Source organism: Danio aesculapii, chromosome 24, assembly GCF_903798145.1.
Source record: "Danio aesculapii chromosome 24, fDanAes4.1, whole genome shotgun sequence".
Taxonomy (NCBI): Eukaryota; Metazoa; Chordata; class Actinopteri; order Cypriniformes; family Danionidae; genus Danio; species Danio aesculapii.
Window position 1 is genome coordinate 25,511,356 of NC_079458.1, and position 136,891 is coordinate 25,648,246.

The window sequence follows — 136,891 nt, forward strand, 5'->3', positions numbered from 1 at the left end:
CGCTGGGGTCACAGACCCTGCAGCTGTAAGGCAATGGGCCCTCAATAGCCCAAACTGCAAGCCCAAGGACAGTTGCTTGCCCCAGGGGCAGCTTGCTGGGGTCAGAGGCCCTGAAGTTGAAGGCAAGGAGCCCTCAGGAGCCCAAACTGCAAGCCCAGGGAGAGTGCCAGGCACCTGGGGCGAACTGCTGGGGTCACAGATCCTGTAGCTGGACAGCAAGGGTCCCTGAAGAGCCCAAACTGCAACCCATGTAGAGTGGCTGTCCCCAGGGGCAGCTTGCTGGGCCAGAGAGCCTTGAGGTGGAGGGTAAAGGGCACTCAACAGCCCGGACTGAAAGCCCAGGGAGAGACTCTGGCCACAAGGACAGCTTGCTGGGGTCAGAGGCCCTCTAGGTGGAAGGCAAGGGGCTCTAAGGAGCCCAAACTGCCTCCCAGGGAGAGTGGCTGGCCCTTGGGGCAGCCCACTGGGGTCACAGACCCTGTAGCTGGAGGGCAAGGGGCCCTCAAGAGCCCAAACTGCAACCCAGGGAGAGTGGCTGGCCCCTGGGGCAGCCTGCAGGGGTCACAGACCCTGCAGCTGGAGGGCAAGGGGCCCTCAAGAGCCCAAACTGCAACCCAGGGAGAGTGGCTGGCCCCTGGGGCAGCTTGCTGGGGTCAGAGGCCCTCTAGGTGGAAGGCAAGGGGCTCTCAGGAGCCCAAACTGCAACCCAGGGAGTGTGGCTGGCCCCTGGGGCAGCCCGCTGGGGTCAGAGACCCTTCAGCTGGAGGGCAAGGGGCCCTCAAGAGCCCAAACTGCAACCCAGGGAGAGTGGCTGGCCCCTGGGGCAGCTTGCTGAGGTCAGAGGCCCTGTAGGTAGAAGCCTAGGGGCCCTCAGGAGCACAAACTGCAAGCCCAGAGACAGTGCCTGGCGCCTGGGGCAGCCCGCTGGGGTCACATACCCTGTAACTGGACGGCAAGGAGCTCTCTGGAGCTCAAACTGCCTCCAGGGAGAGTGGCTGGCCCCTGGGGCAGCCCGCTAGGGTCACAGACCCTGCAGCTGGAGAGCAAGGGGCCCTCAATAGCCCAAACTGCACCCCCAAGGACAGTGGCTGGCCCCAGGGTTAGCTTGCTGGGGTCAGAGGCCCTGTAGGTGGAAGGCAAGGAGCCCTGTGGAGCAAAAAACTGCAAGCTCAGGGAGAGTGCCTAGCCCCTTGGGCAGCCCGCTGGGGTCACAGACCCTGTAGCTGGACGGCAAGGGGCCCTCAAGAGCCCCAAACCGCAACCCAGGGAGAGTGGCTGGCCCCTGGGGCAGCCTGCTGGGGTCACAGACCCTGTAGCTGGACGGCAACGGGATCTCTGGAGCTCAAACTGCCTCCCAGGGAGAGTGGCTGGCCCCTGGAGCAGCCCGCTGGGGTCACAGACCCTGCAGCTGGAGTGTAAGGGGCCCTCAAGAGCCTAAACTGCAACCCAGGGAGAGTGGCGGGCCCTTGGAGCAGCTTGATGGGGTCAGAGGCCCTGTAGGTGGAAGGCAAGGGGTCCTCAGGAGCTATAAACTGCCACCCAGAGAGAGTGGCTGGCCCCTGGAGCAGCCCGCTGAGTCACAGACCCTGCAGCTCGAGGGCAAGGGGCCCTCAAGAGCCCAAACTTCAACCCAGGGAGAGTGTCTGGCCTGTGGGAGAGCCTGCTGGGGTCACAGACCCTGCAGCTAGAGAGCAAGGGGCCCTTAAGACCCCAAACTGCAACCTAGGGAGAATGGCTGGTCCTTGGCGCAACCTGCTGGGGTCAAAACCCCTGCAGCTTAAGGGCAAAGGGCCCTCAAGAGCCCAAACTGCAACCCAGGGAGAGTGGCTGGCCCCTGGGACAGCTTGCTGGGCTCAGAGGCCCTGTAGGTTTAGGCAAGTGGACCTCAGGAGCCCAAACTGCAAGCCCATGGAGAGTGGCTGGCCCCGTGGGCAGCCCGCTGGGGTCACAGACCCTGTAGCTGGACGGCAAGGGGCCCTCAAGAGCCCAAACCGCAACCCAGGGAGAGTGGCTGGCCCCTGGGGCAGCCTGCTGGGGTCACAGACCCTGTAGCTGGATGGCAACGGGATCTCTGGAGCTCAAACTGCCTCCCAGGGAGAGTGGCTGGCCCCTGGAGCAGCCCGCTGGGGTCACAGACCCTGCAGCTGGAGTGTAAGGGACCCTCAAGAGCCTAAACCGCAACCCAGGGAAAGTGGCTGGCCTCTGGGGCAGCTTGCTGGGGTCAGATGCCCTGTAGATGGAAGGCAAGGAGCCCTCAGGAGCCCAAACTGCCATTCAGGGAAAGTGGCTGGCCCCTGGGGCAGCTTGCTGGGGTCACAGACCCTGTAGCTGGATGGCAACGGGATCTCTGGAGCTCAAACTGCCTCCCAGGGAGAGTGGCTGGCCCCTGGAGCAGCCCGCTGGGGTCACAGACCCTGCAGCTGGAGTGTAAGGGACCCTCAAGAGCCTAAACTGCAACCCAGGGAAAGTGGCTGGCCTCTGGGGCAGCTTGCTGGGGTCAGATGCCCTGTAGATGGAAGGCAAGGAGCCCTCAGGAGCCCAAACTGCCATTCAGGGAAAGTGGCTGGCCCCTGGGGCAGCTTGCTGGGGTCAGAAGCCCTGTAGATGGAAGGCAAGGAGCCCTCAGGAGCAAAAACTGAAAGCCCAGGGAGAGTGCCTGGCCCCTGGGGCAGCCCGCTGGGGTCACAGACCCTGTAGCTGGACGTCAAGGGGCCCTCAAGAGCCCAAACTGCCACCCAGGGAGAGTGGCTTGCCCCTGGGGCAGCTTGCTGGGGTCAGAGGCCCTCTAGATGGAAGGCAAGGGGCCCTCGGGAGCCCAAACTGCAAGCCCAGGGAGAGTGCCTGGCCCCTGGGACAGCCCGCTGGGGTCACAGACCCTGTAGCTGGATGGCAAGGGGCCCTAAGAGCCCAAACTGCAACCCAGGCACAATGGTTGGCCACTGGGGCAGCTTGCTGGGGTCAGAGGCCCTCTAGGTGGAAGGCAAGGGGCCCTAAGGAGCCCAAACTGCTTCCCAGAGAGAGTGACTGGAACCTAGGGCAGCCCGCTGGGGTCACAGACCCTGCAGCTGGAAAGCAAGGGGCCCTCAAGAGCCCAAATTGCAACCCAGGGAGATTGGCGGGCCCTTGGAGCAGCTTGCTGGGGTCAGAGGCCCTGTAGGTGGAAGGCAAGGGGTCCTCAGGAGCTATAAACTGCCACCCAGAGAGAGTGGCTGGCCCCCTGGGAGCAGCCTGCTGAGCACAGACCCTGCAGCTCGAGGGCAAGGGGCCCTTCAGAGCCCAAACTGCAGCCAGGGAGAGTGCCTGGCCCCTTGGAGAGCCGGCGAGGGTCACAGACCCTGCAGTTGGACGGCAAGGGGCCCTCAAAAGCCCAACCTGCAACCCAGGGAGCGTGGCTAGACCCTTGGGCAAACCGCTGATGTCAGAGACGCTGCAGCTGAGGGCCAAGGGGCCCTCAAGAGCCCAAACTTCAACCCAGGGAGAGTGTCTGGCCCGTGGGAGAGCCTGCTGGGGTCACAGACCCTGCAGCTAGAGAGCAAGGGGCCCTTAAGACCCCAAACTGCAACCTAGGGAGAATGGCTGGTCCTTGGGGCAACCTGCTGGGGTCAAAAATCCTGCAGCTTAAGGGCAAAGGGCCCTCAAGAGCCCAAACTGCAACCCAGGGAGAGTGTCTGGCCCGTGGGAGAGCCTGCTGGGGTCACAGACCCTGCAGCTAGAGAGCAAGGGGCCCTTAAGACCCCAAACTGCAACCTAGGGAGAATGGCTGGTCCTTGGGGCAACCTGCTGGGGTCAAAAACCCTGCAGCTTAATGACAAAGGGCCCTCAAGAGCCCAAACTGCAACCCAGGGAGAGTGCCTGGTCCCTGGGGCAGCTTGCTGGGCCAGAGAACCATGAGGTGGAGGGTAAGGGGCCCTAAAGAGCACAAACTGCAAAACAGGGAGAGTGGCTGGTCCCTGGGGCAGCTTGCTGGGCCAGAGAACCATGAGGTGCAAGGCAAGGAGCCCTCAGGATCACAGACTGCAAGCCCAGGGAGAGTGCCTGGCCTTTGGGGCTGCCCGCTGGAGTCACAGACCCTGCAGCTGGAGGGCAAGGGGCCCTCAAGAGCCCAAACTGCAAAACAGGGTGAGTGGCTGGCCCCAGGAGCAGCTTTCTGTGCCAGAGATCCTTGAGGTGAAGGGCAAGGGACCCTAAGGAGCCCAAGGGAGAGTGGCTGGCCCTTGGGGCAGCTTGCTAGGGTCAGAGGCCCTGTAGGTGTAAGGCAAGGAGCCCTCAGGAGCCCAAACTGCAGGCCCTGCAGTCACAGACCCTGCAGCTGGACAGCAAGGGGCCCTCAAGAGCCCAAAGTGCAACCCAGGTAGATTGGCTGGCCCCAGGAGCAGCTTGCTTGGCCAGAGAGTCTTAAAGTCTTTGACAAGGGGCCCTCAAGAGCCCAAACTGCAACACAAGGAGAGTGGTAGATTCCTGGGACAGCTCGCTGGGCCAGAGTGCCTTAATTTGGAGGGCAAGGGGCCCTCAAGAGCCCAAACTGCAACCCAGGGAGAGTGGCTGTCCCCAGGGGCAGCTTTCTGGGCCAGAGAGCCTTGAGTTGGAGGGCAAGTTGCCCTCAAGAGCCCAAACTGCAACCCAGGGAGAGTGGCTGGCCCCTGAGGCAGCTTGCTGGGGTCAGAGGCAATCTAGGTGGAAGGCAAGGAGCCCTCAGGAGCCCAAACTGCAAGCTCAGGGAGAGTGCCTGGCCCCTGGAGGAGCCGGCAAGGGTCACAGACCCTGCAGCTGGACGGCAAGGGGCCCTCAAAAGCCCAAACTGCAACCCAGGGAGAGTGGCTGGCCCCTGGGGCAGTTTGCTGGGCCAGAGAACCATGAGGTGGAGGGCAAGGGGCCCTAAGGAGCACAAACTGCAAGCTCAGGGAGAGTGGCTGGCCCCTGGGCAGCCCGCTGGGGTCAGAGACCCTGCACCTGGAGGGCAAGGGGCCCTCAACAGCCCAAACTGCAACCCAGGGAGAATGGCTGGCCCCTGGGACAGATTGCTGGGCTCAGAGGCCATGTAGGTTTAGGCAAGTGGACCTCAGGAGCCCAAACTGCAAGCCCATGGAGAGTGGCTGGCCCCGGGGCAGCCCGCTGGGGTCACAGACCCTGCAGCCGGAAGGCAAGGGGCCCTCAAGAGCCCAAACTGCAACCCAGGGAGAGTGGCTGGCCCCTGGGATAGCTTGCTGGGCTCAGAGGCCGTGTTGGTGGAAGGCAATTGGCCCTCAGGAGCCCAAACTGCAACACAGGGAGAGTGGCTGGCCCCTGGGGCAGCCCGCTGGGGACCTAGACCCTGCAGCTGGAGGGCAATGGGCCTGCAAGAGTCTAAACTGCAACCCAGGGAGAGTGGCTGTCCCCAGGGGCAGCTTGCTGGGGTCAGAGGCCCTCTAGGTGGAAGGCAAGGGGCTCTAAGGAGCCCAAACTGCCTCCCAGGGAGAGTGGCTGGCCCCTGGGGCAGCCCGCTGGGGACCCAGACCCTGCAGCTGGAGGGCAAGGGGCCCTCAAGAGTCTGAAACTGCAACCCAGGGAGAGTGGCTGGTCCCTGGGGCAACCTGCTGTGGTCAGAGACCCGGCAGCTGAAGGGCAAAAGGCCCTCAAGAGCCCAAACTGTAACCCAGGGAGAGTGGCTGGACCCTGGGGCAACCCGCTGATGTCAGAGACCCTGCTTTCGCGGGGTAAGGGGGCTTCAAGAGCCCAAAATGCAACCCAGGGAGAGTGGCTGGCCCTTGGGAGACCCCGCTGGGGTCACAGACCCTGTAGTTGGAAGCAAGGGGCCCTCAGTAGCCGAAACTGCCACCCAGGTAGAGTGGCTGGCCCATGGGCAGCCTGCTTGGGTCACAGACCCTGCAGCTGGATGGCAAGAGGCCCTCAAGGGCCCTAATTGCACCCCAGGGAGAGTGGCTGGCCACTGGGGCAACCCGCTGGGGTCAGAGACCCTGCTGCTTAGGGGCAAGGGGCCCTCAAGAGCCCAAACTGCAACCCAGGGAGAGTGGCTGGTCCCTGGGGCAACCTGCTGTGGCCAGAGACCCGGCAGCTGAAGGGCAAAAGGCCCTCAGCAGCCCAAACTGCAAGCCCAGGGAGAGTGGCTGGATCCTTGGGCAACCCGTTGATGTCAGAGACGCTGCAGCTGAGGGCCAAGGGGCCCTCAAAAGCCCAAACTGCAACCCCGGGTGAGTGGCTGGCCCGTGGGAGAGCCCGCTGGGGTCACAGACCCTGCAGCTGGAGAGCAAAGGGGCCCTCAAGAGCCCAAACTGCAACCCAGGGAGAGTAGCTGGCCCCTGGGGCAGCCCTCTGGGGTCAAAGACCCTGCAGCTGGAGTACAAGGAGCCCTCAAGAGCCTAAACTGCAACCCAGGGAGAGTGGCTGACACCTGGGGCAACCCGCTGGGATTAGAGACCCTGCAGCTGAAAGGCAAGGGGTCCACAAGAGCCCAAACTACAACCCGGGGAGAGTGGCTGGCCCCCGGGGCAGCCCGCTGGGGACCTAATCTCTGCAACTGGAGGGCAATGGGCCCTCAAGGGTCCAAACTGCAACACAGGGAGAGTGGCTGGCCCCTGGTGCAACTTGCTGGGGTCAGAGACCCGGCAGCTGAATGGCAAAGGGCCCTCAAGAGCCCAAACTGCAACCTAGGGAGAGTGGCTGACCCCTGGGGCAACCCAATAGGGTCAAAGACCCTGTAGGTTTAAGGCAAGTGGCCCTCAGGAGCACAAACTGCAAGCCCAGGGAGAGTGGCTGGCCCCTGGGACAGCTCGTTGGGTTTAGAGACCCTGGAGCTGGACGCAAGGGGCCCTCAGGAGCCCAAACTACAAGCCCAGGGAGAGTGGCTGGCCCCTGGGTCAACCCAATGGGTTAAGAGACCCTGCAGCTGGAAAAAAAAAGTCTTAGAGTCTTAAATTTCTACATATACGTGTTTTAATCACCAGATGCTTTACCACCATGTGATGTATGGCAGTATAATTTAGATATGTTTGGTAAGGGTGAAGGCGACGCGGTGGCGCAGTAGGTAGTGCTGTCACCTTACAGCAAGAAGGTCGCTGGTTCGAGCCTCGGCTGGGTCAGTTGGTGTTTCTGTGTGGAGTTTATATGTTCTGCCCCTGTTATGCGTGGGTTTCCTCCGGGTGCTCCGGTTTTCCCCATAGTACAAAGACATGCGGTACAGATGAATTGGGTAAGCTAAATTGTCCATAGTGTATGAGTGTGAAAGAGTGTGTATGGATGTTTCCCAGAGATGGGTTGCAGCTGGAAGGACATCTGCTGCGTAAAACATGTGCTGGATAAGTTGGTGGTTCATTCCGCTGTGGCGACCCCGGATTAATAAAGAGACTAAGCCGAAAAGAAAATGAATGAATGAATAAATGGTAAGGGTGATTTAAAGGAAATGCATTAAAGAGCCGATATATCTAGTATATTTATCAGTGGTATATAACATAATCATACAAATACACAATTTTATAATCCCAATCACAAAATTGTCTATATTATTGGTTCAATTGAAAAACATTAATGCAGACTAAAGGTTTAGCCAGGTTAACTGAAGAGTGAAAATTTAAACAAGGACAGATTTAAAATCTCCAGGTTATTTATGTATTTAGTATGCTAGTGCATTGATTAACAAAGAGCTGTAAATACTATCATATATATAGTATACAACATCTTACTTTATTGTGGTTAAAATGCTGTAGCATTAACTTATACTTACAATAGTATTTTTCATGTCGGTGCCTAACTATTGAAAATACATCTGGTAGCAGACATGGCCTGCTGATTCAAATGTACCTCTTTGTGACACTTTAAAATTCTAAAACGAATCTTCTAGTTTTAGTTGGTTAACTTGTTTTTTTGTCACTTGCAATTTCTTTGTTTTGGGGATTTGTTTTCATCTCTTAATTCCAATGTCTTTGAAAGAATAAACTTGCATATTATACTAGTATAATGTCCTAAATTGGTCTTAAATGACAATAATATTGTTTATTGCAAATCATTTTGGGTCAGTATATCACACAACAAATTTAGATATTGTGACAGGCCTAGAGTATTTTTTTCTTTTACTTAAGTAACTGTTAATGCTATTACTTTTACTTGAGTAATTATATGTAATTTTACTTTCATGTATTCATTTATTTTACTTCGGCTTAGTCTCTGATTTATCAGATTTAGCCACAGCGGAATGAACCGCCAACTTCCAGCCACAGCATAGTACTGGGAGTAATTTTACTTGTACTTGAGAAAAGTTTTTGGCTAGTCTATTGTCTGTTTACAGTTAATTTAAAGATTAAACACATAAAAACATTATCATTCATATTTGAGATGTAGTGATTAGAGACAATCTTCTCATATAAAGGTTTATTCAAGCATCCACATGATCACTCTCTCTTTCTCTCCTCCCCCTGTGAACATGCTCAGCTTACATCATAATTGGAATCAGGAGAACTTGGTTATTGTAGTACACTGAAAGGTTTGTGTCAGGGATTTTTCTATATGGGCAAAAATAATATGGTGGATGGTTTATCTCTTAGTCTTGTTTAGTCTCTCATTTTATGAGAAATATATTTAATATAAGTCATATATAAAACATATATATTTATAGTGATTTAATCATATAATCGTTGAAGCCAGAAATAAGGTAAGTGTTTATGCAAACTAAATTTATTTTACTGTGGTTAGAATACTACTGTGGCAAAGTTGGTAACACTTTATAGTAACTACACACTTTGAATCATTTATTAAGCATTATCAAATAGTGAATTCATTATTTTTTAAGCATTAACTCTTCATTAATAAATGTTGGTAAGCAGTTTATTAATACAGCTACAAATACTGTATTCTTGACTTAAAAGCACATGTAAAATGTGCTTAATGATTGTATTTGAATAATTAATTTTTTTTATTTAAGTATTGCATTATTTACAAAGAATGCTTGGTGTTTTATTAAGATTGTACAAAATGTGTAAGTAGATGATTAACTAATGATAAAAAATTTACATTTATATATCTCATTATTCAGTCATATAGTCATAGTTTCTTTGTATGTTAATAAATCATTTATTAACTTAACTTAATGCAGTTTTGTGACCTAATCCAAAGTGCTTTAATCCCTTATAAATGACGATTAAAGGCTGTTATATTCTAAAATATTATTCATTTATTTATTCATTTTAAGATACACAAATGAAACTGTATCAATTGAAAAATAAATCTTTGCAATCTTATCGAAATATGAACTACTGTACAGTTTAAACATCGCTAAATCATAATATATTGTTAAATTATTATATTGTTTTATTCTATTTATCCTGTTTTTACGTTACAGTAATTTTATTTTTTAAATAAGATTGCAAAGATGTATTGTTCATTTGATACTGAGCCTTTAATTGTCATTTTTAAGGGATATATCAAAATAACTATTAATATATACCTGACTAATAAGATAAATAAATGTAAGTTTGAATATTTATTAATCATTTACTTAAGCGTTCTGAATGATCTTAAAAAAAACACCAACTATTCTTAAACAACTGCTTTGTAAATAATGCAATACTTAATTTATATTTGGAAAGTGAATCATTAACAAAGTATGAAAATACGATCATTAAGGACATTATACATGTGTTTGTAGCGTCAAAAATACAGCAGTTTCAGCTGTATTAAGAAGCTGCCTACTAATGTCTATTAATGTAGAGTTATTAATTCAATTAATAAATAATGAATTAATTATTTGCTAATGCTTAATAAATGATTCATAGTGTAAAAACGTGTTACAATTAAATTCAGTTCTATTTAATCTTTATTTCTATTGTATGATGTTACTGTAACATCAAAAGACATACAGCAGGCTTGAAGAAGTATGAGTGAAGGAGATTTTTGCTGAGATTCAATTATTCTAAAAGTGTATAGGAACAAATAATTTGGTTGTTTTAGAACACACTGATCTAACTGTTTTTTTGTTTTTGTTTTTTTTTTCTCTATTAGGAAATTTATGTGTCCCCTCCAGGCAATCTAACTCTTCTCATATTAAACATCAAGTGTAGAACGTTAAGTGCAAGAAGAGGAGAAGACATTGTTTTTAGGATGATTTTAGGTGGGAATTTGTGACAAGATGCATATTAGACACATATTAACTATCTCTTACTAATTTTTGCTTCACTTTTATATATTTTTTTAGGATTTGTCATGCTGTTTTTTCTCATGGATGTAACAGCAGAATTTGGGACCACCCCAAATATTAAACAGATTGCCATTGGACGGTGCTATCGTTATGTAACCCTGGTTAATCCCAACCCCAAGTAAGATTTTAAATATTTTGCACACAAATACCCCTTATATTTTACCTACTTAAGGATTAGATAATAGATTTTTTTTATTTTATGTATTTGGTCTTTAGTTCAAATTGATAAATATTTGTGGTATTAGCCCGAAAAAACTTCAGATCTGCACTTACATTACTGTCACTTTCATTACCTAATATTGCATTGATTCCTTGAATTCCTTAATTAATAATAATTGTTTTTGTTTTTGTTGTTGCTGCAATACTCATCCTATCAGATATAATTGTGAGGCTGTATGGCAGGAGTTTGAAAATGCTGTGTTTAGAAGATCACCCTGCAATGTTCAAGTTAAAGATTACAAAAAAATGTTCCAGACCATCACTCAGATTTTACCATGTGACAAGGTGATTCCATGCATGTATTTTTCACAAAGTCAACAAAAGTAAAGTTTGTTTTCTTTTTTTTCCATATTCATTACCTTTTGATATATGCAAACCTACTGCCACATGCTGTAGGAGATCACATACCAAAGTTAGACCATTCAATTATGAGAAATATGCATATAATTGATGAGGTAATGTGATTTCTTTGTATTTAGACCTTCAATTTAAAGCAGTTTACAGTAAAATTATTATAAAACAAAATATATAATTAACTATTAATTTACTGTAGATAATGCATTATACAGGCAATCAGATCTCTCTCTCTCTCTCTCTCTCTCTCTCTCCCGGTATACGTATATGTATATAGTCTCTATGTAAAAATAATTACTACTCAGCAGTGTGCCTGCAGCTGTTGACCACTGGGTGGTGTTTTAATCAAAGACTTCTTGAGCAAAAACATCAAAACACACTTTTCAGTGCTATCAGCTTCTGCTTTTCAAAGCACTAGATATGATGGGTGCAATGCACAAATAAGAAAAACATTCAAAGCATTTATCCTTGCTTTTGCCATTCCTGTGTTTTGATCTTTGCATTGTTTTTTCTTTTTTATCATTATTCTTGCCGCCTGCACAAATGTGTTAAGTGTCACCCAGCCTACATCTCTACAGGTGTCAGTTAGAGAGACAGCACCTCAGTAAAATGTGTGTTCTCAACCCCTGAGGGACATGGCTCGCCTTGAGTAAGGAATGCAAGGGTGATGGCATCCACTATCCAGTGGGCCAACATCGGTATAGATACAGCACTTCCCTGCTGCCAACCTCCATAACAGACAAAGAGCTGCTCAGAGGTCTTTTGTTCTGAATGTGGTCCATGTACACATGCAGTGCGCAAACAGGACACAGTGGCAAGTGGGCTGGGTCTGCCTCCTCCAGGGGCAGGGCTTGCAGGTTCACTACCTGGTCCCTGAAAGGAGTGGTAGAAATCTTGGCCACATAGCTGGACTGGGGTCTCAGGATAGTGTGAGAATTATCCGGTCAAATTCCTGGCATGAATTGTTGACCAAAATTGCCTGGAGGGACTATGGATAGATCTCAAGAGGGCAGGAGAGGAGCGCGGGGTGGATTAAGCCTTCTATCACCTCTAGGAACCAGATGATGAGGACATGCTTCTCACACCAATGGTGGGGCAGCTCGGAGTGGGAGTACCCGCCTCAGAATCAGCATCTCCCAAGGAAGGGTATGTAAGCATTGCCACGCTTATCTGCTCCCAGCGTTACGTAAGGGGGCTGAAGGTGAGAGTGGAAGGAGTCTGTCCTCTAATTGTAACCTCTCTCCCTGGGGAGAGATATCCCTCCTGTGGCTCAGCCAGGTCCCCTTGTGGTTGGTGGCGAGGATGCAGAGCGGCCTGGCCCGTGGCAGTGTGGGATCTGACCCAGGGGGGTGGAAATCCTATACACCACGGGCAGGAGTCATGACCCATTCTATCGGGCAGGGTGCAACATGGACAAGATTGACCATAATTGCCACCAGCCCAAAAGAACAGACACATACCCCTGGCCACTCCACCCTCTGAAAATGCCCTCTCTGCCTGAAGCTCTTCCTGCTCCTTCAAAAAGAAGGGGACAATGAGTTGGGGAAGTCCCCACCATGTGTATTTGATTTGGGCTCCTCCCACCTATCATAAATGAGCACAGCCATTTTAACTGAACTGAGCCCACGAAGGGTATGCGGCCCCATGCTTTCTTCGAATAATGGCAACTCACCTTCCGATGCCACGATGGACATTTGCTGGAGTCATTGAACACTGAAAACCCTAATAAGTGGACTGAACTAAATTAATTGAGTAAACTCAAGTACTAAGTTTGGTGAACTTAACAATTTAAGTATAGTCTACAAAACCGGCAAGTTAAACAAACTTAAATATGCAAGTTTTGAGAAACTCTATTATCAATTAAATTGAAGTAACGAGTTTAGTCAATTAATTTAGTTCAGTCAACTTATTAGGGTTTTTGGTGTGTGTATATATATATATATATATATATATATATATATATATATATATATATATATATATATATATATATATATTTATATATACGTTTTAAGCTCAGCCTAAGGACTTCCTTATTGTCCAGATAACTGAATGTTTGGAAAATGTATTGGTATGCTGTCTGAATGAGATTTGACATTTTGGATGCCTTGCTTCTTGCCATGCATTTATACTTTTGCATGCTGTTTGTGTTGCTTTGCAATAACACTTTAACAGAACAGTTTTTATGTTCCTCTGTGTTGAGTTGCTTTGCTGGTGTTTTGTTTTTTCTGAGTGCTACTCTAATGTACAAGTGGCTCAAATGCGCTCATTTTGAGGTGGGAAATGGCAGATATGCAACAACTTTAATCATAAGGTAAACACAAAATAAAACTTTCCACCTGGGGTCTGTTCTTCGTACGTCGCTTAAATGATCTGGCAGATCCTGGATCTTTTAATCTTGATAACTGATCTCTGGCTAATTTGGTTCTTCAAACAAGTTCACGAATCAGATTAAAATGTCTGAATGAACTGATCTGATCACACACTGTGTGTGTTGTGAAGGACAGATCTATCGATCCTCGAAATCATGATCAGCAACGCAACGATAGGCTGACGGCACAGCAGCGTAATGACATCATCTGATTATAACTCAATTACCCATGTGAGCAAAATTACATAAAATTAACAGTAAACGGTTTAAGTATGGCACGCAATAATTTTCCACATTTGTTGTGATCTGCAGGCTTTACACTTTCATGTTTCAAGAGTATTCATTTTGTATTTAAATGCATATCAATGTATTTAGTTCCACATTTAGAGAAGATTTTCTTTATTACAGTAGCCTAGGCCTTCTCAACTTTTTTTTTTTAAATCGCTGTAAGGAATAACTGCATAAATTACTTTTGCATCAAAAAAGCATTTTGATATAGCTAAAGGTGTCTGCAACTTTTTTGAAGCATCAAATCACTGGTATATTAGCGGTCAAAACAGGTGCATGACTGCATAAATTATTATCCTTTATTTATTTTTCATTTTTTTTTTAAAGTCAAATATTGTGCATGTACGCGTTTGTATCTAAAAAGTTCATATCAATAAATTTTCTCTTTAAACCACCAGGTGGCAGTCTTTGTACTTTATTTCGGAGTGCAGATTGCATAAGTTTTGTTAATATATATATATATATATATATATATATTTAACTTTATATATATATAAATATATTTACTATTTTCCCATTTTCCCAAGTGTATATAACTACTGTAAGAAAATATCAGCATTTGGTACATACTTTCAGCATTATCTTTGCTTGAACTGACCCGATCTAATCCTGTTTATATGAAATGAACCTGCTCCCTAGCAGGTTTGAGCTAGCAGGATTGTTGCGATGAAAACAAGTCTCAGATGATTTTTGAAGAACTAAACGATCCTGGAATATGCCAAATCGTCAATATCCAAATCCAGCTAACTGAGTAATCCACGTACGAAAAACGGACCCCTGGAGCTGCTTCACGGGACTCAACACTTGTAAACACTCGCTCCAATGGGTTTACGTGGCTCTCGGTCTCACCCACACTCGTCAGCGCCAGCAAGCCAACCAATCACAGAGCTTGCGCTACGTGTATTTACATTTTTTTGAGAGGTGCGCATCAGCAACAGCCACGGTGAGACCTATGCGACCACACAAAGGCTGTGCCAGAGCATACGTGTGCGCTTGAGGCAGAAGTATAAATCTGCCTTCAGAAGGAGCTTTGCTGTGCCTTGTAGTGTCCAACCCATTCTTGTTTTGATGGCAGCTTGCTCACCAGGGGGTCCTAGATGCACTGACTCATACTGGAGTGATTAGATGAGGCTGATTGGCACCGATCAGGAGGAGTGGGTGAATAGTTTCAAAGGACTGGAAAGGATGTCATCCAGGTGTTTGTACTTATTCACAAAACTTCTATAGTATGGGATTGTTGATCTAATCTAAGGTGGTCAGCTGTAATGAATCATTTGAGCCCTGCAGTCATGACACTTTCTGATGGATAGTTTTGATGGATAGCTCCTCCTCTTCACCTTTCAGATTTAGTTTCTTGGCTGCATAAAACAACAGGGTGGTGTGCTCAGACTCACTGTCAATAACAGTTAGTGCAAGTGTACCAATGTACCAGTGTCAGTGTGCAAGGTATTGTAACATCCAAATATTGAAAGTATTGTAACATCCGGGGGTCGTAGGTTGAACTTAAGTACTGCCCAGAGGAGATATGTTTTACTGCTAATAACTTTTTTGAGTCTCGGCTCCAAAAAGTGTGTAAATAAGATCACTCTGTGACACCTTATCTACTCAGATGTTGGACAGGTCCCCTTGCTCGATCCTGTTCTGGTCTTCAAAAACATTACAGAGGGAAACCCTCTTTTTCCTTGTCTACACGCACCCAAACATTCTCAAATATTGAAATGGACTAGAAATCTCAACATTTAGTTCAAAGTGCATGTAATGTGCTTGTAACATCTATTCTCTCTCATTTATTCTTACGCTTTAATATGCCCTTTTCAAGGCATTAGATAGACTAAAAATTTATGAATCATGTTGATTTATTCTTAAAACTATCATGTTTACTATCGTTGCTTTCCTCATTTAATTTTACAGCTCATGAGCTAGGACATATGATGCAATCTTTTATGCTTGGTGTAGTTTTGAACCATGAGTTAAAGTTTGTCTGTCTGTCCTGGGATGCTACGGACCAGCAAGGAGGAAAAAATAAAGTTTCCCATGCGACTTTTCCTCTCATGCCATTGGTCAGTCAGAAGAGAGCGTGAGTGACCTGACCAATAGATAAATTCATACTACACACCCAAATCCTTGCAGAAGGTCTCTGTACTCATGACTCACCTGAGTCCACTTTGTTTCTTTCTCCAGCAATTATATACTTAGTTTAAAAGTTTCGTGCCTTGTTGGATCCTCTGATCTTCTGCGCATCAAAGTACCCTCATGGGAAGAGTAGAGAAATTCATTGCAAGTAGGTTTATTAGTTATGCTGGTCTAAGCTGTCCTCCTTTTATCAAAAAATATTTTTATGTTCTTGGTGGTCCTTCTCATTTGGGTAACTAAGTTAATTCTGAATATTCATATCTAAATAATAACTTATTGTTATTAATCATGAATATTCATGAAATTAAGCTAATGTTGTTACAGTGAGGCTCTTATATCTCAACAAAACTCTGATTACATTCAGCAGGACCCTGTTTTGCCAGGGGTTGGCCTTAGCTTTTTGCAATTATCAATCCTTGGACACGATTTAAGCAACTACATCTGAGGCTGTATCTCTGCAATAGTTAAAGATAATGGGCCCGTTTCAGAAAGGAGGTTAAGTGAAAACTCAAGAGTATTTAAACCCTGAAATGAGAGAAACTCTGGGTTTTCCATTTCAAAATGGCAGGTTATTTAACTCGAGAAAGCAGGGTAAGTTAAGTCTGTTTCTGAAAGAGAGGTAACTTTAACTCAGAGTCAGTTACTGTGGTAACATACTCTGTGAACCTAACCTGGTCAGGAGCAGGTTTTATTCTCTAAAGTCAGAGTTTCTGTCGGTCTCCTTCGTTTTTTTAAAGACAAAGCGGTATTTCTCGCCTTAGCCTTACGTTTCCACCCACCTATTTTAATGCTAATTTTGGAGATGCACATAAAACGATTAATGGAAATGTCATGATGCACATAACTTTTTAAAAATATGCATAAAAAACATATGCGCATAAGTGAGTAGGATAAACTTTTATTCGACTGAAAAGATGTGCATAAACTACGATGGAAACACTTTTACTGAACAAATTCCAGTATGTGCATTAAAAAAATGTTTGTTATAAGAGATCATATGATGATGAAAATATGAGTGAATGTACAAACCTGCAGGCTAAGCACACTGTAACATCTTAAATGCTGTTTTGGTCATTCTAAAATGCCTTAACCATTTCAGTTTTAATGTATATTATTAATGACCTCCAGAGCATCTGGAGCGTGTTAAGATCTGTTCTCTGCATCTGTTCTCCACGTCTCATGGCTTCAAATGCCCCCAAGTATTCATTGTGTGTCAGCATTGTCTTCTTAGGCGTAAGTACATTTATTAAATAAAGATAAGATTGACGCAGCTTCTTCTACTGCAGTAAATTCTGTTTTTACTGTTGATATTTGGCACCCGTTTAATCAGGAAGTGACGATTTTGTTCTCTTTGACTCGTTGGATGGAAACGTTGCTTTCTTCACACATCTTTTATGCGTTATTCCAGTTTTGCACATAAATTTTATTAATATTTTTGGATGGAAGCATAGCTATTGCTTACATTTCAGTCACACAAAGAACAAAGTTACGTCCGAGAATGGCTTGTCTTTTTTTTTTAATAATTCGCTTAAATTCACTGACCTTCGATAGGGCCCTGTACTGTAACTAGATTAACGGGATTATTATTCTTTCTAAAGACTATTGTTCTGCTTACATTCTAAATGTCATATCAACATTTATCACTTGATCACTAAAAAAGGCAGACACACACAAGTGCACTTTTAAATCTATTAAAATGTGTATAAAAATCACACATAACATTACTTATTTTATTCTACTTAAATATTTAAATACTTTAAATGTAAAATTACGCATTAACTTGAGCAGCTGTTTTCCCATGCTAACTGCTCCTGTTTCCCTGATGCAGAGGTGTTGCTTTTAAAATATATGGTCATCTGGAGAAAGAAATGGTGATCTCTTGTTTTTAAGATGTTGCCATAGTCACTTGTAATATCTGCGCTCCATTGACAATGCCTTTTTATAGTTGGCATGTGCACGCTTAACTCTGAGTTGGTCTACTCAAAGTTGATTGACCTAGCTCAGATCCGCTATTCTGAAACCGAAAACTTTAAAACTTTTAGTTTTTAATCTCTCAGTAAATCAACACAGAGGTTAAGTTTAAACTCTGAGTTGGTTGAACCTCCTTACTGAAACAGGGCCAATGACACCAAATTTTAGGTCTGTCATTGTGGCCTCACACCGACCACAACAAAACAATTTGGTCAGAGCGCCACCCATGGGACAAGAACGATAAGACATTCATTAGCCATTATTAATGAAACTTGCAAATTTGGTAATCATTTTTGACTGCATATGCTTATTTTGATGAAATTGGTCTCAAATTACTCCTTGGGTCATACCGACAACACAGATACCAATTATGCTATAATCTGCCAAACTTTCTGTCTGCCATTTTGTTTTTGTTCAAACCATTCTTTTTTAAACTCCTTCACTAATTTTAACTCTGATCATCTTTAGACCACGTAGACCAAAAGTCATGTTTCTTGTTGATAGACAAAACTATTGTCTTATAGCATATGCTCAAACTTGATGTAATGCTCCCAGATGACATTACAGGCTGAATCACTGCAATGGTTCGAAATATTTAAACCAAACTAAATGTGTATGATCTAGACCCTATCAATAGAAATCATACAAATTTTATCAAATGACTTTTGAACAGTTTTGTCTGTTTTATAGTCATGAAACAGGTCTTTCAGACTCCTTGGATCATACAGAGAACACTGATATAATTTATTCCCTAATTGACATGACTTCCTGTCCACCATCTTGAATTAGTTTGAAAATCTGTTGTTTTGAACTCTCCATAGATCGTTAGCCCAATATCCACCAAATTTGGCTCAGACTATGCTGCCTAAAAGTGATAGAATTTTCCAATTGCTATGTAACTTATTGCTTGTATTTGATGTGGCCACTCGGCTGCTTACCCCCAATAATTGCTGCTTGCAACTACATTTAAAAATATTTATATTCAGTGATTTTCCCTTTTTTTATACAGCAGTATTGATATTCTTATATTTAATTTAGGTTTCATATCAAAGACAACATTTTGATATTGTGACACTATTTGCAACAAATTAAATAATTACAAATTGTTTTTGACTGTGGTGAATAAAATAAAATGTTTGCTTGTTTGCTATATTTGATTATTTTTATTCATTTTAAAGCTGCTCTTCTGGAGTAAGACAAGAGGCTTCTTGCACATGTATGCAGCAATCACAGAGCCCTTCTGGACATTAGAAGACACACTGGTGGGATTTGTGTTCAATGATCTGATCTGGTGTCGACAACGGGCAAAAGATAGAGGTACAACACAATGATTTCTGTTTTAGAAAAATGTAAAGCAGTTGCATTAAAAGACAGAAAATAGATGGTGCTGAACACAATTTATGCTGCTTTTTTATTCCTAGCAGTAAATCAGGCAACTAAATCTTTTTTTTTTTTCGTAAAAGGTTTTGACTATCAGTCATGTCCAAAATGGTCAGCCTGTTTGAACCATCCTGTATACTCGCTATGGAAGCAAGCTTCTCAAAATGTAAGCCTTGTCTATTTAATGCACAAACACAGACACACAATAATAAACATGTATCATTTATATATGGGACATAATTTAACTTGTTAAAGAGCCCCTATTATGCATTATAAAAGGTCATGTTTTGGTTTTAACAACAGACTGATATGCATGCAAGGTCAAAAAACACTTACATTGTCATATAATTTGCATTTATTTGTGCCTAATTATCCCAACGACTCCCATATGATTTGTTCAGTGATTTTTTTCCCCAAACCCCTCCTTTGTGTGATGCGAATCTTTGGTGGTCTGATGACCCAGTCTATTGTGATTGGCCGACTGCATTCAGCATGAGACGAAGCCCACCATGTTTTAGACGCACTATGAATGGCTACGAATAGCCCCACGAAGAGTTAACCAGAGAGAAACAGTACTAGCCATGCATAGTGATTACAGGTTACAAAACACAATTAAATACACATATTGCAAGCACAGTTTAAATACACTTGGACAATCCTAAATTTATCCTATGAACTACTAAAGACTAACTTTTAGCATATTAAATACAAAATCAGTATGCGGAAAGGCAGCACTTCAAGAACATGATGTAAGTGTACTTATGTAACATGTATTTTAATACACTTTTTGGGTAGTAGTAATTAGTGTATCATTACTGTCAAATGCATTCAAATGATACTATTTAGCATTACACATATTTTTGAAGTAGCAGATTTTATTGCTATATAAAAATCTATTTAAATGTATTTCTTAAAAGTTCAATTTAATTTAAGCTTACAATAAATATGTAAAAGTGTACTAACTTTGAACTTTGAATTTTCAAACGCATTCAGATTATACTTTTGAGAAATACATTTATAACATATTTTTCAAGTAGTACACCTTATTGCTATATACTAAAAAAATATTTAAATATCAGTGGTATTTCGTATGCTTTCACAGTTGTACTTAAGTACTACTTAAGTAAAGGTATACTTTTAGTTAGTATATTTATAGTGTATGTTTTTTTAAGCTTATTTCGTTCAAAAAAAAAGATTGTACTTGCAATGTACCTAATTGTATTTCAGTATATTTTTAGTGTACTCAAGTACACTTTTTCCACCTTGGTTAATCTGTTGTGGGGATTCTACAGTTGCCATGGTGATACAACAACTACATTAATATAAACAAATGACTCAATAATGTAGTAATTATAGGATATTGTTGTGAATGGTAGATGGGCAGACGGGTAGTTCCAAATGCAGCTCTATTTTAGAATGGTCAGGCAGGCAGGGGTTGAAAACCAGCATATACATTGCAGAAGATAATTCAAGAGCGTAAACGAGAAACAGGCAAAAGGTTCAGGGCATGTGGCAAAGAATCACAGGAAACAAAAAACAAGGAAATTATTTACCTAATGAGCGCAAAAGCTTAAAGGACAGAATTCAGAGGGATCTGGTGCCCATCGTTTGGGTAATTTAGGAGGATCTGGCGCCTGCCATTCTGGGAATTCAGGAGGATCTGGTGCCTGCCATTCGGGGAATTCGAGGGGGTCTGGTGCCTGCCATTCGGGGACTTGGGGAGGGAATCTGGCAGCTCTGGAGGACTTGGCAACACTGGAGGATCTGGTGGTGGGGGTGGCAGCTCTGAAACTAATAGTTCTGGTGGTGGCAGTTGCTCTGATAACTCAGGTGGTGGTGGTCATTCTTGTGACTTAGGTGATGGCATTTTAGAAACAGGAACCAGTGTTGTCATAGTGTTGTAAAAAAGATAATATATACTGTATAATACTGTAAATACTCTAGTATGACTCATTCATGTATTCATTCATTTTCTTTTCATCTTAGTCCCTTTATTAATCTGGGGTTGCCACAGCGGAGTGAACCGTCAACTTATCTAGCATATGATTTATGCAGCAGATTCCCTTCCAGCTGCAACCCATCACTAGGAAACACCCATACACTCCCATTTACAAACAACACTACAGACAATTTAGCTTACCCAATTCACCTATAGTGCAATAGGGAAGAACATGCAAACTCCACACAGAAATGCCAGCTGTTTTTATTACTGAACTTCCTGCTGCTCCAATCACCATTCTCCCTCACCATTCCATCCCTCAGCTCCAATCATCACTCTCCTTCTCCTGCCACCTCTCATCACACCCGAGCACATTCACCTGAATACTGATTGGACTCACCTGCACCAGCAATCACGTTCTCCCTATAAAGCCTCCCCGATTCCAGTCATTCATCGGCTGGAATCGAAGTCAGATGGTTCACCTCTCCTTCTCCCCTTCTTGCCTTCTTCCGTGGATGTTTCCCTCCTCCCGTGCAGGGCCGGCCCGTGGCATAGACAGTATAGGCAAATGCTAAGGGCGCCATACATCCAAGGGGCGCCAGAAATGGGGGAAGAAAAAAAAGTGTTACTTCCACTATACTTAAAACTAGTTGGTATTATGACTTCAGAAAAGAGTAAGACCACATTAAATTAACTGCATAGTGCATAGCCTACTAAGTAGTAGTAGTAGTAGTATAATAATATAACCTACTCGCCTAAGACTCCCACCCCCCTCCGAATAATTAGACTTTACCTGCTTCAGTGTTCATTTTTTTGATGGGTCAACATGCTCAATATGTCAAAACGTCCCAGACTGTCTAGTGTGCAGGAGAGGCAAAAAAAGAAAAGACACATAGGCCTACATTTAATATGTAAACATGTTTGTTTTGCTTGTATTATTTTAAACACAACTAATTTTCTCTTAAATGAGCACAAACAGTTACTAAAGTAATCAAATGCTTTTATTAGCCTAGATCTGTGTGTTCTTACAGTGACACCTCTGTTATCAAAAAACAAAATAGAGATTCATTTGTTGCTCTTTACTAAGTAACTGCAGTAATGCTAATCAATATTTAAATACAGTAAAAAGTGAATGGGATTTTATAACTTGATTTAATTTCTGTATAGGCCATTGATTTTAATAGGAAAAATCTTTTATTTTATTGTCAATATTTTCTAATGGGTGCTATGTCTTCTATTTGAAGCTAATTGTTATCCCCTATTTTTTACATTTTACATCATTCATGCTAATCAATAAATAGCTAGCTCAATAAATAGCGATCTGTTAGTTTTAACGTCAGCTAATGTTATGGAAGGGCATAGATGTTATGGCAAATAGTAACTGTAATGTAACCCCATCATTCCCTCCTCAGGCAAATGTGTAAATATTAGATATATTCAGCAGCATTACAGTAGGTGTTATAACATTAATTGCATTGGCATGGTTATCTGATATTTTGTAGTAGTCAATCAAAATGCTCTTGATTCTCCATAGTTGTAAGCCTAGCTGTTTGTTGTGTTCCAGTTCATAGTGTCTAAAGTGCATTTATCAAAAACTACATCAGTGTTAAAGTGCACATCAATAATGTTAGAGCATAGCTTAGCATTCTACATGGTATATTATACTGCAGTTTACTCATTTTTTGAATTCTGCTAATTAGCATTTCACTGTAATGACAATAAAATTAAAATTGTTACTAATATGAATTACTAATATAATTTGTATATCAGAAACAGTCCTTAGTGTATTATACAGTAGTCTACATCATGCATGTATCTTTAAGTTTTTAATTTATATTATTCCATCTTATTTTATTCTTAAAATTATGTGCTTATTATTAGACTGGTGTCACATACTCCTATTCTGTCTTAAATTGCACTGCTGCGGTTTCTCAGTCCCACCGCTGCAAATCCTTCTTTCCAAGTATTTTGAATGTGCAAATGCTTTATTTAAATAAAAGTATGTCCAAGACAAAGCTATTCAGTTTCTTATGAGTATATTTACACTAGCAGTGGATGCGACGGGGCGCCACCTGAAATCCTGCCTAGGGCGCCAAATTGGTTAGGGCCTGGCCTGCTCCCATGGACGTTTCCCATGGAGTGAAGATCCGTGTTTACATTGTGAACAGCTTACAAGATCACATCCTATCTATTAATATCACTTACCTGCCTTCTTCTGTTTGAATTACCCTGCTTGTGTTGAATAAATTGACGAAAACAGTTAACCTTCCTTGTCTTCATTGTGTGACTGTGACAGGATTCCAGCCCAGAAGACAAACACACATAGCTATGGAAGCTAACGCTGTGCTAACCGTAAGTTCACCGGACCCATTGACAGACATTCCATGCGACAGACACTACCTTCCGCTCCCAAGAGCGCCGCTACTGCCCCAGTTGTCATTACGAGTACACTCCTTGCTCGCCCCATGAGCTACTCGGGCGATCCTAATACCTGCAATGGCTTTGTACTGCCATGCTCACTCTACATAAAGGCTAATACAAACCAGTTTCCAAATGAAGTTTCCAAAGTTGCTTTCACAATCTCCATCCTTACAGGACGAACTCTACAGTGGGCGGATGCGCTTTGGAATGCAAGCAGTATTAAAAAATTAATGTCAATAGAATATGGGTTGCTCTAAAATTTTTGTTTTATTATCGCAAAAATAAAAGCAAAAAAGCACACCTACAAAAAAAAACACAGATGTTTTTTAGATTTAGCCCGCTCCACAATTAACACATTATTGTCTGGCTAGTTTCTGTCCTATACTTATGCTAAAAGGGCAATAATGGCGTTTGGCAAAAGTTGGCGGTTCATTCCGCTGTGGCAACCCAGATTAATAAAGGGACTAAGCCTAAAAGTAAATGAATGAATGAATGAATGAATGAATGAATGAATGGTCCAACGTGATTACACCAACAAAGCCGAAAGAAACAGGACATCAGTATATTTTAAATTGATACGTTTAAATATTCCTTTCCAGTTATCAAAGAAATAATTCTGTGACTTCATTATAGTTTTGTAACTATTACATTCTTTTAAAATTCAAAATTAAACAATATGCATCAGTGTAAAATCTATGACTGGTGGAAAAACATATTTTGTAATTGTGTACCTGGGTCTCCACTTTTGCCATGGCCTCTTTTGGTTTTAATAAACTTACCCTTCAGGTTTTTCCAAAACTTTTAACAAAAACTTTCTCCTTTACCACTGCTGTTGCAATTTCTAGCCAAACATTATTGATCATCTGGTTATCTCTCTAATCATGGGTCATAAAGATGTGTGTACAGTCGTACTGTTTCAGACAAAATCTCTTCAAAGTGGTTCAAATTCAACTCAAATCAGTTGCGGCACCACGCACACTGTTCGATCAATTCTCAAAAAATGCCATGCGCACCGCCAGCCGAAATTGTCGCGCGCGCCCAAAGCGAACATCCGCAAACTCCGCAATGACGTCACATTCGCCACGCGCACTCAAGTGAACAAGCAGACGCGTCGAGTATAAACCAGGCTTTAGGCGATGAAAAGATCTCCCGGCGCACCAGAGAAGTCATCCTCCAGTGTCCACATCATCATCGAGAAAAATTAATCCTGCTTGTTTTCCCTCAAAATGTGGATGTCATCCTGGGCGGGCCGTGGCTGGCCGAACATCAGCCTAACATCAACTGGAGCACTGGAGATATTCATGGATGGAGTCCTGCATGTTCCACAAATGGTCACATTGCTCTCCCTGCTGGTCACACCCCGCTGGACCACCATTTCTATTCCCTCCACCACAATAGAAAACTCCCCTCCCTCTTCAAACGCCACGATTCCATCCATCTAAACCCCTTACCTCGATGTTTTGAGGTATGAGCCACACAACTACCTCCACATCGGTCCTGGGATTGTAGTAACGACCTGCTGCCTAACGCCAAATTACCACATGGTAGAATATATCCTTTATCCCGTCCTGAGCACTAGGCGATGGAGGAGTATATTAACAAAGTCCTCAATCACGAGTTCATCAGACCATTCACCTCCCCAGCCATGTCCAGCTTCTTCTTTGTTTCTAAGAAGGATGGAGGACTAAGACCTTGTATCGATTGCAGGGTCTTAAACGCAGCCACAGTAAAATTCACCTACCCTCTGCCTCTGGATTCGGCCGCCTTAGAAGAACTCTGTGAAGCCTGCGTCTTCTCCAAGCTTGATCTACGGAGCGCATATAATCTTATCTGTAACCTGGAAGGGGACGAGTGGAAAACGGCTTTCATCACCCCTCCGGACACTATGAGTAGCAGGTGATACCCTATGGCCAGGCTAACAGTCCTTCCATATTTCAAAGTTTTATGAGCGAGATCATCAGAGACTTCCTCCATCATTTTGCTATTGTCTACGTAGATGATATTCAAATTTACTCCCGTAACCAAGCAGAACATCAAGTTCATTTTCAAAAAATCCTCCAACGTCTCCAAGAGAATCACCTCTATTTGAAAGCCGAAAAATGTGAGTTCCATCAACCCTCAATCTCCTTCCTCGTGTGCGTGATTTCTGCCGAGGGGGTCAGCATGGAGAGAGGCAAGGTGGATGCTGTCTCCCTAAAAAAGGATGAACCTAAAACCCTGAAGGAGTTGCAGAGGTTTCCAGGATTCGCCAACTTTTATCGTCAGTTCATCAAGAACTATACCTTTCTCTCAGTGCCTTTAAAGGGCACCTATGGTGAAAATCTACTTTTCAAGCTGTTTGGACAGAAATGTGTGTAAGTATAGTGTATAAACTGTCATATTGGGGTGAAATAAACACACCCAGTCCTTTTTTTTCAAGTTTAACAACATAAAAACGGTGGACCAATTGGAGCGGTTTTCAGATCGACCACAACTTTACGTAGGAGTGCAGTCCCCCCGCCCACCAATATTGATTGACAGCTGTGCGCATTAACATGTCCGGTAGTCACGTGTATAATCATATCAACAAGAGAGGACCAGCGCAAAGCAGCCGGGAATAAAAGGTGTGTTTAGTTTGCTAGGATCATCAATCATCATCAAACGTGATCAAGGGTGAGTTTTACAAGTTTAAAATGTTTTAAAACAGAGCATGTGTGTAATGAAGTACAGCAATTCACTTCTGATTCACTTAATCAGCACAGCTGCGTGTCAGAACAATTATAAAAGAAGATGCTTCAATCGCGGTTTGTGGACGTTAAATCGGGTTTATTTTGTACATTAACATAACAGATATCCATACAGCAGTGGATATTACCAGTATTATGTCACATATGCGTGCAAAATGAGTGCAAGGCTTAACGCGCTGTCTCTCTCTCTCTATCTCTCTGAGTGTGTGTGTCTGCTGCGCTATGTGTGTGTGTGTGTCTGCTGCGCTATGTGTGTGTGTGTGGGTGTCTGCTGCGCTATGTGTGTGTGTGTGTGTGTGTGTGTCTGCTGCGCTATGTGTGTGTGTGTATGTCTGCTGCGCTATGTGTGTGTGTGTGTGTGTCTGGGCTATGTGTTTGTGTCCTCCATGTGTGTGTGCGTGAACTTTGCAATGACATTGTGTGTGACTCATTGTTGCAACGCCACAAAAAATGCATCAAATACTGATTGTTAAAGTTCTTACTGTAGTATTTCTCACACACGTTACATGAGATCTGCTTCCCGAGGCAGCCGAGGGCAGCAATTGCTGACAGGCACGTGGGAACGGTGGGCGGGGAGTACTAGCCTTAAAGGGCCAGTACAAAAAAACAGCAAAAACTTTTTTCCAGCTATAATATAGACACTTCAAACTGCTATAATAAATAATCTGATGCATGTTTTGAGCTGAAACTTTACAGACACATTCTGGGGACACAAAAGACTTATATTAAATATGAAAAAAGGGGTAAGCTATGTGCCCTTTATTCTCCCTTCTGAAAGGGGGACGGCGTTCGCTTACCTGGAACCCCAAAGCACGCCAAGCTTTTCAACACCTCAAGAAAGTATTCACCACTGCACCTGTCCTCCACCATCCGGATCCCACACAGCCCTTCATTGTGGAGGTTGACACGGCTGATCCCGGAGTGGGTGCCATCCCTTCGCAGTGGTCTGGTGAACCCTGAACCCTCCATCCATGTGCGTACTATTCACAGAAGTTGTCACCAGGGGAACGGAACTATGGCATCAGGGACTACAAGCTTTTAGCCATTAAGCTGGCCCTGGAAGTATGGTGTCATTGGATTGAAGAAGCACAATTTCCTTTCACAGTCATAACTGAACACAAAAACCTCCAGTATCTCTGCAATGCTAAATGCCTGAACGCTCGCCAAGCTCGCTGGTCCCTCTTCTTTGCCCGCTTCAATTTCAACATAACCTTCCAACCGGGCCATAAGAATGTTAAGGCCGATGCCCTCTTCCAGATGTACTCACCAGAACCCACGTCTGATACCCCTGATCCAGTTTTACCTTCCACCATCTTCATCGCACCCATCCTCTGGCAGTTGGATGAAGAGATCTGAACTGCAACCGCTGAAGAACCAGCACCCCCCGAACTCCCTCCTGGATGCATATGCATGCCTTCCAGATGCCGACTTTCGCTCCTGGATAGTACGCACACCTCCCTCGGCTCAGGACACACAGGCAGCAAGCGAACCCTCTCGCTCCTCCAACAGAGATATTGATGGCCCCATATGATCAGGGAAGTCACCAAGTACGTCCAGGGTTGCTCGGTCTGTGCCGTCACTAACACGCCTTGTCGTCTGCCCGAAGGTAAATTAGAGCCCCTGCCCAGTCCTCACCGACCCTGGACTCACTTAGGAGTGGACTTCAGCACCAATTTGCCTCCATCAAAAGGGTATATCACCATTTTGGTTGTTGTAGATCGTTTTTCTAAATCTTTCAAATTAATCCCTTTGAAAAGTCTCCCCACAATCGCCACCGTCTCCCCAATCCAACCTATCAACCGGAAGACAAGGTATGGCTGTCCACCAGGGACATCTGCCTCCGGCTGCCTTACCGTAAGCTGAGTCCCCCCTACATAGGACCATTCACCGTGCACTCCCAAATCAACCCAGTCACCTTTCGTCTCAACCTCCCTCTACAGTATTGTATTTCACCTACTTTTCACATTTCCCTTCCTTAACCTTATGTTGACCCTGTTTCTCCTCCCTCCACAGAATATGATCCAAATCTACTGAACTACATTTCAACTACTGAAATGTATTGTATTATTTGTATAAATGACATTTTTGCTAATGGCCGCTTCATATATATGTATGAGCCCCTCTATGAAACCTTGGATAAAGTCGCAAAATCTATTTCTAAGTAAACAAGCAACAAAGTTGACTTTGTTAATAACTATGTATAATAAATATCAAGGTTTTGAGATACAGCACCAAATTTACATTTGTAACATAATAAATACTGAAATTAATGATTATATAAATGCAACATTTTATTATTATTTTGAGTAAACACAATATTAGAGTTTGCTATCTAAACACTGGTTGTCTCTGGGTTCACTTTTAGTGAAGGAACAACATCTGATTCTTATATCATTAATTGATATATATCTTGTCTACCATTAGAAATGGCAAACACACTAAAACAATAATTTAATATTTCCCTTACATGTGCAAATGTCAGGTCAGTCCCTGGAATAGAAGGAAACTTGAACACGGTGTGACTTTAGCACTGGTGTCAAAAGTATGCACATTGATTACTTTGGTAGAAGTGTAGATACTAGGGTTACTTTTGTAGAAGTTTAAGTATCAGCTGAAGATTTCTACTCAAGTAAAAGTGCTACTCCAAACTAAAAGTATAAAAGTAAAAATAAGATGTGCACTACTCAACCAACTAATTTTTTTTCTAAAGGCCATATTTGTCAGGGATGTGAGTTAGGGAAAGGAGCAAGAACTCAAGGGTAAGAAAATGATAGGTTTATTATACAACAATAAAACAAAAACCAGCCAAAACCATCCCAAGGCAGAAAACATAACTAAAAGACAAAAAACAGACTACGCTGAGCTGGCAGGGAAGTTCAGGGCAAGACACAGCGTGCTCGGCATCCCGAGTATCCCCCGACCTTGTGCGCCCACATCAAGCGGGAGCACGCATGGCCCCAGCCTGGCCAATATGGCACTCATTCAAAGATGAAGACAGACAAAGATAGGAAATTAGTGCTCAACCCGAGAAAACTCGAGCAGAGCACAACATACTAGACAAGACAGGACAAATGTCTGGACTCTGCTGCCAAAACAAGAATTAACAAGACCGAAAGGGAAGGAAGGGATGGGAACCAAACCTAGCAAGACAAACAAGGGAGGGATGGGAGCACAAAGCCAGGGAGGGTCTGGAGGTTCAGGGACCTGGCTGACAGGGTAAGACCGAAGAACAGACCAGGGTGGGTTCAACGGGTCAGGGACACTGGTAGGGGGCTAGGGTCGAGCCGAATGGACCATCCAGGTCCCTATAAATAAATTAACAAAGCATAAAAATACAATCATTAAGCAAATTTTACATGTACTTATAAGTCAAGAATACATTTGTAGCTGTTCAGCACTCTGTCTACAGATTGCTACACGCATGCAACGGTCAAGTTTCAAAATAGTTCAGCTCAGGTTTGAGGTGAGGTGTCTAAATTGCACCCAGCAAGCCTAACTGGCGCTCTAGGCGTGTGTGTCGTGTCCTCGGGGAGGATTGTAATGTGTGTGTGTGTGTGTGTGGTGATATAACTGAGCGCCGCGGATATAACTGAGACATTCGCGGTTCTAACTGAGCGCCGCCCCCTCTCTATTCTGCCGCTCTAGGTCTCCTCTATGGACGCGCCGGCCCTGTGTGTGTGTGTGTGTGTGTGTGTGTGTGTGTGTGTGCGTGCATGCGCGCGCGTGTGTGTGTGTGTGTGTATGTGTGTGTGAAAAGAGCAAGTAGTCTGCGACGGGCAAGGAGATCTCCTCGCCAGTTCTTGAACTTTTTGCTCAATAAAATAGTTAGTCATCAGTATTTTCTAGTCCATCGTCTGTATTTACATTTACCCACTGGCAGCCAAAATCCACTATAAAGCGTGTGTGCACTGTGACTACTTTTAAATTGTTGATTAGCTGCTGGGCATTTCACTCTGTCTCGTGCTGAAGCCTGTCAGTGTTGTCGACCAATCGCAGCAGGCTGTCATCGGTCCAATCAGCGCAGATTAGCTTCGTGCTGAGGAGGGGTTTGGGAACAAATGAATCGCTGAACGATTCATATGGGAGTCGCTGGGATAATTAGGTAAAAATAAATGTAGATTATAAGACCATCAAAGTGTTGTTTGACCTTGCATGCATATTAGACTGTTGTTGGAGACCCTTACAACCTAAATATGACCCTATTTCATGTATAATATGGGCTCTTTAAATTAAAGTATAGTTAGTAAAGGCCCACTGTATGTGTTCAGTCTACAACTCTTTGTTAATAAATACTACAGCATATTAACCAACATGTACCATGTCCTAATTATCTCAACCCAGAAAGAGGTTGGGATTAATATTTATCAATATTATATTTATTTTAGGGGCGACACAGTGGCACAGTAGGTAGTGCTGTCGCCTCACAGCAAAAAGGTAGCTGGTTCAAACCTCGGCTGGGTCAGTTGGCGTTTCTGTGTGGAGTTTGCATGTTCTCCCTGTGTTTGCGTGGGTTTCCTCCAGGTTCTCCGGTTCAAAAGACATGCGTTACAGGTGAATTGGGTTTGGTGTGTTTGAGTGTTTGAGTGTGAATGAGTGTGTATGGATGTTTCCCAGAGATGGGTTGCAGCTGGAAGGGCATCCGCTGCGTAAAACATCTGCTGGATAAGTTGGTGGTTCATTCCGCTGTGGCGACCCCGGATTAATAAAGAGACTAAGCCAACAAGAAAATGAATGAATGAATATATATTTTATATTATATTAAAATATTTATTAACATTATCTACTGATTTTTTTAATAAATCTTCTGCACCATTGCCAATAGTTTTATTGTTTGTTTTTTTTTTTGCTTTTTGAACTTTCACATCAAAACAGTTGAACCTGTTTTACAAAACTTTTACAATTATTTTAATGTTTGTTTTTGTAAATGGTTCGTGATATGATGCAGTTTTAAATATTAGCTTTTCTTTACATTTTACTTTCTCTAAAAAAAAAAAATTCTGAGTCTAAAATTAAGCATGCGGCATGGTGGCTCAGTGCTTAACACTATCACCTCACAGCAAGAAGGTTGCTGGTTTGCGTCCTGGCAGGGCCAGCTCTACTTGAGACAGCTCCTTTGGTGCTCTGGTTTCCCTCACAGTCCAAAAACATGCGGTAGTGAATTAGATTAACTAAATTGGCGTGTGTGTGTGTGAGTGTTTGTGAATAAAAGATTTTATGGGTATTTCCCAATATTGGGTTGTGGCTGGAAGGGCATCCGCTGTGTAAAACATATGCCAGAGTAGTTGGTGGTTCGTTCTACTGTGACGACTAAGCCTAAGAAAACTGAATGAATGAATGAATGAATAAATGAATGAATGAATAAATAAATAAATTAATTAATTAATTAATTTCACAGACACACACATACTGTGCTCAGCATAAATGTGTACACCCCTTACAGATCTCTCTTTCAAATGAATATATTCTATAGGATGCTTTACAATAATACATTTGTGCATAAACATTAGATTCGTCCGTACCAAAGTCAAAAATGTAACTAATCTAAAAACAAAAAAAATAGAATCACAGTCAGTACACCCAATTTACTATGTTAGGGAAAATATTAAATAAACAAGAAAAATCTAGAAAAAAATCTTTCTATTCCTTAATGTTGTTACCAAACTTCTTTTTTAATGCACTAACAATTTTTGGCCATATTCACAGAGAAATTGATCAAATGTTAATTTTCAATATATATATATATTATATATATATATATATATATATATATATATATATATATATATATATATATATATATATATACACAAAGACAATTTAAATAAACATGTGTGGAAATGTCTTTACAGTTTGCAGTGGCAGCATGTGGAAATATTACCGTCTTGCTAAATGGATCAATTCATCATGCTTTCAACAAAAAAAGGTGTGTATGCTTATTTTGCAAGCTATAATAGTAGATTATGAACATGGTTTTGACTAAAACTAAATGAAAATGATTTTCACAGTTTAAAATATTAAATATATGTATATATATTACTATATATATCTATATATATATATATTATATATATATATATATATATATATATATATATATATATATATATATATGTTATGGGGTTGAGTCTGAAAGCATGTTAAGTAAAAACTCTGGCTGTGTTGGAAATGCCAAAATATCATTACACTTACTTTTTCTGTAATATTCATGCATTTTCTTTATGCATGAAATAATTAGAAGTCCTACTATATTTTCCAGAATCTGCTAAATATAACTTAAATCAGTACACAAGCTGCATTTGAATTTCCTACTACCATGCAATTCAAATTATATTGGTTGTGTAGTTTTGCTGGATCTCAACAAACATCTTTGTTTGACATCAAACAAGTTAAAAAAAAAAAGCTAAGGTCTTCAACATTCTTAATTTGAAGCAGTTTGTTGTTACAGCAGAGATGGTCGATCGAGCTCTCTCCCTTCCAATGTTTGAAACCCACAGTTTATATGCAGTTTTTTATCTACAGTTATAATTTTTCAGCTCCAATAGAATTCTAGCTTTTAATTGGTGGCTGTATGTTTTTCTGTTTTGTTTACTGGGAGTCAGAAAAACCTTGTTTCGTAAAGGTCGTATAGCATGCACTTACTTTCATGTGTTTGCATATTCAATTCAATTCATCTTTATTTCTATAGCACTTTTACAATGTAGATTGTGTTAAAGCAGCTTAACATAGAAGATTGTTCTAAATTGAAACTGTCAGTCCAGTTTTTAGAGTTGAAGTTCAGTTTAGTTCAGTTCAGTGTTAATTTTCACAAAATTCCAAACACTGAAGAGCAATCCGATGCAACAAACTTCACCAATTGAAAAAAATGAAGGAAAAAACCTTGAGAGAAACCAGGCTCAGTTGGGCTCGACCATTTCTCCTCTGGCCAATCGTCTTGTGCAGAGCTGCAGTCTAGGCGCTGGAGGCTGAAGAACGCTGGACGTCCATCGTGGAGAAGCTGCAGATGGGAGTAGGTCACCGGCTGGTGTACAGACTGGTGTACAGGATCAATGCGAAGACTTGTCTGTCACTGGGGTCTTTCAGGAATCAGTCTCATGCTCTACACTCCTCCATGTCCACCACAGCAGCTGCTCAGGATACGGCCTGATCCAGAATTATGGAAACCTCTGGAATAATAAAACCAGACTAACATAAGCGCAGATGTCTTTTGGGATATGTTCCCAGCTCCGATTGCCCTAAATAATGCAGACCAACGATACTTTAGAGGATTTGGATTTCAAAAGCATTTGTGTTTTATGTGTTTGCCAATGCAAAGAGATGTGTTTTTAATATAGTTTTAAACTGACAGAGTGTGTCTGCTTCCCAAACTGTAATAGGAAAAAAAAAGTTTACCGCCTACAGTTCATTTTGATATTCTGGGAATAATCAATTGTCCAGAATTAATTGAGCGTAGTGGATGTGAGGAGCTATAATACACATACCTGCCAACATTCGGATCATAAAATCCGGGAGATTTATACAGGGGTGCAAGTGAAGAGCGGGAGTGAAGGTGCGCACGAACTGAGGAGCAGGTATGAAGATAGGGGACTGAACCAAAAAGCTGAGGGGGTGGGGGGGTGGAATTCCGGGAGTTTTCCGGGAGACAGAACAATACGGGAGGTGGGCGGTAGATGGGAGACTCCCGGGAAAAACGGGAGTGTTGGCAGGTATGATAATACAACAGGAGCTCCCTCAAATACTGGGGAGCTAAGCCGTTCAGGGCTTCGTAGGCAGTCAATAAAATATAAAAAATTATACAATATTTAACAGGGAGAACATGCAACGATGAAAGAAGTGGAGTAATATGATCATATTTCTTTGTTCTAGACAGCACTCTTGCACCTGAATTTTGAACTAGCTAAAATTTTAATAAAGCCAACAGGGCAACCGCCTAGTAACGCATTACAATAGTCTAACCAGGAGGTCATGAAAGCATGATTAAGCTTTTCTGCATCAGACATTGATAGCAAATGTCAAAGTTTGGCAACATATTTAAGATGAAAAAATGCAGTTTTACAGATGCTTGATATCTGGCCTTCAAACGACAGGTTGCTATCAAAAATCACCCCCAAATTTTTTGACCAAAGATGAGGACTGAACTAAGACTCCATCAAGGGTTAGACACTGTTCAAGGTTTTTGCGTGTGAGATTTTTGGGTCCAATAAGCAAGACCTCAGTTTTATCTGAGTTTAGTAATAAGAAAGTATTAGTCATCCAAATTTTAATATCAGCTATACAATCTGTTAATTTCCTAAATTCATACAAATTATCAGGTTGAGAGGAGATATAAAGTTGTGTATCAACAGTGGAAGCTAACTCCTTGTTTCTTAATGATATCGCTTAGCGGTAGCAGATATAGTGTGAAAAGTAAGGGACCAAGAACTTAGCCTTGTGGTATCCCACAGTGTACTTTTGATCTGTATGATGCCTCTTCATTAACTAATACAAATTGATAACATTTAGATAGGTAAGACCTGAAACAGGCCAATGCAGTTCTTGTAATACCAACATAACTCTCAAGCCTATCAAGAGAATATTATGATCAATTGTATCAAATGCAGTACTGAGGTCCAATAACTAAGGTCCACTAAGAGAGAAATGCAATCATGATCGGACGACACAAGGAGGTTATTTGTAACTCTTAGGAGTGCTGTTTCTGTGCTATGAAATGCTCTAAATGCAGATTGACATTTTCATAGGTATTATTTCTTTGTAGGAAGGAACATAGCTGAGCAGATCAACTTTTTCTAGCATCTTTGATAGAAAAGGCAGGTTTGAAATGGATCTATAATTTACTAATTCTCTGGGATCAAACTGTGTTTCTTTAATTAGAGGCTTTATGACAGCTAGTTTAAAAATTTTAGGAACATATTCTAAAATAGAGATGAATTCAAAGCATTAAGAACAAGTTCACAACTTCTGAAAACAATTGTTTTAATAATTTTATCAGCATAGGATCTAGCATAGATGTTGTTGATGTGGACGAATTTATCAGTTTAGACAGTTCTTCCTCACCAGTAGAAAAAGTTTGAAGTTTATCCATTCAAGGGTTAGACACTGTTCTACAGTGCTTTATTTGGGACGATGCTGTAGGAGACAGACGGTGCTTATTTTATCTCTGATATCATCAATGTGAAAAAAGTCATTACTGCTGTGTTGAGAAATGCATGTTGATGCTTTATTTTTAGTTAGATTGGCTACTGTGTAAAATATGACCCCAGGTTTGTGTTTATTTTCTTCTACTGAAGTTGAAAAATAAGCAGATCTGGCAGGCTTTTGGCTCGTTTCCACTGACTGGTACGGTACGGTTCGGTTTGGTACGGGTCACCTTTATCAGGCTTGCGTTTCCACTAACAAGGGTACCCTTTGGTGGGCGTGGTGTATGACAGAAAGTTTCAGTCAACGTCATTCTAGCTCGAGGAAATGTCTACAATAAAGCTGTACGGGTCACTTACATATCAAATGAAAAGCACTTCTCATAATACAGATGCTTTACACACATAAATACTTGTGTAGAAATGTTTATTACTAATTTTTCAATGAACATGAGTTGATTATAACTGCAAATCAATGACAGTGCGAAACAGCCTACTGTAACTATATTAAGTATATTATGTATATATATGTATATATATGTAATTATCTTAAATAACTAAATAAGTGAACATATATGAACACATACAGCCCCATACAGTCTCCGATATGTTACCAACTACACAAGAACTACATATAGCAGACATTTCGTCATATTTAGGTTCAAAACAACACAAAATATAGCCTAAAGTCAGTGAAAACCTCTTATGTGTGTATGTAATCTTCAGCAGCACATGTAGCCTCTGTTAGAGAGTAATTCCGTCATTCCCGGTTCATATTAGTCCAAAATGTGAAGAAAATAAGTTAGTTAATCATGGCATTTTGTTCATGTTTGCTGAAAAATAATGTGCTCCTTTTTTTCCGGCTTCTCCTTTGTTTCTTCCCGCTTCACTCTCGCGTTTGTCAGTGTCTGACAGGATCGGGTTTCAAAAGCACGTCAATAATCAAACGCAGGTTATTATCAAGAGCTCAAGAAGTTTGTTATTTCAGATATAATGTTAGACGCGCGTGAGCGCTAGCAAGAAAGCGAAACCGCTCGCGTCTCAGACTGGCTCGTAAAAAACTACGGGGAACAGGGTAAATCTGCTCTTCTTCTTGGCTTTGTGGCTGTTCATCCAGACGACGACAAGGTTTGTTTGAGCCCAGATCGACCATGGCTCGTTATTATATGTATTTATAATTCCGCTGTAATCTCTCAGCTGTGTGTGTATTTCAAACATGGCGGGTTTTTTTGTTTTCATTCTGGCTTGTTGCGTAAGCGAATGACGTATCTCTGTAAACCAATAGCGTTCAGCTGCGCGTGTGGCTCCGCCTTTTGGTACCCTTTCTCGTGTTTGGTACCCTTTCGAAAGGGTGCCAAAAAAGTGGTACAGTATGCTTTTTGACAGTGGAATTGGCCATAAAAGCGTACTAAACCGAACCGTACCTTACCGTACCACTCAGTGGAAATGGGCCATTTAAAACTTTTCTAAAGTTAAGTATACTCTCTTTCCAGGCCAGAAGAAAAACCTCTAGATTTGATTTCTTCCATCTTCGTTCCATTTTCCGAGCTGCTTTCTTTAAGGCACGTGTGTGCTCACTGTGCCATGGTGTCAGATTTTTTCCCTAATATTTTTGAAGTGTAATTGAGCAATTATGTCTAACGTGCTAGAAAGGACAGGATCAACAGTTTTAGATGCGGTGTCAAGTTGTTCTAGGCTGCCTGGAATGCTATGGAAATTAGAAAGATCAGGTAGGTTACTGACAAAGTCATCTTTAGAGCTAGCAGTGATTGTTCTACCATATTTACAAATAGAAGATGACGTTATAGACCTATCAATGCACAATAAACAAGAGATTAAATAGTGATCTGAAATGTCAGCACTCTGCTGCACAACTTCAACATTATCAATATCGATACCATGTTATAATATTAGGTCTAAGGTATGATTATGCCAATGAGTAGGCCCTAAGACATGCTGTTTCACTCCAACAGAGGTTAGTATGTCTAGGAAGGCCAGACTTAAAGCATCTTTTTCATTATCTATACGAATATTAAAATCACCAACAATTAAAATGTTATCTGTGGCCAGAACTATTTCAGAGAAGAAATCAGCAAATTCTTTTGTAAAGTCGGTATGGTGCCCTGGAGGCCTATTTACAGTTTAGATTGAAATATATGGTTTAAACTGCACACTGAAATATACAACACTACTCCTTCAGATAAATTATATTTGAAGTCAGATCGCTGAGTAACACTAAAAATATTATTGTATATTATGCCAACGCCTCCACCTTTGCCTTTAAGACGTGGCTCGTGTTAATAATGATATCCTTTAGGTGAAGACTCATTTAAGGGCATGTAATCATCTGGTTTTGCCAGGTTTCTGTTAGACAAAGTGCATCTAGCTTTAGATAAGTTATCAAATCATTAACAAAAATAGTTTTAAAGGACAGTGATCTAATGTTCAGTGATCTGTGTTTTATCTTTTAATTAGATTCTTTTTTTTTTTTGATGAACACCAATTAAATTGTTTCCTTTAAATGAGTTTGTGAGCTTTTTAAATTCTCTCTATGTTCATATATCTAGGTGGCTCTATGTGCTGCAGATTATTTGGGTTAGGTAAACTGTGGAGACTAGCAGAGGGTTGGTTAAGCCAATCTGACTGTTCCCTGACCTGGGCCCAGTTAGTCGAATGTCAACACTAAGACAATATTTGCCAGATAACTAGAGAACCCGAGTAGAATGAAGACCATTTCTCTTCAACAGGTCAGGTCTACTCCAAAATTTTGGCCAATTGTCTACAAAACTTATGTTGTTCAGCGGGCACAACTTTGACATCCAGCCATTGAGTGATGAGAGTTGCCTGTGAAACTCATCACTTCAAGCGGGCAGGGGGCCAGAGCATATTACGGTGTATGACATTGTCTTTGCAAGATCACACACTTCTTAAACATTACTTTTAGTGATCTCCGACTGAAGTAGCCGAACATCATAATCGAACATTTATAATATATCTGTTTATCTAATAACTTATATTCTACCCATTATTATTGTGTTAAAGATAAGTTAAAATCTTAGTATTTTATCTAATAGTTTGATATCCTCTTTTTTGCTGTCCTCTGCTCTTTGCTGTAAATAGACAAATACTATTTATTTATTTATTACACATTGATGTCATAAATCTCTCTCTTACCCCTTTCTGATTTAGACTCTCTTCCACCTGTTGCTATGTCAGGAATTTCAGTCCACTTTACCTGTTGTTCTTTACTTAACATATACAAAACTTAAAACACAATGATCATTTCAGAAAAATGTATAACTAGTATATTCTTCTGCCTCTTCACTCTGTGTCTTTCAAATGCAAAATGTTCCATTAGTTTTAATTTAGGAGACTCCTCCTTTATATCATAATCTCTTCCCTAAACTGCACCAATCTTATTGCTCTTTACATTGCACCACATATGCAGTCCTCCTTTTATATTATAATCTACAATAAATTATTCTTTCAACCTACTTGTTTTGAAAACATACTTTTAAACAGATTCACACTTCTACTCTTATTATTTTAACATGAGCTGCATCCCTCTATCCTTGTTCCAGTCAAGGATTAGGATGGAAGCCTTCTCTGCACACCAATATGGGCTATTTTGCCTCAACCTGAAGCAGCAAATACACAAAATAAATGCACTATACACTACACTCCTCTTGAATAACCTGTTCGAGCAGCCTATAACCTTAGAGCGGTAACTACAGGATTTTTGCATACCCATGCAGCCCTCTGCTTTACCTTTAACAGAGCGCTATCGTAGGACTTTACGCACATCTCTCTACTTTAATCTGCTTTAATCTCTTAACTGTCACCACACATAAAGGACTCTTTCTTAAACTTAGAAATGCTCTATGCATATGCTACATCATTAAAAAATTTCCCAAATATGGGAAACAGTTACTAGTCCACATTTATCCTGTCCGTCAAGGCCCTCTTAGATAAACACAGATCATTTGCATGCAAATTACACTTTTTCTTCTGGTATTCAAAACCCCTTGTTTTTTCTTTCTTATTTTATGATTACTTTTAGTTCTTTGAAGCTGGAGAAGCAGATCAAGTGTCTTTACCATTACAACCAGGTCCTGGCAGAAAAAACACAAACTTATAAGCATAAAATCGCTATCCGTTTTTTTTTTTTATTATTCTGGCCACATATTTGTGTTTTTTCTCCTGTCCAGCATGCACAGCAACACCAGTCCTGCTCCTTTCCAGCCCTACGTTCCATGGGTGCCAGTTGTTGTGGTTTCCGGCTTTTCTATTAATGAATCAAACTTAGTCTGGAAGTTATGAATATCAGAAGAATATACTTTTTGGAATATTTTCCAAAAAAGCAGAGACGTCCATAAGCAGACCGATCTCTAGTCTCTCCCCAGGACAATCTGATGTCCCTCAAATTTGCAATGCCCTTTATCCTTGCTTCCTCCCACCTTTGTGTTTCAACATATGTTGTATACATTTCAGGCTTTTCTTGCTATATTTACACAGATAGTTACACAGATATTACCTGTTTTCAACATATTCGACATATAATAGCAGATTAAAATGACCCTTCACTCACCCAATTAAATATGTCTTTACAAAGATTGCCTCGTGCCTCGTCCTCGGAGCGATGGGCCTGGAAAGAGAAACACACAGGGTTGAGGTGAAAGTAGTGTTAAGATTGAGATGAGCAAGCATGAGCAAGCAGCAGCCCAGGAGACATCGAGCAAGCCCCGTTGTTTCCAGAGCTAAGCTTGTTTCATCTCGAGGTCATGGATCCAATAGGATCTGGATGCAGCCTTAATGATGCAAGCTGAGATTGCATCACTCAGCGATGCATTGTCAGACACAATACACTCAATAAAGAGAGTGACGTCACTGAGATCTGCATCCAGACCCCTCTCCATGGATCTGTGCTTCCACTGCCTCCAGCTCCAGCTCCAGCTCCAATGCCTTCACTGATGCTTCTCCTGGACTCAAAGGATAGACCCACCCTCTATGCAGCCAATTATGGCTATGCAAGCAGACTTCCAGACTCTGCTTGCCTCTTTTGACCTCAAAAAAGCACCTACTTCTGCTACTCACAAATCAGGTAATCAGCTAGACCTTAAATAGACTCGACATTGCTTTGCTGATCAAACACTAGTAACTCCACTACAAACATCGGATCATTTCCTTCTGTCTCTCAACATCCACATTACTCATGAGCCGCCACACATTCCAATTCTAGTTGCCTTTCGCAGAAACCTACGCTCTCTCTCACCCAATAGACTATCCACCATTGTTTCAGACTCTCTTCCTCCATCTTGCAAACTCTCTGCACTTGATACGAACAGTGTACTAATACACTCTGCTCCACACTAGCATCATGTCTAGACAGACTATGCCCTCTTACATCCAGACAAGCCCCTGCTAGTCCTCCTGCACCCTGGCCCTCTGATGTTCTCCGTGAGCATCGCTCAAAACTTCGGGCTGCAGAGAGAATTTGGTGAAAAACTAAAAATCCTGAACAACTCATAACATACCAAACACTTCTGTCCTCTTTCTCGGCTGAGGTTACTTCTGCAAAGCAGACATACTTCCGTCAGAAAGTCAACAGTGCCACCAATCCTCGCTTACTTTTTAAAACATTTTCCTCCCTCCTCTATCCTCCTCCTCCACACTCACTACTGATGACTTTGCTACATTCTTTTGGACCACAACTGCAAAAATCAGTGCTCAATTTCCGGCACCTACAACAAACACGCAAGATACACCACCAACACCACACACACTCACCTCTTTTTCCAGCTGTCTGAGTCTGAGGTGTCCAATCTCGTGCTATCTAGCCATGCAACCACCTGTCCGCTTGATCCCATTCCCTCTCATCTCTTGCAAGCCATTTCTCCTAGTCATACCAACACTGACATAATTACATAATAATCACATAATTAACACATCTCTTGACTCTGGTTTATTCCCTACTCCATTTAAGCAGGCTAGGGTAACCCCACTGCTAAAGAAACCCAACCTGGATCAAATGCTACTTGAAAACTACCGACCGGTATCCCTGCTTCCATTCATGGCCATTTCTTACTCAAAACAACCTCATGGACAACAAGCAATCTGGCTTTAAGAAAGGCCACTCAACTGAGGCTGCCCTGCTCTCGTTCGTGGAGGATCTCAGACTGGCTAAAGCAGACTCTAAATCATCTGTCCTCATCTTGCTGGATTTATCAGCTGCTTTTGACACTGTAAACCACCAGATCCTGCTATCTACGCTTGAGTCACTGGGCGTTGCAGGCACTGTTATTCAATGGTTCAGATCTTACCTCTCTGACAGGTCATTCAGGGTGTCTTGGAGGGGAGAGGTGTCCAACCTACAGCATCTAAACACTGAGGTACCTCAGGGCTCTGTTCTTGGGCCACTTCTCCTCTCCATCTATATGACATCTTTAGGACCAGTCATCCAGAAACATGGATTTTCCTACCACTGCTATGCTGATGATACCCAGCTATACCTCTCTATTCACCCTGATGATCCCTCAGTTCCAGTTCGCATCTCAGCCTGCCTGTCAGACATTTCACACTGGATGAAAGATCATCATCTTCAGCTTAACCTCGCGTAAACGGAAATGCTTGAAGTTTCTGCCAACCCGACTCTACACCATAACTTTTCAATCCGGATGGATGGGGCAACCATTACTGCTTCCTAAATGGTAAAAAGCCTTGGAGTAACGATTGATGACCAACTACACTTCTCTGACCACATTTCTGGAACTGCTTGATTTTGTAGATTCGCACTCTATAACATCAGAAAGGTCCGACCCTTCCTATCTGAACATGCAGCTCAACTTATTGTTCAAGCTCTTGTTCTCTCCAAACTGGATTATTGCAACTCTCTACTAGCCGGGCTTCCAGCTAATTCTATCAAACCTCTTCAGCTGCTTCAGAACGCAGCAGCACGAGTGGTCTTTGATGAACCCAAAAGAGCATGTCACTCCGCTACTCACCCGTTTGCACTGGCTGCCATTTACAAAAAAATTTCTAATGCTTTGCTTCTTAGACTTTACACACCTAAAACTTGTCTATAGCACTTGTTCACTGCTGCTCTTATAGTTGTGTAAATTGCTTCCTTGTCCTCATTTGAAAGTCGCTTTGGATAAAAGCGTCTGCTAAATGTAAATGTAATGTAAATTAGCTCTCATGGCAGCTTACACTGTCAGGAGAATGGAGACTCCACCCCTTGCAGTCCAGCTGATATGGGAGTAATTCCGTGAAGCCCAGGTCATCCTGTTTGCTACACCCATTGCCAGTTGTTTTACTTCCTGACTGAGGCCCTCCTCAGAATGGATGCACTGGCTCACAGTTGGCCCCAAGGCCTGTGCAAATATGCATTTCCCCTAGTGAGCCTACTTACACAGACCCTGTGTGCTAGTTAAATTTATGAATATGAATGATTATCAATGAAAAATTATTATTAATTATGAATATTCAGAATTAACTTATAGTTCATTTAAGTTAATAAATATAACAATGACTTCGCACACTTGTCTGAGCAGACTTTTAATTGTTTATTTATTTAGAATTATAGCTACTTCCTATGAAGATGAATAGTAGGGATGAACCGACATCACTTTTTACAAACCTATACGATTACGAGTATTTTAATTTGTGTACTCGCCGATACAGAGTACCGATTCAGATACCTCTTAGATTTGGTTTCAATGAAAGTGCAATTCATTTGAAAGGAGGTATACACAAAAATCTTTTACAGAAGACTTTTCCAAGCCCAAAATATACACACATTGTTGTTAACCCTGTAAATCTATAGACCTTATCTATTAACAATTAAGCATAGACATATAAACAAGTTATCCTTGCACTGACATGCGTTCACGACTTCACACATTACATAAAGAGTGTGCAGTGTACGTTACCTTATGGAGTCACTCTCTTGACATTGCATATTGGGGATGCAAAAAACCCTGTTATGTGCAGTTCTTCATCATATTCACGAGTCCTGCCATTATTCTGTGGGTCAGGTAATCAAAAAGTAGGCTACTTGATGTTCAACTATGGGTCGCGGGTGGATAAGTTCAATAGTTGGTTATGCAAACTTTGACTTTGTCTAAAATATCAAAATGTTTGATGATGCAATTTTACACACGGTCATAAATACGCACTCAAAAAAAATAATAAAATAAATAAAATTTTTTTTTAAATCACATGACTATCATCTCACAATGTTTCTGAGTTTCTCTTCCAAACGAGTTCGTTCTTCTGAGGTAATCTGGAATACTTTCAATGCTGCGAATAGGAAATTGAAACTGACAGGCGCAATGGATAATTTTTCAGGGCTCTAGACTTTTTGCACTGGTGCATCTTTTTTTCTAAGGAGCACCAACAAAAAAAAAATAAAAATTGCATTGTATACAATTATATAGAACAAAGATAAAACGACCTAGAATATGAAAATGTTAAATTTTTTACATCAACAAATACATCTTGTGGTAGTGCACTAGTTTAATAAAAATTGTGACTGTAACTGTTAGGGAAGCAGACGGACAAACAAGGTGAGTTAATGATGAATGATGTTTATTATAACAGCGGAGCACAAAAGGATTACAATGGGGAAGTGAATGAAGTTCGGTTGAGCTGATCCTGGTCCTTTGGAGCACGATGGATGACTGACACTGAGGAAGACCAAATGCACACACCAGAGGGTTTGCGGGGAAGACAGACTGACGACACACACAACTCTGACATTACACTGGGAACACTGGAAGGAAACAGAGATCAGGCAAGTTCAAGAGACGAGTTAATCTGATAGTGAATACCAGGAGGTACTCTCTACGAGTCAGCTTCGGAAGAACAAGCCCAGACACTGAGTGATGTGAGCTGTGTGCTTTTGTAGTGTGTTGGAGTGATAGGGTGCAGCTGTGCGTGATTAGTACTCAGGTTATGATGCTCGTTGCGTGATACTGGTGGAAGAGCCTGGCCAATCCGTGACATTACCCCCCTCCCCAGGGCCCGCTCCTGAGGGCCTAAACCTCCAGCGCCGTGGTGGCATGACTAGATGAACCCTTCTTCCAACATCAGTGGGGGAGGGGGTTCCTCTTCGTGGCCAGGCTCTGTGGAGGGAATCAGAGGGTCGGGAAAGGGTTTGAGGAGTGATACGTGGAATGTGGGGTGGATTCTGTATTGCGGTGGTAACTAACTTGTAAGTGACTGGGTTGACCTGTTCCAGGAAGGTGAAGGGACCAACAAATCTGGGACTTAGTTTTCGGGAGGGCAGTCGCAAGCGGATGTCTCTGGTGGAGAGCCAGACTTTCTGCCCCGGAGTATAGATGGGACCTGGAATCTTCCTTTTGTCGGACACCTCCTTTGCTCTGCGAACTGCCCTCTGGAGATGGTGATGAGCATCGTTCCAGACCCTCTCGCTCTCCCGGAACCAGTAATCCACTGCGGGGACATCAGAAGGTTTGCCATCCCAGGTAAAGAGTGGAGGTTTGAATCCCAGAATGCACTGGAATGGTGTGAGTCCGGTGGTAGGTTGCCGCAGGGAATTCTGGGCGTATTCTGCCAAGCCCAGAAACTGGCTCCTGGAGTTGATGACCGTGACAGAAGGTCCTGAGGAACCCCCCCACTTCTTGGATTTTCCTCTCTGCCTGGCTGTTGGTCTGTGGATGATAGCCAGACGAGAGGCTGACAGTCACACCTAGGAGTCTGAAGGCTTTCCATAGTCTGGAGATGAATTGGAGTCCTCGGTCCGAGACTATATCTTCAGGTAACCCAAAACATCGAAAGACATGGTTGAATAGATTTTCAGCTGTCTCTAGGGCTGTGGGCAGACCCTTCAAGGGAATTAAACAACAGAATTGAGAAATTGATCTACAATGACAAAAATGCAGGTATAACCTCCAGATGATGGGAGATCCGTCATGAAGTCGACTACTAGGTGTGACCAGGGGCGGTTCGGGATGGAGTTTGACTGCAGGCAGATGGCGAGGACTCTTTGACATAGCACATTCTCTACAGCCTTGGATGTATCTCCTCACATCCCTTGCCATATTCAGCCACCAAAAGCATTGGGATAGCAGCGAGAGGGTGTTGTTGGCCCCGGGATGGCCTGTGCCCAGAGAGGTATGGCTGGAATAAATGAGATCTACCCGTTGGTTTTCAGGGATAAACCGTCGATTAGGGGGACAGCCCGGCGGAGCTCTGGATTCTGGAGTGGCGGACCATGTGATGGGACAGACAGTAATCTGATCTGGAAGGATCTTGGCCGGGGTCTCGATTATTTCTTGCTGATCATGTATTCTGGAAAGTGCGTCTGCTCGGATGTTTTTTGATCCTGGTCGGTATGATATAAAAAACTGAAATCTGGAGAAGAACAGGCACCACCGGGCCTGACAAGGACAGAGTCTTTTAGCATCTTTGAGGTATTGTAAGTTGTGATCTGTGATCACCTGGAACGGATGTTTGGCCCCCTCCAACCAGTGTCGCCACTCCTCTAGGGCGAGCTTGATAGCAAGAAGTTCTCAGTTCCCGATGTCATAGTTCTTTTCCGCCAGGCTGAGCTTCCGGGAGAAATAGGCACATGGATGGAGTAGTGCGGGAGTACCGTGGGACTGAGACAGGATAGCTCCCACTCCAGTGGTCGATTCATCTACTTTGACCGCGAAAGGCAAGTTGGGATCGAGGTGAGTCAGGAGTGGAGCTTGAGTGAAGGATTCTTTGAGGCTTTGGAAGGCTGCAGCAGCTTCTGGAGGCCAGGATAGGGTTTATTCTTGAGCAGATTGGTAAGTGGAGCGGTGATGAGACTGTAATTGTGGATGAAACGTCAATAGAAATTGGCAAATCCTAGGAATCGTTGGAGTTCTTTTATGGTTTTGGGTTCTGGCCAGGAGATGACGGAAGTGACCTTCCCCTCATCCATCCGAACCCCTCTTTGATCGATGATGTACCCCATTAACTGAACAGATGGTAAGTAGAATGAGCATTTCAGCCTTGAGGTACAACTGGTGTTTCCTGAGGGTTTGTAGGACCTCCGCAACATGGTGGCGATGTTCGGCCTCACTCTGGGAGTAAATTAGGATATCATCTATGTAGACAATGACGAAGAGATGGAGGACTTCGTGGATAAAAGTTTTGGAATACAGAAGAGGCGTTGACCAGACCAAAGGGCATGACCAGGTACTTGTAGTGTCCAGTAGGGGTCACAAACGCCGTCTTCCATTCGTCCCCTCTCACGTATTCTTACCATGCGCTGCGGAGGTCCAACTTGGTGAAGATTTTGGTGGATCTGAGTTGTTCCAGGTCCGCAGGGACGAGAGAAAGGGGATATCAGAATTTGACTATTCCTTGATTAAGTACTCTGTAGTCGATACATGGCCGCAACCCTCCATCTTTCTTAGCCACGAAGAAGCTTGAGGCAGCGGGTGACATGGATGGGCGGATATACCCCTGACTCAGAGCCTCCTGAATGTACTCCTCCATGGCCTTAGTTTCCGGAAGGGATAACGGGTAGATCCTACCTCTGGGCATTGGAGCATCTGAAAGCAGGTCTATGGCGCAGTCCCATGGCCGATGTGGAGGTAGCTGGGAAGCTCTCTTGGGGCAAAATACGTCCTCGTATGAGGAGTAGATCTTCGGAATCTGTATGGATCGTTTCTCGATGGGGCTTTCGACTGACGTGACATAGACTGTTAGGGGTCTCTGAAACTGCAAGGGTAGGTCGGGAAAACAGCTGGATTTGCATTCTTCACCCCATCTCTTGATTTCTCCTGTGCCCCAAGAGAGGATGGGATCGTGCTTCACCAGCCACGGGCGCCCTAGGATGAGGTCCATGGATGCACCCTCCAGAATCGGAAATTGAATCTCCTCTTTGTGAAGCAATCCCACTTGGAGATTGACGAGTTCACATTTACGATGGATACGTGCCTGGGAATGGATATCGTTGGTTATAGGTTGAATCTGGTAGACGTGTGTCGAGGCTTCGGTGTGGAGCTGGAGGTGGCGACAGAGGGCGTGTGAGATGAAATTTCCAGCTGACCCGGAGTCGATAATGGCCGTGACTGAAACAGAGACAGAATGCGTAGTTAACTGAACATTGGTGGTGAGGGGGTGCATTCTCAATGGTAGAACTGAACACTCACCAAGGAGCGTACTGGACGAATGGGACAGTCCAGCCTGACATGTCCTTCGGCACCACAGTACACACAGACCCCGGGTAAGCCTCCTCTGTCGCTCTGTGATCGGGAGTCTACCAGATTCGACGATCATTGGTTCTGGAGGGACGACTGGCTCTGGCGGACGGAAGAGTGCTTGAGGTACTGGTGTAAGGTCATGCTGGTAGACCTTCAAACGATCAGAACATCGAAGAGAATGTTGGATGAATTTTTCCAACCCCATGGTATCGTCGAGGGCTGCCAGCTGTAGTCGAAGAGTGGGCTCCAGTCCGAGCCGGTACATCATGAGGAGAGATCGCTCATTCCATCCGCTAGCAGCAGCCAGAGTTCGAAACCGGAGCGCATAATCCTGTGTGGACATGGCTCCCTGTTTGAGGTGGTACAATTGTTCTCCGGCTGCTACTTCTCCATCCACATGACCAAAGACCTCCTCGAAATACTTAGTAAATGTATGAATGTAATTCGTTACCGGCCCAGCTTGCTGCCAGATGGTCTCAGCCCCCCAGAGAGCCGAACCAGAGAGAAGGGAGATGAACGCAATCTTCGACCGATCTGTAGGATATAAATCAGGTTGCATTGTGAATACAAGAGAACATTGTAATAGAAATCCATTGCACTTCTCCGCCCCGCCAAAGTAGGATGCTGGTCGAGCCATGGGACTGGATGAGTGGGTGGACTGTGAAGTGCTCGGTGCTGGTGGTGCTTCGGGAAGTGGTGCAGATGGTAGTAGAACTCACTTCAGCGAGTCCACCAACTTCTGAATGGGATCGGGAGTGCTCATGCTGTTAACGGTGTTCAGGTCCGGGCTTCTGTTAGGGAAGCAGACGGACAAACAAGGTGAGTTAATGATGAATGATGTTTATTATAACAGCGGAGCACAAAAGGATTACGATGGGGAAGTGAATGAAGTTCAGTTGAGCTGATAGTCCTTCTTTAGGGCACGATGGATGACTGAGACTGAGGAAGACCGAATGCACACACCAGAGGGCTTGCGGGGAAGACAGACTGACGACACACACAACTCTGACAGGACACCGGGAACACTGGACAGACTGGAAGGAAACAGAGATCAGGTAAGTTCAAGAGACGAGTCAATCTAATCGTGAATACCAGGAAGTACTCTCTATGAGTCCGCTTCATAAGAACGAGCCCGGACACTGAGTGATGTGAGGTGTGTGCTTTTGTAGTGTGTTGGAGTGATTGGGTGCAGCTGTGCGTGATTAGTACTCAGGTGATGATGCTCGTTGCGTGATACTGGTGGAAGAGCCTGGCCAATCCGTGACAGTAACATTCAACATGCAATAAAGTGCCATCAAAAAAAAAAAAACCTAAACAGCACAATTTTTTGTATTTACAAGTAAAATTAAATATTATACTCGGCCTATGCCTAAATCCAAAAAGCACTAAATAAGTTATATATTTATAAATTACAGTGATTAAAAAAAAGAAATTTATATATATATATATATATATATATATATATATATATATATATATATATATATATATATATATATATATATATATATATATATATATATATATACAGTGAGGTCAATAAGTATTTGATCACCCTGTGATTTTTAAATATCTCCTACTTAGAAATCATGGAGGGGTCTAGAATTGTCTAGAATTGCATTTCCGCTTTCAGAGACAGAATCTAAAAATAAAAATCCAAAAATCACGTTGTATGATTTTTTAGTAATTTATTTGTAAATTACTGTGTCAAATAAGTATTTGATTACTTGAGTCAAAAATGTGTAATATTTGGTACAGAAGTCTTTGTTAACAATTACAGAGGTCAAATGCTTCCTGTAGTTCTTCACCAGGTTTGCACACACTGCAGGAGGGAGTTTGGCCTACTCCTCCATGCAGATCTTCTCTAAATCTGTCAGATTTCGGGGCTGTCACTGAGCAACACAAAGTTTCAGCTCCCTCCAAAGATTTTCAAATTGGATTTAGATCTGGAGACTGGCTAGGCCACTCTAGAACTTTGATATGCTTCTTACGGAGCCACTCCTTGGTTTTCCTGGCTGTGTGCTTTGGGTCATTGTCATGTTTTCACTCAGCCATGACCCATCTTTAATGCTCTGATTGAGGGAAGAAGGTTTTTGCCCAATATTTCACAATACATGGCCCCGTTCATCCTCTCCTTTATACAGTGCAGTCGTCCTGTGCCCTGTGCAGAAAAACACCACCAGAGCATGATGCTTCCAGCCCCATGCTTCACTGTAGGTATGGTATTATTGGGATGATACTCATCATTCTTCTTCCTCCAAACATGGCGAATGGAGTTAAGACCAAAAAGTTCTACTTTGGTCTCATCTGACCACAGGACTTTCTTCCATGACTCCTTTGGATCATCCAGAAGGTCCCTGGCAAACTTCAAATGGGCCTTGACATGGGCTGACTTAAGCAAGGGAACCTTCCTTGCGATGCATGACTTTAAACCATGACGTCTTAATGTATTACTGATGGTAGCCTTGGAAACGGTGGTCCCAGCTCTCTTCACGGCATTGACCAGCTCCTCCCGAGTAGTTCTGGGCTGATTCTTGACCATTCCTAGCATCATTGATACCCCACGAGGAGAGACCCTCCGTGGGGCCCCAGTCTGAGGGACACTGACAGTCATCATTAGCCTCTTCCACTTTCTGACAATTGCTCCAACAGTTGTTCTTTTTTCACCAAGCTGCTTGGCAATTGCCCCGTAGCCCTTTCCAGCTTTGTGAAGGTCTACAATTTTGTCTCGTGTCTTTTGATAGCTCTTTGGTTTTGCCCATGTTGCTACTTAGACTTTTGACTGATTTTGGGGTGTACCGGTGTCTTTATGAAAGCTAACAACCTCAAACAGGTGCTACTAAATTAGAATCATGAGCAGAGTGGAGCTGAACTATTTAAAAGCAAAATAACAGGTCTTTGAGGGTAAGAAATCTGGCTGAAAAGCAAGTGATCAGATACTTATTTGACACAGTAATTTACAAATAAATTGCTAAAAAAAATCATACAACGTGATTTCTGGATTTTTATTTTTAGATTCTGTCTTTTAAAGCGGAAATGCACCTATGGTGAAAATTCTAGACCCCTCCATGATTTCTAAGTAGGAGATATTGAAAAATCACAGGGTGATCAAATACTTATTGACCTCACTGTATATATATATATATATATATATATATATATATATATATATATATATATATATATATATATATATATATATATATATATATGTATATATATTTTATTTATTTATTTATTTTTTTTTAATCACTGCCACGATTTTATGATCTGAGACAAATTTGGGAAATCCTTAAAGATTCCAGAAATCCTAGGCTAAAATCTGTCATCTTTGAACCATTGGTTTGACATGTTTGACAGCCGCTTAATGCCCGTTGTGATCAGATTTTTCCTCCAATTAAGTTCTGGCAGTGTCAGAAGATTTCAGACACTTTCCTACATTGTGACAATAGCTGCAATGAGCTTCATTCCAAGAACCAATAGGACCACCGAATCTGATGATGCAATCCATTTACAATTTAAATGACCATGGGGAAATGTCAAAACAGTTTTTTTTTTTCTTCCTAATTCTGTTATTGAGGCGCGCTGTGCGCAAAATTGCCACTACAGATTGTTTACTTTTACTATAAGGAATCATTTCAGCTCATCATTTCATGCTGAATAGTGAAACTGTCACGGGTGGATGACATCAAACTCTGGGAGAGTTTATTTCTGTGCATAGTGCATCTTCATTGTCATTCAGTCTGACATCATGACAGCTGAGATCTTAGACTGACATGGGAACCATGTTCCTGCAGCCTGGCATGCTACAACCATTTAGGATTAAAAAAAAAATTGCAATGCGAGTCAGCCTTTAAACATCTTCATGATTCATGCCTATGCACTTCATTTATTGTACATTTAGTCCTTTGTTACCTTTTGTTAATAAATATTTATTACAGTTGTGTCTTTCTTGTGTTGATAGTACAGTAAAAGGACAAGGACTTGACAAATCAGACAATCTCACCATCCTTCAGATGTGACCAGATAATAAACACCTTAACATTTGTTTATTTTAATTAACAATATTTGATTGTTAATTATTTTGACAGTCAAACCTGTCTGGTGCCCCATTTAAAAGGAGTTATTTTGTCAGGGTTCTGTCAAGGAAAACTCAGGAGGAATCAAGTGCAGGTAAAACAATTATTTATTTCTGTGATCTGCAGAGGGGATTGAACATAACAAAAGATCCCAGCACGGGGTGCTGTAAATGCCACAAAAAGACACCAAGTCCTGGCAAAAAATAAACACCTGCAGCTGAGCACACAGATCCAGAGTCACTAGTCAGAGACCAAAAGGTCAGTGGAAATTCAAAGGCAATACTCAATAAGTCCAGCAGGGGGCGCACGGTGACTCAACTCGCCAGTCAATAACGGGCCAAGAAGAAAACCAAAAGTAATACTAAATGCATCCAGCAGGAGGCATGGTGGTCCAATTTTGCAGCCAATAAGGAGATTGCGGCGGCCAAACTACGGGTACCCAGGCGGGATGTGAGACGACCAGGGAGGGAGCGAGAAGATTGCTGGTGAGCGGAATAGAGGATAAGACTAGAGACAGGTGCGAATAATGAAATGATAATGATCTAATGAGTGGATAGACGAGTGGGTGGAGTGAAGCAGCGGAGCACATGGCGAGCTGTCAAAACAATGCCATGTGCACAGAGAAAAACAAACACAAATGACTGTGACAACATGCAGGTGACAGATCATGACATATTTATCCGTTATTCACTCACCTTAGGAGAGAAGTGACCAAAATATCAATATTAATATTAATACTGTTCATTATAATATTTGAGTCAAACCAAATAAATTATAACTACATTATTTGGTGCCCTACGAGAGGCTAACATATCAATACCAAAATATTGATGTTAATATTTTTTATAAGTTCAATCATCGCTTCATAATACACACATTAAAGTGTGTATAAATAACAGATAAATAACTCAGTTTTAAACGGGGTACCGGACAGCTTCGACTGACAAAATAATTAACTATCAAAAAATGGTAATTGAATTATACAAATGTAAAGGTGTTTATTATATGGCCAAATCTGAAGGATAATGAGATCGTCTGACCTGTAGAGCCCTTTACTGTATTATCAAGACCAGGAAGACACAATTGTAATAAATGAGTTTTTATTAACAAAAAGAATAAACAAGGGTAACTAAAATTACTAAATGTACAATAAATGAGGTGCATAGACACGAATCAAGAAGATGATTAAGCTGAGGATTGTTATTAATAATTGTTATCTTTTCTAAAGAAAAGCAAGAGTCTGATAAGGTAAACCTTATTCTAAAAAACAAACAACCAAGGAAGTTTTTGTTATTAACCCTCAGGGTTCTGAGGTGATTTTGGGGACCCTGAGATGTTTTGACATGCCCTGACATTTGTGCTTAGTTCAGTTACTTATTACATACAGTAGTACTGGCCAACATGTTTTTTTTTTTTTTTGTATTGCACAAACTGTGCTACAATAACATGTGAGAAATACTGATGTACATGCTTGCGTTTTTTTAGAAAAAAAAACTTATGCATAGTTAGTACGTTTTGGAGAAAAGATTTAGCTGAAATAAGGTCTAAAAAACCACACTGAATGTGCCTGATTAAGACTTTTGAGCAACCAGTCTTGCAGGCTAGAATATTTACTTCCCAATTATGTGAAAAATTATTCTATTCTCTCATTCAAAGAAAACATTACAATGAATTAAAATTTGTTAAATTCGTTTTGGATGATCTCAGCTCTATGCTTGAGTGACAATTTACACCTTGAGAGACAAAAGACACTCCCCCACTCACCCATCAAGGGCATTGTAAAGCAATGTCCATCTGCAAAAGCTAGCCCAAACTAAATGCTTGTTGAATTACTTGCTGTATGACCATGTAAACACCATGGGTAAACAATATACAGTGCTCAGCATATATAAGTATACAATTATAAGATATATATAAGTTTCACAAATCTCTCTTTTAAATTTATATTTTTAATAGGAAGCTATACAATATTATATTTGTGCATATACATTAGAATAGTCATTACTAAAGCAAAATCTCGAGCGTATCTAACAAAATAACTTACGATAGTGGTGTAGAAAAATAATAAATACAAATTTTAAAAAGAAAAAAATGTATTATCTTTTAATTTCTCAATATGTTTGGTGACTAAATATTATTTTTATAAATATATCTGTTTAAGAAATCTGTTTTGTTAAAAAAAAAAAAAAACACATTGCCTATATGCACTGAGAAATAAATAAAACTATTCATTTTCAAAATTGTCAGAATTATTAGCCCTCCTTTTTATTTTTTCCACAATTTCTGTTTAACAGGGAGAAGATTTTTTCAACACATTTCTAAACATAATAGTTTTAATAACTCATTTCTAATAACTTGTTTTATCTCTGCCATGATGACAGTAAATAATATTTGAATAGATATTTTTCAAATTGCTATTGTTCAGCTTAAAGTGACATTTAAAGGCTTAACTAGGTTAATTAGGTTAACTAGGCAGGTTAGTGTAATTAGGCAAGTTACTGAATAACGATGGTTTGTTCTGTAGACTATGGAAAAAAAAAATGAGCTTAAAGGGGCTAATAATTTTGACCTTAAAATGGATTTTAAAAAATTAAAACCTGCTTTCATTCTAGCCGAAATAAAGACTTTCTCCAGAAGAAAAAAAAAACGTTATCAGACATACTGTGAAAATGTCCTTGCTCTGTTAAACATCATTTGGAAAATATAAAAGAAAAAAATAATTCAAAGGGGGCTAATAATACTGACTTCAACTGTATGTATATATATATATATATATGTGTGTGTGTGTGTGTGTGTGTGTGTGTGTGTGTGTGTGTGTGTGTGTGTGTGTGTGTGTGTGTGTGTGTGTGTGTGTGTGTGTGTGTGTGTGTGTGTGTGTGTGTGCGTGTGTGTGTGTGTGTGTGTGTGCTGGAGAGAGAGTGAAAAAATCTTAACGCTCCACCATTTTTTTCTATGTCGATAGTGATATTGGTGCAGACAAAAAATGTATTTAATATTATGCAGAGGTTTATGAATAGGTATGAATAGTCAATCTAGGGCCATGTATACTTGCAGCATTAAAACAAGTTTTGCAATCATAAAATAAAGTATTGAGCAAAAGAAATTAAAAATTCGGCAAATCTCAAAAAAACTACAAAGGGAAAATAAAGTTTTGAGTAATAAAAAAATTGCTAACAAAAATAAAGAACTGCAAATTAAAATCAAGTAGTGCAAAAAAAAAGCTAAAATATTTGCAGTTTTTTTTAATTATACATATATTTGCAAAAAAAATTTTTTTCAATGTTTCCTTTGCAAAATCTCTCAAGTCAATTGCAGTGCTCATTTTTCTATGCTTTTCAGTCAACCATGAGTTTGCGATGTTGTTTTCTCTTTGAACTTCACATTTCTGTGCGTTTCACTTTCTGGCCCTGATTTGACAAGGGTCATGGGAACTGGGCCATGTACAGCATGCCAGCACCTGCCTCCAATGAACACACATCATCAGCTGGAGACATTGTGACACAGACGAAACCTACATGGCTGAGAGTGGGTTGTTGCCATAGACATCTAATAATATATTAAATATAAAATTAAATATAAAGCTAAGACACCCCATGAGTCGCTTTGGTCCTTTGCTCTGTTACATCAATGTGGCTACCATCTTTATCCAGTCATCAGTGTGTTATAAACAGACGCAACTGAATGGAGGACCTGCCATTTTCTCAGATACAAAATACAATAACGCTTATATTTATTAACTTATAATGTTATCGTGTGAAACACTCCAGTTACTTAAAAGTAAGAAGCTCAAACAGATCATTAATATTTTATGATTTAAAAAGAGATGCATTATTAATAAATGTATCTCTCTTTTCACAAGTTCTGTTTTCTTACAGTTTTGCTGTTTGTTTCGATGCACCTTGTAGAGTGGTAGAGTGGCTCCAGGTCCTACCAGAGCCTATGAGACAATGAACAATAGCAAAGAAAAATGTACAGCAGTAACCTATCTATATAACAGTGAATAAAAAATGTTAAAATTAATGAATCACATGTTATTATAATAGTATAAATTCTATACAATACCATAGAATAAATAATACATTATATTTGAAAGTACTAAAAATAGCAAATGAAATAGTATATAATATGAAACTGTGTATAATATGAGACTGTGTGTAGCTATGTATAAGACTAATTAGAGCATAAATAATACTAGTGGAATTACAAAAAAATTAATTCTATATTGAGTAATAATACTTATATAGCAGAAAAAAGACAAAAACAAAATATAGTGTGTAGCGAGTATTAATAACAACTACAATATGCAAGTAGCAAATTGTATAATGCATATTTTACACATCATTTAACAAATTCACTTGATTACATATCATATGCTAGATCTGCTCATTCCGCACAGCTCTTCTCAAGGACATCTGCTGTCAATCAAACAATTCATTAAACAATTTATATTATATAAAAATATAGAATCTTTTTCATTATTTTAGTAATACTTAGTAGTACTTAGTAGGTGTGAAGTTTACAACAGTTCAGACTTTAAAGAGTGAATTCAAAGCTCATTTCTGTTTGGAATTGCATTATAGCCACTAAACGGCAGCAATAGGCAACTTACTGGTTACTGATAGATCTTATATTTTTATAGTAAAAACACGGCTATTGCATTTAAAATCAAACTTATAACAATCCCACCTTTCAATTTAGACATTATTTTTCCACTTATGACTTAATAATTACACTGCAAGCTGATTATTATGTGTATAAATTTCAACAAAAAGCCTAATTAACATTTTGCTATATCTAAACCACTTGAACCATGCCAATCGCAGACTACATCTATATTAATAATGGTTATATAATATGTTATGTAATAAAATGGTAATGTAAAACACCAATCAAGTTTTTCATTCTCTAAACCATTTCAAAACAAAACTTTCATGTGAAAAGTGCTCAGTTTGGCAAAGGTGGTGCATCCTTATTTTGTTTAAGATAGACAACTAATAATAAGATAGAAAAAAACTATTGATAATGCCAACCAAATGTTGTTTTAATTTAGTTAATACAACTTCACTGATAAAGAAAATGCATTCATTTATTTTTTTTAAAGCAACCACACTGTTACAGCAATTTGACATGAATCTCTAATTTTCCAGTTTCTAGTAGTGGAGCTTTGCAGACAGGTTTGTTGAAATATTTTAGAGATACTCTTCAGCTCTTCTGAATTATCTTATCTCTGCGTGGAGGATCGGCTGCTGGGAAACTCCTTTTGCAAACAAAAAAAATAAATCACACTGTATTATTACGATTAATAAGTAATAATTATATAATAAGTGAAACGTAAGATGACTTTTCCTAGGAGAAGCACTTTAGCATCGAGAGCAACACTGTGTAAGTACATTTAGAATTGTTTTCAGTTGCTGTGTATGGTTAGAGAACACGTAGACTTGTTTTCAGCTGGTTGTGTATGGTTGTAGGACATTTAAACTTGTTTTCAGCTATCTGTGTATGGTACTAGAAAGTTTACCCACTGTTTCCTTGGTTACTGTAAGAGCTTGTGTGTCGAGCGCAGACGGTTTCGATCCCCCCTCCCCCCACGCCACAGTTTCAGGTGTTTTTACTCTGGAGGCGTGTCCAAATACCAGGTAAAACTATATATATTGAGCACAGTAGGTTTAGGTAGCAGGAGAAGCACTTTAGCATCGAGTGCATCACCGTGTAAGTACATTTAGACTTGTTTTCAGTTGCTGTGTATGGTTAGAGAACACTTAGACTTGTTTTCAGCTGGTTGTGTATGGTTGTAGGACATTTAAACTTGTTTTCAGCTATCTGTGTATGGTACTTGAAAGTTAACCCACTGTTTCCTTGGTTACTGTAAGAGCTAGTCTCATCGCGGCAGCGGTCGCGGCAGCCTCGTGTGAAGGCCGACAAGAGTAAAGACTATCGACTCTACCTGCGTGACTCCACCGAGCAAAGACACAGACAAAGCACTTGAGTACTTTTTACTTTATTATTTTACTTTATCTCTGCACTCATTATTGTTTTCCTTGCACTTTTATTATGTGTTTACTAATTGCTGTTGTCACTAACATTCGCAAAGCACGGGAGGTACGCTACAGGCACAATCCTCACAACCTTCGATCAATACATGTATCTGCTATTTCACAACTCTCTCTCTCTCCGTGGGTCTCTGGAATTGTCAATCTGCTGTTAACAAGGCAGATTTTATTCCCTCCATAGCTACTCATTCTGAATATAATCTCATGGCTCTAACTGAGACCTGGTTGAGACCGGAGGACACTGCTACACATGCAGCTCTTTCTACTAATTTCTCTTTTTCCCACACTCCTCGTCAGAAGGGGGTGGGGCTGGACTACTGATTTCCAAAGAACGGAAATTCACTCAGAGACCGGCCCTGCCAAAAATCAGCTCCTTTGAATTCCATGCAGTCACCATTATCCACCCCTTTTACATAAATGTGGTTGTCATCTACCGCCCACCGGGTACATTAGGTCACTTCTTAGATGAACTGGATGTTCTGCTCTCATCTTTTTCTAATTATGACACTCCCTTGTTTGTGCTAGGTGACTTCAACATTCACATTGAAAGACCTCAAGCTGCTAACTTCCAGACTCTGCTTGCCTCTTTTGACCTCAAAAGAGCACCTACTTCTGCTACTCACAAATCAGGTAATCAGCTAGATCTAATTTACACTCAACATTGCTTCACTGATTATCACTAGTAACTCCACTACAAACATCGGATCATTTCCTTCTGTCTCTCAACATCCACATTACTCCTGAGCCGCCACACACTCCAACTCTAGTTGCCTTTCGCAGAAACCTATGCTCTCTCTCACCCAATAGACTATCCACCATTGTTTCAGACTCTCTTCCTCCATCTTGCAAACTCTCTGCACTTGATACGAACAGTGCCACTGATACACTCTGCTCCACACTATGTCTAGACAGACTATGTCCTCTTACATCCAGGCCAGCCCGTGCCAGTCCTCTTGGACCCTGGCTCTCTGATGTTCTCCGTGAGCATCGCTCAAAACTTCGGGCTGCAGAGAAAATTTGGCGAAAAACTAAAAATCCTGAACAGCTCATAACATACCAAACTCTTCTGTCCTCTTTCTCGGCTGAGGTTACTTCTGCAAAGCAGACATATTTCCGTCAGAAAGTCAACAGTGCCGCCAATCCTCGCTTACTTTTTAAAACATTTTCCTCCCTCCTCTATCCTCCTCCTCCACCTGCATCCTCCACACTCACTACTGATGACTTTGCTACATTCTTTTGCACCAAAACTACAAAAATCAGTGCTCAATTTGCTGCACCTACAACAAACACGCAAGATACACCACCAACACCACACACACTCACCTCTTTTTCCCAGCTCTCTGAGTCTGAGGTGTCCAATCTCGTGCTATCTAGCCATGCAACCACCTGTCCGCTTGATCCCAATCCCTCTCATCTCCTGCAAGCCATTTCTCCTGCAGTCATACCAACACTGACTCACATAATTAACACATCTCTTGACTCTGGTTTATTCCCTACTTCATTTAAGCAGGCTAGGGTAACCCCACTGCTAAAGAAACCCAACCTGGATCAAACGCTACTTGAAAACTACCGACCAGTATCCCTGCTTCCATTCATGGCCAAGATTCTGGAGAAAGTAGTGTTCAATCAAGTCCTGGACTTTCTTACTCAAAACAACTTCATGGACAACAAGCAATCTGGCTTTAAGAAAGGCCACTCAACTGAGACTGCCCTGCTCTCGGTCGTGGAGGATCTTAGACTGGCTAAAGCAGACTCTAAATCATCTGTCCTCATCTTGCTGGATTTATCAGCTGCTTTTGACACTATAAACCACCAGATCCTGCTATCTACGCTTGAGTCAGTGGGCGTTGCAGGCACTGTTTTTTAATGGTTCAGATCATACCTCTCTGACAGGTCATTCAGGGTGTCTTGGAGGGGAGAGGTGTCCAATCTACAGCATCTAAACACTGGGGTACCTCAGGGCTCTGTTCTTGGGCCACTTCTCTTCTCCATCTACACGACATCTTTAGGACCAGTCATCCAGAAACATGGATTTTCCTACCACTGCTCTGCTGATGATATCCAGCTATACCTCTCTTTTCACCCTGATGATCCCTCGGTTCCAGCTCGCATCTCAGCCTGCCTGTCAGACATTTCACACTGGATGAAAGATCATCATCTTTAGCTTAACCTCGCGAAAACGGAAATGCTTGAAGTTTCTACCAACCCGGGGCAACCATCACTGCATCCAAAATGGTAAAAAGCCTTGGAGTAACGGTTGATGACCAGCTAAACTTCTCTGATCACATTTTCCAGAACTGCTCGATCTTGCAGATTTGCACTCTATAACATCAGAAAGGTCCAACCCTTCCTATCTGAACATGCAGCTCAACTCATTGTTCAAGCTCTTGTTCTCTCCAAACTGGATTATTGCAACTCTCTACTAGCCGGGCTTCCAGCTAACTCTATCAAACCTCTTCAGCTGCTTCAGAACGCAGCTGCACAAGTGGTCTTTGATAAACCCAAAAGAGCCCGTTTGCACTGGCTGCCAGTTGCTGCTCGCATCAAATTCAAAGCTCTGATGTTTGCTTACAAAGCGACCTCTGGCTTTGCTCCTTCTTATCTGCTCTCACTTCTGCGGATTTATGTGCCCTCCAGAAACTTCGTGGTTTCATCCCTAAGAGGGAAGAAATCACTTTCCCAAACTCTCGCATTCAATGTGCCCAGTTGCCCAGAGTCACTTGCTGTCTTCAAGAAACGACTAAAAACTCAACTATTTAGTCTCCACTTTCCTTCCTAATCTGTAACTGCCTCTCTGGCTATACCACTAACTGTACTCCTCTCTCAAAAAAAAAAAACTTTACTAATGCTTTGCTTCTTAGACTTTACACACCTGAAACTTGCCTATAGCACTTATTCACTGTTGCTCTTATAGTTGTGTAAATTGCTTCCTTGTCCTCATTTGTAAGTCACTTTGGATAAAAGCGTCTGCTAAATGACTAAATGTAAATGTAAATGTCCTAATGATACACTACACCAAAGGATAGAAATTACAGACTTATACAAATAATTCCGGCTGGTGAAAAAACTAGCTGTCTAATATTTTGGCCTTTACTCCCTCATGAAACATTACTATAGTAATTTATAGAAAATACTAAAATACTTTTATATTACTTGTATAAAATACTTGTATTTTTGAACCATAATATAGATATAATATAGAATCACTCTGTTAACATAATTAATCTGGTGATTCTATAGTTGCTATTGTAACACAACAATACACCACAGTTTACTGTAGTAAAATGAAAGTAGTGTTTATTAATTTATCAAATCACATCACCCTGCCTCCTCAATTCTTTTTACAGGACATATCAATAATTTGTTTACAGCTATTTTAATTTATAAACAGATGTTAGCAATAAATAAATAAATAAAATAAAATAAATATATATATACATATCTATATATATATATATACATATAATGGTAAGTGGTAAGATAGGCTAACGTTAAACTTTTCAAATTCATGGAAAGCTTTCAAGGCTATCTGTTGATTGTTAACAACAAAGCTGTTACAACAAAAATCAACAAAACAGGGTAATAAAATCTGTCTTACCTGTGAAATGTAATTCCCAGAGTGTTTTACTGTTTGACGATTTAAACAGCCCCTTACAAAAACAAAGGATTCAGTTGTTTTACTTAATCTTGATTAGACTTATGACAGTGATTCCTGGCTGATTCCCTTTGTGTCACAATAGTTGCGTTTGACTTGAACCATAGCTTCAGCCAGTGATCAACGAGATTAGCAAAGCGCAGGCGGGGGCGAATCTGAAAACGGAGCCGTCAAACTGGACAGCTGGACACTTAGGGGCTCAAAGTTGCTGCAGTCATGATGACCGAAATCATCATTTAATTTTTTATAACAACAAAAGATTTACAGTACAAATAAAACAAAATAGTCTCTACAAACTATAGTTAATTTTTAAACAATAAGGGAATTATGAATTAAATATATAACAAATGCATGAGAGAAATAAGGGGAAATGAGAGGGTAAAATAAACAAAAACGAATAGACGTATTAAATACAAAGCAATAAGCACAAATTTTAGGAGTTTAAAAATTTTGAGCTTTGCATTATTTTTTATAATCTTTGCTTAATACTTTATTTTTTGTTTGCAAAACTTTCTTTTATGTTGCAAGTAAACATGGCCCTAGATTGACTCCATAAACAGGGAACTGTACAAAAGTGTATAAAACAGTTTTGTACAGGCATACTGTATGGACAGCTCTTCATTGTCATGCCACATTGCACATAAAATTCCCTGACACTAAAACAAAGAGAAGCATTGAATGTTTTCTGTGGTAAGTGCAGATTTGCAGTTTGTCACATTTGTTCAAAATGTTTATTAAAAAAATGATTCTTTTGAAAAATTATAACGCTCATTAAAACATTCATTTGGATATAAAACAACCATATTTTCACTTATAACCCTCTCACTGTGAAAAAATTACAACTTGTATCTGTGCTTCCATGTCCACAGGATCCTTACCAAAAGAGCATGCAATGCTCAGTAACCTCTCTGAAACAGACTAACTCTGAAACATAACTTGCTCCAGAGCAGGTTATCTTCAGAGAGTAAGTTGCTATGGTTATTTACATATCCCAAAAGTTTCATCTGTTTTTTAAATGAAAAGCTGAGGTTATCCAGTTACTCTTAAACTTATCTGAGTATGTAACATAACATGCTTTCTGGAATACCCCTAGACATTGAAGTATATAGAACATTGTTTGGATTTTGCCTCAAACTGTGTGTGAACAAAAACTTGGGCGACAAGTAGGGTATACTAACATACAAAATCATATTTACTTGTTTATTACATGCCTACATGTTTATTCCTCAGCATGTTCGGCAGTGTAGAACTGGACAATCTAAATCCAAGGATGGTAACCCATGTTCACATTAAAGTCGTGTACAACCTGGAGGGACCCTTTATGTAAGAATGAGTACATTTCTTGTTGATAGTCTAACGTACTGACAAAGTAGTTACTGTACCAAGCACTTTTTTCTTTTACAATGTTAATTTTAAGTGACTATAGGTCTTATTTGAAATTTGTCTAAATGTAATGAAAACCTTTTTTTTAGATGTTCTATACTTTAACTGGCAATGTTTAACAACATGCGTAAATATGATTCAGTTGTATTTTTATATGACACATCTGATCATCTTTTTTCTGTCTAGGGAATCATGCACTCAGGGATCAATTGTTGGACTTATAGAAGTTTTAAAACAACGAGAGTTCCACTGGACCTGCACAGACAATGACTTTAATGTTTGAATTACTTTTACAAAGTGTTTGAATTGGTAAGCCAAGCAACTGTAACAGCATTAACTTAAAAATAACCACATAAAGTTTTTAATTGTAATCATGGAGAGAGAACTAGCAAATGGGCAGAGGCTTGGGCCCAATCCCAGTTGTATTTTTGTACCCCACATTTTTGTAAAACCAAGTGTGAAGGGGAAGGGCCTTAAAATTTACCCCTAAGAATTGGGACAGCACTACAGCATCTGCACACGTCATCATATTTCACCACGATCTCCTGCTTCATATGAGATGACATAATCGCGACTGCTGTAGTTATCCAGTTGCTTTATTTTTTGGTAATTATTTTTAAGAAATCACTGAAGGCATATATCATGTTATCATAATGATCTAATGTGGCAATAAGATCATAACTGTACTGCGTATTTACATAGTGGCCATATTCATCTATGTAAACACACAAAAAACAACACTAACATTAAAGCAGACACTGTAAAAAGCTCATTCCCAGCCACTAAACTTTTCTGACAGGGTATTCAAGTGTCATCGAGTGACAGTATCTAGTGTCACTGCTATACAGGAGTTATATGGATTAAGGAAAAAAGAGGAAGTGGTGGTATCAGAAAGAAGAGTGATATCAAAACAAGAGGAGGTCGTGGTATCAGAAAGAAGAGTGGTGATATTATAAGGAAGGCCTGATACACAAGGTAGTAGTGGTGTGGTTTTCAATGCAAGCGTGACACCACTGAATGTCTGTAAGATGAAACAAAAGGATTCTCTGAACGTCCCAGGCTATCCCAATTACTCAATGACCTCAGAAATTTTCTGTGTTCCAGCAAGGATTTTCATGGTGATTGGATGCACAGTGCTTTTCCCAAGGCGTCTGAAATCATCGCTTCAGGACTACCACCTCTAGAAATCTGCGTATCTCAGATTTCCAGGAACTCTACCTTTAAGGATAAAGACATACATGTCCCCGACATCAGAACCACTGCCTCTAGAAATCTCCAGTTCTGCGCGTTCCAGAATCTCCAGATTTCTTCTTCTCAAAGCTCAAGAGAGCTAAGTCTGCTTGTTCCATGCCTCAAGACCTGGAAGAAGATCCAGCTTCTTCTAACCACAGCGTCAACGACAGAAACATATATATATATATATGGTCCGTAATGTACACCAGCTGCACAATCCTCAAGCCCAATCAGCCACACCGGTCGCTCATGAAGAGAGAGAGATATAAACAGCACGAGAAGACAAGCGAGTGAGTGCATTCTGACAAGAAACCTCCATGCTAACTATTCTCTGTTCTACCTCGCAGAATCGAGTGGCTGATTGGAGCTGACACCCACTGCTACCCCTTCACAGACCCGAGAACATCACAATAATCACCACCACCAAAACACAGCACTTTCTGGGACTGAAGGAGGTTCACCTCTTACATCCGTGTGTGTGTATAATTTCCCTCTTTATCTCACCACTACATATATATATATATATATATATATATATATATATATATATATATATAGATAGATAGATAGATAGATAGATAGATAGATAGATAGATAGATAGATAGATAGATAGATAGATAGATAGATAGATAGATAGATAGATAGATAGATAGATAGATAGATAGATAGATAGATAGATAGATAGATAGATAGATGTCCTCAGTTCTTTGTTATTTCAGAATAAGGTTTACCTTATCAGACTTTAGCTTGTCTTTGGAAAAGATAACAGAGTTATTAATCACAATCCTTAACTTAATCACCTTCATTTAGTAATTTTAGTTACCCTTGTTTACTATTTTGTTAATAAATACTCATTTATGACAATTGTGTCTCACTTGTGTTGATAATAGAGTAAAAGGCTCTAAAAGTCAGACGATCTCATTGTCCTTCAGATTTTGCCAGATAATAAACACCTTTACATTTGTATAATTTAATTAACAATGTTTGATTGTTAATCATTTTGACAGTCAAACCTGTCTGGTGCCCCATTTAAAAGGAGTTATTTATCTGTTATTTCTACATTATTTGGTGCCCTACGAGAAGCTAAAAATCAATATTAGTATTAAAACCAAAATGCTGATGTTAATATTTGTTTTAAATCCAATTATCACTACAATAATTGGTGCCCTCGTGTGAGGCTAAACTATCAATATTAATATCATAACTAAAATATTGATAGTAATATTTATGATAAATCCAATTATCACTAAACCTGACACTGCCAGAATAAGGTTGCAATCATGCAGACAAAAAGACAATATTCAACCATGTTCGATTCAACTGTGGGTTGCTAAAAAATCTGAGACAAGATTCACTGAATAGCACAGTGATTATGCCAGCAAAAAAAAAGAAGTACCTCAAGAAAACTTTCTAACTACTAGTCTGGGTTGTATTTCAAGGGAACATCATTCTTACGATGTATCTTTAGTTGTTCCTTACTGTTAATTCTAAATCATCCATTATGCTTTTACTAGTTTTGTCTGCTGCTAAATAGATTAAATCACCAGATTCTACTGTTCACCCTTTTGACTAATTTGACTAATTGATTAATTCTGAGTGTGCCATGCACAGGTGAGAGGGCTTGACAATCCTCATGTACAAACACTCTGTCGTGGGGAAAAAAATGTCAACAAGGATGAATCCAAGTGCAAGTGATGATTTATTAACAACCTGACATCACAGACAAACAGGTACAAGAAAGTACAAAAAAAGAAACAAATGCAGAACTTAAACGGCTGAACACCATCGCTGCAATGAGTGCTGCGATATGTGAAAAACACACATACAAAAAGAAAACTTATCTACTTTAAGGATGCCTTGCTCTCTAGCAGGTTTTCTTACTAGTATAATCAAATGTACATAGACGATTAAAACAGAGACAGCTCATGTTATCACAGAATCATTTCAAAGAATGAATTCTTTCACAGAGTAAAATTCACATGTAGTGACGATGTTCAAATAGCATCAAATGTCCAGTTCCACATGAGAGGTTTCCGAGAATTACACTACTGAATGTCTGCAAGGCGAAACAAAAGGATTCTCTGAATGTCCCAGGATATCCGAATTGCTCAAAGACTTCAAGACTTGGTAACTGAAATCACAGTGCTTTTCCCAAGGCATCTGTAACCATCGCTTCAAGACCACCACCTTCAGAAATCTGCATGTTCCAGATTTCCAGGAATTATACCTTCTAGGATTAAGACGTCAGCGTGTCCCCGACATCAGAACCACCACCACCAGAAATCTCCAGTTCTGTGTGTTCCAGAATCTCCAGATTTCTTCTTCTCAAAGCTCAAGAGAGCTAAGTCTGCTTGTTCCATGCCTCAAGACCTGCAAGAAGATCCAGCTTCTTCCAACCACTGCATCGATGGCAGAAACATAAATATATCACTTTCCAACCCTCTAACAGAGACCTTGACATAGTGTGTTTCAGTATAAAATATTCTAATTAATTAGATGTTTAATACTAATATTCATTGATAAAAACTTCCGCAGTTCTTTTTTATTTTAAAATAAGGGTTACCTTGTCAGACTCTAGCTTGTCTTTAGGAAAGAAAACAGAGTTATTAATCACCTTCATGACTCATGCCTATGCACTTCATTTATTGTACATTAAGGTAATTTAGTTACCCTTGTTTACTATTTTGTTAATAAATACACATTTATTACAATTGTGTCTTCCTTGTGTTGATAATACAGTAAAAGACTCTAGTCAGACGATCTCATTATCCGTCAGATTTCGCCAGATAATAAACACCTTAACATTTGTATATTTCAATTAACAATATTTTATTGTTCAGGTTTTACAGAAAAAAAAAAATTTCCTTGGTTTTACAGTAAACTACTGGCAGCTGGGTTGCCAGCAATTTACAGTTTTTTTAGTCTAGAAAGAGCTTTATTGCCAGGTATGTTCTCACATACGAGGAATTTGTTTTCGTGACAGAGCTTCTACAGTGCAACAGGATAACAGAGACAGGACAAAAAAACATAATAAATATAAAGGATAGAGTAAATGAAGTAAATAAAGTAAGTAGTGAGTGCAAATATACAAATTGACAAGTGTATGTACGTGTTTATTACTATATACAATGTTATATGTGCAGCTGTTATGTGCAAATTGGCATGTAAAGTGTGTTGTTAAATAAGTGTATATGTGTATAAAAGTGTATAGCAGTAGTGATGTTGGTTCCACAATTATTATCATCAAGTGTTCATGAGATGGATTGCCTGAGGGAAGAAACTGTTTCTGTGTCGGGCTGTTCTGGTGCGCAGTGCTCTGTAGCGTCGACCAGAAGGTAAAAGTTCAAAGAGGCAGTGTGCTGGGTGTGAGGAGTCCAGAGTGATTTTGGCAGCCCTTCTGCCCTACTTCTGTAGTTTAAATTAACATTATATTACTGTTAAAATAATTTTTTACACTGTGTTTTTAAGTCTCACACATTTAACCCTTCAAGCCCCAGAGCAAATACCTTAGTCAATCACGGGGTCGGGGGCGGGGTCAGTCAAAAAAAGCTAAAAAGCCCAAGTAAAGTTTTAAAAACAACAGTAAAGTTGCAAGTGAAAACCAAGAGATCTGACTGAGTTTGCAATACTGCTTATTTTGACCTCACTGCTGGCTGGGAAAAGCATGTTTTCAGGCCTAATACGACTGCAGCTCTGCACAAGAAGTTTGGCCAGAGGAGAAATGGTAAATGGTCATGCCCAACTGAGCCTGGTTTCTCTTAGCTTTTTCCTTCACTTTTGTCAATTGGTGAAGATTGTTTGCCGCCACTGGCTTGCTTGGTTTGTGACTTGTGGAGCTGCCCATTGATGGATTTGCTCTTCAGTGTTTGGACTTTCAGCAGTGAAAATTAAACCACACTGAACTGAACTAAACTGAACTTCAACTCTGAAAAAAGTAGTGACACAATTTAAATTTACTAAAACTTCTATGTAAAGCTGCTTTGACACAATCTACATTGTAAAAGCGCTACAGAAATCAAGATGAATTGAATAGAATTACACCTCATCCCAATCGTATACAAAGTTATGTACATATATTGCCATACATCATATTTCTATATAGGACATTGTGTTTCTAGGTTTAAAAAAACTAAGTTTCATGTTTTGGAGAACTTAAAAATATAGTAATAAAATATATAATAAACTATATTCTACAAACTCAACAATAACTTATTCTTCATGACTGTAAAACTTTTAAAATCACACTGCTTTCTGGAAACACAATGAGGCTTCTACAAAAAATACCTACATTATTTAATAATGTGTTTATTTATAATAATCTATATAAATACTAATATTTGCTTGCTTAATTTTTCAGATTAATGAAGAAAATATTTACAACATTTTCCCACAAAAGAGGAGCAGTTTACTCAGACAGCTTTTGATATAATAAGTGCCAGAGCAGATATCTTTCATAATGTTTTATGTGTATTAATAGTCAATATTACTAATTTCTACACTTTTGTTGCATCAGACCTCACATCAATTAGATGAGACAGGAGATGTTATCCTCTGTTGCTGGTCTATTTGTTTGAAAAATGAGTTTCCATCAAACTCATCAAGTTTGCAGACGACACTACTGTTATCGGCCTCATCCAGAACGGTGACGAGTCTGCATACAGACAAGAGGTGGAGCGGCTGGCGTTATGGTGCAGATACAACAACCTGGAGCTGAACACGCTCAAAACAGTGGAGATGATAGTGGACTTCAAGAGAAACCCCCTTGCACTCCCCCCACTCACCATCATGAAAAGCACTGTGGCTGCAGTAGAGTCATTCAGGTTCCTGGGCACCACCATCTGTCAGGATCTGAAGTGGGACATTCATATAGACTCTATTGTGAAGAAAGCCCAGCAGAGACTGTACTTCCTTCGTCAGCTGAGGAAGTTCAACCTGCCACAGGAGCTGCTCGTACAGTTCTACTCAACTGTCATCCAATCCATCCTCTGCACTTCAATCACTGTCTGGTTCGGCTCAGCTGCCAAAACCGACCTCCGTAGACTACAGCGAATAGTCCGGACTGCTGAACGAATCACTGGCACAACTCTTCCTACACTTCAAGAACTGTACTCTTCCAGAGTGAGTAAAAGGGCTCGCAAAATCACTCTGGACGCCTCACACCCAGCACACTACCTGTTCGAACTGTTACCGTCTGGCTGGCGCTTCAGAGCACCAAGCACAAAAACAGCCAGACACAGAAAAAGTTTCTTTCATCAGGCTGTCTACCTTATGAACAGTTAAATATTCCCCTACTGTGCAATAAATATGTGCAATACTTTATCATACGCACTTGTACACAGCACCTTATATCAATATACAATGCAATACCTTCTACATTCGCACTTGTACACAGCACCTTATAACCTGTATTTATAACAATCTGTACATACAACTCAACATCCAGGTTTCTTGACTAACCGCATCTGTTTAATGTTTATCATTTTTATTTTTATTTAATTTTTTTTTTTTTTTTTTCATATTTATTTTGTGTTGTCACTTGTCACTTTATGTACACTGGAAGCTTCTGTAGCCAAAACAAATTCCTTGTGTGTGTGAAGCACACTTGGCAATAAAACTGATTCTGATTCTGAAAAGAGGACGAGCTCATCCAGGAGCACAATGTAAATGTCTTAAACTGTTTCAGATATTTATGGTTTTCAGAAAACTACATTATACATATATATATATATATATATATATATATTTTTTTTTTACTAAAACAGAAATAGCTTTGTTGAATGCATTTCACCTTGTATAAACATGGTTTGTTTTTATAAACTTATTTCTTTACACTAGTATACATTTTAAAAGCACTCTGTCCATTACTATTGAAAATACTTGAGTTTCATTTAGTATCAGTCAGCACAGTCTACTCAAATATTTTGGAGATACCATTCACAGAGATACATAGAAATGCTTTATTCCCTGATGTCTTTGCATAAAAGCTATTGTAAGGAAACTTAAAAAACATGAAATTTATAATGGCATAATTTCATAGTAATAAATTTAACATTTATTTTACAGTGTGAGATTGCTAATCCACTGAAAATTGCTGTCTGAGGGATGACCATGAGGACTTCTGCATTGTCTTGGAGGATAAGCAGGTCATGGCTTGCTTGGAAAATCTGGTTAGAACTGCTGAACTGTATTTTTACAAACATTCCTCAATGAATTGATTCCTCAAAAAATTGATTGATTGTGTTGCTAATATTGTGACATACAGCTTTTTAAAATGTACTGGTTTTATATGTTATGAAATGCATAAATTCTGTCAGATTTTGTATAAAAATTTTAGTATTCCCACAAAAAAGTTTGTGCATGCACAGAGTAAAAAATGACAGAACATTTTTAAAGCATGGATAAAGCACTTTTTCAGAGCTTAAAACTGATGTAAAATTTAAATAGATTTGTTTAACAAATTGTATGAACCATTTTGTTATCAGTGGAACTTGTAATAAAATGATATTTGGCAAAAAAATGCATTATGTATGTATTTCATTAAAATTATTTATTTAAAATGTTACGAATGAGTAATTTTCATTAATACATTTGAGTAAATTGTGGTTTATTTGCTTAAATTATAAAAGCAAATTCCACTAATAATATTAAAATCGTCATGTATCACTCAAAAAATATGTAGCAAACTTCACAGTAGTTTTTGCTTTAAAAAAAAGTCTTGGAAACTAGCTTACTTAAACATAGTGCATGCAATATTGTTACAGCTAGCCTATTTGTTTAAGTAAAAAGCACATACGATTTCTTACAGCGCGTTGAGCAAATAGATTTCTTTCAAATGTAGACTATTTATTATTTTAATTGCGTGTTAAATTGCTGTCAATTTATTATGAGTGCACAGATTATATTGGCTTTTTTGTTTTCTTTCCATACATAAGTTTATCTTTCAAACCGTTGTGTTCAAATGATTTTGCTGGTAAAACAAAACAAAATCTACTCTTTCGAAACACCTGAATTGTGTTTTTATTTGTCCTTGCCCTCCTGTGAAAATTTTATTTCTTTTCAAAATATTTCCAGAGGGTTGCTAAATGGAGAGAAGACATTTTTTACAACATAATAGTTTTAATAACTCATTATTAACAACTCATTTCTTTTCTTTAGTGACAGTGCACATAAAATATATATTTTTAGTTGTTTTGCAAGATACTAATATTCAGCTTAAGGTGCAAAGTTTAACTATAGGTTAATTAAGCAAGTCACTGGACAATAGTGGTTGGTTTTGTAGCCAATCAGGAAAAGGAAAAAAAGATCATTCTTAAGGGAGCAAATAATGTTGACCCAGTGGTCAAAAAAAATTTATTTCAGCCAAACTAAAAGAAATAAGACTTTCCCCAGCCAGAAGGTAAATCATATTAGAAAAAAACTGTGAAAATGTCCTTAATTGGTCTGTTAAACAGCACTTAGGAATTTTTTTGTGAAAAAGAATACAAATTTCACAGGAGGGGTTAACAACAATATTACTTTAACTGTACATATCTGTGTGTTAGCAACATGCGGATGATCAGATTTCACTCCATTATAGTTAAACTCTGCAGCGACTCCCGAAATCTCATGTGTTGTAAACTGCGACTCCTGCTCAACTGTACTCAACATTGAACACCCTGAGAAGGGGCTAATGCAGACTATTAGCCTTACAGATTTTAAAGAAAAACATGCAAATTTTGGTTACTGTTGTAATGATGTGAATGTTATAACTTTCTTGTTTACCTGCATGTGGTTTTAATGGATTAAAAAGTACACAAACTGCTCAAATAAAGAAATATTCCAAACATCCTTTAATGCAAACATGGTGTGTTTTACACTTAATTTAACATACAATTGTATAATTTCTTAGACTCTGTATTTTTAAGAGATGATTCATAAAAATTTTTAAATATAATCATTTTACATTAACTATTCTATACGTCTTCCTTGTGTTCAGTAAGGAACCTCATTATGTAAGATATATGGAAGATTTGGAGGGTGAGTAAATTAACTTTTTGTTCTTCCTTTGTTTACATGCTTGTACCTTAAGTGTTAGTACTATTACTACATAATATTACTACCTAAACATTTCAAATCTTACACTTTCATATGTATTTTTTTTAAGTATTAATATGTACCTTTAGGATACTAAACTGGACCCTTTAGCTACAAATAAGTACAACATTTGTACTTGGTATTTTAAAAAGTGTAAGGTTATAGCTTTAATCTCCAGATATTGTTGATTCATTTCAACATAAAAGACCTTTTTTCTGGTTTTAGTGTTCAGGTTTGGGTTTCTGTAAATACTAAAGAATTAAGCATGATATTGATATGTGCTAATCATGTAGTTCCTACTTGAAACAGAGGAAACATGATCTGCCAAAAGAGAACATACCTGATCTGAGAAGTTGGTTTCTCTAGAAATGGATGCCTTTACAATTTAACACACAGCATGACAACATATTGTGAACAGCATTTTTTAATTTACTCTGCATGACAGAAAATAAATAAATAATACATTTAAAAAGAATATTTAAATAAGCAAATATATTGGATGATTGGATCCTAATATTCTGGCATGTTATGTTTATTGTTTATCAGTCAGACATTCATACATTTTCCTTCGGCTTAGTTCCTTTGTTCATCAGGAGTCGCCACAGAAGAATGAACTGCTAACTTATCCAGCATTTCTTTTACACAGCGGATGCCCTTCCAGCTGCAACCCAGTATTGGGAAACATCCATACACACTCATTCACACACAGACATTCATACACTACGGACAATTGAGTTTATTCAACTCACCTATGGCACATAGCTTTGGACTTGTGGGGGAAACCGTAGCACCTGGAGGAAACATGCAAACTCCACACAGAAATGCCAACTGACCCAGCCGAGACTCAAACCAGGGACCTTATTGCTTTGAGGCGACAGTGCAAACTACCGAGCCATCACGCCATTATTTGACAACATGTCGTCACCTTAGAATTATAAGGTTCTATCTAAAACATTTTTGTCAAAATTTAGTTATTCCAAAGAATACACAAGACATGTCACTCGTATCTTTTTGAATGGGGAAAAGTGTAACTGTCAATATGGTGCATGAAGCCCCGCCTATTAGTGCAGGAGCCAATCAACGATTGCTATATGGAGAATAAAAGCCTGCCTTCTAGTACAGGACCCAATCATAGATCGTTATAGACTGACGATACTCTGGGGGAGGGGCTCGGATCAGACGTGAGTTTCTGCAGATTTTGTGTAATTTGGATGTTTAAAAATGAAACTAAAAAGACAGTTGTTGTTCAATTTCTTTGGTGATCCCTAATATGAAATTCAATCGTAAGTTTGGCAAGCAGTTTTGGAGAATTTAATGTTTCTTAATTCAGACAGAAGGCCCGAGCATACTGCCCGAGAGGCGTTTCAAAGATGGCCGCAGAGTGAAATGACTTGCCTTAAAGGGACTTTGGTTGTTCACGTATTTATATTAAAGGACAACTTATTTACATTATATGATTTTTTTCTGTCTAAGCTGTTTACATTTGAACACTTTTTATTTAAAAAAAAAAAAAAAAGGTTTTATCTATAAAGTCGAACTCTAGCTTAACTCTTTAAGGTGGGCCAATCAGCATTTCGAATGCACGAACGAGGACCAATCAGGATCATCTTTCTTGGTCATTTTGCCGGACTGCTCAGTTGACAGCGGGAAAGACCAGAAAGAAACACAAAATCAGAGTCGACTAAATAATGCCGCATCACATAAATTTGAGAAGAAACCTAAAACTGAAAAGATGTGTGTAAATGTGATGATTTAGAAGCATTTTTAAACATTGAGATGAAATGTTACATTTTACATTGTTGAAAAAGAAACAGTTATAAAGCAAATTTAATATATTAAATGTGAAATAATTTTATTTGTGTATATATAGTCAGTGAAACATTTTTCAGTGTTTGTTAAACAACTCATTTGCTCATTGTCTGTTTTCTTTTAAAGTCTTTAAACTTGATATTAAGCATTGAAGGGGCATTTAATTCATAGGACATTCAACAAATTTAATTCAATATTTCACATAAAGCATATAATTCAATATGAATATGACCATATTAATTACATAAAATTAACATTTGCACTGAACACAATATTTAGCACAGCCTTGTATGCTTAATTTGAATAAGAAAAATCTATGTTATAGAAAGCAAAAAACGTAACTTTCTCAAACATCAACTTATTGTTACAACAACAATTTAAACATTTTTCAATTAATAAGCAGACTGGTTGTATTTCTTGATAAGTAAATGATTCAATTAATGATCTGCCAGATAGAATCTTATAATTCCAAGCGGAAAATTACTGTTTAGAATCAGAAGGTTCTATCTGCATTTGCCCTGTTTGTTTTACCCCAACTTGCTAATTGAAGAGTATTTTGATTATTTACATTTAGAGTACATTTAGGGTCTCTGTCATGTTAAAGTATGAAAGAGAACCGTTACACACATATTATTTGCTTAATGGAATGCAAAGACTATGAAGCTCAATATCTCAAAATCATTTAGAATGGAGATAGAACGTTGTAATTCCAAGGCGACGATGAGCACACAAATCCTCACAACACATTCGAAAACAGAAATAGCACAGACCACAGTGTAAATGTGTCAAGGGACCACAAAATGCAACAAACCCGGCTGTTTTCTATTTAGAGTACACTGTTGATTTAGCATTAATTGTAATTCCTCAAACAACAAGGAATCATACAATAAGGACGTTAAAAAAACACCTTTCAGATGTACTACCCTGATTCTAAACAGGTTTGTCACTTTTTGGGTTCCCCACAACACATTTTTGTAGTCTGCACTATTTGCTGCACGTTTCTGTATTTGCATGTGTTGTCAAACTGACAATATAAACTATAAATTTTCCTATCACTTTTGGCCACGACTCTTGTAATCTGCTTTTATGTAGTCATCTTTTTGTGTTAGATATCAGACACCCAGAACAAACACCTGAAATGCATCACTCTGCAAAATAAACCAATCAACATAAACCTACCATTATTTTTATTTTCATTTAAAAATATTACAGGATGTTTTTTTTCTTTCCATGAGTTTCTCGTTTCATTCCATTCAGTTATACAAAGGTAAATAAAGGGTACAAATCTATACAAATTGTTTTGCCTGCAAACAACTTTTCCTTTTTTTTAAATAACATTAATTTATTTACTTAATCATCTGTAAATGTATTTACAAATATCACAATTAGATCCTGCAAAATGTCTGTTTTTAAATTACTTCTAACACAACGTGGTGAGATTTGGATAAAAATCACATGTTTGATTACCATTTAATATTACAAAATATCCTAAAACATATGGTATCATGGTGGCAGAGTGGGTAGCACGATTACCTCACAGCAAGAAGGTTGCTGGTTCAAGCCTCGGCTGGGTCAGTTGGCATTTCTGTGTGGAGTTTGCATGTTCTCCCCGTGTTCGCATGGGTTTCCTCTGGGTGCTCCTGTTTCCCCCAAAGACATGTGCTAGGTGAATTGGGTAAGCCAAATTTTCTGTAATGTATGTGAGTGTATAGATGTTTCCTAGTGATGGGTTCATTCCACTGTGGTGACCCCTGATTAATAAAGGGACTATGGAAATGAATGAATGAATTAATGAATGAATGAATCCTAAAATATGGTATCACATTGTGAAAAAAACAGACCTCAGAAACAAATAATGCAATGTCTGCAACAAACAAATCCTAAAAAACTTTAATAGCTTCACGTTTTCATTAATTACACCATGAATGATGTTTTCTTTAAGCTAAGAAAGTAAAAATAAAACAAAAACTACATTTACTGTATCAGTTCATTCATATTCATATGTTCACTAATCCTGACAGACCTCTTTATTGCAAACTTCAGCATATATGGTGGTTTCTTGTCCTGAGCTTTGCGCTGAGGTGCTTTTGGTTTGGGGACTGGTGAAGTCAATTTCTCCATAGTGGACAATGTCATCCTCAGCATTTGGCATCTCTGGCTCTTCACTCTCCAAAAAGGCAGCATTAGCATAAACAGTGCTGATCTGCACAGGTTTTTCCTGAAGCTGAAAGAGGAAATATATTAACAGACCAAATCTGTGGTTTCAGTTTTTAAATTTCCGTTTCTGCACATTGTTAGCTATTACAATAAACTGAGTATTTATATCAGATAACCATTTATCAGCTTCCTGTTTGAAGTGACAGTAATGAGAACTGCCAAATGGCCACAGAACATACCTGATCCGTGTCAGTTTCCCTTTCAACGAATGACTTTACTCTTCGAATTCTGTATTAGTGAGAAAAACAATAGTTCACAATGGACCTCCATTTTAAAAGCACCAGATATTATGCACAGATGAAGCAAAGTTATTAGTGCTTCTTTGACTTGTTTATAGTTTTCATGTTTTCCCATGTGATCTTTAACAGATCAAGCATTTCGTGTTGACCCTTGTCACATTTTCCAGCTTCCTCGGCAGTGGAATTTTGTCATAGTTAAGTAAACTTAGAGTGTAGTGAGTGTGAGAGTACCACAATTAATATTTGCATTCCTATTTGCTCAAATGGTAAAAGAAATGATAAGTGATAAGTGTTTAACGACTTTCAATAGAAGGAAACCAACTGTGAGAGACCGACAACAGCAGCCAGAAGAGAGAAATTACTGCATTCCCCATAGACCAGTGGTGCCCAAACTCGGTCCTGAGGAGTTTAGTTCCCACACCAGTTGAACACCTGAACCAGCTAATCAAGGTCTTTCTAGGTATACTTGACAGGGTTCATACAAATTTTTACTCCTAAAATTCCATGACTTTTTCAAGATTTTTCCAGAACTTTCACATACATTTTCATGACCTATTGATTCATGTAATGTCATGGTAAATAATAAGAAAAACAATGCATGTTCAAATTTATTACAGCAAATCATAGAACATGCAACAATCTCATTTATTCATTTTCTTTTCAGCTTAGTCCTTTTATTAATCTGGGGTCGCCACAGCGGAATGAACCGCCAACTTATCCAGCATATGTTTTACACAGTGGATGCCCTTCCAGCTGTAACCCATCACTGGGAAACACACTCTCATTCACACACATACACTACAGACTATTTAGCTTACCCAATTCACCTATAACACGTCTTTGGAAACCGGAGCACCTGGAGGAAACCCACATGAACTCGGGGAGAACATGCAAACTCCACACAGAAAAGCCAACTGACCCAGCTGAGGCTCGAAGCAGCGACCCACTGCGCCACCGTGCAGCCCCACGCTACAATCTATTTTGTTTAAATTTGTTTATAAAATTTTGATAATGCTTACACAGCACTAACAATGTGAGAGCAAGTTTTTGGCCAAGGACAGAAAAGAAAAGACCTATATTCAATTAAGGTGGCACAATATATTGTTTCAGCATCGATATCGCAATGTGCGCATCCGCAATAGTCACATAGTTTAATCATAATGTAGTAAAAGTTTATCATCTGAATGTATTTTTAAAGAGATTCACCCAAAAATTACATTACATTTTCATTACACCCTTTACTTGTTTCAAACATTTATAGCTTTTCTTTTTTTATGAACACAAAAAGAATATAATTTAATAACTCCTTAGTATTGAAACAAGTGAAGTGTGAGTAAATAGTGAGTACATTTTAATCTTTGAGTGAACTGTCCCTTTAAGGCCTGTGACTGTATGAACATTTCAATATTTCAAATTTTAAAACATCCGGCCACAAGTATTTTTTGTAACTTTAATAAAGATTAAATAATATACAATGAAGACTATGCCTTGTTGATTATTCAATATCTGTACCTGAATAGTGAATACCTGAAAACAATAATTCACTTTTATCTTTACTATATTTTATTGATCTATGCCTGTAATTTATTTGTTATATATTGTTCAAGATTCACTCCCTTACAAAATTAATTCAATCAATCCTCCCAATCAATCCAAATAAACCTGTTAAATCATGAAATTGTATTCAAATCGCAATATATATCACAAAAATACAAAATTCCGTAATGTCAGATTTTTCCAACATCACACAGCCCTAATTCAAGTATACAGATATTTGTTAAACTAATTTCCATGACTTTTCCAAAACAAAGTTTTTTTTTTGTTTTTTTTTCCAAAACTTTTCCAGGCCTGGAAAATGCCATGTCAAAATTCCATGACTTTTCCAGGTTTTTCCATGACAGTATGAACCTTGCTAGAAACTTCCAGCCAGGTGTGTTGAAAGAAGCTGGCGTTAAACTGCAGAACACCAGCCCTCCAGGACAAAGTTTGGGCACCCCTGCCATAGACGCTGCATTACAAACACCAAGCATTATATTGAAGCAAAGATAATATAATACAAAGTGTAGCTTTATAAACATATCATTTATTTATTAAGATATTAAAATCTCTATTTTTAAGATGCTTTTAAGACATTAAAATGCTTGAAGATATCTTTAAAATCTTCAAGATGCTGGTCACTAGGTCGTCACCATCTTGTGTAAAGGTTATATTTTTTCCATTTTTTCTTATTTCAGTTTGTTTGGAACAACAGCCAATAGTATCTAGATGCAGACTTTGATTTGCAAGCTGAGACTGCATATGTCAGAGATGCAATGTCAGACACAATGCACTCAATGGAGTTAGTGACGTCACTGAGGGCTAGGGTTAGGCATGAAAAAGCATTGCAAGCAGCTCAGTTAACAACTGCACCAAGTCTGCATCAAGACCCCTCTCATAACAGCAATTAAACTGATCACTTCTCAGGTCATTATTATACCCCATAAGATTTTTTTTTCAATTGGCTACAGAACAAACCACTGTTGTCCAATGGCTTGAAATAACTTGTCTTCTTGACCCTAGTTAAGCTTTTAAATTGCACTTGCCAAATAGTTATCTTACAATATGACTAGTAAAATATATATCTTGATCAAGACAAAAAAAATTTAGTTGTTAAACTAAAAATATCCATTAAGCAGCACTTAAAAACATTTGGAAAAGTTAAAAAACTGCAAAGTAGGGCTTTTAATTTTGACCTGCCCTGAATATTGCATTGTGAATGTCAGAATGAATTTATTTCTAAGTCTGGTCACTGTTTTGCATGCATCATATTCTTGATGCCTCAAAAAGTGTGCAAAAAGGCCATCTGCCTACCTTAGGAGAAGTGTTACCAGCAGAAATAAAAACAGAAACAACGAAACTCCTCCAACACAGCCAATGATCAAATACAGAGATTTCAAGGCAGCAGCATCTGGACATTAAAAGAAATAATAATAAAAGAAACTTGTTTAGCAAACTGTTGTTCAGCACTGATAAAAATTCCAATCAGTTTAACCAGAAGCTATACTAAGATTATTAGAAAAATGTTTAATGCATATCTGTAATAAACTCACCTTCCACAACTAGCTGGATCCCTTCTGACGTTTGATTACCAAGTTTATTCTCTGCCTTGCAGAAATACAAACCTCCACTATTAGTATTTACATTTAAGAACAAGCGTTCTCCAAAAATCAGTTGTTTCTCCAGTCCACCTTTGTACCAGGTGTAGTTCATTTTATCTGATGGATTGGCTGTGCTTTTGCAGGTCAAAGTCACATTTGTGCCAACAGGCACTGAAGCAGATGGACTGATGATGATGTTAGTTTCTTTTGGAGGAACTAGGACAAAAAAAGACATCTGTTTCATTCTACTAGAAATACAAAACTACTACATCTGTACTAGAAATCACACAAGTCTGAACTGTAAGGATGGCTATATCTCTCCATAATATTAATATTAAAACCCTGAGAACTGTTATGGAACTCAACACGAGACAAGACCACGAGAATGGTCAGGGACCAAAACAATAAACTTTCTAATCTGAAGTTCTAATTGTTCAGGTTCAGGTTGTCTTGATCATGCATCCTGAGCCCCCCCTCTTTGCCCTGGTCTTTACCTTCTCGACCAGAGTAGCTCCACACAGAATGTCCAAGTTTTAATATGGTGTATCTTGTGGCTCTATATTCATGTTTGGTGTCAGTTTAAATGTCTCTGTGTGATTGATAAAGTGGTCCTAATTTCACTGTAATATTTTTCAATCTCCCTTATATCAGTTAATTTGGGTTTTGACTTTGATAAGATCTTTGTCAGATGCTCCACTTCAGGGAAATGGTCTTCACATCAACTCATGACCAGGCAATGGTCTTGGTGAAGCTTTTATGGTTTTGAATTTATGGTGATTTGAGTATTTAGGCAAAAGGTCATCCATTCAGGCTCAATGGATGAAGCATACAACATTACAGACCTGTTAATTTCTGAATAACACTGATTTAGTATAATACAATCTAGTGGCTAAATCAAACTTTATGTATAAGCAAGCATGGGGCGGCCTAATATTACTTAAAGGAAATTAGTTTACAGTTATATCCTCTGTCTAAGAACCAGAACTGGCGAGGATGTGTCCATGAGCAGATGTAACTGGCCAGCATACTGACTCTTAAGTGACTTTGGGTAAACGATGAACCACTTACTGAAAATAAGGATTTATTAAGTTAATCAATCTAAATTATACCAAATCACAACCTATAAGATAATCAGCTTGAATTGGATGAACCTAAATTAAAATTATTATAAATTGGAGTCAGATTAAATTTGGAGTTGGAAACAAATTAAAATAAATTCTACCAAATAAAAATATTTCTTTTCATATGTGCTAAAAAGGCTTACACGCATTTAACCTTCACCCATACTGTTAGTTTCGTCATAGGACTAATAGGTGGACCCCTACAGAACATAAGGCTCATGAAAAAGAGCAACATGACTCCACGTTACTTACACAAGACATTTAGTAACATGGTGGTCTCCACAGTTGAGTCATTAGATGTATTTCTTGGGTACGTAACAATGCAGGAGATGTTTCTTCTGTTATCCACATATGAAGCTTTGAAGGTCATGAGTGAAATCACTGACTGCGTTATATTTGGGTTCTCCAGTAACTGTGTTGTAATGTTGGCATATTCAGGAATGTAAGACCAGGTTATATTAGGAGGTTGTTTTGGGCAGGGGGCTTCAGCAGAGCAGCTCACATTCACTGTACTTTCCACCATTACTTCTTGCAGATCGGAGGGTTTAAGGATGGGAGTCTGCGGTATATCTACAGGACAAAAAGTAGACTGTCTAAAATATTACATTTAAGAACACATTTAACACTGTCTTCATATAATCACACAAGGAAGTGGTGAAAAGTGACTTTGTGAGACGCTGAGAAATTCACCCAAACAATCCAGCCAAAATGTGCCTTCAAACAGGAATGGAAAGTCTTTTTGATTATGAATCATAAAGGAACAAAAGATCAGTGTATTTCTTGGAGACACCATTGGTTTCTGATGGCTTCACATGAATAGCCATTCAAATTATATTTAATACTGGGGGGAAATGTACTGAGAGAAGATTGTTAATTGCTATGACTGATATATTTAATTTTTAAATTATTATTATTATTTTTTCACCACAACAGCCACATTGCCCTGTCTTGTCATTATAGTACATTTATCAATTACAGTTAACAAGTACTGGGAAAAAATTTAGCAAGGTAATGTTTTGCAGTGAATGTTTTTATGGCTGTCGAATAATGGGATGCTACATTTAAAGAGGAATTAAAGATCTACCATTTTTTTATTTAATAAGATTACTAGACTGTAATAAACTTGGAATGATTAATACTACAAGCGCCATCTCAAAACAAAGTGAAAAGGAGGAAAGATCCAGTTTACATGCTTCATAATTGATTATACATTTACCTTTTGTAAATTAATCATTTAAATTGAACATTATAATGTGATTTCGCATAAATTCTAACACAAAGTATTAATTCTCTCTTCCATTGTCTCTACGTCTAAAGAAAATTGTAAAATTATTAAAGATTATAAAATTGATTATATATACACATGCACACATAGACATACTACACACATCTGTATGTATATGCATGTACACACACAGTTGAAGTCAAAATTATTAGTCCCCTTTTGAATTTTATTATTATTTTTTTTTTATATTTCCCAAATGATGATAAACAGAGCAAGGAAATGTCCACAGTATGTCTGATAATATTTTTTCTTCTGGAGAAAGTCTTATTTGTTTTATTTTGGCTAGAATAAAAGCAGTTTTTAATTTTTTAAAAACTATTTTAAAGGAGAAAATTATTGGCTCCTGGAAGCTATACTTTTTCCGATTGTTTGCAGAACAAACCATCGTTAGACAATAACTTGCCTAATTACCATATCCTACCTAGTTAACCTAGTTATGCCTTTAAACGTCACTTTAAGCTGTATAGAAGTGTCTTGAAAAATATCTAAAATAAATAAAAATTTTATAAAAATTAATAAAAAGTAAAAATATAAACCAGTTATTAGAAATGAGTTATTAAAACTATTATGTTTAGAAATGTGTTGAGAAAATCTCAGTTAAACAGAAATTTGGGAAAAAAAATAAACGAGGGCTAATCATTCTGACTTCAACTGTGTGCGTGTGTATATATACATAAAATTTAATTAATTTACAGCTATTTTATAGTTCTCTATTTATGAGAACGCATGTCTCCCACGAGAAGACATGACAAATAGTGATACATGAACCACAAAATATCTCAAATAAAAAAAAACTATAAATCACAGAGTAATTTTAACATTAAATGAGTAACAGTTCACAGAGCAGACCCACTTACCTGAGACAGAAATGTAGACAGGATTGGTATATGAGAAATACCAATGTTGTGGTTCGATTTCAACTCTAAAGTAGTAGTTGTCTGAATGACTTTTCATGACATTGTAGAAAACTGTCGTACAATCATACTTGCTAAGTTTTCCAGTCATCTCTATGTGGCTAAATCCTTTAGTCATGTTTGTACTTCCATTATAAACCACATTAGTCGGATCTTTTATTTCATGGGTTGTTTTGACCCAAAAACCAAATATTCTTCCATTGTTCATCTGTGTGCTGTCTGCCTCAAATTCACAGGGTATCCTCAAACAAGAGCCACTAAGTCCTGTTATATTGCTAGGTAAATGTGCATTATATTGTTCTGAAAACAGAAAGGTCATACAAGCTAAAACAACTTAAAATCCTTTTCCCCTCACAATAATAATAGAAATGTTTTCAGATCATTTTAGGTGTACACTTCAAGAACTGACTCACCTGTACATTTTAGTAAAAACGCATAAGGGAAGAGGAGAAAAAACATTAAAGGAAAGATGGACATCTCGACTGCTGTAAGTACAAACACAGACATAGAAACAGTTTTTAATCAGCTATACGGTATGTCAATTTTCAACTTGAATTTGTTAAAAGTTCACAAAACAACAACTCACCTACAGCAGTATACGGTATCATTCAGTGAAATGGAGGCTCTGACACAATTTCCTGACTGAGCAGTGGATTTCTAACAGCCTAACTAGTTTGCAGACAAAAGAAGTGATGCTGCAGTTAACTCTTTCCAGGGCCTCTCTATGGTGTAACAGGTAAAGAATTGAACATTTCAATATTAAAACAATCAATACCCCAAAGTCACACGCATTGAAACTACAAAATGCTCTACATCAAATTTATTCAGATTGACTTAATTATGAAATAGAATATCCTGAATGAGTTAGTTTTTTATACCTTTGAGCAGTCTGTTGTACTTCCTCATATGCAAACCTGTTTAGCAACCCAAATTCAGGGAACAGAGAGGCTTTAGTTTGGAGTTAATTATTTTTGCTCAGTTAGAATGAAGAAGAGGTAAGAAAAGCGTGTGGGCTGAAAATGCTGTAGGGCAGAATACAAATTTAATTGATGTTGTCAGCCTCTTGCTTAGACACCTTGAACACCAGAAACATGTCCCATCCAACAAAGATCACAATTCTGCAAAGAAAATACCAAAAATAGAGTAGACTGGAATCATTAAATACTTGTCTTTATTCAAGATAGACAGTACAACAGGGTATTTAAAACATATTTCCCCTAAAATACTCAAAAGGTAATGGTGACTTTATTTTTAGCAATAAGAATGACAATATGAAATATGAACTCGTCTTGCAGAAATCACTTTCATTTGCCCTTCTTGAATTTGCCTGGCGTAGCACTTGTCTTCTGTTTCTTTTTGGCAGATCCCTTTGTTTCAGGCTCCTAGATACAAAAAGAAAAAAATATAAAATGTTTCAATAATAAACCTTTTATAAGCATTACAGTATGGCTATTTTTCTTCAGATAGGACAGATTTCTCAGTTATTACATCCTCCTACCTTACGCTTAGAAGAGATTGATCCGGTTACAGTAAAGAACGTGTCCAGTCGGCCCTGGGTGCTGCCTTGTCTGCTCTTTGTGATCTTCTTACAGCCGTTACGGATACGATCCTCACTGACAACACACAAGTTAAAAAACATAAAATATCTGACAAACATATTCAGCTGCTGTGAGAATGTAGCCCAAATACAAGACAACTGGCATTCTATTCATTCAATCTCACAGTACTACGAGATTCACTTTCCAGCAAAGACCCTTTTCACGAAGAACATTGTGATGCAATATTAAAATAATTCAGAAATACATTTAAAAAAAGAAGCTAAAATAAGAAGGTAAAATAACCATTAAAACTTTTTCCCTTTAAACCAAACTTAGGATTTCAGACAGCAAAGTTTAAATCAAGTCCATATAAATAAAAAATGAGGAACCCAGTCATAGACACTATAACAAATTAATCATACAAAAATGACTCCTATTCACCATATCAAATTGATGTACTGACTATTGCCTATAAGGTTGTGACCAAGAAAACAGAAAGAGAATATTCAATTTAAATTTGCATGTTCTGCTTGTCTGTGTGAATGAGTAGTGTAGTTTTGTTTGCTACCCATGAACACACTGCTTTCAGGTATTTGTAGATATTCGAGTTGGTTGCTACTCAGGTCTGAGGTTACATTTAAAAATGTATTTCACTACAGATTACAAAATGTGTGCTTTAAAAGGCGATTAGCAATGCATTTTATTACATTACTCCAATTTAGCAACCTAATCTAAATACCAGAATCTAATCTAATTACAAATGAATGGGATTCTATGTGGTTTCATGCTGCATTCCAAGCTTCAAAATGAATCACATCATATATAATGCATATATATAGAACGAGTACTTCATAAAAATCCTCTCTGGAGAAGCTAGCCGCTCAAAAGAATTGCTGATTAAAAAAAATTAAATTAATAGCCAAAGGAAATATGGTTGCAAGTAATTTTGTTAAAGATCCATACAATATAACAACCGCACTTCATGCTGCTTTAGGGAAACAAACCCCAAATCTATCCATTTGAGAGTCATTCCAATGCCATCTCGCGGCAATTTGTAACTTTTTGATTTCGTGGCTGATTCATATGAATTCGTACAATCTCATTCGTACAATCCCAATGACAGTTAGGTTTAGGGGTGGGGTTGGGTGCCACACCTCCTTAAAAATTGTACATTTTAATATGACTGAACTCTGGGTTAGCCACTAAACTGACAAAACGTACAACAGTTATGCTTCCTCGTGAGTTCAGGCTGGTGTGACTGACACTAAATCATTTGTTCACAATGAATTGGATCATGAACTTGCATTACCATTGTCACATTTAGAAGTTTGTCTGTAAAACACAAAGCTGTCATTTGACTTTATAAACTTATTTACATGTATGATTTACATAGATGTTAACTCAATCCAAAGTGAATTCGGAGATTGAGATTGGTGTTATTTTTGTATTCATTTCTTACATACAGTATAATAAATGAAATAACCATTCAACATTCAATTTATAAGAATATTGAAAAATAAGAGGTTTTTTTTAAAGATTAAAAGACTTTTTTAGACTGAATGTTTTTCGATGTTAATAAAGTTGTTGTACGTAAACATAAATTAGATAAAAACAGTATTTCCAGGACAGAAATGCATTCAGTAACTGGTTTTCTGTTGTCCATTTTTGTTTAGTGCACACATTTGTTTATTAGTTACAATCTCTATGTTTACTTAAATTAAATAAAGAAATGTCAATAAAATTCAAAGTAATCACTTAGTTAATCTAAAATGCTTTTTTGATGTAACTAATTTGATTCCTGCTCATTTAAAATGTAATCAAAATGAAATAGTGACTTAGATTTTGTATTTTAAATGCTTAACATTGTTACACTGCATTTTGCAACTCCCCAGCCCTGGTTGCACCTGAACTGCTTCTCAGCACACATAAACTGTATTAGCCCGTCCTCGTCAGGTTCATTCCACTTCAGATCGACAGAGGTGCCATCCACGACCTCAGGTTCCAAGAAGAGACCTCGAGCCTCTTTATACAGCCAGTCCTCTGGAGCAGGGTGTTTCTACAAAACAAACAATACATTGTAAACCAGTTAAATGGAAGGCTGGATGCATTGTTAAAAACACAAAGCAATCACTTAATTACTTCGATCACGTCTGTCATTGGTAACTGTCCATGAAATAGTTTGATTTTACTCATTCAATTAACAAGTTGAAAGCATATTTCACTCACACTTGAACTTTTTTCAAATAATTTATTAATTTTGGCAGAAGAGACAAACTACAAGCTTTGAATGCTTATATTCTCTATAAATGCATATGTTGTTACTGTTTTTGAAGCACACTAGGTTAAGGATAACCTTAAGACTAACATATTGATGCAAACAGTTATACATTTTTATTTAACGTAGACCAAGTCCTATTACTAGATTTAAAAGTAGAGATTTTAATCAGTATTGTGCCAACTTAGCGTCACCGCCAGTGACTAACTGAATAGTGGTGTTTTGTAATAAGCTTAGTCTTTGTTAAAGAAACATGACTCAAACCATGTACCAGGTATTCCTGGAACAAATTCTACTGCTCTGACAATGTTCCCACAGGATAAAGTTACATACTCCACAGCCAAGGCAATAAAGGTTGCTATTATAATTCACGTTAAATTCGGGCATTTAAAAGAAAATTGAGAAAAGTTTAAATATTATTATAGTCTTAAAACATGGGACCCTTGTATATTTTGCAATTATCTGATAGTACCAAATGACTTAAATTGCCATCAGTAGTTTAAGGCAGTGGTTCTCAAATTTTTAAACCAGCGACCTCCAATGGAAGATCGTCAAGAACTTGCGACCCCCCACTACCAAAGCATATACAAACAATAAAAATTACTTTAAGCTGTTCACAATATTTTAACTATAGTTATTATATATTACAGGGCTCGAAATTAAAACATTTTCTTGGTAGTACTGGTGCTCCTAACTTTAAAAATTTTGCAGCACCAGCCAAAATTTAGTGGCCCCCACCAATTATCGCACTGTTACTACAAGTTTTATAAACAGATTTATTGCATTTGAAATCAACACTGATCAAAACTAACAAGCAAAAATATATATATGTGTGAGGAAAATATGTCTCAATGAAATCTCGTTGGCACAAGAAAATACATTTTTATAACATAATTGAGTGACCAAAAGATACACGGACGAACCGCTCACCGGCCCTGCATGCACTGTTTGACATGAATTAATGAATCTGTTAACGATAACTGTGCTGTGTTCTCACGGGTGGTGTCTGATATTGCACAGATACTTTTGACATATACCTTATTATTTGCATACGTCATTTTAATGGCAATACTGGTCTTTTCATGAGCTGCAATATTAGTTTAATCTTAGTCAGTACAAGCCCTTTTGCAGAGGTGTACGTGGTTTTAAGTTTTACATATAGCTGCACGGCTGACAGCGTCTGGCGATTAAATGAAGGATTAAACAAAAACTCTCGTGCTTAAAATGTGTAGATGTGGCAAACAGTTACCTGAAAATTCCGTCCCACAGACTTTACAGTGAATGCTTTAGTTATTTTCAGAGCAGACTTGAAGCCAATGGAAGTCTTTTATCCACTCTTCGAAAAGTGTAGATGGTGGATTAACATTCACCACATGATCAGTAATCAGATGTGCCATTATTTGTAGCTTTAGGTGTTTCTAAGACAAAATCTGTCAGCGTTGTTTTCATTCTCTCATCTTCAGTGCTTTACATTTTCGCGGTTGTAGCTCATGTCATCTGAAGACAGGAGGCGTTGACTGAGTGATTGACAGCTGATTTTAACCAATCCATTCGTGTTCAGTTCTTAGAGCAGTGGGCCAATAAGAAAAGCGCAAAGGCGGGGCAAGGGTTGCGGCATTTGTTTACTGCAGCAAGTTGACATGACAAGTTTTAAACTGTTCCTGAGCGCTGCGTTTCAAGTACAAAGATGCATTCTGCCTGAATGTATCCTAAATACTGTATGAATTCATCAGTAATATCTTTTTAAACATCTGAAAATATTAGCTTTCACTTGTAATACTGAAAAATATTTATTATAATCACTGAAAATTACACAATTTTTAAATCACTTTCGCGACCTCTTGAAATTATTCTGCGACCCCCGCAGGGGTAGCGACCCCCAGTTTGAGAACCACTGGTTTAAAGAACCCCAATACATAAATTTTACTCAAATACATATAAACACTCAAAAATTCATAATTTTAGAATTGCCTCAATTTTAGATTTAAGCTTTTTAATTTTGAGTCATATGCATGAATGTATATTTAAAGAATTGCAGGTAAATGGCCCAGATTCCTCCACTTCAGCAGAGGAACAAAATCAGTTTTTTAGCTTTATGGTAGACAAAGGCCAGAGTTTCTTTTTATTGCAAATATAAATATTTAAAAAAAAATTCCATAATGCAAGAAACAGTATCAATAAATTAAAAAATGTATAAATTCCGTACAAAATTAGTAATAAAAGCGTTTTATGGTGGGCAATTTCAAGTCATTACACTTGTGTTATTGCCAATGATAGTTTTCTGATAAAGCACTAACCACCACTAGGTGGCACAATTCAACAAAACATGATCATGGATATGGGATTTGAAATGATGCACTGGTGCTAGGGCTGCGCGTTTTAGGGAAAAATGTGATATTGCCATATTTTATTTTCTGCTATAAATATTGCGATATGAATAGTTGCACAAGATAGACTGAATAATACTATTTGATGGTTTTCTGATGAGTCTAATGGTATTCAGCTACAGAAAATGAATCACCACAATGAGACAATTTCTTTCAATTCTAGTCCAAATATTAACCAATTCTTAAAGCAAGAAAAAAAATTGTTTTGTTAACAACTTTAGAATAAATCAGTAAAAATTAAGAATTTTTCCTTAAAACAGGCAAAATTATCTGCCAGTGTGTTAAGTAAAATAAATAAATAATAATAATCTTGTTTTTACTTTGAAACATAGATATTCGAACTAGAAACAATACAAAAAAAAAAAAAAGTATAAATCCTATATAAATGCAGTAGTTAAATACAAACATGTAGCTCCTGGTCTACCAGCACACTAACTCAGACCTTAACATTGCATATCTTGCAATGTGACTATTGCGGATGCGCACATTACGACATCAATGCTGAAACAATATATTGTGCAAGCCTAGAGCATTGAGTTTCTTCTGTCGAATACAAAAGAAGATAATTTGATACAATGCTGGTTGCTGGCATCCATTGACTACCATAGTAATTTTTGTCCTACTATGAAAGTCAATGGACGCCAGCAACCAGCATTCAAATATCTTATTTTGTGTTTAACAAAAGATTCTTAACTTCGCTCTTATATCTAACTCGCATCTCTAATATTTTAAAAACACAATAACCTCTCTTCAACAGCAGGTTAATGCATTTGAACGGTGCAAATAAACGTACATTTGGGTCAATATTCTCCAGAATTTCTTCAATAGAGCCATGCTGTTTAATTAGGTCGATGGCCCTCTTGGGTCCGATTCCTTTTATAGTGCCACAGTAGTCACAGCCCAGTAGGATACACAGGTCGATGAACTGAGGAAGACAAACAAACATAATTAGAAAGAACAGATGCTTATTAAAGGCAGAGATTTATATACAAAATGAGAGAAATAGACATGTTGATATATAGCTCACCTGTTGATGTGTCAGCTCCATATCCTGCAGAATGCGACTGAAGTGAAACTCTTGGATGGGAAGCTTTCTAAAATGACAAAAGATAACCAGTTACTTGTGAATGCCCAAATATCTGTGTCATTACATTATTTCCAAAAGGTAATTACAAATATAAAGGGTATTCATGCATACTTTGCTTCACTGGCTGTTAGATGCCTCAATAAGACTGTTGTTCCAAATGTCAGACCGTCCATATCTTCTGTTGCTGTGGCATAAACCTTCCCTGCTTTCACCAGAGCAGCACAACTCGCCTCAGCCTCACATGGAGCCTTAACATTAGAGAAGCGTTCAATTATATTTATAACCGCAAATTAATGATCAGAAAAATAAGTTGGAGAAAAATGACAAATAGTTGACTATCAGTGACTGTGGTAGTACCTCAATGTATGGGACTCCCATTAGAGAAAGTAATTTCTTACATTCCTCATTGTGTTGTTTGGTGACCTTCACAAGTCGTTTACTAAACTTGTCGATGTTTTCCTGTTCACCTGTGAGAATGGTTTTAATTAGAAAAAAATGTATATTTTTATGAAAAAAAATGCCTTTTTGATGGTGTCTGTACCTGCTTCTTGTGCCTGAGCTAGAAGTTTCTCAGCCTCTGCTCGTCTCTCAACTCTCTTCTCAAGCTGCAAAAAGTGTTTACAATTGTCACATCAAGACTGCAAAAAATGCTGTTTATTTATTGTCACATCAGCAACTTATGACTATTTCTGGGAAAGACAAAAAAATACATTATACATTTTACACCACATTAAACTACACTACCATCGTATACTACTATAAACAAACTGTTTATGCCATAGTATTGTAAAATTGTATTAATGTTTCAAATATGCACATTTAAATAAATAAAAAGTAAATTTACATTTCATATTTTATAGGAATTCATTTTTTTTACTTATTTATCTTTAATGGGCGTTTTGCTCCAGATGAGCAAATGTAGGGAGGTTTCTGATTTTATCATTATTCAATTATTCACCTATTATATACAATTTTGATAATGGGAGGCACTTCCATTTTGGGAAAGTTAGAGTCAAAAACAAACAAATTCAAATCACAACACTGGACTACAAATAATCTTTGTGTCCCTTTATCTTAATGACCCATAAATTTCCTTCATGCTCTACTATCAAGCCTCAGGTTAATAATGTAAAGCTGTCACAAAACTAAACATGATATTGTAAGATTATCTGTGGGAGGGGCTGTTTCTGCCCACTACATTTGCTTTTTCTGCCTGACTGTGTTTTAGTACAAAAAACAAATACTATGGAAGTCAATAGTTAGAAATTTGCAACATTCCTCAAAATATTTTCTTTGGTGTACAACAGAACGAAAAAAAAAAGTAAAGTAAATGGCAGATTTTTGGGTGACTTATCGCATAAATAAAAGGTTTATTGTGAATTCCTGATAACCTAATGTGTAATTCACCCCTAAGAATCCTTTCACTTTCATATGCCTTACATATTTTCTTAACATGCTCAACAGTCTACTCAGTTAAAGAGATATTACATAAACCTGTTACGTTTCCATATAATGTGTAATGTATGACTTAGATGTGCATGGCCCCTGTTCATAGACTTGTATAAAAAAAACTTTGTTTTCAACTTAAATTGTGAATTATTTAGCTTTTCTTTGTTTTGTTTTTTTATTTCTATTAGTACCGACCTGTGTGAAATGAGTCACAAAGTATCTATCATTTTCTATTGTTTGCTTCTAGAATTAAATGTTTAAACTTGGATGCTTATACTAGGTTCATTGATTGGATGTTTCGTTGGCTTTGATTAAAGTTACTCCCATAATTTGTGCAAAGCATAATAGTGGTGAGGAAAATAAGGTGGATAATGATGTTTGTGCGTCTCTAATGCACCTCTCCTGACTTGAGCTGAGGTGGCTTCCCATCAAACACATAAACCGGCTTGATGCCGCTCTCCAGCATTCGGATGGTCCTGTAGAACATGCCCATGAGGTGGCTGAGAAGACAAGAGAGTTCTACTGTGTAAATGGCTAAAAATTTAAAATACATGTTTTGGATCTGTCACAACTCAGACAATTTCACATACCTAGTGGTCTCTCCATCTTCATTCTGCAACACATTACCGTCCTGTCGAACCGCAATCAAAAACTGGTAGATACACATGGAGGCATCGATAGCAATCTTCCTTCCTGCAACAATCCATATATGAATGAACACAGAGGTAAAGTTGTTTTTACATTCATACATACTTTCAGTCGTCTTTTAAGGTGACAAGTTCTGACATGCTACTTTGCATATTCGGTCTGAAATCATATGCATGTATACTTTTAAAAACAAAAAGCCCTAATTAGCTGACAGTAAACAATGTTGTAATTTGAAAAAGACATCATATTAACAGCAAATGGCTATTTAGAAATGGCAAATAATACTTTGCTGAAATTATTTTAAGGAGAAAGTCAGAATGTGGAAATGTAACTCCAATATTACCTCAATAACAAATACATTTTCATAAGCGCCGCCATAGACATTTATCTGACAAAAACCACTACTATTCACACTCATTCTAATGAATTCTATCTCTCTTTTAAACAAACACACACATTATCAGTAATCTAGAAGACATAACAGAAGCATTTTTAATAAACATAAAATGCAAACAAACACCCACTTGTCATATTTGAGATTCACTGACATGCTCTTCCTCAGCATACAACAGAGTTTAAGCAGAACTTACCGAAGTAGCTTTTGATTTCATGCTCCTTGATAGCCGAAGGTGCATGATCTGCAATGAGCTTTGCAAGTCCGTGAATTCCCATAGTGATGAATTGTTACTATCAGAAACCTGAAAGTATTTTGAACAATAAACGTCAAATTATGAAAGATAATTAGCGAGATTAGACAAAGACGAACACAATGCGGCTCATACAACAATGTGGACGGTTTTAAATGCCAAGCCAAAACGGCGGTCTAACAAAATAAAGCTTTAAACCGTGCTATGAATCGACATGTGCACGCACAGCATTGCATACCAACGTTGCAAAACGCAGCAAATAACAGAAAATTTACTTGCCAATAAAATATGAGCTTCAGCTTCTTACTTCTTAGTCATTCACACTTGGACACAACTGCAACCGCGCGGAAAAGCGTCGTCAATTTCGCGCGAATTCTAAATACAGGCAAAACCAATCGAATTCTTGTGGCGACCGAAGGGCTCGATTTTTCACAATTGTCTAGTTCAGTCTTTGCGAGGAATAACAACGGAGCGTGCATCTCGATCGATTAGTCAGGACTGGCGAGGCATCAGTAAGGCAGAGGAAATGTCTGGTAATTGTTATCACCTCTAAAAAAAGCCTGAAAATGTTTTCTATTGTCGAGCCCACGTTTCAAGCTGGAAATACTAGATGCAGGAACTTGTCGAAACAGGTGCAGGTGTTGCGCTGTAGCCCCACCCACCCCGGAAGATCCTAGTAAGGGTGTTTTTATTTTTTAAGGTGACGTGGATTCGCTGTGCGCCGCTTCTGTTGATCGCGACCTTTCGGCTGTTTCATCGCGTTAAAGCGAAGATCGGAAGATGTTTTATCACTAGCCATGTCCAGATATGACATTACACATACGCCTGTGTTACTGACTGGATTTTGAAGCGAAAGAAGCGATTCTGAGGAATCCGAGGAAGCATCTGAAACAGGTTTGCAGCATTTCTCTGATGCGGAAGTGTTGAAAGCATCTTAGTCGGCGACAAAGATTTATAGTGCTTTAATTCAAAGTCCAGGGACTTATTCATTTGTTTCCTCGTTTGTTTATGTCGGGAGGATGCTAGCCTTGTCTGTTTATTTAATGTTACTCTGTCAAAACGAGGACGTGGAAAATGGTCCAATTTTTCCACAAGAGCCATTTCGGTAATAGTTTATTTGACAGTGTAATTGTCTCACAGTATATGTTTTCAATTTGTTAGTAACAAATGTTATTCATACTTAAAAGCACAAATACATGCTGTTAATTAATTAGGTAACACTTTACGATGATGTTTTTTTTTTTTTGCCATCAGTGGTTTAACTACATTAATTGTCATAAACTAACAACAACTAATAGATTTATAACATATATTAATATGACTTAATGGTAATCTCAGCAATTACTAAGAAGTGTATGTTCTAAGTTACATCTAGTCTATTGGCATTGGTTAATGTGCAGTGAACTAAAATATTACTCTGCATTTTGGTTATGTAACTAAATTGTAAACAATTACACCTTTAAAACTATTTAAAAAACTTATTTGTTTATCATTTGTCTGTATAAATACATCCATTTTTCTTATATCTGGATCATCTGATCTTTTACTTAGGTCTTATGTGTAGGTTATGTGTAATGTGACATCCAGGATCTAATTTTGCATAAATGATTAAAGGGAATTTAAAATTGATGTGATTTGACTATTTTTGCTTAAAGCGAAAGTTCTACCACAAATTTAAATCGGCCTCACGTTTTTCAAATCTGTGTAGTTTTTACAAGCACTTGTAGTCACTAATTTAGTTTAGTTTTATTTAATCAATTAATTTAGTTTAGTCACAAATTATTTAATGATCAAATTGTTTCAATATTGTCTGTTTCAAAAGTAATAATAATAAGACTCAAATTGTTTAATATAATTTGACATGTTTTGGTTTTAAAAGTATGCACAGTATAACATTAATATTCCAGTTTAAATGAGTAATTCAATATTAAGTATTACTTTTTTATTTAAAACCATTTAAAGAAAATCTGCATTTTAGGTGTGTTGAAAATGTCATGCTTAAAGAGAGTATACTCCAAATTGAATCACGTTCTCCTCAATGCCACATTTTCTAACTCATTTGGATTTTTAATAATTACTTATTATTTAATGTATAATCATACAATATATTTGAAGTCACAAAATGTGCAATAATAAAATAAATAATATACTTTATAGTAATTTTACATCCTAGTTTTAAAAGACTTTTACACTGTGCATACGGTCATGGAAAAACTGGAAAAGTCCTGGAATTTTGACATGGCATTTTCCAGGACTAGAAAAGTTTTGGAAAAACAGAAAAGCCCACAGAGTTTTGTAAAAGTCATGGAAAACAGATATCTGTATACTTGAATATAGGTTATTTACTTTTTTCTGTCCTAGGCCAATCACATACTCTCACATTATAAGTGCGATGTAAGCATTATCTAAATCGATTTTCCATAGATATAAATTGAAACTAAATAGATTGTTGCATGTTTTACGATATGCTGTAATAAATTTAAACATGCATTGTTTTTCTTTTACCATGCATATGTAGACATTGCATGAAACATTAGGTCATGAAAATTTATTTTAAAGTCTTGGAAAAATCATGGAAAAAATATAGAATTTTAGTAGTGAAAATGTTTATGAACCCTGCGCTTATGATTCTATCATGATTTGCCCCATTCTGTTTTGCAATGTTCACATTTTTAGTAACAACGTTATTATGTAATATTACAATTAACTACGTTTATTCGGAGCCATAAATCTTATAATAATAATTAACTCTTTTTAAGTCTTACTTGTAACTCGTGTATGACATGTTTTATAGCATATTTATGTAAAATATTCTAAAAATATAAAAATGTGTGTGTTTAAATTGTATTGTAGATGCATTGATCATTTATCTTAAAGGGTTGCAAAATGAAACCATAACTTACTGAAACTATTTAGCCCCTTCCCCCCTTGTGTTTTCCAATTATGAGTAAGTAGTACATCAGTAAATGTATTTCAAGTATTAAAGACAAATGATAAATAATTAGCTGTTATGAATAGTTAGATGCAGCCTGTCAGGTTAAGCTACTACCATAAGTCTACCATACTTTTTTTTTCTGTTTGTATATTTCCTGACCCCTTTTACAGTCTTGATTTGCCTGCTGACAGGTGTTGTCATGACAGCGAGACTGGAATGCTCAGGCCTGCGTGTCGCTGGTCAATCCGTGACACTCTGTGTGCTGGTTCTCTGCCTGATGCCTCACTTTGGCTGGGCAGTGAGTTACAAACAAGGCGATCCAGTTGTCCTGTATGTGAACAAAGTTGGTCCGTATCACAATCCCCAGGAGACGTATCACTATTACACTCTACCTGTCTGTAGACCAAAAGAGGTAAGTGTGCACTGCATTATTTACAGTTATCCCAATCTGTTAAGAGCACTTGCTTTATGGCCTAATTATGCAATATAAGTCATTGAGGTTTACAGTTTGAGAGGTTGGTCATCTTCTGGACGTGTTTGCAGGTCCGTCATAAAGCTTTAAGTCTGGGAGAGGTATTGGATGGAGACCGTATGGCTGAATCTCTGTATAACATTCGTTTCAAGGAAAATGCGGATCGACAGACGCTGTGCAAGCTCACTCTCTCTGAGAAAGAGGTAGGATACACCCTTAGCCTAATTCAAAAAAGATTTTAGGAATTTAAAAATTGATTTTGTTTGTGGTTGATGGCAGTTTCTTAACAAACGGATAATATAGCCTTATTCTTTCTCTCTCTGTACATTAGAATGTGATGTATGTATGTATGTATGTATGTATGTATGTATGTATGTACAGTTGAAGTCAGAATTATTAGCCCCCTGTCTATTTTTTTCCCCAATTTCTGTTTAACGAATAGATTTTTTTCAACATTTCTAAACATAATAGTTTTAATAACTCATTTCTAATAAGTGATTTATTTTATTTTTGCCATGATGACAGTAAATAATATTTGACTAGATATTTGTCAAGACACTTCTATACAGCTTAAAGTGACATTTAAAGGCTTAACTAGGTTAATTAGTTTAACTAGGCAGGTTGGGGTAATTAGGCAAGTTATTGTATAATGATGGTTTGCTCTGTAGACTATCGAAAAATATATAACTTAAAGGGGCTAATAATTTTGACTTTAAAAGGATTTAAAAAAAAATTAAAAACAGTTTTTTTTCTAGCCGAAATAAAACAAATAAGGCTTTATTTAAGAATTATTAGCCCCTCTTTGAATGTTTTTTCCTTTTTAAATATTTCCTAAATGGTGTTTTAAAGAGCAAGGAAATTTTTTACAGTATGTCTGATAATATTTTTTCTAGTGAAGAAAGTCTTATTTGGTTTATTTCCGCTAGAATATTTAAAAAACCCTTTGAAGGTCAAAATTATTAGCCCCTTTAAGATAAAGATTTATTTATATATTTATTTATTTATTTATTTATTTATTTATTTGATAGACTACAGAACAAACCGTCATTATACAATAACTTGCCTAATTACCCTAACCTGCCTACTTAACCTAATTGACCTAGTTAAGCCTTTAAATGTCACTTTAAGCTGTATAGAAGTGTCTTGAAAAATATCTAGTAAAATATTATGCAGCCTTCACGCAGTCATTAACACCGATGCTGACCTTTTAAAAAATGTAACTGAACATCATGATGACACGAAGCACAAGTTCTGTGATTGGTTATCTTGGTAGCATTGACGAGTGTGGGTGACACGGAGAGGGAAAAAATCTAAATAAATAAAAGAACCGTTCATTAATTGCAATTGAGTTAAAATCTTCAAATGTTAAATTAATCAAGATTTTGATTTTAGGCCAAATCGCCCAGCCGTACATTAAAGGTTAGATTTGCGTATAATCTGCTTTTCTTTTTTATGTTTTTTCTTTTGTTACATTTAAATACATAATTTAAAGAACATTTACATTTTATGTGTGTTGAAAATATTATGCATAAAAAAAGTTTCCAAATTAAATCATGTTCTGCTCAATGCCACATTTTCCAACTCATTTGGACTTTTAAGAATTACTTATTATTTAATGTATAGTCACAAAATTGATTTGAAGTCACAAAATGTATAATAATTAAAATAATATACTTTATAATAATGTTACAACTTTATTTTACAAGTATTACATGTAGGTAATTCTATCATGATTTGCCCCCATTCTAATTTGCAGTTTTTTTTAAGCTGATTCAGATGTTAAAGTGGAAACTCTTGCCTTTGACCCATGTTAATTGGATTGAGTGAATTCAGCATTTTCCTGAATGGAAAGTGTTCTCTATTCTGCTTCAGGTCTAATCAATGGTTTAACCAGCTAGTCAGGGTTTTCAAGTTCGTTTTATGAGAGATGGGTATGTTGGAGGGTTGGAACTAAACTCTACGGGAAGCCACATGTCCTGAAACAGGATTTTGCACAGTTCAATGTCACTGAAGATGATGTGACAAAAGAAATGCAGGAGTATTGAATTGCTTTAGACACCTTATGTTTTTAAATTTTGTATTTCTACAGGTGGATCAGTTGCGGGAGGCAATTGAGGAGCTGTATTACTTTGAATTTGTCCTAGATGACATTCCCATCTGGGGTTTTGTGGGATATATGGAAGAAAGTGGATTTCTGCCTCACAGCCACAAGGTAAAGTACATAACTTTGTCTCTGTTAGTCACACAAGAGGCAAGAGACACAAGAATTAAGAGTCACATGAAACGTTTTGATGAAAGGTTCTTTTTTTAATTAGTAAAATAAAATATTAGTAATACTAATATATTAGTGTTATATTAGTAGTGAAATATTAGTAAAAAAATATTTTTAAATATGAAATCTGAAATATAGATAAGTGTGTACTTGCACATCATCATTCAAAAGTTTAGTGTCTTTAAGTTATCAAATGCTTTTTTTTTTTGCAAGGATGCATTACATAGTTTGAAAGTGTCAGTAAATATATGTATAATGTTGTAAAATATTAAATTAAATCTCAGTTTCCATATAATTATTAATCAGCACAACTGTTTTTAACATTTAGAAAGATGTTTCTTGAGAATACAATCATAGAAGTATTGCTGAAGGATCACATGACCCTAAAGACTAAAGTAATGGCTGCTGAAAATGAATTTATATGAGAATATATTGCATTTTCAAATATATTTAAATAGATAACCTTGAAGGTGCTGTATGTAAGTTTTTGATTCCTCTAAAGCACAAAAATACTATAATATGTTTGTAGATATTTAAGAAACATGATAAGTAAACATTCTTGTTTATCTGAAAAGCAATGCTAAAGTCAGATATTCTGCTTTAAAAAATGTGTGTTACACGTCGAAACATTTGTTTTGGTCATTTAACCTGGCCAATGCCAGTGTAATAGACAAGTACTACATGACGAGATTTGCTGTGATAAGCAATTTGGCTGTTTGCACCAGATGAAACATGGCAGAAATTTAAATACAGCCATTCAGAAGCACAGAAAATGCACTCATTGCACACCAACAAAATGGTAAGGTTTACAATCTAATTAATACAAATGAAACCTCTTTAACATTATTGACTGTAGATGCTGAATCACTGATATTTGTTAGTTTGCACTGAGTCATAGTTGAAAAGGTCAATTTCAAAGGGTTTATTTTACTTTTAAGATCTGAGGTGAACTCGCTGCTTCTGCTTTCAGTAGTATGGCAATAAATGTCATGTAAAATGCCAACTTATTAGCATTTAACACTGAATGAAGCACTTGAGTTGTACCTGAGGTGATCATTGTCAGTTTTCTGTTGTTCAGCTGCAAGAAATAGAAGCCGTTCTTTGAATACAAATTTCAGGTGTTGGTTAGAACAAAAACTTCTTTTAATATGGAAAATATTCCTTCTATCGCATGCCGTTGCTTTTATTTAGAACATGTTTTAAACCAGCCTTTAGGCTCAAAAGTCAGACCCGCTCCTGTTTGGTGTCGCCAATCTGGCAACCTGCGCTTGCTTGTGTCTTTTGAAATAGGAGTGCAATACCTAGTTTAACCACTGGGTGTCAAACTTGCATACTGCACCTTTTCCTTTAAATTGCAATTCACTATTTTGCACAGCTTACATGTTTTATGATCAATGGCACACAAGAGACTTTTAAAGACATTTAAAATATTATTGTCCCTTAAATTGTTTATATTAGCTGCTGCGTACTGTTTAACTGTATGCTTAGTCATTCAATAAAGCATTATATCTCGCCTCACGCACTGTTTTGGTACAACAGGTGGGATTATGGACACACTTGGATTTGAATATAGAGTACAATGGTGACTCTGTGATCTTCGCCAACGTGTCCGTAAAGGATGTGAAGCCAGAGCCCTTAGAGGAAGGTGGAGCAGGCCATGGTGCTGGTGTTGGCAGTGGTGGTCTGTCAATCACCCACACCTACAGCGTTCGCTGGTTTGAGACTACATTGCCCCATTCACGCAGAGCTGAGCGTCTTCGAGACTATTCCTTCTTTCCCAAGACTCTGGAAATCCATTGGCTGTCCATTATTAACTCACTAGTGCTGGTGGTGTTATTGCTGGGCTTCGTCATCATTATCCTCATGAGGGTGTTGAAGAATGACTTCGCCAGGTGAGGAGCAACCTGATTAAGTTTTCCTAACATTGTTTTTTAGATTGTCACATGTGGAATTTTGTTCTCTTATTTAATTAGTAATAGCAGTTTTTAATTCAATTTTTTTTTTCAATATATTTCCCAGAAAGTTATGTATATGTATAACTTCACAATATGAAATTCACACACATATATATATATATATATATATATATATATATATATATATATATATATATATATATATATATATATATATATATATATATATATATATATATATATATATATATCTCTATCAGTATGTATGTATATGTACATATATATATGTGTGTGTGTGTGTGTACAGTAGAAGTCAGAATTATAAGCCCCCCTTTGATTTATTTTTTATTTTATTTTTTATTTCCCAAGGGATGTTTAACAGAACAAAGACGTTTTCACAGTATGTCTGATAATGTTTTCTTCTGAAGAAAGTCTTATATGTTTTATTTTGGCCAGAATAAAAGTAGCTTTTAATTTTTTAAAAACCATTTTAAGGTCAAAATTATTAGCCACTTTAAGCTATATATTTTTTCGTTAAACTACAGAACAAACCAGCATTATATGGTAACTTGCCTAATTACCCTAATCTGTCTAGTTAACCTAATTAACCTAGTTAAACCTTTAAATGTCACGTTAAGCTGTATAGAAGTGTCTTGAAAAATATCTAGTAAAATATTATTTACTGTCATCATGCCAAAAATAAAATAAATCAGAGCTGAGTTATTAAAACTATTGTTTAGAAATGGGTTGAAAAAAAATCTTCTCTTAATTAAACAGAAATTAGGGAAAAAATAAACGGGGGCTAATAATTCTGACTTCAACTTCAAATATATAAATATATTATTTACCATATTAGGTAGCCTGCTATGTTATATGTGCAATTTGACACAATGACGATAGCAAAAATCATAAAAATAAAGCTTCTTTATTTTGGTCTTTTGTCAAGGCAAGATCTAAAACAAGTCTAAGACGGTAGGGATTAAGCCAAAGGATGGTTGTATAACTCCTTGTATAACTTCTTTTATCCACTTTCTCTCAGATTTCTCTTCCCAGAGCATCTGACATCATGTACCTCACTCAGGACCTAGGTTAGGGCTTCCCCTACTGTAATACACCTAAAACGCGGATTGCCGTAAAACTCGTCAATGGAAGGAAAACATTTACTCTCATTAACTGCAGAAAAAAGCATTAAACAAAACATTTATCGATTGTACAGGCACCAAAAAGTAAAGCACAAATAATGTCCTTTAATTCGGTAACGTCCAGCGGCTGTCATTCTTGAATCAAGCTCTATTATTGTAAGCGGCTTGCTTTTCTGTCTGTTCCATTGCTCTGTTTGTTAGATGTTTGCTCCAACTTTCTTTTGCAGTTTAAAGCACGTCAAATGCACAAAATGCCCAATTCTTCACAGGTAGTCTATATCTCATCTTTGGATTGACTTCACATGTAAATCACTTGCGCTTCATCCACGTCTGTTTACTGCACAGGCTGCAGTGCAAAACGTTCTCCCCCACTTTCATGTAATGTATTTATTGTGAGAGCACAGGTGATATGTCATTTTTTGAGAAACACTCAAACATCACCTGTGCTGTGTATGCGACGCCTTTAAGTCATGTAAAACAATTCATTGCAAACAGATATAAATATAATTTGATTATATGGTTTGGAATTGGATGTTTTATGAGATTATTTACGTTTTTGTGATGATTTTGGAGTTAAATTAAGAATTTTGAAGGATCGCGAAAATTTTCGACTGTTGATTTCGCGTTGGATTCAGTGATCGCAGAAAAACTAGTAAGCGTCTGTAATAGGCTCTAAATTATGATTGCATGAGCTGTGTTAGAACAGGCTGTATGTTGAATTAAAGGTCCGATGAAGTGCTTGGAAATGTGCATTTTTTATTTTGTTTGACATAATCTCATCTGAAAAATGAAGAGAGGGTGGGACATAGTAGCTCCTCCCCTTTTAAGAAAGTCATCACTGTTTTGCAGTAAAAGAGCGGTTGATCGAGCACATCAAATGAAAAGCAAATGAGAAGCGTTTTGAAGGGGCCGGGACATGTCAGATACCAGAGAGCATTTGATTTGTCAATTTGATGATAAACTGAAGTATGAGGTGATGTGAAAAAAATCACTGATCCATTTAGGTGGAAGTGACAAACTGCAAGCTTTAATATCAGTTTTATCTTTTCTAAACATGAATTTTGTCACTGTTTTGGAGCACCCTAGCTAATAGACATGCTTAAAACTAAAAGACTAAAACTAACATCTAATTTTTTTTAACAAAAACCTTGTTATAAGCGACACCAGTGGTCATTAAATGAACTGCATCCAGTTGCATGTGGCCGGGCTATGTTATATGATAAAAATGATCGTACAAGAGAGTTGATATCAATAATCATTAGGTTCAAACCTCTATTTCTTTCTGATTTAAAGACTGGTCTGGTTTTTTGCTCATGTTGAAATCTGTACAAAAGCTACAATGATAAATATTCATAAAACTTGTATTGAGTAAACGTAATTTCTTTTGACACCCTTATTCCTTAACAAAATATCAGAGAAATTAGTTTATTAGTCCCTGTATGTAATTAACTGTAAAAATTGTATTTTAATAGGGGTCACATAAAGCTGTTTTACAATGTCTTAATTCTGTTTATTGGGTGGACTATAATGTTTTCTCCTGCTTGGTGATTCAAAAAGCGCATTACTTATAATACTACAACACCATTTTCCCCAGTTGGGCACAAACAGAAATTGAAATATTCTGGGTTTGGTGAAGGCCTGCTTTCTAAAAAATGGAATACACTGTGATTGGTAAGCTATCCCAGTGCACTCTGTTTGACGAAAAGCTAAGACAATGATTCCATACTGCCACGTTTCTTTTCACGTTTCTTCACTCAAGTTGATGAGTTTACACGTTGTAAATCCAGCAGCTCTAATCTGTCTACTGCAGCACAGGTGTAACATTGTGGCATCCATCATATGCTAATATAATCAAGATGTTTAAACAACAAAAGGCCCATCACTCAAACATTTACATTTTCGTAGGCTTGCATTTTAAATAAGCTGTTCATTTGTAGTTCTTGAAAAGACCTTTTTTTAATTTATTATTTAATTTCTCCCTTTGGAGTGGACTGTGACATTTTTTACATTTTAGATTGTTTTATGCCCAAACATATACATTACACACTGACTAACATTTGAAAACTGTAAAAGCATTAAAGGACCGCTTTAAATATTGAAATTTTATTAAATAATACATTTATATAATATCATACATTTTGTCATCATAATCCTATGTAAAGCCATGCATCTAGCAACTGATTAGCATGTTAATATTATATACAGATTGTGGTTTGTATTATAAGTGCATTAAAAATAGCTAAATGTATAAATAAAAAAACAGTTTGTCCAGAAAATGTATCCATTTTATAATTATTTCATCATGTTTTTAAACATAACATCTTGTGTAAATATTTATTTACTGTTAATTATTACAAGGGTTCAGTTATCTAAATAAATTAAGGTGAAACTCACAGCTGATCATGACTTGTTTGTGTACACTACGAATACAAACTGAACTTTGTTAACAGTAATTAAATAATGAATTCTTAATCAATTGTTTTACATTTGTATTACACATTCAATTAGCAGCATGCTTAGTACACCAGGGAGCTTGTGTTTTGACATCAACCATTAAATGAGTTTTTGTTGTTCCCTGAGCAACACATGCACACAAACAAGTTGCCAGGAGATTATGACTTCATCTGATAAAGTGGCCACACTTTACAGTAAGGTTTCAGTATTTAATGTTAGTTAATGCATAATTACTGACATGAACTAAAAATGAACAGTTTTTGTAAAGCATTTATCAATCATTGTTCAACATTAACTCATGCATTATGAAAATCTTAATTTGTTCTTGTCAACATTAATTAATGCACTGTGAGTTAACAAGGACTAACAATGAACAACTTAACAAAGATGTTAACAAACATGTACAAATTCTTTAATAAATGCATTGTTTGTCGTTTAATCCTGTTAGTGGATACATGGACTAATGTAATCTTATTGTAAAGTGTTTCCATGACCTAAACCCTTTTGTGAAAATACCATAATAGAGACATTTTATACTTTAAAACTGTGATTTATTTTCAAACTTTTTTTTTACCCTGTTAAATGCTCATGTTCTACTACTAAAAAAATCAAAGCTGATAATGTTCAATCAGTATAATGCTGAGAAATGTCACGGTGTCATGCAAAGGCGGAGATTCATTCAAACTATGGTCTCTCATAGATCCTTAAGTATACTCAAACCATATCTCAAACTGTCATAACAATCAAAGGGTGAATTACAGGGGGGTTTGGGGGGATCGACTCACCTCATTAACACTTGATCCCTCTCCGAAGGATGTCAAAACCATGCATAGTGGGGTCAGCCCTTTAATAGTGAGAAATAGTTTTCTTTGATCTGTATCTTAACTAATAACGTTAAAATAATTGATCAAATATATTTAACCACCTCTACATTTGAAAACCCTTACAACAGTTCATACCATTGTGTAGCATATTCACGCCAATCAGTCTTTGCAAAAAGAAAATTCATTCAACAGTCTGAAACTGGCAGATCTAGAGCACGAATAGACACCGTAAGTGTTCACAAAACACTTTTCATGTAAAGTAAAATTACATGCATAGTTTGACCTACAATAAAATCTTTAGCAGCTAATAAGAGGTTACTGTAGGTTAGAACACACTAATATCCATCAAAACACTGAAAACTTAAATATTTTTTATTAATAAATTACATTAAATTTAAATAAATGCATAAATTTGATTCACTGAAACGTGTATTAAAAAAATTAACATAATCAAAAAAGGTACAACAAAACAAACTGAACTTCGTCAAGTTCTAATTTGCACTTAACTGTAATACTGATAACTTGAGCAATGAAATTGGGCTTTTTTTGCATTAGATCATCTACATTTGGAAGAGGAGTGATCAGCACCCATCACCCAGAGATCATTATTGAACAATGAGCTAAACAAACGGTCACTGTCTTTGTCTACAGGTATAATGTCGAGGAAGATGGGGGTTGTGATGACCTGGATCAAGGGGATAACGGGTGGAAAATCATCCACACAGATGTTTTTCGCTTCCCGCCATATAAGAGCCTCCTGTGTGCAGTATTAGGTGTCGGGGCACAGTTTCTGACTCTGGCCACAGGTATGACACTGTTAACTTTTTATTAACTAAATAAAAGTAGTGGTGATTTATTAATTCCTTTTGTTATGGTTTCTTAAATAATACATGCACAACAAACAGAATGTAAAAACGTTTATAAATGCTTTTTAAAACAAAAACCAATACAAGGTCTGTAACTAAATTCTAATTGGCTTCATCATGCGTGAATCATTTTGTCATTTTGGAATATCAAGAAATGTTGTTGGCGTTTTATTATTTTTTTTATTGTTTTAACAAACAGTGACATTCTTAATAATGTCTCCTCACACAGTTTAAAAGCAGTTTTTTTAAGGTTTACAGGGGTGGGGAATGGGGAACAATAAGGTTTAAGAACCAGTAATTTAAAATAAGACAATTTAAGAATTAAATTAGGTGAAACAATGAAGAAAATATCTATTTTATTTTAATTCACTATTTTAATTTTAAGTATATATTTTTTTCTTTATTTAAAGGATCAACTTTTTAATGTTCTTGGGAAATTGAGTCATTTTAAAAGTATGATTTCTAAACCTGAAGAAGTTATGAAAATTATTGAAATATTTTACTCTGTTTGAAATTTTGAAATGTATTTATGTATTTGAAATGTATTTAGCCAGGGGGCTAATTTTCATCTGTTGCCCCCTGCCAGATTTTAAAAGGCAACCTAAAAAAACACATTATTACACATACAATAACAGTAAAGTTACAAACGACAAAAGGATAAAACATATAATAAGAATTTCATAAAATGTTAGAGAAAAGAATTGCACCTGATTACAAACTTGATTTGCTTTTAGCCAGTTCTTTAACTTGTATTTAAATGTTGAATAATTTGTAATACCCCTTAAATCAATAGGAAGTAGGCTTGGTCGGTAATACGGTAAAATGGTATACTGCGGGATCTAAAAATAGCAATGGTATCAGTTTCAATACAGTTAAACCGTCATAAAAAACAACGCACTTATATAGGAGACAAGTATTAATTATAATATTTTTAATGCCTAAAAATGCGTATGCGTGATTGTCATCACGGGACAGTGTGAAGGAGAAAGAGGTGAGGTAAGATGGTGAGTCGCGCACCAAGTGACCTGGTCTCGAAAAAGAACACAACCTCTGCAGGAATAAATTTCTGAATTAAGCGCGGGAGTGGTTGGTAACTCTGGTGTAATTTGAACGGGAGCGGGCAGTCTAACAACGTTGCTCCTGAGTGAGCGAGCACGACATGATGTTTGTGTGTGCGTGTATATGTGTGAATGAGAGAGAGCATGATGGTGTGTGTCCTGTGTGTCGTGTGTGTGTGTGTGTGTGTGTGTGTGTGTGTGTGTGTGTGTGTGTGTGTGTGTGTGTGTGTGAGAATGAGAGAGAGCATGGTGCTGTGTGTCTATGTGTGTGTGTTTATACAGACAGCTTGTCATAGGCTGTCTGGACTCTGTTTCATCTAGCTGTGTGGATTTTTGGTTTTGCCCTAGCCCCTCCCCCCCTTAAATTTTGTCCTGCACAGATCTCTAATACGAACAAGACAATTTGCAAATTGTGCAACAAACAGGTGACCGCGAACCTAGGGTTGCATATACGGTATTCAGTTTCTGAATGGTTTAGGCACAAGCCAACAGTTTGGTGATGCTGTCTGAGCCTTGCATCATTATTTTTTAATTATGCACTGTAAAACCGTATACTGAAATAAAATAGTGAGGAGGTTTGACGTTATTAAAATTTGGATACCGCCCAAGCCTAATAGGAAGTGTGTTCCAGAAATGACTGGCTCTAACTAAGAAGATTGACCATGTAAAAGTTGTACGTCTCCTCTAGTAATAGATCGTGTTGCTTGACCATTAGTATTGGTGTGTGTCACAAACTTGCATAATAGAGGTGGAGCATATCCATTTAAAATGTTAAAAATCATACAAGCATCAGCCAAATATTTCATATTATCAAAGCTTAATAAATGGTGTTTTTGTATTATATTACTATGATGATACCTAATAGACTTCTGATCAAATACTTTAGGTGCCTGTTTATAGAGTGATTCAACTGATTTTACTATTAAGACAATATAAATATGAGGAAAAAAGTTTTGCTGCTTCGTTAGTCGTATAGGTGATGTCGTAAGGTTGCATATGCCTGAAGTTGACCAGATTAAATATAACAATTTTAGTGACCTTCTTGGCATGCTTTTGGAATGTCAATTGTGAATCTAAAGTTAGACCTAAATATTTAAAATCAGAGACAACCCTGATCTTTTCTCCTTTAACAAATACATCAGGATGATGGATAACTGTCAATGATTGTGAGACAAGCATACAAACCGTTTTACTTTTATCCATGGCTGTTTTTATGGCATCTCTAAATAATTTGTCGGGTTAAGATTGTGCGTAAAAATGATGTATAATCTATTAGAAAAATCATAGGGTCATTTGAAAATTGCTTATACTGTTAATATAAAAAGTCTGTTTATAAGTAATTATATTCATAATAATATTGCTTAATATAACTTAACATTTTAATTTGATAATTGCCTTTCATGACATCTTATTTTTTATCTCATTGATGACTTGTTAACTTCTAACATTATTATAATTTTTGTCAAAGAAGCAATGAACTACAATTATTTTCTAGAATGAAGGAATTAGTCAAAGTCTGATAAAATGAGAAGTGAGTTGCAGATAGAAAGAGCATGAGCTTCAGATAACCCACTGATTTTTGGCTCTTCCATGGTTTCCTCAGGAATCATTGTCATGGCACTGCTGGGGATGTTTAATGTCCATCGTCACGGTGCCATCAACTCTGCAGCGATTGTACTGTACGCTCTGACCAGCTGTGTGTCAGGATACTGTTCTTGCAGCTTCTACACCCAGATTCAAGGCCAGCGCTGGGTCTGGAACATCATCCTCACCTCCGCACTCTTCTCTGGTAAGACCCCATCACAGTTTTCTGCATCACTACAGTGGAGATCTTAATTAGGATTAAACATGCTGTCTCATATTGGGTTTTACACAATACTACTGCGTCAATTGCATCATTGTGCAGTTCTCTTCTGGTCAGACAAAACCAGCAGTAAATCATCTGCAGTCTAAAAAAAATAGTTATCAACCTACACTTTTTTACAGCATATTTTAATTGTCTAGTTTAGATAACTTAGAAAATTATATTGCAATCTTGGAGAAAGAAAGTTAAAAAATCGGTTTATTATCAAAATGTTTAATGGTAATATGCATAGCAGTTAAATAACAGAATTAAAGAAAAGAATAATAAAAAAAAACATCCCAATTGAGCCCAAACAATGTTTAAAAAATTATATAGAATAGTCTAAAATATATCTTCTTAATATGAATGTTTGATACCTGAATACTGTACCTAGAGAACGAAATAATCTGCTGTTGTTCATTATTTTTTGACGCTCTAACCAATCAATAAACAAAATAGCTAGCTTTTTCCTTTGATTTAATGACCAATTAAAAATTAAACCCTATACATGAAATATTTAACTTAAATAATTTATACATTAACAAACCTAAAATAATAAATAAAAGCAGCATGACAGACTGTGCCTAAAAGCATATCATATTGCTCTCTCTCTCTCTCTCTTTCTCTCTCTCTCTCTCTCTCTCTCACTTTCACTCTCTCGTAAATGTGATTTTCTTTAAAGTGTACTTTTAAATAGCTCATTACTTTACTTTTAAATATCACTGTTTGTTTTGTGCAATTTGTTCATTATTGTAATTTAATAAGGGTGTGTTAGTCTACATTGGAAGAAAAGGAGTCAGTCCTAGTTTTTGAACATTTAACCTCGGCTATATTTTTATTTAAAAATCCTCTTTTGCAAACTAATTTCATTTGGTATCATTCTGATGTATTTTTGTAGTTATTAAAATAAACAGAAAAAAGAATTAGAGGTGAAATTAAGTGTGTTCAGGGCTAAAACAAAACCAAGACCACATGTGTTTTCAGATTTTGTGACAACAAATTAATCTTGGCTACTTTTGTCATTATGATTAGTGTTCTATTTAGTTATTTATTTATTTATTCATTCGTGAAACATGCTTAGGTTAAATAAATATTTTACTTGAGCATATAGCAGCAGCCAATAGCCTAACATCATAACATCATAATTTTACCTGCAGTGCTAATTTAAGACGTCGGTCCACCAATAGTATTCGATCTGCTCCAAATTCACACACCTTACATACAGGCTATATTTCATTTATTACACAGAAAGCTTGACATCGCAGGTAGATCCAAACCACAATTATTTAAAACCAAAATGCTAAAGGTGTACGTGCTTTATAGGAATTTGAAAATGAAAGCAAACTTGAACCCGCAGCACTATTTAACAGCCTAGAATGCTCGTAGTCGTGAAATTCAAAAGCGAAAATAGTGTGAACACATTCAAAGCGGGCACCTTCGGTGTTCATCGTGCTTGAGAATGAGCATTATAATTGTAGCATATAACTGCTTCATTCAGGAGGATTTGAAAAAACAGACTCGAATCTGGGAGTCGACTCTACTGCTATCCCTACTTTACTGCCAGCTAGCGTTTTGGAAGTGGTATTGCAGAGCAACACAAACAGAATGCATAAATGAATCTCTCATCACTGGTCTCTCACAGACAGCACTAATCTCTCAAAAGCCATAATCACTAGTCTCAGACAAGACATCGCTAATCTTTTATCAGTAATCTCTTATCACTAGTCTCCAACTTTCACAGGTTCCTAAGGGCCAGAACACACCAAAGGCCCGTTTCCACTGAGTGGTACAGTACGGTACGGTTCGGTTTGGTACACTTTTATGGCCGTTTCCACTGTTAAAAGGCGTACCGAACCAAACCGTATCGTACCACTTTTTCGGCACCCTTTCGAAAGGGTACCAAACACAAGAAAGGGTACCAAAAGGCGGAGCTAGACTTGCAGCTGAACGCTATTGGTTTACAGAGAGGCGTCATTCGCTTGCGCAACATGCCAGAATGAAAACAAAAAAACCGCCATGTTTAAAATACACGCACAGCCGACGAGCCGAGACATTACAGCAGAATTATATATACATATAATAACGAGCCATGGTCGACCTGGGCTCAAACAAACCTTGTCGTCGTCTTGATAAACAGCCACAAAGCCAAGAAGAAGAGCAGATTTACCCTGAGCCCTGTAGTTTTTTACGAGGCAGTCTGAGGCGCGAGCGGTTTCGCTTTCTTCCTTGCACTCGCCGCGCGTCTATATCTGAAATAACAAACTTCTTGAGCTGATGATAATAACCTGCGCTTGATTATTGACGTGCTTTTGAAACCCAATCCTGTCAGACACAGACAAACGCGAGAGTGAAGCGTGGAAAAAACAAGGGAGGAGCCGGAAAAAAAGGAGCACATTATTTTTTTAGCAAACGTGAACAAACTGCCTTATTTAACTGTTATTGTTATGATCCCCTTTTGGACTAATATGAACTCAGAATGATGGAATTGTTCTCTAACAGAGACTACATGTGCTGCTGAAGATTACAGGCACAGATAAGAGGTTTTCACTGACTGGGCTATATTTTGGGTTGTTTTTGAACCTAAATACGGACGAAATGTCTGCTGTGTGTTTTTCTGTAGTTGATAACATATCGGAGATTGTAAGGGGCTGTATGTGTTTATATATGTTCATTTATTTATTTAATATAATTACAGATGTTACAGTAGGCCGTTTCGTACTGTCATTGATCTGCAGTTATAATCAACTCATATTCATAGAAAAGTTAGTAATAAACATTTCTACACAAGTATTTATGTGTGTAAAGCATCTGTTTTGTGAGAAGTGCTTCTCATATGATATGTGAGCGACCTGTACAGCTTTATTGTAGACATTTCCTCGAGCTAGAATGACGTCGACTGAAACTTTCTGTCATACACCACGCCCACCAAAAGAGGGTACCCTTGGTAGTGGAAACGCAAGCTTGATAAAGTTGACCCGTACCAAACCGTACCGTACCAGTCAGTGGAAACGAGCCACAAGTCAAAAGTCGGCTGTTGGGCTTTGTTGGTCTGGCTAGTTGGTTTATATCCGCTAGTTCGCTTGAGTGCATGCGGCAAATGTGACGTCATTGCGGAGGTTCGCTTTGTAGATTTGTAGAGCAAACCCATTGCCATTGATATTTTAATAAACTTTAATAGGTAAAACTTTCCGAGAAATGAACAAAAGCAAGTGATGCATCAAAGTTTGATTTACAAAATCTTGAATGGTTATAAAAATCCTTAAAATCATTAAAATAATTTTTAAAAACAATGAAAATAATTAGTTTAAAATATTGTATGATATTAATATGACATGACATAGTTCTGGAAACTTCCTACTTCTCTGTTTATCTGTCTGATTTTGCAGTCAGTTTGACCACCCCCTGTCGTTTTAAATAATATCACAACGGCGAATGCGGCAGGTATAAAAGGTTCTCGAGGTGCGCGTGCAGTCAGCGGAGGTGCGCGATGTGGCGCCAGGCAAAAGTATAAATCCAGCTTTATAAAGTTAACATCTGAGTTCGTTGGCCGGATTCAGTGTGTAGAATCGGCATCGGGGCATCAGCTGTAGAGAGCATTCTGACTGGTTATTCAACAGCGAATCAGTGCGTGAGTGTGACGGAGCAGGTAAACAATTCAAGTCAAAAAGGAACACAACAAGGCCGGTTGTAATTTCACTACATCTCTCAAATATTTGCGAATTATATGGAATATTAGATTATTATCATATTATTTGTAGGAGTTAATCCCTTTATTTTGAGTGACAATTACTGTGATAATGGTACTGAACACTACTTTGTTATGCATGTGCACGTCAGACATTCTGGTTTCCAGTTCTGAACAAAAAAAAAACAGATATTGCCCCCGCAGATCGGAAAGACACATATCCTCCTCACATAGGCACAGAATCTTGGAATCATCGGCCGCCATCATTTGTTGTGTTCAGATGTGAGCCGACACGAGGCGGCAACACAGTTGGGTTTCGTGTGTGCTAATTGTTTGACATTGGCTTATTGTGTACTGGCATATTTAAATTTCTCAAATCACTGACTTCCAGGGGCTTCTTATTGGCAGATGTGTGACGTAAGATGCATTCATTGAGGAATCTCTTTTTAGAGTTGACAAATAAGAAATACTGAATGCCAGTAACTCAAGGGCATAGGTTTGCACTTGAGATTGGTGGGGACGGGTGAATCAAACACGGGTATTTTTTTAACCGCTATTAAAATATATTAATAATTAATCCTCTCTTCATACAACTTGGTACTTTTGAGGCCCGTAGCTAAGAGGGGTTCTGGTGGTTCAAAAGACCAAAAGTTGGATTGTTATTATTTTTGAATTTTTTTTCTGATTATTCAAATGGCTAAATTCTGACTAAGGAACACTTAATGTGCTGGCCAGTTTGTTATTTGTCTGCAGGCTTCAGTGTTTAATTTAAAAGTAGTTTTAACAGATTTCTAAAAAAAAAATAATAATAATTATGATAGATGATAATTTATGATTTATGAAAGATGATTTGTATTTTAAAAATAAGAATCTTTCCATATTTTTTATACAAAATTGTCATTATTTATAAAATTGTGATATAAAACGTACCGTTTAAATGCACAGTTGTAAATAAACACTTAAAATAGTCAAATAGTGTGGTAAACAATTTGGCAAAATGGTTGGAAATATTTTTGATACATCAGAAAGTGTGGTTATGATAACCATCCGACAAGATAATCCAGCAAAAATTAGTTCTTAAAATGTCACTAATAAAAATATGCAATATTTATACCTCATAATTAAATAGAAACCAGGCAAATAACTGCAAAAAGGTTGTTTTTCAGAAAACAAATAGCCGTCCCTTTCAATAAGCTGGCTACAGGCCTGATAGTGTAATGTTAGAATAATGTTTATTAACTGATAAAGAGAGAGTTTAATAAAGACTTCTGTTCATTTTAGCCACAGTGAAAATATAACATGTCTCATAAATCAGTATTATGCCTGTACAGAGGCTGCTTCTTTTTGGTTTTTTTGACAAATTGTTTCAACCGAAATTGGACATGCTAGAGATTAGAAGAACTGCGGGATCATTTACTTCAGCTGTTTATTCTGCAGTTAGTTTTCAGGGCGCACTATACACAGACTAGCCTATATCCGTCTGCTGTAACGACAGTCTGTGCGTTAAAGCGGGGAAAACGCGAGCATTAACGGCATTATAGTGATGGGCTCATTCAGTAGCGAACTTGCGTTTATGTGACTTACACTTTTGTTGAAAAAAAAAAGCTCCTTATGTCCCCCTTTTTGCCATGCTTGTGTGTGTCACCTAACTGCTGCACCCAACACACCTTACTCTTGCATGAGGAAAAAAACAATCCATCATTTGGCGCTGCTTATCTAAACCATAGATCTGAACGCAGCCACAGCCTCTGACATGATAGCAGGGAAAGGCATAGCCAATCAAAATGCCCAAATGTGTTTTGAGGGTGGGAGGAGCGAACGTGATTAAACCTTTTCTGCATGTCTAGGTTAATGTTGACAGCGTGATTTTTATTTATTTATTTATTTATTTATTTATTTATTTATTTATTTATTTATTTATTTATTTATTTATTTATTTATTTATTTTTAAGTGGATTAAATTATTGGTGGGGACATTTCAATGGTTGGAGGATATTGGTGGGGACACATCCCCTCCTTCCTCCCTAAATCTATGCCCCTGCAGTAACTAATTGAAAGCAGAAAATGAGAATGGATTTCACTGTAAGAAGAGTTTGTTTTTTTCACAGCCATATTTGTTTGAAGGGGGCATTATCATCATCAACATACTCATCATTATAATATGTCAAGTCAGAGATCAGCCAAAAAGTTGTCAAGAATTGGGCATTTAGCAGCCACCAAAAGTCAATAATTTTAGTTTCAAATTGAAATATTAGAAATATTTTTGTTACAAAAACCCATCGATCAACTTTATAAAAGATGCGTTGACCCCTGGCAGTGTATGGGTTAGTTTTACAGTGGATTTAGGTGCATTTAGAAACTTCGGGGGGGAAAAGTGCCACTACCCAAGACCATTAAACAGCAAGCATGGAAGAGCCAGGATAAAATGTAAAACTAATCTGATCTGTGTTCATCTGAAAAAAAAGAAAAAACCATAAACACTGAGGGTGGCTTGAGAAGCTGAGCAAATTAAGAGCTATTTTTCATTTTTGGTCGATCCATATCTTTAATCCAGTTTGTCAGATAAATAAAGAAATTACCAGCATGTGCAGATGAAAGGGATAGTTCACACAACTGATAATTCTGTCATTTACTCACCCTTTACTTGTTCCAATTCCAAACATGTTTCACTTTGTTCTGTTGAACACAAAAGAAGATATTTTAAAGAAAACTGTAACCACTAGGATTATTTAAATCTATTGTAACACAGTATTTATTTTTCCTGCTATGGAAATTGTTACATGATTTCAGCTTTCTTCAAAATATCATCTTTCGTGTTCAAAAAAAGAAACTCTAAATAAAGATCCACTTTAGGGTGAGTAAATAATGAGTAAATGTTCATTTTTGGGTGAATTATCCCTTTAACACCAATAACGGGGAAATATGAAACAATTCTCCAATTTATATCAGTGTTCTTTTTTCTATAGCTGTCCTTCCAAATGGAACACTATTGGGTTTTTTACTAAGTGGAAATTCAAACCGTTTTCCAGATGATGTTTGACGGTTGCCAAATTTGTAAAATAAATGACCAAACTACCAGATGATACCTGCCATGAGTATAATCGCATTCACCATTGGGAGACGGTATAATCACTCTTGTAGGAGAATTTTGCTTTCACAATCCAAAATAAATTAAGTAATCCAAAGTCAGTGCCCAAAAGCTCTGCCCCTCCTGCTACATAAGCAAAGCTGCAGCTGTTGAGTGTGTAAAGTGTCTAACTTGCAATTATTCAACTGGTAAAATGAAGTGTGGAATGTTGGAGTATTTAAAGGGCACCTAGGTTAGCCCTTTTTTCAGATTTAATACAAGTCTTTTGTGTCTCCAGAAAGTGTGTGTAAAGGTTCAGCTCAACACCCATCAGATTTTTTATTATACCTTTTATTAAATTCCTATTTATAAATTTTTTCACTGGGTGGCGGTTTTAATGTACTGCTTCTTTAAGGCTAGTCCTCCCCGCCCACCGTTTCTACGTACCTTTCTGCGTGCCTTAATCTCCTCCCTCGGCAGCGTCAGACAACAGACAGACTTAAAGGAAGCAGATCTCATGTAGCGTTTGTGAGAAATACTACAGTAAGAACTTTACCAATTAGTATTTATTGTGCAGTTGCATGGCAGGGTCACACAAAGTTCACGCGCGCGCACACACACACACACACACACACACACACACACACACACACACCGCAGCAGAAACACACACACACACACACAGACAGACAGAGCGCCCGTTTAGCTTTGCACTCTTTTTGCACGCAAATGTGACAGGATACAGGTTAATCTCTACTGGTGTATTGATATCTTTTATGTTAATGTACAAAATAAACCTGAATTAACGTCCACAAACCGGGACTGAAACGTCTTCCTTTATAATTGTTCTGACACGCGGCTGTGCTGATGAAGTAAAGCTAAGCTAAATCGCTATATAATTCATTACACACATGCTCTGTTTTAAAACATTTTAAACATGTGAAACTCACTCTTGATCACATTTGATGATGATTGATGATCCTAACGAACTGAACACACCTTTTATTCCCGGTTGCTTTTTCGCACGTCTGGTCTTGTTGATATGATTACACACGTGACTACCGGGACATGTTAATACGTGCAGCTGTCAATCAATTCGGTGGGCGGGGGGACCGCACTCCTACATAAAGTTGCGGTCGATCTGAAAACCGCTCCAATTGGTCCACCGTTTTTTATGTTGCTAAATTGAAAAAAAAGGACTGGGTGTGTTTAGATCACCCCAATATGACGGTCTATACACCATACATGCACATATGTCTGTCCAAACAGCTTGAAAAGTAGATTTTTCACCATAGGTGCCCTTTAAAGTGCACTTATTATTTTTAGAGTTTTCAGTGTGAATGCACTACTTACACTATTTACACTACAAAATGGTGTAGGATAGTGCCATTTGGGATGCACCTAAAACATGTTGTTGTTTTTTAACTGTACTTCAGAATAGACATAAAATATGCTAAAAACAGTGTTCTAATATGACTAAGCAGTGGCATTTAAATGTAGAAAATTGTAGGTTGTTCTCTGATTTTGATCTCCTCTGCAGTGCAGATAGTATTGTTTCCCACAGTGCAGTGTGCTCAACAGGATTTTTCCACTTTTAAATGTCACCTGACTCATTGTGTGTGCTGTGCTCTATGCTAGACTTCTATTCCAAACATTGCATATCATAAATACAGTGTTTTCATAAGCAGATGTAAGTGGCATTTGGTTCACTTTTTTTTCTGCTTGTGTGATTGATTCAGCTCCGCTCTTCTTCACATGGAGTGTGGTGAACTCTGTGCACTGGTGGAGCGGCTCCACTCAGGCACTTCCTGCCACGACTGTGCTGCTTCTCCTTGGCGCCTGGGTTCTGGTCGGCTTCCCGCTCACTGTCATTGGTGGAATTGTTGGGAAAAACAGAGCAGGCAACTTTCAGGCTCCATGTCGTACACGTAACATTGCACGGCAGATCCCTCAACAGCCCTGGTACAAACACACTGCTGTGCACATGGCCATCGGAGGCTTCCTGCCTTTCAGGTAAGAGCAGTGAGTTACAAAGAAATGATAGATAGATAGATAGATAGATAGATAGATAGATAGATAGATAGATAGATAGATAGATAGATAGATAGATAGATAGATAGATAGATAGATAGATAGATAGATAGATCATATTACCAAATTATATGAAAAAAAATTAATTATATATATATACATACATACATAATTTTTAATAAATAAATAAAAGGTACTGCCATGACTTCTTTCCAGGGGAGACATTTGTAAATTACATTGGTGATTGGTTAAGTAACCTCTAAATATACATATCTAAATTTTGTAATACTTTTCCACCTCTTCAGAAAAATATCAGTCTTCATTTGTAGACATGCAGTAATTATGCAGTCATTATATGGACCCGTTTAAGTCTCTGAATCCACTGAGCCACCTTTTGAAAACATTTTTCCATCCAATGTACTGTTACATTTTTTTCGCAACCAGTAATAATATCCTTAGGACAAATCTTGTTTCTTCATTAAACATATCTTTGGACAGTGCTCCCAATAACCACATAACTGGATCGAGGGGTATTTCTATATCTAATATGGTATCTATTTCTTTTTTAGCATTTTTCCAAAATTCTTGAATCTTAGGACAGTCCCAAAAATGTGGGTATGATCTCCAATTTCACCACGTTTTCTCCAACACAAAGCAAAAGTTGGTCCTTTTACATATGTAAAAATTACAAAAGGAGAAAGAAAGTACCTCATTTTTACTTTCCAATTAAATTCTTTCCATAGTTGACTATTTATTCCTTAATGATATCCTTCACATAACTCAACCCAAAACCTCATCCTCAATTATGGTATTTAGTTCTAGTTCCTTTTTTTTTCTTTTCTTCTAACATGATCTGTATTTTGTACAGTATTAGTTACTAATCTTTTGTATAAATGGGAAACATGTTTTTTTGCAATATTTATGAAGTGTTCTTCTATTTTATTTGGTTCTTGCATGACTAGAGCCTTTTCTTAATGTAATGTCTTTTCTGGAAGAACCTATACATATCTTTAGATGAGATATTAAATTGTTCTTTATGAAAATATTTAGTACAATCAAAATGTTTCTGGATGAAATACAAATATAATAGGAACTTTTTAAAATAATAGTGTACAGTTTGAATAAACCATATGAATAGCTCGTTTTAATATAGCATGAAATGAACACACATTTATTCTATTATATTTTTCTATAAATTTATGTATATATTGAATTCGAAAGGTTATATTATCATTTAATAGTTTATATATAGTTGAAGGCAAATTAGCCCTCTTATAAAACTGATGAATTAAAATATTTCTCAAATGCTGCTTAACATTTTTAACAAGTTATTAAACATAATAGTTTTAATAACTTCTCATTTCTAATAACTAATGTCTTTTGTCTTTGCCATGATGCCAGTACAAAATATTTTACAAGTTTACAAATTTTGCAAGATACTAGTCTTCAGCTTAAAGTGATTTTTTTTAATGGCTTACATATGTTAATTAGGTTAATCAAGTCATTGAAGTCATTGACAACAATGGTTTGTTCTGTAACCAATTGAAAAAACTTCGGAAGTATAAATAAAATACTAGAAACTTCAGAAGGGCTACATTGTAGAACATTCTATTCGATTTTTTATGAAAATTAGAATAATGAATGAAATATAATAGAATTTATTACATTCCATTATTTAAAAATATTTTATTTGATAATTATATATAAAATAATACAATCTAATATATCAACTATTTTACTCCTTATTCTTTGGCTTAGTTCCTGATTTATCAGGGGTTGGCACAGCGGAATGAACCACCAATGGACCCTTTTTACATTTCCGGGTGTCTCAGCAGGGGAGGTCGTCATGGTTGGGTAAACTTAGAGCGCAGTGAATGGGAGAGTACAACAAATATTTTTTCACAATCCTATTATTAAAAAAAAACTCCATGGTGGTGTTATCAAGACTTTCAGAAAAAAAAAAAAACAATTGTGTGCGACTGATAACAGCAGCCAGATAAGAGAACAATGTCAAATTTACTGTCCTGCCCATGTTCTCGGTATTTCAAATGCCCCGCATTTTTTTATTTAGTTTTTTTATTGTAATTTGATGCAAAGATGATACAGTACATAAATGACTGCATATAAATGTAGATACTTTAAAAAAAATATCCAAATGTTAAAAACTTACAAAGATTTAAGATGCTGATGACCGTTAAACACATCTTAGACTGATTTCACGTGGCCGCCGTTTTAAAAGTGACAGCAAGGCTGCGGTGGGAAGAAACCCGGAAGTATCACCTGGAGTCACACAGGAACGGCGTTTATGATGGCTGTATATCTTATCAGCGAAAAGAAAGTGACACAAATGTATTATTTCACTGCTTTCCGAGTGAACCGAAGGTCCGTTCTGATTGGATAGCAGGGGCGTTGCTAGACATAAAGCTCTACTGAGGCACGTACCCCCTTCCCCCATCATTCATTTGTTTTTAAATGGTAGCCACAAAAATAAGCATATAACAGTATTGTGAATAGGGTTCATTACTCTGGCACATGTTTTATACAGTGGATATTCTAAAAAGCTGTTTTATTAGATCATGTTCAACATCTATTTTTTTCTCCCCTTGACTTTTCAGTGCCATTTCAGTAGAACTGTATTACATCTTCGCCACGGCGTGGGGTCGTGAACACTACACGCTGTACGGCATCCTGCTGTGCGTGTTTGCCATCCTGCTGTCTGTGGGCGCTTGCATCTCTGTGGCCCTCACCTACTTCCTGCTCTCAGGCGAGGACTACCGCTGGTGGTGGAGGAGTGTTCTCAGCACCGGCTCCACCGGCATCTTTATATTTGTTTACTCTCTCTTCTACTACCACAATCGCTCCAACATGAGCGGCCTTGTACAGAGCGTTGAATTCTTCGGATATTCCTTGCTCACCGCGTTTGTTTTCTCACTCATGCTGGGAACGGTTTCCTTTTGGGCTTCTCTGGCTTTTATTCGTTACATCTACCGTAGCCTTAAGATGGACTGAGGGATTTTTTTTTCCTCCCCTCTCAAATGTGGAGACTAATGGACCAGATTTTTGTGTTGAAGTATATTATAAACCATAAACTATCCAAACTGATGCCAATCATTAAAAGGAAATAGGGAGCAGACAAATGTGACTATAGACTTTAATATTTTGCTCACCAACACCCTGATACTTAAAATTCACATAGGTAAATAGATGCTAGATTATATGCACATCAAATACTGAAGTATTTGGATCGTTTGTGCTGATTGGGACAGAATTTCATACTTCGAATTGTTGCTTTCTGTTTGTGGGTTTTGTTAAAGGAACACTGACCTTGTTTTTGGAAAATAGACTCATTTTACAAGTTCCCTAGAGTTTAACAGATGAGTTTTACAACTTTTAGCTGATCTCCAAGTCTGGTGGGAGCACTTTTAGCTCAGCTATAATCATTAAATCAAATGAGACCATTAGCATCTCGCTCAAATTCCAAAAACAGATAATTTTCCTATTTAAAGCTACTCTGTTCTGTAGTTACTTTGTGTGCCAAGACAGACAGAAAATGAAAAGTTGATATTTTCAAGGCCGATATGGCTGCGAATTATACTCCAGTGTCTCCCAACCCTGTTCCTGAATTCACACCAACAGTACACATTTTTAACCTTTTTCTCAGGTATTCAAACATACCTGAATTAAGTCATTAGAAGAGACCCGAAAACCTGAAATGAATGTTTCAGATTAGGATTACTGTTGGTGTGATTTTTAATTATCTGTCGGTTTTAGTACATAAAGTGTTTACAGAAGAGTGCAGCTTTAAATAGAAACATTTGAGCGAGATGCTTATGGTCTGATCTGATTCAATGATCTATGCTAAGCTAAGCTAGAAGTTTTCCAACCAGACTCTGAGATCATCTGAATGATTTTAAAAAAATGGTAAAACTGTATAACTCTAGCAGACTTGTAAAATAGGTCCATTTTCCAAAAAAAAAAAAAATGGAGTGTTCATTTAATGCAATGAGCATGACAAACTACTAAATGTTAGTTTCAAAGGATAATGGGACAAGAATCAGAGGCCTTCATACTTCTATATTGTTTCATGTGACCATGGAGGATATAAAGCACTTATATGCACTGTAAGTGAGTTTACTTGATGATTACAGGTGAATTTGTTGTTATAAGGAAGGATATTATGATCTTTGAGGTAAATAGATTTGTCATATTGTGCACATATGGTGCAATATACATGTTTTGATCAAATGAGTAGAGTTGGAGGAAAGGTTTAAGATGAGCAAGCTGAAGAAATGAAGAATAGATTATAGAAGCAATACCATGCTCTAAAGTCACCATCAACTGTGATCTGTCAAAATGTAAATAGTATGTTTTCAATAAAGTCATTTTTATTACGGTAAGAGAAATAAATGGGTGAAATGCAACAGTGGTGGCTCTCATATAAATCAAGGCACTGCACAATTACCTCAAGCTCAGGGTCAGATAGAGCTTGCCTTTTTGTAGTGCATGTATTATATGAATGCAGTGCTTTAAGAAAATGATCTTAATGCAAGCAAGCACACATCAATAAATATATATGTGAGTGTGTGTATATATATATATATATATATATACATATATATATATATATGCAAATTATTATTTTTATATACACACACACACACACACACGTGTATATGTGTGTGTGGGTGTGTGTGTGTATGTATATATATATATAAAAAATAATAATTTGCATGAAACAAAAAGGTGTTTCAAATAGTATAGAATATAGACTGAAGTATCCCTTTAAGAATTATTTTCAAAACAATTTAAAAGTAAAAAGCAACAATAAGCAGATGTCTACGGTTATGGGACCAGTTGATGACCAGGGGATGTCACCCAAGCATGTCACCACACATTAAAAGCTCTTTGATGAAATAAGGAACAAAGTTGCAATTGTACAAATATTCCTCCAGACAGCTCAAGAGGCAGAATCTGGGAGGTAAAATAACAGGATCAGACCAACTGCAATGAATAAAGATGTTAATTGATCAATGCATGAAAAACAACTTTGGAATCACTACTAATGGATTTTAATACTCAACCACTTAACTATTAGGTGGTGCCATAAGCAATTTGAAATTTGTGATCTGGAAGGAAAAAAAAAAAAAAAAAAAAAAAACACCTGAAACTAAAAATAAAATACTAAAAGACTACAGATTATGGCATAAAAATGTAGATCAAGGGGCTAGCTAGAGTATATAATAGACTAAAACAAAAATTAAAGGCAATGAGAATTTTAAATTTAATCTGACCACAATACACAAAAGCACTTGGATTAACAATTCTATGGCATAAAATAAATCTTTCAAATAAAAATTACAAAAACAAACTGCCATTAAACCACTGGTTAAAGTAAAAAGCAACGTTGTGGCCCTAAAAGGATTGAGTACTGCCCCCTCCATGCCAAAAATCACAACACCACTATTGACTATCATATAAGATATAAAGAACAAATAAGCATCAACACAATAGGCTACACAAACCTTGGTTGAAATGTAGGAACAGACCAAACATTTATTGCTCGAAAGGATGTGTGTGTAGTTTGCAAGCACAAGCTTAAGAGTGTGATTACAACTTAATGTTTCCTTTAGTACAGAGAAACAAAATGCACAAATGACATACACAGACAGTGAGATTGATAGAACAGTGCAGTACAGACAACCCTTTCCCCATTCACATTAGATGTTGCACAGTGCCTTGCATACATTCATACAAATTCATAAGACAAATTAGTCCCGACCAAATCAAAAAGAAAAATCTCGAAGGGCAAAGGATTAACATATTAAATACTCTGAATAGGTAAAAAGTTATAAAAATAGATCTCCAGTATAAAGCGGAGTTTAAAAAAGGCAAACTTTACAGGATCAAAAATCAGGAGACAAGTCTCGCTCAACCCCAACTGGCAACCCATGACATCACTGCCTAAAAATATCCAACAATGTGTTGCCAAAAAAATTCTATTTACAAACATGGTGAAGATCGAAGGCTGCATGGCTGAAGATTGATAATATACACAAAGCAGCTGGACTCACAGCAAAGTTATTCCTTTAGTTGCCCACAGGCCAGCAGTAGGCGAAGTTGCCAGCGGAGAAGGGCTGCTTTCTTTGTTCGCTGCATTGCTGCCATCACGTGCTGGCATGTAGCTGATGGGGTTAGGGAACTCGTAGTGCGTCACAGCTGGGGGCAGAGGCCAGGTTCCTGGGGGTCTCGTGGTGGCCTGGGTTGGGGAGCGTGGCTGTGGGTAACTGTGGTAGAAGGCTGTTTTTGGAGGGCTCCTCTTGAAAACAGGTTCCCTCACCTGAGGGTTACTGTAGTGGTCTTGGCTTGCTCCAGGTGGTTCATTCTGAAACTAAAGAAGCTTGAGTTAGAATGTGCCTTTCTGAAAGCTTTTAAAAGAATTCACAAAAAAAAAAAAAAAATGAATAAATAAAATTATCAGCACACCCATGACTGGTTCCAAACCAATTTGAGTCTGTCATTTTAAAATACATGATATTTGATGTTAAAAACCTTTAACCATTGATTTCTATAGTAGGGAGGGGGAGGAAGAGAAAAAAAAATAAAATAAAAAAAAAAAACACCACTGTACTCAGCTCTCATTCATTGCCTTACAAATACCACTTGAGGGTTCATACACATTTTTACTACTAAAATTCCATGACTTTTCCATGGTTTTTCCCAAGACAAAATTAGGACCTAATGTTTCATGCAACTTCTACATATGCATGGTAAAAGAACAACAATGCATGCTAATTACAGCATATCGTAAAACACGCAATCTATTTAGTTTCAATTTATATTTAAATGTAAAATTGTATGCATGCATGTAAAATTGATTTAGATAATGCTTACACTGCACTAATAATGTGTATGTGATTGGCCAACGACAGAATAGAAGTCAAGACAACTAACCTATATTAAAGTATACCGATATTCGTTTATCGATATAAAATTATTATTAATTTGTCAAAGTTAAAAATGGTACAATTTCTTATGCCTGAATGCTTTTAAAACCCTCCCAAACATTTAAAACGGTAAAATTATAATCCAGACTCAACATTACCTATACTTGCGCTGTGACTATTGCAAATCACATCGTGATAATGATGCTGAAACTATACATTGTGCAGCTCTAACTTGAACCCAAGATAATAATTAAATACTTTAAGCAAATTATGCGTTCAAAGCAAGATATTTTGCACCACAGCTGTAGTAATTAACCACTTTTGCCCAAATAAATTTTTGCACAAGTAAAAAAAAAAAAAAAAAAAAAAAACTGCAGTGTAAAATTATCTTAGTATAGTCAACTTAAGTAACTTGTATCATCATGCCTTTAAGACATTATTCAAACTATTGAAAAGTCTCCTTTGTAGATGACATGTTCTGCGTCCACACTAATCAGTTCTGCCACCAACCAGGCAAAACGAGCAACAGCATGGACAAGTCAGTGCCATTTACAGGACACCATTTTTATTTCAAAATTAAATGTGCTGGTAATGGAAGTCTGAAAAGACGAAACTTCTTAAACTGGTTTGTGAAACTGACATTGAGTGCATGCTTCATATGTAGTCTATATGCATAAAGTATTTGTAGGGCAAAATGGTGGCTAAAAAGACCAGATTAAGTACAAAATCTGACACTCACAATTTTTTGTAATTTGCATAGGTGTTAGAATAGGGATAGTTTCACTATGGTTGCCTGTAAACCTCACCAAGAGGAGGGGAAAAAAATTGTAAAAAAAATTAACAGCTTTGACCCTCTTTCTCTTCTATTGGATGTAATGCCATGATCAAAACTTTGAGTTTGAAACATGGTTTGCCATCAAATACTCACCTGAGATTGAGGAGCTGGTGTGTTGGGTACAGCATTAACAACATATCTCTCCGTCATCCAACTGCTATCTCTCTGATGCCTCTTGAGTTTCATCCTGCGGTTCTGAAACCATGTTTTTACCTTTGGAAAGAAATGAAGATTGTCATTGTGACTACAATATAAAAAGACCCAAATTAAACTTTTTTTTTTTTTTTTTGTAAAAATCATACCTGTTTGTATGTTAATCCTGTCGCTCCAGCAAGTGTCTTCATCTCTGCAGGTGTGAGGTATCTCTGGACATTAAACCGATTGACCAAAGCATTCATTTGCTCTTCAGAAAATGCAGCCCGGGTCTTGCGGGGCAGGGTCGGAGGTCGGACTGGGGATGCAGTCAATGCAGGCAGAGGAGGCAGAGCATCGACCCCCAGATTCAGATTGACTGGCTCCTCTCCTGCTCTGGAGGTTAAATTCTGTTCTCCGCTGTCAGGACTGCCACTGTCAGTTTCATAGTCCCGATCTCTCCAGGACGGCAGATTGAGGTTGGTCAGAGGAACCCCTTCTCGACTGCTTGCGGAGCTCCAGGAATCTACACAGAATATATTTTTTTTAATAAAAAAATAAGTTTGGTATACTCACACTCGATACAGTTAAGATGTGCACCTCAATTCAATTTTTAAATCTGTTAAAAAAAAAAAAAAAACGACATGTAAAATTCATTCATTATTATCGACTCCGCGACGAATCCATTGAATATTACAACAAGACGCCATGACACAAACAACTTAAACTCCTGGACCATTCAGAAGCACTGCGCTCCCAACGAAATGGTAAGTTTTAATGTAATTAATAAACCTCTTCTGTATACAGAAATACTGAGAGTGACCGATATTTCGTGGTTTATACCGATTCACAGTTATAGGGTTACATTTTCAAACTACGTTTTTAGTTTCAAATTCTGAGGTAAAGTATCAGCTTCTTCCAGTAAAAAAAAAAAAAAAAAAAAAAGTCAGATAAAAATGGTAACGGTTACTCAAGTTTACATTTATAGCATTCAGCACTGAATAAAGCACATAATCAGATCATGAGGTGTTCACTGACAAGGTTCTTTGCCAACGTCTAAGAAACAGATAAAAAAAAAAAAAAAAAAAAAGACATTTCGCGCCTCTAACGTTATGTCATGGATGGCTAGAAGGACCAAAACTCTCAAAACATGGTCATGTTCGCTATTATCGCTTCGAGTGTACTCAGGACATTGTATTAAGCTTTGGTCAGAGGATGATTACCTGGCGTGTGGGCCTCGGAATCACTGGGTGTGTCGCTGCTGGCCTGCTCTGCATCTTTAGCCTTTGGATCGGGCTCAGTCTTGTTATTGGACAGAAAGAGTCGTCCGTTCTGCGCGTGTCCCGGATAATGGCTGTAGGTGCCGCTGGCCCCGCCATTCTCCGGGCTCCAGGGCGGCGACTGCTGTGCGGTTTGAGCGGTAAAGTAGCCTGCGGTGACCCCGCCGGAGTGCGTGTACGCGGTCTCGGGCCAGCTCAGATTCGGGACGCCGTGTTCTGACACTTGCGGGTACATGAGCCCGTATGCATACGCATGATAAGATGGGTTAAAATTGTAACTCACTGGCATCTTCCAATCCGCCATGTCGACGTTAAGTTAGATTAAATCAAGCAGAAAGTAACTTACTAAAGGCCTAATTAAAAAAATACTGGACTATAAAAAAAAAACAAAGGGCTCGACTACCCTCGAAAACGGATGCTGATTAAAGCTCTCCTCCTCATAGTAACAATTGCCAACCCATGTACATGACCTCATGAAGGAAACGCGTGGAAATGCTGATTTATAATGCCAGGTGAGTGGTTGTGGGCGGGTTTAGAGCAACGGCGAGTTGCGAGGACCAATCAGATGCAGCTTCTGAGTGAAGCAACCGCACCCTCGTTCCACATTTACCTGAGAATAAAAGGCCTTCTCATTTAAATTATTTATTTAATTCAATTCAAGTTTATTTGTATAGCGTTTTTCACAACAATTATCGTTCCATAGCAGCCTTACAAAAGGTGCACATTATTATTAAGTTGTGTATGTAGTGTGGACAGATTATAAACAAAGTTAACCTGGAGTTATACAATTTAAACATAGCGTCCTTCCCAAAAGGTGGTGTCTATGTGTTTAATACATGTTCAATGAAGTGTTTTTTACATATTTTGTCACAAAAAATGTCTCTGGAAAAAAACATACTATAAATTAAGTTTATGTTTTTTGACACGCAACCTTAAATGTTAACTTGTAAAACTCTTGTTTTTTAAATAAATATTTTCCTGTTTAAAATCTTTAGAAAACACAATCAGTCAATTCAAATATTATATATATATATATATATATATATATATATATATATATATATATATATATATATATATATATATATATATGAGCAATTCCATGCAAATGTCAACCTTGCCAAGTTTTTACCAAAATAAAGAAACATTACATTTTGTGCAAGCAAGTATTTTACAGTACTTTAAAAATACCCATAAATGTATCTGTCAGTGTTTCAAGCTATTATATTTAATTTGCCAAAATCACACGTGGCAATGTCACATCCATAACCACTTTTTCCTCATAAATACAAAAATGTCAAATAAAATAAAGTTAATCATGTTTGTTCTATAGTCAGCCGACTCATATCTGTTTGATAAGCATTGTTTCTGTTGGGCTGTGCGGTTTAATTGACAGAATTTCTACAAAGTATGTTGTGTACAGTAAACTCGCAAACTTTTTTTTTTTGCAGATTGATATTTTTCTGATCCCATAACTCTGTGGTTAGTTGTTTTTGGGAAATATAAACAGATGTGTCAATAAAATGTTTTACTGCAAATGTCACATCCATAACCCTGGAATTGCTCATATATATATATATATATATATATATATATATATATATATATATATATATATATATATATATATATATATATATATATATATATATATATATATATATATATGAAAGATAAAATGTAGGGCTGCATGGTGGCGCAGTGGGTAGCACGATCGTCTCACAGCAATAGATTGCATGTTCTCCTCATGTTCGCGTGGGTTTCCTCCGGGTGCTTTGGTTTCCCCCACAGTCCAAAGACATGTGGTATAGGTGAATTGTGTAAGCTAAATTATCCATAGTGTATGTGTGTGAATGAGTGTGTATGGATGTTTCCCAGTGATGGGTTGCAGCTGGAAGGGCATCAGCTGTGTAAAACATATGCTGGATAAATTGGAGGTTCATTCCGCTGTGGCGACTCCAGATTAATAAAGAGACTAAGCTGAAGAGAAAATGAATGAATGAATGAATAATTTATAATTCTGATTATTTGTGCACAACAACTTATTTGATTGATATACCCTACAATAGATAGAGCAGTGAGTTACAAAGAAATGATAGATAGATAGATGGATGGATGGATGGATGGATGGATGGATGGATGGATGGATGGATGGATGGATGGATGGATGGATGGATGGATGGATGGATGGATGGATGGATGGATGGATAGATAGATAGATAGATAGATAGATAGATAGATAGATAGATAGATAGATAGATAGATAGATAGATAGATAGATAGATAGATAGATAGATAGATTTATATTATGTTATGAAATTATGATGAATCTTTGATTGTCAGCTGATGAAAACAATAATTATCATTATAATACCTGATTTAATATCTTATTTAAATGTATGTGCAGTTCTTATATGGAGGAATCTTTATTAGTATTTTCATCAGTAATACAGAAGTTGTTTTTTAATCAAATTTTTTTGGAAAGTTTTTCTTCCTCTGTTAATACAGGCTATAGTCTATGAGATAATATTGTTGTCAAAAGATAATCATTGATGGTTTTAAATATCTTATAGTCATTTTGAACAATGTTGGCAGTCTATTTATTTAATCATTTTAAATAGACTACATTTTCAAACATATATAGGCCTAATGAATGTAGATCCATCTAATCCCTGTAATCTATTGTCTGATTTAAAACTTTACTACAGTTTCTTTCAGTGAATTTACAAGCGCATACATCTTCTCTTTAGATTAGCATGATTAATTTAAAAGCAAGACAAAGACTTATATGAACAACTTACTACGGTAGTGCCCCAGTCTAAAGCTCTTTAACCTTTAAAATGGCTGTGGACTGGAATGTAGCACTCCTAGGCTGGCTGGACTGTTTGAATGCCTTAAGCAGGTTTGCCTTGAAATTACCACCTGAATAGATGTGTTTGTAGTTCTCCCTGTCTGCTGCTTTAGAATGGAAATGTGTCTGTATGAGGTGAAAATATGAGATAATCATGGGGTGATTTGGAGAGACCACGGATCTGTTTATATGGGAAGCGAGGTGTGAAAGGGTGTGGAGGTGGTGTGACCAAAATGCATCCAACTTTTGCCCTAATTCAGACAAAATAAATTATTTTGTAAAAGTTACAAAGTGTTCAATGTTTACATTTTACAGGTGTGTTTTATCATAAGGGAGTTTTAGACTTCCATTTATTTATTTTCTTTCTTTCTTTTTTCTTTCTTTCTTTTTCTTTTATTTATTTATTTATTATTTATTTTAATAATCATCATAACCTGACAACAATTATTTTATTCATAATTATCAAATAATGTTTTAAACAAACTAAATAGATCAATAAAATGCAAAGAAGCAAGATGTTTACATATTGCATGCATTTATTATTATTAAGGTGCTCAATTAAATTATATTTACTTAATGCTTGATTTGAGTTTATTGATAATGTTGTTGTTTCATGACAGTGCTGATATACTGAAAAAATGAATATGGCCTATATATACAGTGCCCATGCAGCATAAATTGGTACACCCCTCACAGATCTTGCTTTTAAAATTATATTTTTTAGGACGTCATAAAAAATATATTTGTGTCTATACAATAGATTAGTCAGAGCCAAAGTAGACTTTACGTTACAAAATAATTTAAGATCACGCTCCAAAAATTGTACATCTAAATTAATGGGTTAGGAAAAAAATATTAAATGTTTTTAATAGAGGACAAATGAAGAAAAAATTCAAAAATATCAAATGTATTTGGGCTGCATGGTGGCGCAGTGGGTAGCACAATCACCTCAAAGCAAGAAGTTTGCTGGTTCGAGCCTCAAATGGGTCAGTTGGTTTTTTTGTGTGGAGTTTGCATGTTCTCCCCGTGTTGGTGTGGGTTTCCTCTGGGTACTCCGGTTTCCCCTGCAAGTCCGAAGACGTGGTATAGGTGAATTGGGTAAACTAAATTATCCGTAGTGTATTTGTGAGAATGAGTGTGTGTGGATCTTTCCCAGTGATGGGTTGCAGCTGGCAGGGCATCCGCTGCATGAAACATGCTCTGGATAAGTTGGCGGTTCATTCTGCTGTGGCGACCCCAGATTGATAAAGGGACTAAGCTGAAAATAAATAAATAAATTTATTAATTAATAAAATGTATTAGAAATTTTGAGGTTTGTATTATTTGTTGCTATATTTGATTTTAAATGTTTTATCTTTATACTCCTAATGATGTTCAGTAACGACCAAGCGCTTTTTTATTATATAATATCATTATAAAAAAATAATATAACCATTTAATTATTTTTGTTTGATTGCACCAAAATGTATTGTCTATTTTTTCCGAAAAATTGATAACTTTTTAAATGTTACATTTATGCTGTGCGTTTATAATGTTTATTTGCAAAAACAAATAATTCTGTAAATTTTTTGTAATTTTAAAATGTTTTTGTTGTGCGTTGATTTCAACAGAGGGAAAAATAACTATATAAAACAAGCTTGTGTTTATATAGCGTTTGAATTTAATTATCATAGATGTAAATGTTTACTTACTTAATTTTAGTTGTGTATTTTCATTTACTTATTTTTACAATTCATGCTTAATTCGGGTTGTGTTTCTGTATTGTAGTTTTACCTTTCGATAATGAGGATGGTTGCTTGCCATCTGTGCAGTGCATGTCTTTCTAATGGAGATTCAAATGCAAAATAGCCCATTAACAGTTCATCTTCTCCAGCAAGCAACTGCCTGAAGATGATCCCCTTAAAAATAACCAGGAAAACAAACAAACTTAAGCGCTTTTACTGCTAAAATGCACGCAAAAGGATTCGTATGGTTGGTTTATGTACATCCACAGTTCATTATGCAGTGAATTTTGACCTCCATTACCGCAGCAGGCGCTGTTGTCATAGCACAGCTCAAACAATCTTTCTGAATCACGATTTCAGGGGTTTGGTCCCTTTAACATCCAACTCATGTGGCGTTTTCTGCTTCCATCCAGCGTGGTAACTTTCGGGACTCTGCAAACAAGCGCCCATACAAATGATTTTTCCCAATGACAGCTTATTTATGCAATACTAACATACTTATCAAACATTTACGTTAGCGCAATCTTTTCTTAATCTTATCCAAATACTGCCAGTTGCTCTCATCTGATTTGGTCCGCTGGCCGGTGTCGTTTATTTTGTAATTTTGAGCGAAAAAAGGCTTAACGTTAAACGGTGGAAATCATGTCAGAGGAGCTCGAACGCGTCCTGGCGAGGCTGACAGAACCGGACAACGCTGTCATTCAGCAGGTACATACTTATACGAAACTGTTAACCCGTGCCAGCACATGGTATTTTAAAGCGTTTACCATCGGTTATGTTTACACCTTATACCAGTAACAAATAGTGTAGCTGATAAATAACTTCAAGATGAAATAAAAACATGGTTATTGTAGCAGCTTAACCATGGTAACATCAAGTTAACCGTGGTTGTGCTACACTAACTACAGTTTATCCATGGTATGTGTTGTAAACTTATGTGTGTGTTTATACAAATAGCTATGGATACGCCTAAAGTTGACTATCTTTTACCATACTACTATCTTTTACCGTATAACCCTATAGTTACATTTTGTAAGAGTTGGTTTAATGTTAATGTCGTATTTTTGTAGTTTGTGTTGCCATTATAATCCTAATGAGTGTCATTTCCATTGTCAGGCCACAGCTGAACTAAAACAGGCTTTTAAAGACCCAGCTATTATTCCTGCTTTATGTGCAGTTATGACTGGATCCCAGAACCCACAGGTACAGCCATTCATCCCAGCATTTATCAAGTTTTCATTGTTCTGCAACATTAAACTGCTTTGTGTCTTGCTTCAGGTCCGTCAGTCGGCTGCAGTGATGCTCAGAATGAGAGTTAGAAAACACTGGAAGAAAATCAGCGCAGACCATAGAGAAAGGTTTGGGACTTTAATACTACAAATAAGTTGTCTTATTGTTTAATTTATTTCACTGTACATTTACTATTTTGTGTGACCAATTTGTTTTTAATCTCATGCCCTCAGTCTGAAGGCAGTGGTGCTGCAGGCTTTTCAGCAAGAAACCGAGTAAGTCTGGCAGTGTAATAGTATTGTGATAGTAAAAATATAAACCATGATACTCAGTGATTGCCTATATTGACATATGCACTGTTCTCCCACACCAGAATACAATAATATAAACACTGCAAATGAACAGATATTAGTAATAAATCATGCTTCAGGATTTTAATCAGGCTTATTACTGTTCCATTCATCAGGCACACAGTTCGTCATTCTCTCTCTCAGCTGAGTGCTGTACTGGTGAAGCATGAGACCCCGGACCGCTGGCCTGCTCTTCTTGAGTTATTAAACCAGTCTACTAAAAGCAATAATCCACAGGATAGACAGGTAACCCCAACTACTGTCCTGCTGACATGGGGATAGACATAGTATAATCAGATAATTATCATATTCATATTGTGAATTTTGCATCATGTTTCAAAGTAAACTATGGTACTGTGTCTGGAATAATATTTCTAAGAGTAATTTGTTATTAACTACGAAGATTCCATCAAGTTATTTATATTTATGTTAATCGTTTTATTTCAAATGAAAGTGTTTTTTTTTTTTTTTTTATTAAAAGCACTCATAGTATCTTATAGGAATTAATTAATGTGTTCTACTGTATGATTTAAAACTATTATAAATAAAATTAAAAACAATGTACTCTGAAAATACTGAGAGATTTAGTTTTAAATTGCTAGTTTTGTCAAGTCAGCATTTACTCTTCTTCAGTTTGTTCCAAACCCATTTCATTTTCTTCCTTCTGTAAAACACAAAAGAAGATATTTTGAAGATTGTTGGAAAGCGATAACCATTGACTTCTGTAGTGTGTTTTCCTACTATGGGTGTCAATAGCTATCAGTTAGCAGCATTCTTCAGCATCCATTGTTCAACTAGGGCTGGGCGATAGGGCCTTTTAAAAAATCCTAGATTTTTTCACACAAACAAAATCAACTTACGATTTAAATAGATTTTTTCCACCCACAAAAAATGCTTGAAGTTGAGGGTTATTAACCTATATAACCTATTATAATTATAGGATATAAAAATGCTAAAGAAAAAAACTTGTTATTTAAAGATCACATTTCAGAAGCTCTATACAGGGTCCATACGGTCATGGTAAACCTGGAAACGCCATGGAATTTTGACATGGCATTTTCCAGTTGTGGAAAAGTTTTGCAAAAACTGAAAAACCCACGAATTTTGGAAAATTCATGGAAATTAGTTTAACAAATATCTGTACACTTGAATTAGGGCTGCGCGATATTGGAAAAATCTGACATTACCTTTTTTGTGTTTCTGTGATATATATTGCAATGTAAGTACAGTTTCACCAGATGATTTAACAGGTTTATTTAGATTGATTGGGAGGATTTTGTAGGGCAGTCAATCTCGAATAATATATAGCAAATAAATTAGAAGCATAGATAAATAAAATATAGATTGTTGCGTGTTCTCTGATATGCTGTAATAAATTTGAACGTCATTGTTTTTCTTATTATTTTACCATCTATATGTAGACATTACATGAAAATATACTTGGAAGTTCTGGATAAGTCTTGGAAAAGTCATGGAATTTTACTAGTAAACATGTGTATGAACCCTGTCTATATATAATTGCATACAAGATGTTTATAAAATTAATAGCAAATATAAATTACATCATTTTATACAATTACAGTGAAAGTCAACTCATAATGATTGTTTAAAATGGGTTTATTTATTTATTTTTATATTTTGTTATATATAACTGTTATATGTGTTCATTTAAATTACTCGCATTAGGCTATTGGATTGCATTTTATTGCTGTTATTTGCTTGGGGTCACTGCATCTGGAAGACTCGTACTGAGTTCTGCAGCCAAGTCATGTCATTTGTCCTGAAACAGCAACGTTGGATTCCAACTTTCAAACGGTATCAGTCATAGGTATATCTATGGGCAACAGTTCCTTTCATATGCACATTTTCTTCAATAATTGTCTTATCCTTTAGTTCTCACTGTGAGAAATACAAAGGGTGGTGCACAGTTTCAAATGCGTCTGTCTGACAGTGAATGCGTGACTGAGAGTGTATTAAGAGAATATTAAGTATGCATCTGTGTTGTTTTTCGTTTAAAAGAGCGCAACATTTCTCCTCTGCTTGCTGCCATGTTGTTTGTGTGTTTTTATGGCAATGCAGGGGAAATTACAGGAGCCCAGATGGGAGTGTCACGTGTTAGGGTGAAATCCGATTTTCATTCAAACAAATCGATGTGAACTTTACATTCAAGTTAATCAATAAAATGGATTTATCGCCCAGCCCTATGTTCAGCAGAAAAGAACACAAAGGTTTGGAACAAATTGATGTTGAGTAAATGATCAATAAACTACAATTTCAGGATGTGATGCGTCTTTAAATCAGCAGTTAATGAAGACAAGATTTGAAATGAAAGCTTTAACACTTCTATCAATGCTATACTGTCAGTTCCCACATATATTCGTTGAATTCTGTCCATTTAGGTGGGTCTGTTATTGCTCAGCAAAGTGGTGGGATCAAACCCAGAGCCCTTTAAGCCCCACTACAAGCAACTTCTTCAGCTTTTTGGAACCGTTCTCCAAGACCTGAACAATCCCACAGCTCTCTATTACTGCATTCTCACACTTACTGCCATCACAGCCTTCACCGGCACAGAGGAGATGGTCTGTACTGCTTTCACCGACTGCTGTAATTCACTATTTAATACTGCGGCCATCTAGTTCAAAAAGTTCTTTTTTTTTTTTTTAGAACTTGATGCGATCTCTGATCCCCAAACTGCTCATTGCTCTGAAACACCTCATTCAGGCAGACCAGGTGAGGACACTTTGATAATCTCTTTCTGTGTTCATATGGTAATGCTTCAATCACTGTTTTCATTGTGCTCTTCAATGATGTGCTAAACTCTGCTGGACTTGCACCACCTCATTGATCTGTTTGCCTTGAAGATTTATGTGGCTCAATGACAGTCTTTTCTTTATTTTATATGTTTTTGTTCATTTAAGGACCAGGCTAGCGAGGCGATGGAAGTTTTTGATGAGCTGATGGAAAGTGAGGTCTCCATTGTTGTCCCACACATTGCTGAGATTGTCCGGTTTTGCTTGGAGGTTTGCCTGTTCTTCTTAATCATTGAGTTCATTTGGAGAGCCGTTGTGTGCTAAAGTTATTTTCTTTTAGATCAGTGCAGATGTATCACTAAGTGATTCTTTGCGTGTGAAGGCTCTGTCATGTATCGCTGTTCTCATCAGACTTAAAAACAAGGTAAATCACCTTTCTTCATTTTTTTTTAATGTCAAATTTCACTAATCCATTTGAATCGTCATATGTAACCACAAAACAAGTCTTATGCTGTACGGGGGAATTTTTGGATATTTGTATGGGTTAGCATGTTATATTTTCTTTTCATGCAAAATATCAATAGAATATTAAGTAAAGTCCAGTCACCATTGCTAAAACACGAAACACCAAAACACATTTTTTAACAGTCATATATGTTTCCCATGCTGCTAAAAACACTATTAGGACACATATTTCACAAAAAAAGTGAAAATTGGTTGTTTTTGTGTAATTTCGAGCAAATTCGTTCGTACGATTTGAAACGAATTTTTGAAGCTGTGTCGCGCCGATTAGATCCCTGCGTGTATTCCAGCGTGTAGACTGGCTGTCTGTACCTGGGAGTGCATTGTGACATCTCTGAGCGAGCAGCTTGATTCCAGAAGGCTTTTTTATAAAATGAAATCTAAGGACATTTTTAACAAAATGACACCAGGAAAATTATTTTGAATTGTAATGTATTAACACTAAAAAAACTATTTAATGTATGTATTCATTTGTTAGTATTTATAATTGTATATTTTTTATTGAAATGTTCTTGCCATGAAAATAGCCTTAGTTGCTGACATGGCATTAAATAAAATTCATTCATACAGTAAAATGCATTGCTAAGAACTTAATTTGGACAAATTTAAAGGTCATTTTCTCAGTATTTAGATTTTTTAAATCATCAGATGCCAGATATTCAGATTGTCATATCAGCCAAATAATATTCTATCCTAACAAACAATACATCAATTGAAAATGCATTAATGCAGCTTTCATATGATGCATCTCAATAATAGTAATAAAAAAAAAAAACTGACATTTTGTTTTTCGCGATCACAAATGATGTAAATCTGCTTTTTGTTGAATCTTTTCATGTGTGTTTGATTTACGATTTATTTATCATTAAAAACTGTTCCTCTTAACTTAGCTTAAGATCAGTTAGTGAGATTAAATCTGGAGTTTTCATCATATGCCAGTTTTGTTCGTAAGTAAACAAACTGTGTTGGTGCTGCTGTATATGGGGCCACCTGATTTCCATATGAAAAATTCTTTGTTTTATTTTTTCGTTTTCTAGGCTGTGTTAAAGCATAAACTGCTACAGCCGATCCTGCAAGTAGTATTTCCAATCTTGAGTGCAGCGCCCCCTCCTGGCGAAGAAGACCCAGAGGATGAGGAAAACGACACAGGGGAAGACAGTGAGAA

The 136,891-nt window shown here is 37.7% G+C and overlaps 6 protein-coding genes and 1 long non-coding RNA gene across 8 annotated transcripts in view; 3 read left to right on the plus strand and 4 right to left on the minus strand.

Moving 5' to 3' along the window:
* Positions 1-8,608: 8,608 nt before the first annotated feature.
* LOC130218082 (ADP-ribosyl cyclase/cyclic ADP-ribose hydrolase 1) lies at positions 8,609-64,215 on the plus strand (the record flags this gene model as incomplete). Its single annotated transcript, XM_056450113.1, has 9 exons — positions 8,609-8,641; positions 9,988-10,096; positions 10,181-10,301; positions 10,561-10,687; positions 18,698-18,836; positions 18,983-19,065; positions 31,835-31,908; positions 62,331-62,423; positions 62,670-64,215. Coding segments are annotated over 9 exons (876 nt in total), but the record flags the coding sequence as incomplete, so codon positions are not given.
* Positions 64,216-75,596: 11,381 nt separating this feature from the next.
* On the minus strand, positions 75,597-80,857 carry si:dkeyp-28d2.4 (cell adhesion molecule 3). The gene is made up of 5 exons (XM_056451148.1): positions 80,566-80,857; positions 79,145-79,408; positions 78,906-79,002; positions 75,996-76,044; positions 75,597-75,823 (listed from the first exon to the last, which is right to left on the minus strand). The coding sequence occupies exons 1-5, from the start codon at positions 80,834-80,836 to the stop codon at positions 75,608-75,610; spliced, it is 897 nt and encodes a 298-aa protein (XP_056307123.1). The 5' UTR covers positions 80,837-80,857; the 3' UTR covers positions 75,597-75,607.
* Positions 80,858-82,729: 1,872 nt separating this feature from the next.
* LOC130218221 (uncharacterized) lies at positions 82,730-83,165 on the minus strand. The gene is made up of 3 exons (XR_008835928.1): positions 83,099-83,165; positions 82,926-82,997; positions 82,730-82,812 (listed from the first exon to the last, which is right to left on the minus strand). It is a non-coding gene; the product is annotated as an uncharacterized LOC130218221 (long non-coding RNA).
* Positions 83,166-83,666: 501 nt separating this feature from the next.
* On the minus strand, positions 83,667-92,929 carry fen1 (flap structure-specific endonuclease 1). 2 transcript variants are annotated; one of them, XM_056450384.1, is made up of 12 exons: positions 92,823-92,929; positions 92,487-92,594; positions 91,839-91,941; positions 91,646-91,748; positions 90,341-90,404; positions 90,157-90,266; positions 89,911-90,047; positions 89,740-89,806; positions 89,506-89,637; positions 85,955-86,106; positions 84,011-84,125; positions 83,667-83,894 (listed from the first exon to the last, which is right to left on the minus strand). In XM_056450384.1, exons 2-12 carry the CDS (start codon positions 92,566-92,568, stop codon positions 83,817-83,819), a joined length of 1,143 nt encoding a protein of 380 aa, XP_056306359.1. In that variant the 5' UTR covers positions 92,569-92,594; positions 92,823-92,929; the 3' UTR covers positions 83,667-83,816. The 2 variants fall into 2 exon arrangements, with proteins under 2 accessions (XP_056306359.1, XP_056306361.1); XM_056450386.1 differs by having other exon boundaries at positions 92,851-92,926.
* A 119-nt stretch (positions 92,930-93,048) lies between these two features.
* Positions 93,049-121,529, plus strand: tm9sf1 (transmembrane 9 superfamily member 1). Its single transcript, XM_056450383.1, has 9 exons — positions 93,049-93,437; positions 95,670-95,890; positions 96,022-96,153; positions 98,040-98,162; positions 99,762-100,114; positions 105,210-105,364; positions 108,086-108,271; positions 116,817-117,090; positions 119,724-121,529. Exons 2-9 carry the CDS (start codon positions 95,678-95,680, stop codon positions 120,115-120,117), a joined length of 1,830 nt encoding a protein of 609 aa, XP_056306358.1. The 5' UTR covers positions 93,049-93,437; positions 95,670-95,677; the 3' UTR covers positions 120,118-121,529.
* Positions 121,530-122,765: 1,236 nt separating this feature from the next.
* Positions 122,766-126,745, minus strand: nanog (nanog homeobox). The gene is made up of 4 exons (XM_056450870.1): positions 126,243-126,745; positions 125,190-125,545; positions 124,981-125,100; positions 122,766-123,496 (listed from the first exon to the last, which is right to left on the minus strand). The coding sequence occupies exons 1-4, from the start codon at positions 126,601-126,603 to the stop codon at positions 123,176-123,178; spliced, it is 1,158 nt and encodes a 385-aa protein (XP_056306845.1). The 5' UTR covers positions 126,604-126,745; the 3' UTR covers positions 122,766-123,175.
* A 4,485-nt stretch (positions 126,746-131,230) lies between these two features.
* Positions 131,231-136,891, plus strand: part of ipo4 (importin 4) — a 34,477-nt gene continuing 28,816 nt past the window's right edge. The window contains exons 1-10 of the mRNA XM_056450219.1: positions 131,231-131,582; positions 131,991-132,077; positions 132,153-132,232; positions 132,338-132,379; positions 132,571-132,700; positions 134,854-135,033; positions 135,119-135,184; positions 135,373-135,474; positions 135,545-135,628; positions 136,764-136,891. The exon at positions 136,764-136,891 is cut by the window's right edge and continues 22 nt beyond it. Coding sequence (XP_056306194.1) covers positions 131,517-131,582; positions 131,991-132,077; positions 132,153-132,232; positions 132,338-132,379; positions 132,571-132,700; positions 134,854-135,033; positions 135,119-135,184; positions 135,373-135,474; positions 135,545-135,628; positions 136,764-136,891 — 965 coding nt within the window. The 5' untranslated portion in view covers positions 131,231-131,516. The remainder of the gene's footprint in view (positions 131,583-131,990; positions 132,078-132,152; positions 132,233-132,337; positions 132,380-132,570; positions 132,701-134,853; positions 135,034-135,118; positions 135,185-135,372; positions 135,475-135,544; positions 135,629-136,763) is intronic.

Excerpts from the sequence above, each read along its gene's own strand:
- si:dkeyp-28d2.4 (XM_056451148.1), bottom strand. The coding sequence starts at position 80,836 with ATGGTGGAAAGTACAGTGAATGTGAGCTGCTCTGCTGAAGCCCCCTGC. Across the intron at positions 79,003-79,144 it reads GATCCAGCTAGTTGTGGAAG|ATGCTGCTGCCTTGAAATCT; the intron begins GTGAGTTTATTA and ends TTTAATGTCCAG. Across the intron at positions 75,824-75,995 it reads GGGAAACTGACACGGATCAG|CTTCAGGAAAAACCTGTGCA; the intron begins GTATGTTCTGTG and ends TTCCTCTTTCAG.
- fen1 (XM_056450384.1), bottom strand. The coding sequence starts at position 92,568 with ATGGGAATTCACGGACTTGCAAAGCTCATTGCAGATCATGCACCTTCG. Across the intron at positions 90,267-90,340 it reads AGCTCAGGCACAAGAAGCAG|GTGAACAGGAAAACATCGAC; the intron begins GTACAGACACCA and ends CCATTCTCACAG. Across the intron at positions 84,126-85,954 it reads TGTGCTGAGAAGCAGTTCAG|TGAGGATCGTATCCGTAACG; the intron begins GTGCAACCAGGG and ends GTGTGTTGTCAG.
- tm9sf1 (XM_056450383.1), top strand. The coding sequence starts at position 95,678 with ATGACAGCGAGACTGGAATGCTCAGGCCTGCGTGTCGCTGGTCAATCC. Across the intron at positions 96,154-98,039 it reads TCACTCTCTCTGAGAAAGAG|GTGGATCAGTTGCGGGAGGC; the intron begins GTAGGATACACC and ends GTATTTCTACAG. Across the intron at positions 100,115-105,209 it reads TTGAAGAATGACTTCGCCAG|GTATAATGTCGAGGAAGATG; the intron begins GTGAGGAGCAAC and ends CTTTGTCTACAG.
- nanog (XM_056450870.1), bottom strand. The coding sequence starts at position 126,603 with ATGGCGGATTGGAAGATGCCAGTGAGTTACAATTTTAACCCATCTTAT. Across the intron at positions 125,101-125,189 it reads CAGGATTAACATACAAACAG|GTAAAAACATGGTTTCAGAA; the intron begins GTATGATTTTTA and ends TTCTTTCCAAAG. Across the intron at positions 123,497-124,980 it reads CACCAGCTCCTCAATCTCAG|TTTCAGAATGAACCACCTGG; the intron begins GTGAGTATTTGA and ends AAGCTTCTTTAG.